General features: G+C 35.4%; 1 long non-coding RNA gene across 1 annotated transcript; it reads left to right on the top strand.

Annotated features, from left to right (window-relative positions):
* The first annotated feature begins 46,803 nt into the window (after positions 1 to 46,803).
* Positions 46,804 to 125,164, top strand: LOC129022495 (uncharacterized). The gene is made up of 6 exons (XR_008496444.2): positions 46,804 to 46,950; positions 48,670 to 48,727; positions 99,738 to 99,901; positions 101,411 to 101,626; positions 117,910 to 118,020; positions 124,964 to 125,164. It is a non-coding gene; the product is annotated as an uncharacterized LOC129022495 (long non-coding RNA).
* Positions 125,165 to 144,179: the final 19,015 nt, after the last annotated feature.

Raw genomic sequence — 144,179 nt, 5'->3', positions numbered from 1 at the left:
TGATCATGGGGTCAGGCTTGGTGGCTCACACGTGTAATCCCAGCACTTTGGGAGGCCGAGGCAGGCGGATCACGAGGTCAGGAGATCCAGACCATCCTGGCTAACACGGTGAAACCCCATCTCTACTAAAAATACAAAAAATTAGCGGGGCAAGATGGTGGGCTCCTGTAGTCCCAGCTACTCAGGAGGCTGAGGCAAGAGAATGGCGTGAACCTGGGAGGTGGAGTTTGCAGTGAGCCGAGATTGCGCCACTGTGCTCCAGCCTGGGCGACAGAGTAAGACTCTGTCTCAAAAAATAAAATAAAACAATAAGTGATCATGAACCGAATGTTGGTAGAAATATGAAAACTAAAGGCCATTCTGATTAAGTCTTAGATGAAAGTGAGGAACAAGGTATAAGAAACTGAAGGAAAGTTCAACCTTGTTACAATGTCAATAAACATGGTCGAATTGTGTTCATGTTCTAATGTTTTTTTGAGGGAGAAGTTGCTATTAATGAACTAGGATATCTGGCAAAAGAAATATCTAAGCAGAGTGCTCATGGTGCTGAATGACTTCCATCGATTAAACTTGATCGATAGTAAAATGTTAGATGAGAGAAACTATATAAAGATAGATCTCATAATTTAAAGGGAAGCATAATGTAAATATTCTCAGCCTAGTCATACAAAGAATAAAAAAGCATGTTTAGGAAAGAAAATTCAGAGCTTAGCCAAGTGACCATTTCATAAGGAGACTAGTCTTATTAGAAGGAAGCCAGATGCTACTCATCAAGATAATGAGAGAATGGCCCTGACGGCATTTCTGAGACCATTGAGGCTGTTGTGCCCATTACAGCCCCAGAGTGCCAGAGCTTCAAAGGCAGAATGGTTTCAAAAGAGAAGTCCAAGTAACCATAGGATTTTGGGGCTTGCTGCTCAGCTACGCTTCAAACCTCTGCTCTCTGCATTCCAGGGGTATTTTGTAGCAAAACAAATGGACTACAACGATGAGGCTGTGCTGCTTTCCAGACAAGTCTATGGGCTGAAACTTGACTGCTACCCACACACTGCAGTAATGAGATAGTGAACCAGTGATGCCAAGTCTGTGCACAAAGCCCGGTGTTCTATTCTACACTATAGTAATGAGAAGGCAACTCTTTCAAACAGGGTCTATAAGTAAAACACTTCCTTCAGAATCCTATAGTAACAAGGCTGTGTCCCACTCCCTCCTCAGCAGGCTCTATAGAGACTGAGGTGGAGTTTGTCAAGTGCTTAATGTACAATTGTGGCAGAACAGAGTATCACTCCAAAGGCTGTTCAAATTAAAATATTATTTAAACCATCACCAACAAAAGTAGGCCAGGATATGCATTCATCCTAAATATAATGACTATTTTCTAAATTAGAAGATTTAAATAGAAACCAGATTCTTATAATATATAAAATGTCTAGGATAGAGTCAAAATTACTCACCATATCAAACACCGTGGAAATCTCAGCTTAAATGACAAAAGATAATCAACAAATATCAATGTGAAGAAGTCACAAATATTGGAATTGTTGGACAAATATTGTAAAACATTCTTGAATAAATGAAAAAATAGAATGTCTCAGCAAAGAGATATAAGATGTAAGACAAAATCATACAAATTTTAGAACTGAAAGATATAATAACCAAAATATAAATCTTACTAAGTGGCTCAATAGCAGGATAAAATTAGTAGGAGAAAAAAATGAGTGAATTTGAATTTATATTAATAGAAATCATTCAGGATGAGCAAGAGAGAAAAATAAAAAAGTAAGAAAAGGATGAACAGAACGACAGGACATCTGAAATAGTAACAAAACATCAGAAACTGCAAAAGAAAAGAAGGAAATGTGGCCTGGAAAACTGTTTAAAGAAATAATGGTTGAACACCTCTCAAACTTTGGGAAAAACATAAGCTTACGGATCCAGGAAGATTACTGACAACAGTTTTATTTGTGTAAAGACAAATAACTCTATGCCCAAGGATATCGTAGTCAAAATTGTGGAAACTAAAGACAGAAAAAAATGGTGAAAGCATTTGGAGAGACACAATGCATTATCTATAGGAGAACAATTCAAATGGTATTGAATTTTGATATGGATGTCAGAAGGAAGCAGCACAATCGTTTTCAAGTGCTGAAAGAAAATTACCAATAAACTATATTTCTATACCAAGTAAAAGTATTCTTGAGTAATGGAGGTGAAACAAAGACATTCTTAGAAAAAAGAGAAAACTACAATACTTTGACAGCATTGTCTGCCTCAAAAAACATTTGACAAACTAAAAGCAAATGATAACAAAATGAGTCTGAAATATCAGAAAAGATAAAAGAGTAAGGAATAGATAAATATGTGGATAAAGATGTGCTTGTCCTAAGTTTTTAAATTATAACTTACTGTTAAAACCAACACTGATGTGAATAACACGAATAGCTTACAGACATTATGCTGAGAAAAAAGCCCATTGCCAAAGGCTAGATTATATGTGATACTATTTATTAATTTTCTCTAACAAAATGATAGTCACGAACAGTTCAGTAGTTGTCAAAGGTTAGGTTTGAGGTAAGCATATGACTATTAAGGTGCAACATAAGGAGATTTCTCTGTAGTTGTGGAACAACTTTGTATCGTGAATGTGCTGATGAAATTCTACATGTAAAAAATTTATAAAATACTACTCAAAAATAGTTTTTAGTCAGGCATGGCAACTCATGCCTGTAATCCTAACACTTTCGGAGACAGAAGTGGGAGGATTGCTTGAGGCAGGAGTTTATAACCAGCCTGGTCAACATAGGGAGACCATATCTCTATAAAATAAATTTTTTAAAAAAATTAGCTGGCCTTGGTGGTGCATACCTGTAGTCCCAGCTACTCAGAAAGCTGAAGTAGAGGACCACTTGAGCCCAGGAGTTGGAGGTTGCAGTGAGCCATGATTTCACCACTGCACTGCAGCCTGGAAAACAGAACAAGACTTTGTCTCAATTTAAAATAATGATAACAACAACAATAATAATTTTTAAAAAGGAATGCATGTAAAAATTAGTGAAATCCAAATATCCAACCATGTTTATCTGAGTTTAATTACATGTCAATGTCAGTTTTTTGTTTTTGACAATGTACTGTTGTCCTGTAAGACATGATCATTGGAGGAGCTGGATGAATACATGAAAAATCTTTGTACTGTTGTTGCAAGTTTTTATGAGAAAAACTATTGCAAAGTAAAAACATTAAACAATAAATCAGGATGTATTTCCTTCTCTTCTTTTCTGATAGATAAATCTTGTCTGCCATTGGTGTTATTTTTCCTAAATATTTAGTAAAGTTTACCAATGAAGTCATTTGAATTTTGAGTAGTTTGTGAAAACAATGTGTATTTTTTTATTCAATCTGTATATTATATATAGGATCCTATACATTTTCTGATTTCTTTAAATTGTACTTTAAGTTCTGGGGTACATGTGCAGAATTAGTTATTTCTCCTAATGCTCTCCCTCCCCTAGCCCCACACCCACCAACAGACACTTTCAAATTTTTAAGTACCAGTAACTTGTCCATTTTATACATATTGTTTAATTATTTAAAGTATAAAGTATAAAGCTCTTAAACATTCTTAAAAGTATTAAGAAAGTTTTAAAGTATTTATTAACATTTTAACATCATTACACTTAGCATACATCCATGGGTTCTCTCTTATTATTGATTCTGTAATTCATAGTTTTTCTTTTTGTATTGATCAGTTAATTAAGCTTTTATTCCTGTATTAAAGTAGGCATAGATTAATTTCATTCACTTTCTAAATTGTCCACCCTATCTCTATTTTATTGGTTTCTACTCTTTTCTATTCTTCCTCTGCTTATTTTGTATTCAATTCACTCTTCTTTTTTCTAATTCTTAAAATAGGTACTGAGATTATTGTTTTTAGATTTTAATTTTGTATAACAGAAACCTATAGGACTATAGATTTTTCTTTAAGCACAGCTTTAGCTGCATCCCAGAAATATTGATAGGCTGTATTTTCATTTATAACAGATATACAATAGATTGTATTTTTTAAGTCAATATTCCTCCCAACATTACCAAAAATGAAAACATTATAACTGCTAGTAGATCATCAATAAAAGAAAAAATGAGAACTATACAAGGACAGGGTTGGACTCTTGGTACATTATTCATTAAACAATATTGCCCCAAAATATATAAAGAAAATAAATGGACAACTATTTAAAGACAGACTGATATATCCTAAATTGTGGTGAGATAGGTTAGCCTAATTCTCGCTAAAAGTGATAGACTAAGTAAGCATGTATTTGTCCATTCTTGCATTGCTATGAAGAACTACCAGAGACTGGGTAATTTATAAAGAAAAGAAGTTTAATTGGCTCATGGACATAACATATAATACTGTAATTTATAAAATCTATTTTGCTGTACATATCATTTTGAAACTTACTTTTTTGTTGTTCATCATGGTTTTCAAAGATTTACCTATTTTTACTTACTAAGAGCTAGCTCTCTCCTGTTTCTTTAAGGCTTACTTTAATTGGTTTGTTAAAATATGACTAATCGATTTTTATTTCTACTTACAATATTCAAATATATTAATAACATTTTCTACCTTCTAGTTCCCATTTGGTGCTTTCCCTTAATTTATTACATAACAATAGAGACCCCTTTCTTTCAAAATTGTGCTCACTTAGGTAGTTAGTTACTTTAATTTTACTTAAGCAATTTTTCAAGACTAAAGACAACAGTATTTCAGGCATATGTTTCTAAATATTTCCTTTAATATGAATATCTCTTTTCATAGCTGTTATACATTTCCACACTTCTTTCAAGACAGTTACTGATATGACATCTGGTTTATAGCAGCATTCCAAAAATGTAGACTTTGTTCAATTGAAATAAGTGTTCTGACATCTACCCTGCCTTTTTCAAGAGACTACTGGGTCCAAATATATCATGATTTTGATCCTTTCACTTTTATCTGTGAATAGTGTCATCCATTCTTGATGGAAGAGGGTAATATGGACAGAGTTCATGGCTATAGTGTGCCATTACCAGAACAATATCAATTTAACACACATGTACCATCAAAAAGAACTCCATATTCTCCTACTCCCTGAAGTGATACAAATATGCTGAGATGGAAAGCTACCTGAATCAGTTAACACTGCACTATATGCATAGATCTGCGATTTGGGCATCAGAAGAAACAATAACATATCTTTCATAGGCAATAACATGGAAAGAGAAAATAAGAGGTTGGATGGCTTGAACACTTGAATCCCAGCTCAACTAGCAGAAGCCAGAAAAAGGCTGTTTCTCTGTAAACCATTACACAATATTCTGCAAGAAATGGTATTAACTAGTAAGAAATAGTTCAAAACACAAATGTATGTCACTACATAGTTTATTAAGTTTATGGTCATTACCAGAAAACTTGGAAGAAACTTTTCAGTTTCTCTGGTGTTATCAGACACAAATATGTGGTTCTACAAAGTCATTCAAATAGATAAAATAATAATAATAAATCATTCTGTGTTTTGTTCTCATTTCAGATTCCTCTAGATTCCCGCCAGTACTCCCCTCAGGGAAGTTTCCAGGGCTGTATCTGTTCATTTTGTTTGAAATCATTTTATTTTAATACATGTAGAGTTTGTTACCATAGACGACTTGTTTGCTACATATTCAGCCTTGTCATGGTTCTATTCTCATCTGATTTTCTCTTATATGTGTACAAATTATATAATCACAGTGTTCAAAGCTACACAATTATGAATTTAATTTTTATAAACTTCTTATGCATACCAACTGGATTAACCCCCTCTATGTGTTTCTTTGTTGTCTATAAATCCCGGTACTGCAAGACTCTTTTGCTAAGATGATTAATATTCTTACAACTTGAGTACTATTTGTGACTTCTTAAAGTACAATACAAAGAACGAAGCACACATGCAGAGATACAGATCTATGCTCCACTGTATTAGCATTTCCACTTATTATCTTCTCCCATTTCTAGTTGTTCCTTCATTTTATCTCCATCTTCCTACAGCGAGAATTCTTTTACTGTGTCCTTTTTAATGGTGCTGCTTATCCAGGAAATACGGTAATATCTTAAGCTGTCATTTTATTTATTTATTTATGTATTTTTGAGATACAATCTCGCTCTGTCTTCCAGACTGGAGTGCAGTGGCACGATCTCTGCTCGCTGCAACCTCTGCCTCCCGGGTTCAAGTGATTCTTCTGCCTCATCCTCCTGAGTGGCTGGGATTACAGGCGCCCGCCACCACGCCCGGCTAATTTTTATATTTTTTTAGTAGAGAGGGTTTCAACATGTTGACCAGGCTGGTCTCAAACTCCTGACCTCAGGTGACACCACCACCCCCTGTCCCCCGCGCCACGGCCTGGGATTACAGGCGTGAGCCACCGCGCCTGGCCTTAAGCTGTTATTTTAGACTGCTGTGTTCTGCCAGTTTACCTTAACTGAAGCTTAGCTCTTCTCCAAGGAAATCTTTTTTTTTTTTTTTTTGAAGTCCTCCTAAATGGTATTCCTTATTCCCTCTCTCTTACACCTGAGGACTGCAAGGTAGATTTGTTGTCTTACTTTCTCACTAGTCTTATTTCATGACCATTATTCCATTATCAAATTAAGAAAAAAAAATCTATGTCATCTTCTCTACCTCCACGTACCTCTCTGACACTCCCTAATTTATTAAATGCTTCCAGACATGATTGTTGTGTATTTCTTCACTCCAGGCTCAACCATCTTTATAGATAATTTTTTTTTATTGTGGTAAGAACACTTAACATGAGATGTACCCTCAACAATTTTTTTTAAGTTGAACAGTATTGTTAACAGGCACAATATTGTTCAGTAGATCTTTTAAACTTACACATCTTCTATAACCGAATCTTTATACCTGTTGAACAGCAACTTCTCATTTTTTCCTCCCACAAACCCTTGACAACCATAATCTTATTCTGCGTTTATCAGTTTATTTCAGATTCCTCATATAACTGGAGTCATGCAGTATTCGTCTTTCTGTAACTGGCTTATTTCACTTAGCATAGTGTCCTCCAGGTTCACCCATGCTGTCACGTAGGGCAGAATTTCCTTCTTTGTTAAAGCTGAATGATATTCCATATCATGTCTACCACATTTTATTTCTATTCATCCACTGATGGATATTCAGGGTATTTTTCTGTATCCTGACTATTGTGAATAATGTGCAAGGAATATGAAAATGTGGGTAACTCTATGAAATCCTGGTTTCAATTACTTTGGCTATATATCCAGAAGTGATACAGCTGGATTATATGGTTGTTCTGTTTTTAGTTTTTTGTAGAAACTTACAGGGTTTTTCATAGTGGCTGCATCATTTTACATTCCCACCAACAGTGTATAAGAGTTCCAATTTCTCCACATCCTTACCAACACTTATCTTTTTTCCTTTTTTGTAATAACAATCATCCTGATAGCTATGAGGTGATATGTTCTTGTGGTTTTGATTTGCATTTTCCTGATGATTAGTGATGTTAAGCACCTTTTTTTTACTTGTTGCCTATTTGTATTTCTTCTTTGGAGAATTGTTTGTTCAAATTCCTTGCCCATTTTCTAATTGGGTTATTTATTGTTTTGTTTTTGTTTTGCTATTGTGATGTAGCAATTTATATTTATATATATTATATTTTGGAGAGTAACTCCTGACATGATGTATGATTTTGATATATGGTTTGCAAATATTTTCTCCCATTTCATACACTGCATTTTTACTCTACTTTTTTTTCTGTGCTGAAGTTTTTTAGTTTTATTAAATCCCACTTCTCTATGAATGTGGCCAATGTAACACTCTTAAAAAGAAAATCCTAGAATCTGGTCAATTCCAACTCACCCACCTCTCCCATGTTACATTTCAGAAAGCTGCATCACCTTAACTTCAATGAACCATATCTATTTATCATCTAAACTGTGACTCTCCTGAGAGTAAAAGTTGGCATTATAATAATTATGCCAGGAAAATAGTCACAAATGACTACCTTCCGGGACATGATAGGATATATGGCAATCCACAATCTCTTCTCTTCATTAATAGTATAGCATTGAAATACAATTTCAAATGAATATGCCATTTGAGTTAAAAAAGAAATAATAGAATTATATGGGCGTATGAAAGGCTTATTTGAAATACATATGTGTGTGTGTCTGTATATGTGTGCACATTAATAATGATTGGACATTCTCAGCATAAATGCCTTTTTATATGAATTTGGGTTTTAATTTTAGTAATTCATTATTTCTAGTATTTTACAAAAGTATTTGGACATAACAGAATGCAAATAAAAGACAAAATTACAAATACAAACATAACACTTTATCACCAATAGTTTAAGCAATAATAATGTAGATAATAGACTTGCATATATTTATGGATATTTTGACATTTTTAGATTTTTATTAAAATATCACAGTTGTACATAATTTTAGGTTACATTGGAGTACCTGTGTTATTTTCATACATGTATACAATGTAGAATAATCAACTCAGGGTAAATGCCCTTTTATGAACCTGCAGATTCATATTGTCTTCTTGGGTGAATAATGGAGCTTCCTCCAATGCCTAGTTGTCATTTTCTAACAAGTTTAGAATGGACAACATAAAAGCAAAATTCAATTTTCCTCTAATGTACTGTGATAATCAACAACTAGTAGATAAATGTTTTCATTTAGTTAATAAAGGCAAGTTAATCGTCCCTGTGAACCTACTGGATCAGGTTGATGGTATTTCTATGCCTGAAGGAAGCATTACTCTATCTCTCAAATACCTGCTAAGCAAGTATATTCTGTTCCTGAAAGATTTGTTGGGCCCATAAGTGGAGAAAGCCAGTGCTGACTTATCTGCTTTCTTTTCATCCTGTCTGAGAACTTCTGTTTTCATGCAGAGGATGCTTCCAGGTCAGAAATGCTTCCAGAAATAAAAATAAATTTGAAACTGCCCAAATGGAAGCATACCCTAGTCCCACTTTCCAAACGAGAGATTTTTATGTAAAAAAAAAAAATGTTTATGGACTTTCTCTCCTAGTCACAGTTTCATAGTAGGAATAAACATGCTATAGAAAGCAAGTTGTTTCTTGATAAAGGAGAAGGTGAATTTGTTTGTTAAGTCTTCCAGGAGCCCAGAGCAATTCTTCGCAGCCCTAATAAGTGTAGCTAAATCTGACAGGAGCCAGCTGATTGTCAATCTGTTGGTGAAGGCAATGGCCTAACTATTGGGGCAGAATGGTTTTACCTTCCTTAATATCTTCAATGACATAGAGATTTGAACTTCCATGTTTTGATAAAAAAAAGAAGCTGAAGTCCAGAAATGAGAAAATGATGAAGGTGATTGTATTAGTCAGGATTCTCTAGAGGGCAGAATTAATAGGATAGATATGTATGTATAAAGGGGAATTTATTAAGGAGTATTAACTCACACAATCACAAGGTGAGGTCCCACAATAGGCTGTCTGCAAGCTGAGAATCAAGGAAGCCATTCTGAGTCCTAAAGCTGAAGAACTTGGAGTGTGATGTTCGAGGGCAGGAAACATCCAACACGGGAGAAAGATGTAGCCTGGGAGGCTAAGCCAGTCTAGTCTTTTCAGGTTCTTCTGCCTGCTTTTATTCTGGCTGCGCTGGCAGCTGATTAGATTGTGGCCACCCAGATTGAGGGTGGGTTTCCTTTCCCAGTCCGCTGACTCAAATTTAATCTCCTTTGGCAACACCCTCACAGTTTTACCCAGGAACAACACTTTGCATCCTTCAATGCAATCAAGTTGACACTCAGTATTAACCGTCACAGTGGTGAGAAGTCTGTTGGCTGTGTCACTGCTTACAAGTTTGATGAGAACGCCCAAACTACAAATTTCCCGTGGCATCTGGCATAATTGCTGGCTAGATGCCCTTAGAATGCATGAAGAAATATTCTGATCCTTTGACTTGGAATAAAAACATACAGTTTAGAATAGACCTTTAGGGATGTTTGAATTAGAAGCCATTGACAGGGAACCAGAGTATTCGTGGATAAGGAGTGGGAAGCCACTTCTGGGTGCTGCATCATTATTGCAGGTGCTGGGGACACTACCCTTCACTGTGCTAAATAGAACAGGACAAAATCAATCATGTGATTTCTTGATAAGTGTTGTGCCAGTCTAGAGATTCTGGAAGGTAAATTCTCCCTTTTTTTTTGCCTCCTGGCTCCATGCATCACCCCAAATTCAAATTAATGCTTTCTACATGTCCACTCGACTTCAGTTAATACCTTCTCCACATCAAAACTCAGCCACTGGCCTTGAGGTGGAGCACCAGGAATTATAGCATTTCAACACCTGGGTTTTGATGTGCCTGGATTTAGATTTGCATACACTTTCAAGATCCCATTGGCAATTCTTTGTGTCAATAAAATACCGGGTCTTCTGGAGTGCATATATTTATGTTTTCTATATTAAAAATAGGTGAGTCCTATAGCTGTAAATCTGTTTTTGAATCAGTTTATTTTAATCAGCTTTGTGAATAGTTAATGACATAACATGAAAACAACATAACCATAGTCGAGAATAGGGAGGGAAATAAAGTTGATAATCTAGTAAATAGTAACAATGTATAAATATTGACATATAAAATTATTTTAAAGAAATGTATTTATGCTCCGAATGTGTGATATATCTACAAACAGGATAAAAATAATTGGCATTCAACAGACTCAGAACCAAAAACAGTATATTTAATTGGACAATGTCTTTCTCCATCCCTGGCTAGTGATGACTATTATTTTGCCAGGTAAATATATGTCAGTGAATGTTCACTTTCCTTTTTTGGTAATCAACTTTATTATTTCTGTCATATTACTTTTCAGGAGTGAATATTCAGCCATAATACTATCACTATGACTGGTACCTCATTTCATTCAATAATAAAAGGAACCTTTTGTTTCAAATTAGAACACCAGTGGAGACATTATTTTCATAGGCACAGTGAAAGTGTGATTAAATTAATCAAAACTCTCTGATTAAGAGAATACTTCCCTTGTATCAGTCTCTGATAATTACTCAAAAACCATCGTGTTGCATGATATTTTCGTTGAAAATATTGTTGCCCATGTTTTCTTAGCTGCTTCACTTTTTATGAATATATGACTATGCTTGCTGGTTTAGGATTTATAAAAATATTGCAGATTATTTGTGCCTACAACCAATCTGTGTTTAAGTGAAGTGTCTGCTATACATCTCAATTATGTATTTTTATAACCAAGGGCATGCTAGAAGTCATCAGTAAGAGGACTAAGAAAAAAATGCTATATATTTGTTTTCACTTTTAAAGGAAAATAAGAAACCTACAAAAACCCTGGAAATCTCTTATCCACATTAATAGGAGAGCAAATAACTCCTTTTGTAGTGGAACATAATTATCTCTGCTTCAGAGCTTACAGGAAATGATTTCACAGACTAAAAATAAGTATTATCTTGTTAAATATTTTCCTATTTTTAAAGCTCTCATCATAGGAAGAACTAGTGTAAAATATATAATTTTTATTTAAAATGTGCTTTAAATATGCCAGTAATCCTACACATACATTTTTCCGAAGGCCTCCTACCTTAATGAGAAAATAGGAGCTGTCAAACAGAATCTTGTTCATTATCACACTTCAAATCATCAACCTAGGCTTTTGTAGTGATAATATGTATGTTTTATATTTTTACAAAATGATGTGTTTACTATGGTCTTATTGTTCTTATGTAAGGACAACACATTCATTAAATTATTTTTTGTTTTCCACACTCTATACCTTTTGCAAAAACTTGACTTCAGCATTTCTACCCCCCACTGTCATTAATTCCCAATGGCCATTTTCACTGGAAAATTCCCATCAGCAGCATATAAATATGCTCTAGTTGTTCTCAGAGGAAATAGCAAACAAAGACTCAAATACACCCTACTCTGGCTGCCATTCCATTTCTGTCTTTCCATTCATGGCAGGGGAAATAGTACTTCCACTTAATCACTTGTCTCAGATTCTCTCTGGAAGCTCTTTCACCCCCCATAACTGTATAAAAACTGCTTTTGCATGATTTCTATACCAAATGCAATGGTCTTTTTTCTGGGCTCTTATTACATATCTTCTAATTGGCATTTGAGCTCTTGATTTGAAAGCACTCCCCATTATTGGCTTTTGTGATAACTCCTGGTTGAAATGGATCATTTGAACATTAAATTATTTAACATCCTTGGAGTCATATATTATTTAGCTGAAGATCATACCTGAAGATTTGAGTATAACAATATTGTAGCTTCTCACTACGGTGATTAATTACAAAACAATCAGCAGACACAGCCCTCTTTTCCTAGCATACATTTATCAATGACTATATTTCCAGTTATGGCCTTTAATTACAGTAGGTGGAGACTAGATTAAATTGAGACTATAAACTCTACTGGGCTCAGAGAGGTTTACTTATATTCTGAGGGCTGATATGCACAGGTGATGTATTAAGAGAGATATGTAAATTACCACGAGAATCCATCCATACTCCCAGAATTCTATAAATCATTCATTATAAGACAAAATAAACATTAACTTCATATTATATAATATATAAATGCTAAATAAATTTGATATATGCTTATTAAAATTAATTTATCAAAAATTCCTATCACGCTAAAATATGTTAAAATACATAAATTGGTTAGAATTATGAAAATTATAACAGTTTCGAAGAAAAGCAGAAGGACAAAGTAATCAGACTCAGCCAGATAAATAGGTAGGAAGGTAAATTCATAATTTCCAATAAATAACTTGCCTATCAGAATAACCTTAGAAATAAGTTGATGAAGATGGAAGTGATGGAGAAAATACTGAGTGGATGAGTACCCCAGCTTCTTTATTTTCAGGTAAGAAAGCTCTAAGACAAGCACTACACAGTCTCCCAGAGGTTTCTAGTTATACAGTTACAACCTATTCTCTGATGCAATTTGTATTGCCTTCCACCGGCTGCTCACTTTCCCATTCCCTCAACATTGTTTGCAGGAATTACCTCCTAAATGAATTACTTGCAACCAAGTTCCGCTTCCACTTAGAAGGTGGAAAGCCACAAGTAGACATTGCTTCCACCCTAAAGCAAACAAATAAACAAACAATCAAACAAACGAAAAGCAACAGGGTAGTCAACAGAATCTTAACATTTCTCAAGTTCATCAGTCAGGAAGCTGTGGTTCCAAGGTTACCAGGTGAACCAAAGTGCCAAGCCTCTCCAAGAAACACAAGATGGAACATTGTACCAAAGACTTTGTGCTTCTTTCTTTAGAGTTTCATGCTCTAGAAATGTGAAAGAAGAAAACAATGAAAACTTCACAAATTCTTCAGGGTCAAATGTTGTCAAGTGAGAGAGTGTAGTGGGAGCCTCAGACATAATGGAGTTTACACTAACTTGTGAGGTCTTTTTCACCTCTAGATACTCATGAGATAAACTACAGGCAGGGCAAAGAGCTGCGAGAGGAAGCTTTGGTTGGACAAAGGCACAAAGCTCTGACTAATGTGGACAGTGATGTGAAGCCCTGACCATGTTCTGGAACTTTTCTCTCATAGAAAAGTAAATGCCATAAACAGCTCCATTATGAGCAGGAAACAGTTCTGCTCCCAGCATTGTAGAATAAATCCACTGCCTCTAGGTAGAAGCAGAAGCAATCTACTTCTGGGGGAAGAGATAACAAACTACCTCTGCTGTCACAACAAGCTTTGCACAAACTAATAAGCAATATCACTGGGAAAGAAGCAGGAAACTGCCATCTTGGACCTAGTCCCAGGCAATGGTACACTGCTTCTGAGGGAGGAATAGACCCAAAACCTGGCAGTCGCTGGTGGAGAGCGAGAAGCCTACTGGGGTTGATTGATTCAAAGCACTGATTCAAAGAGAGATCAGTATTGTCATGGTAAGTTGTGAAAACTGTTTCCTACCCAAGGCTCTCTCAGACACAGGCAGATAATGGCTGTCATAAGGCACACTGAAAAAGCTCCATTTCTAAAGGCCAAGTCAATGAGGTTGACGAAGTGGAAGACAGAACCAACCCTACCTCCACTTTGACACCTGTACCCATTAACAGAAATGACAGTCTACTGTTTATTGTGGAAGGGACAAAATGATATATAAACACTCTCTGTGGCACAGGCTTGTTCAGAAATTACGGAAAGCGGAAAGTAGATTAGAAACACAAAAATCTCTTCAACACCCCAGACCCCACATCCAGTATATGGTACCAGCTGACCAAGATGAAAGGAAATTGACATCTCAGTATAAAGGTAATAAATGTAGCCACAACAAAACCCAAACCCAACTCAACTCCTGATAACAGTGACTAAATACTTTACAATTATGACTTGACAAAAGAAAGGACAGACCCATTTCAAAACATAAATGTTTACCTCATTCTCCACTGTTCATTTGCACATAATTTTCATTCTAAAATCTAAAAAGACGTGTTATATAAAAAAGTTAGAAAAAACAGCCATTGTTAAAAGATAAAGTAGTCAACACATCTAGACCTTGAAATTATCTAAATGCTGCAACAATCAGACAGAAAGATGGATTTATATGTTAATGCTAGTGTTGACTTAAATAAGTATGTCTATAGGAGCTGTTGTTGAAGAAAAGACTGTAGTTTCTATTTTGAGTATATTAAGTTTAAAGTAAGCATGTGAATATACCTACAAGCTATTGCTAATATGGGACTGGATTACAGAGACATGAGCAAAAATACAGAAGACTTAGAATATATAAGCATCTGTATAGAAAACTCTTAGAGTATGTGATTTCTAGGAGATAGCTTTAAAATGGTTTTTTTAAATGAGACAACTTAAAAAACATTTATATTTAGGATGTGCATACTTCACAAATGAAACTGAAATCCAGTTTGTTATCAATTTAGAATAAAAATCAAGTGAAAGATTCTATTACAGATTACAAAGGAGGAAAGAATTTCAAACAGAGCACGTGAATGGAAGATGACACAAAACCAAACCAAAAAAAAAAAAAAAAAAACACAAGGCAATGAGATGTGCCAAACATTGAGTCCCTGTGTTTTTCTAGATGGTGGTTTTACTAAACTGATGGTAGAGCAGGTCAAAATTAAAATATATTTTACAATAAACATTTGGAATAAAAAGATTTTTAGGGACTATTATTTTATGACTTAATATTTAATATATTATAAATACACATAAGAGAAATATTGATAATATGTTCATAGCTATATACTCTTTATAATTATTGAATTCACTTTAGTTTAATGAGAAAAGTAAAAACTTTATATCAATAAAAATAAATACCAAGGAGCAACAGATTGTGCATACAATTATTCTTGTCATTTAGAATAAATAACAAAATGGCATCCTTAAGTCCTGGTAAGGGTAATTTAATAAAAAAATCAATGTCTTGGTCGGGCATGGTGGCTCATGCCTGCAATCCCAGTACTTTGGGAGGCCGAAGTAGGCAGATCACCTGTGGTCAGGAGATTGAGATCAGCCTGGACAATATGGTAAAACCTGTCTCTACTAAAAATACAAACATTAGCCAGGTGTGGTGACGCACGCCTGTAATCCTAGCTACTCAAGAGGCAGAGGCAAGAAAATCCCTTGAACCCAGGAGGTGTAGGTTGCAGTGAGCTGAGATGGAGCCACTGTAATCCAGCCTGGGTAACAGAGTAAGACTCTTGTTTCAAAAAAAAAAAAAAATTCAATAATATATACAGATAAAAATCATCAAAAAAATAGAATATTAAATAAAGCTGCATCATTGTATGCTCAATAAAAAACAGGAACAATAATATTTTACTAATAATATTAAACAGTTTATATTTTAATTCACAAGTAAAAACTACATTTCAATTTTGTCATTTAATTTATTTTTAAATTCACATTTGTGTATACAATATCATGTTTAAAAATATTTATTTATATTTTAGTAAAATAAATTGCAAATTAGGTGGAAAATTATATGTATGTATATACACATACACATGTAAGTGTGTTTGTGTTTATTCGATCTTCTAAAATTGCAATGGAGAATATTGCAGAGTAAGTAATATTCTTATTTTGATTGCTCTAAGTTAAATAATTACCATTTTCAGATATTTTATCAGAAGTAAAATTAAAACTGTTATTTATACTGCCTTTCTTTTCTTGAGTATCAGTAAAATATTCAAGTTTCTAGTACCATTCAGGGCCAGATTTATTGTTAATCTGTCCACCACAACTATTTATTGATATTGTTTCTAAAATAATAGACATATTTCTTCTTTATATGACCCAAAACACGGATACATAATAAGTAGTTTAAAATTAATATTCACTGATTAACTTATATTTCTACCATTTATGTTGCCAAATATGCTACAAGCAAATACACTCTAATAGAGAAAGTTTCATTCTATTTTTATCAGTTTCTATTTAGATATAGACTATTTTGTGATAGAAGTTGTCACCATACTTTGGGAATCCATGATAAAACTGTATTGTTTAAAAGTCTAAGAGTAAAACCATTGTCCATATGGTTTTAAAATTTTAAACAGGTTTAAAACAACATTGTAAGCAAGTTTAAAACAACATTTTGAACAAATTTCCATTGCGAAAGAGAATCTAGGTCATTAGAGGTCTGTTTTTATCTCGAAATTTAGAAAATTTTCTGCTATTAGTAAAATGCAGTTGGAATGAGAAAATTCACATTATTTGTAAATTTCATTACATGAAATGCTACAGAAATATCAACATAGTGGACTAAATCACATGGTTAATTCACAACCTCAACTGTGCCTGTGGCAGAAATGAGAGACTCATTTTCAAACTATACAAAATTCGCCTCACATATATTCAGCAATCCCCTAAATTTTTTTTAGTTTGTTGGTATTGATTGTTTTCCTGAAATTTTAAACCAATTAAGAATGAATAATTTTATGCATATTATTTTTAAAGAGAGAAAATTGATATTAGTTCATAAATTTAAAATTCAACATGGTAATATACAATAATGATAATAAAAGCTAATTTTTCCTTCGGTTTATTTTATGTCTTTTTTAACCATTAGAAGCATAGTGCTTTATATGTCTGTTTCTGAGGCAAAACTATAGTATATTCAGCAAATTTTAATTAAGATTTAGAGAAGAAAATCCATGAAAACTTAAAACCTTGGCAAAACATTATTTAAGATTCAGAACACATATTTTAAGAATTTATTTTTGATAATAGCACATAAAAAGTCTCATATCATACTTACATGCTTTTAGGACCATGAGTATCAAGACCTACTTTTGGTAAACTCTTGGAAAATGCATTTGTGAAGTAACATTATGTCCTTCTAAAAGTCCCGTAATCCCTTGACTGATACATTATTTGTACATCTATCCTTCAGGCCCTCCTACACAATCCAAAGTATATAAGCTCCGCTTTTTTTCAAAAAAAATGTCCATACCTGCTAATTGCTTCCTGAGTAGGTTTTGTTGTTATTTCAATGAAAGGTATATTTAGCAAACAGATTTAGCAAGCACCAGATAAAACAATTAGTACAAAGATCTTTTGTGAAAGAAGTGGCTGGCAGTACACCCGCAGCGAAGGCTGAATTTGTAATTTAGAAAACAGATTTAGCAAGTGGCAGATACAACAATTAGTCTAAAAATCTTTTTGTGAGAGAAATAGCTCACAGAATAGAAAGAGGGAAGACACATTTGCATAAAAATGATATGTCAATTCCACTAAAAAGCAAATCATTTTCCACGTTTTAACCTATTCTTTTCCTTATTATTTTCTTTTTTCTCATATATTATAGGTGGTCAAGGCAAAAGACTATTCAAAAATCATGAAATAAGTATTATCGTCTCATCTAATAGTACCACTGAGTTTTTAAAGAATAATCACTGCCTTTCCCTGGGCCACAGTATGTACTGGATTGTGGAAGGGGATGAACCCTTTTCTCTTTTCTCTACTGATTTATGCTTTGTTATTCATAGTTTGGACTTCACAAATAGAATTGACAGTTAATAAAAAATGTAGAAACCCAAACTAATGTGGCCCTTCAATAAGAGTAACTTTACAGGATATCATTCATTATTAGATTCCCAATATAGAAGAAAGGAAATAATATAATTAAAATGTAATAATAAATTATATATATAATTTATATATAATATATAATTTATGCAGATATAATAAATAAAAATAATAAATAGTATAATATAAATGTAAATAAAATAATGCAAATAGATAACAGAATGAACTCACAATAGGACTCATTGGAGTCTATTAGCTTCAAATTTCTTCCTCTTACTTAAGAAAGGATGCCAATAGTGTGGACGCTGGATCCTCAAGGCTAGGCCCTGTGCAACTCCTAAATCAAACTGTTGTCAAGGGATCTATAATAAAAAACAATGGAATGAATTAAAACAACAGAAACTGTTGCTTCTGTTCAGCAACAGAAGACCTTACTTGTTGAGCTTGAGCTACCCTTGATGAAAAGTCATTAAAAGCCCTAAAGAACCCACAGCTATTGCCAGGGACCTTTCTTGACATTTACAGTTATAAAGTTCTTGGGGCTTACACTGTTTTAAATAATTTAATGATTTCAGAGATACTATGTCAGTCATTTAGATTTAGAACTCATTTGTCTACATTTGATGTGGACAACCACTTGTGTGTTGGCCATAGTGTTTAACCATCAAGCCTCATGGATAGTTCTGCAACTATTTCACTCTAATCTTGTTCCAACTCATGGACAATGGGAAAAAGCTCACAGACCCAGACTGTTTATTAAATTGATATTACACACATATTTATATTTAATTTTTAATTTATGTAACTCTACAGGTGAAATCTACTTAATTTACTCAATTCAGAAAAACGCTTTGTACAAAATGCACATTCTTATTCATTTCTCAATTTCTATTTGTTACTCATGCTCACTCTGGCATTTTGCTTATTGTTGTTCAATGTTGCTGTTTTCTGTGTTTGTTTAGTTCATTATTCTCAAAGGAGTTGACAACTATTTTATGTAATGGGCTTTGCAGGCAATATGGTCTGTTGCAACTACTACAATTTTGCCATTGTAGTGTGAAAGCCATCTTAGACAATAGGTATGTAACTGGGCATGTTGAATCAAGTTTCAATAAAACTTGATTTACAAAACCAGGGAGCAGACATGATCTGGCTTATACTAGCCATAGTTAGTCAACCCTTGCTTTAGGGAACCATCAATCAGTGTTATCTCGTATACATTCACTCATGATGTTCATGCTGGCAGAAACCTGATTGGCTATGCACTTAGATAATGACTGCTCACTATAAGGCAACCCATGAAATATGAATTTAGTATTGAATAATAAAATATCTAAAAAACCAGTATTTTTAATTTAGTGAAAAATCTTCTAAGGCTTCCTGTACTCTGTCATAGTGAAACATATAATTTTATTTGTAAAATGATTGATACATTTTAAAATGTTAATGTGTGGTGTCATATATTATATATTAAATATTTATATATAACAATTTCAAATTGTTTTAATTTTTAATGATTACTATATAAATATAACCTTATACACTTTGGAATAAGGACATTGAAAATAAAAGAAATTGAAGTACTAAATTAACCTACCTCCATATTTCACAAATAGGAAACTGATATCAAGAATGCCATATATTTTATTATTCTAAGAAAAACAAGATTGGGATATGATTTATTTGATTATGAATATTATTTTTAAAATTTTTGCAAAACTTGTTATTTCTTTTCCCAATTAAATGATGGATCAGTTTCTGACACAGCACAAATTCTGTCAGCAGCCTAAATGATCAAATATCCTACATATTACATCAACCCAGTTGTGATGGTTAATATTGAGCATCAACTTGATTGGACTGACGGATGCAAAGTATTGTTCCTGGATCTGTGAGGGTGTTGCCAAAGGAGATTAACATTTAAGTCAATGGACTGGAAGAGGCAGACCCACCCTCAGTCTGGGTGGGCGTCATCTAATCAGCTGCCAGCATCGCTAGAAAAAAGCAGGCATGGCTGGGAGCGGTGGCTCACGCCTGTAATCCCAGCACTTTGGGAGGCCAAGGAGGGCGGATCACAAGGTCAGGAGATCGAGACCATCCTGGCTAACACGGTGAAACCCCGTCTCTACTAAAAATACAAAAAATTAGCTGGGCGAGGTGGTGGGCACCTGCAGTCCCAGCTACTCGGGAGGCTGAGGCAGGAGAATGGCGTGAACCCCAGGGGGGCGGAGCCTGCAGTGAGCCGAGATCGCGCCAACCTGGGCGCTCCAACCTGGGCGACAGTGAGACTCCGTCTCAAAAAAAAAAAAAAAAGAAAAAAGCAGGCAGGAGAAGATGAAAGAACAGGCTTATTGAATCTTCTGGCCTTCATCTTTCTCTCATGCTGGATGTTTCTTGCCTTTGAACAGCAGACTCCAAGTTCTTCAGCTTTAGGACTCTTTGCCTTACACTACTGGTTTGCCAGAAACTCTTGGACCTTTGGCTGCAGACTGAAGGCTGCAGTGTTGGCTTCCCTACTTTTAAGGTTTTGGGACTTGGACTGATCCATCACTGGCTTTTTTGCTCCTCCACTTTCAGATGACATATCATGGGACTGTACTTTGTGATTATGTGAGTCAATTCTCCTTAATAAACTCCCTTTCATATATACATATATCCTATTAGTTCTGTTCCTCTAGAGAACCCTAACTAGTATACCAGTAATATAGTTTCTTTCTTTACTTAAATTTAAACATCATGGCTTACATTTTAATATAAATATTATTTATAAAATTAATGATCATTAAATAGAGATAACTATATGTTGCACTTTTACAACTTAAATCCTAGCAATAGGTTATTTTTCTTTAGTAAGATCATAAACTGAAATTGCTTCTAATACAGCAAAAGAATCCAGTTGTGGTCTATTGTTTAGACAGTAATATGGATTTTTTTGTAATTAAAATATCTATCTATTAAGTTTTAGGGGGTTAGATTTGTCCTCCAGAAATAGCGGAGACCATCAGTAGATAGTTTGACACTGATCATATTAATTAACATTGAAAATAAATCAGCTAATTCAGCATTTCCATAATCAATATATTAAAAAATATATAACAAATTGTCCTTGAGATCATACAATTAAAATTTAACACTAATAAATACAACCCAAAACATGTGTCATTTAATTTAATTCAATAGCTGAGCTATTTGATGTAAAATATGCATAATGAACTGGTAGAGTTCCCTGATTCCCCTCACAGGACGTGCGACAGGGGTGCGGCTCACCCGTTTGGTTGCCCTGAATCTCAAACCCTGAGGGAAGGGGGAGTGTGCAGATGGATAGATGCCAAAGCCCAAGCGGGTGTGTGTTACAAGCCTTGCTGCCTGCGGGTGGCTAAGTATTAACCACCTCCCACCCAGATTTTTGTCCAGCATCCTGGACGAATCAGCTCACATGAATTGTTTGAAAGGTGATGAATGTGGAGACTTTATTAAGTAGTGGAGGTGGCTTTAGGGATCTGGAGTGGGAAGGTGGAGTTGCGGGGAGATAATCTTCCTCAAGAATGGCTGAACTTGTCTCGACCTTCAAACACCTCTTCCCTCCTTCCTCTGCCACTGTTTGCCATTCCCTGATGCTCTGTTCCTCTGCTCCTCTTCATGTTCAGTCACTTGTGTGTATGCCTGCTAAGGTCTCGGGTTTATATCGGCACAGTATGGGGTGCTTGGCAGGCCAGAGTGGTCTTGGAAAATGCAACATTCAGACGTGAAAACAGGAGTGCCTGTTTTCACTTAGGTCTGCAGGCACAGGCCCGAGGGTGGCGCTCTCACCAGAGACTCTTACCTTCTCTACCCAACACTTCCCTGCCCTCCTCCCGTATCATTTCCTCCCTTTGAAGAGGCACATCTAACTGCTGTTAGAATATAGACAACGACCGGCCTTAGCTACTTCTGTTGACAGGGGACGTTGTTTTGGGGAAAATGGCAGTCAGTTTCCTTCCGGAGGTCTACCTAAGGGTTCCTGGCAAAGGGGAACCATTGTCCGAGGCTCCAGTTACCTGACCATTTGGAGTTCGATAGCCTCTCAGTGTGAGAGAAGAAACAAAACAAATTATTATAAAGTTACGTTTGCATAGGTTAAACATGCGTATTGGACAAGCAAAGAATTTAGTGCCAACAATTACAGAAATAAGAAGTGAAATATATTAATTATTCTGAAAACAATATTGTGCCCTGTGATACAGAACAGAACAAAGGTAAGAACAGCAAGCATAGCCAAGACTATATAGAGGATGTCCGTGGAATGTTAATTATTAACACTTATCTTTTGTGATTTTTAGCTCGAGGTCCCTGATCTCTTCACATTGGTACTTTGGGTGCTCTTCTGGGTTGACAGAAGTGGCTCCATCCATTTCCCAGGCCTTTACTTGGGTATAATAAATTCAAGAATCCATTCCAGTGACCTATTATAAAAGACAGAGGTGACCACTTTCAGAAGGTTCTCTAAAGTACCATCAGGTCCCAGGGCCTGTTTCCTCATCTTCCTCCTGATATCAGGGGCTGCCTGAATAATAAACTTATTCTTTAAGATTAGTTGTCCCTCGACGGAACCAGGAGACAAAGAGGTGTGCATTACCAAGCCTTCTCTTAGCCATTCCAAGAAGGCAGTGGGATTTTCATCAAATCCCTGATTGATCATGGACAATGTAGTATAATCTGGAGGTTTGATTCTGGTCTTAGGTAAGACCCTGATTATGCACACCTGGAAGTGTCTCCTATTCCAGTCTCTCGTCTCATCACTGGGATCCCATCCAGGGTCATTCACTGGTACTGCTTCTCTCCCAGTTAGATAATGTTCACCCTCTTCCCTGATGCTATATGTTATACAAAGCTCCTCCCCAAATCTCCCTGTCACTTGCAAAGTGGCTTGCTTCTCAGTATCCATCAGGGTCTGATTCACAAGTAACATAATATCTCTCCAGGAGAGTTCAAATCTTTGGGTGAAATCCTGGAAAGCCTCTATATATCTGTGAGGGTCATCTAAAAACTTGTCAATAGCCCCCTTAATTTGCTTTAAGTCCTATAAAGAGAAGGGGTCTGGACCTTACTGGGGCCAAATTCACCAGGCACTTGTTGCAGAGGCAAGAGTAAGACTGGGGCTTGTCTAGGGTGAGAATTTCTTGGAGGGGAAATGTGAGAGGCTGAAGCTGGATAGGGAAGTTGGGGAGGACCTGAAGGAGCAGGGTTGGAGGGAGCTGGCTTCTCTGCTGGGGGAACCTCTGGGGTTTCTTTCTTTAGTTCCTTGAGATTGCCCCTGGTAGCCTCTCCCGAAGTGGCAAACAGGAGGGCTGGATCAATCCTACACTGTCGGCAAAGATCAGGATTGCCCTGCAAGATATAGAAAGCCTGCACATACGGGGCCTCAGACCACTAGTCCTCATGTTTACAGAAAAGGTCCAGTTGCAGGATGGTATTGAAATAAATGGTTCCTTCCTGAGGCCAAGCCAGTCCTTGTTATAAATCATAATTTGGCCAAATCTTTGTACAGAGGACTGTGAGACATTTTTTTCCTCCAGATTCTGAGGGTCAAAGCAGTCCCAATGGTTTAGAATACATTCCAGAAGAGTACAAGCTGGGGGTGGTGAAGAGAGCTGGTTACTCATTCCGAAAGATAGGCTACAGAGGCGTCCCTCACTTTCCTTCCTTCTTTCAGCGAACCTCGGGGTGTGGAGAGAGAAAACAAGTGTCCTCCCTTTCTCTTCCATCTTTTTATCCCTGTGTCCCGGTGACCTTGGCAGGTCATGGGTGCCAATGCAGCATGCACTCATAAAACAGGGAAAGCGTAGAGAACAGGAATTTTCTGCCCTTACCTACGCCTCCATCTTTCCCTGCTGCTGACAACCTTTGAGTTTCCTAGGTCTCATTTATGCCACAGAGCATGGCCTGTTTCCGTGGGGTGGGGGCTTTGGTCAGCAGGAATTGGTCCTGCCCATTTACATTGTGCCTATTGCCTGGCTTTGGATCCCTCAGATCTGGTTTTCCTTTCTAGGGCCTCAGCCTGAAACTTGTAATCAAGTTTGGGACTAAAAAGTATTTCATGTGGCTGCATGAATCTGTTTAAACTACCTCAAATGAGCCCGGCTAAATTTGCAGTTATCAGCCAGTAGGGGTCGCTCCTCCATTAACTTCCCTAATAGATGCGGCGTGCTGGGGAAGAAAACCTCACTTAGAAAAGAAAAAAAAGAGAAAACAGTTGAAGGAACAAAAGGGGAAGGCCCTGGGGGAAGAATCCCTTGCTAAGCGCAAATATGTCTCTTTAATCATTGTGTGTTCCCCCCGGTTCAGACAGAGCTGAATTCCTTGGCCAGAGGAGGTAGAGTTCCACTGGCACACCGGGCAGCAAGCACCAGCCAGCCAACTGTACAGGCTCCCAGTGGCAGCTGTGGTTTTTCCTCTGCCCGTCGTGGCCATTGCCGTGGCCATTTCATCTGGGGGCTGCGTCTGGGATATTCATCAGAAGGGTGAGTTGAAATGCAAAACTGTCGGATCTGTCTCTTTTCCAAGACCCTGCCACCTCTCTCTTTCCTGCTCTGTTTCCTTTCGGGGAGGTCTACCACCTTTCGGGGAGTAAAGCCCCGGGGCAACTGAAGGCATATTTTGCTGGAAGGCCCCAAGACTGAGCTCCATTGGCCAAGAACCCCAGACTTCCTTTGGTGTCTTTCCTTCTCTCATGGTTTGAAATGGTTCTGATCTTTCCTTTATAATACTAAGCGTTTTGCTACAGATTGCGGCTATAACATTAAATAGAATGAGCATTTGGCTCAGCCATCAAAGGTGCAAATCAGAACAACGTGGTTTCTGTTTCCACCCCCACAGCCACAGGCACTCAGGGCACTTGACAAATTCATGCCGTCCCCTCCCAGCTCGGGAACCTGGGCATGTTCACTGCATGCAGAAGCCATGTCCAGCGGTCACGAGGGGCGGGAGAAAAACCACGGCTCTCACAGTAATTTGTTACAGACAATAGAAAAGCAATAGGGAAATAATACATTAACATTATTTAATCTGCATATCTCTATAGGTGTATCAGTCTTTTTCTATATATGTATAATTATAATACATATATCTATGCATCTTCCAAAATGATTTAAAAATGTCTTGAATCAAAAACTATTTTATTTTTTGAGACAGAGTCTCGCTATGTCACCCAGGCTTAAGTGCAGTGGCGTGATCACACCTCATTGCAGCCTGGATCTCCACGGCTCAAGCAATTCTCCTACCTCAGCCTCTTCAGTAGCTGGGACTACAGGAGTTCATCAGCACACCAGGTGAAGCTTTTGTACATTTTTTCATAGAGATGAGATGTCATTATGTTGCCCAGGCTGGTCTCAAACCCCTGGACTCAAGTGATTCTCCTGCCTTGGTCTTCCAAAATGCTAGGATTTCAGGCATGGGCCACGGCACCCCAAAAACTGATTTTAATTTGGTACATTTTATATGCCAGGCATGTCCTGAGTAGCTACTTATGACAGAAGTTAAGCTACGGGTAAATGTAAATGACCATTTACATTCAAGTGAGCATAACCTGATTGATTTATTTGGAATAAGTGGTACACTTATTCCAAAGAAAGAGAGTGAGTAGCAGAATTTAAACTAGAATTGGGGAGATGTCACATCACTATTCACCATAAGCACTAATTTAGAAGTTTCAACTTTCCCTTGAAGGCTATTGAGGGTTATTAAATAATTTTATGATCAAATAATATAAAATGAAAAAAGTAGATACAAGTAGAAAGCTTAAGTGGAAAAACAGTCTTCGTCATTCAAATGGTCGTATTGCTATTTATTGGCGTCACTAGAGTAAAATATTCTGTGAGGTGTATTAAAAATCTTGTTAAATTGAAATTTGACATAACATTTTATAAAATATAAAAATTTAAATATGATAGTTCTCTAGAGAGTTTATGTCGGAGATGCAAAACCCATTTGCCTTTAAAGGAAATCTTAGAAGCTGCTAACGTAGCTATGGTTTATAATATTATATATCTGTTTTGCTCACCAGTCTATCAGATAATTCTTCAAGCAGCAGACCCCTGTAATGACCAAGGATTCCTGGCCCCAAAAACACAAGATGGTACATGCAAACTTATCATGAAATATCATAGGCTTTCTCTGTTATAGCTGACAAGTGGGATCTCAACCCACTACACCTAACTTTGGTGTTTATTCAATTCCTTACTCATACTTTATGTGTGAGTGTGATTAAATGCCTGCTAGTTACATGGAGTATTTTTAAAATCAGGAGCTCCTTCTATTTATGAACAGAAATGCCGTATGCAAAAACAATGAAAGTAAGATTTGGGGGTTCTCATTTTCACATGACTTTGTATCAACCCACATGAAAATTGAATAAATTGAACTGTACCTTTACTTAATGAGGACTCTATTCTCATTATATCATTTATTTCTACATCCTGATCTGCCACGCAAAAGGTAAGGTCACAGGAAATGGGTGATATTTTATCGTCATTATATATTGAATATGTTTGTTAAGGGGTTCAGGATAAGTTTTTATATGGTCATGCCACATAAAGGCACAGTGCTGTAATTAGATTTAAACAATCAATCAGTGAAAAGATTGGAAAAGGGACCCTGAGCTAATTTGCTCACTTTAAAATAAGATATTTTGTTAATCGAATAAATCTAACCAGGTGCAGGATTTTGAACTGTGATTAATTTTAAAAAGAGAGTGATATAAATAGAACACTTAAGAGGTAACAGGGAACAAATATCTTCAAAAAGAAGAAATTTTAACATGAAAATGTGAAACTATAATACTTTGGGAAACAATAACAATTTTGTAATTCACTGAGTTACAATTTTGGGCCCTCAGCTCATTTCTCCGAGGAGAACTAAACTCACCTACAAGAATAGGTTTAGCAACATAAACTGGTCTTATTGAAAATTCTTTATTTTTTACACATTTAACTGATTTTCCACATCTAATTAATAAAAGATTTTCAATGGAATCTTCAGATTCAGACATTTTTGGACTAGTGATGGTAAAGGATATTATCTGGGTTTCCTACATTGTCAAGTTTTGCTTATTTTTTTTCTATTTCTTTCTCTGACACTAATGAAATATGTTCTCTGTATGCCTTAAGATTTGATATGTCCTTAGTAACATACCAAATGTTTACAATATTGCATGTGTTCAAGATTTGTTATTTTAATAAGTTGAATGATTACATGAGATTTAGTAAACAGGGAAATCGTTTCTGAATATTTACAATAAAATGACCAGGAAGTCAAATCTGGCAAACATATTTTTGATGATTTTGTATCACTTATAACAAATACATTATAGAAAAAATTAGCAAGTGAATTGAAAAGTTACATAACATCCAGTTTTTCCGGTGATTTCATGTGTGTGTGGGTTTTGTTTGTTTCGAGACAGGGTCTCACTCTGTCACCAAGGCTGGAGTGCAATGGTGTGACCTAAGCTTACTGCAACCTCCACTTCCTGGGCTCAAGTGATTCTCTAGCCTCAGCCTCCCTAGTAGTTGGGACCACAGGCTCTTGCCACCACACCTGGCTAATTTTTGAATTTTTGTAGAGACAGGGTAATATGATAGGCTTTATGTCCCCATGCAAATCTCATCTTGAATTGTAATCCACATAATCCCCACATGTTAAGGGAGAGACTAGGTGAAGGTAACTGAATCATGGGGACAGTTTCCTGTATGCTGTCCTTATGCTGGCCTTGTGATAATAAGTGAGTTCTCATGAACTTATTATCTGCCTTGGCCTCCCAAAGTGCTGGGATTGCAGACATGAGCCACCGAGCCCGGCCTGTACTTACCTCTTAAAAGAAGGGCTAGAAAATATCTTGAAAAATAGGCAAAGTTATATTGCAGGGACATACATGTGAAAATCTGAATGGAAAGCACTGTCTTGTCAGCATACCAGTTCAAGTATTCACTTTTCCAAAGGGGCTCTTCTCCCTTTGCTTGGCTAGTCTCCTTCCTGCTGCCTTATGAAGAAGGTGCCTTGTTTCCCCTTAGCCTTCTGCCATGATTGTAAGTTTCCTGAGCCTCCTGACCCATGCTGAACTGTGAGTCAATTAAACCTCTTTCCTTTATAAATTACCCAGTCTCAGGCAGTGCTTTATAGCAGTGTGAAAATGAATTAATAAACAGAGTTTTGGCCCTTTGGCCAGGCTGTTTTTGAACTCCTGAGTTCAAAGCGATTCTTCTGCCTCAGCCTCCCAAGTACTGGGATTACAGGCATGAGCCACCTCACCCAGCCAAATTTATGTTGAACACTGAATTTATAGCTTTTGTATTAGTTTTCTATAATCCCCACTCACTCAACTTCAACATCTATACCCAGGCAGTGTTGGAATGCATTAAGTCCTCGCATAACATCATCCATAGTTTTTTGGAAACCACAAATTTAAGCAAAACAATGCATAAGAAAACCAATTATACCATAGGTTAATAGACATAAACAAGAGTTAAGATCCTACAGCATGTTTGTTGTCCCAAAAACATCTCCAAACTTCTAAATAAATACCTCCAGCCCTCCCGATATAAAGTGTAAAGTAAATGTGAGCTATATATATATATATATATATATATATATGAAAGATTGATACAAACAAATATGATAATTATTTACCCAGTGTTCAGTGAATCAGTCAGTGACTGCGGTTTCAGTGGTGGTGGGTTAAAACCAATAATAAATGTTTGGAAAATGAAAATTATCAGGAGCATCTCCTGTCAGCACTCAATTAAAAATAATCACAAACATGGTGCGTTCACTGTGTGCTTTGATTCCACCTTGTTTATTAGAGTGCACTTGTGTAATTCTAATCTACTTTACAAATTTTTATTTTACAATCATTTATATCCATCATTCCTTTATTCAGTCCACTTATTCTGCTTCAGGGTCATGGGTCGCAGGAGCCTATCCCAACAGCTCAGGGCACAAGGTGGAAACCAGCATTGGACAAGACATCATCTCATCTCAGTTGCACACACAGACATTCACTCCTAATGGGACTATGTAGACATACCAATTCACTTAATGTGTACACCTTTGGGATGTGGGAGAAAACCCAATTACTTGGAGATATTTGAGAACCTGCTGTATAGACTCTTCTTATGCTACATAAAACAGGTAATACCTAGAATTTATCAAAATTAACTCTAACTAGATATTAATTTAGTCATTTCTGAAGTCTTAGTGGGTTGCATAAAGCAGTGCTGTCAACTGGTGATATAAAGAAAGTTTTAGGTCATACTCCCTTTCCCACTGTCACCAGTGGTATCGATTTTGTCTGTATTTTTTTCTCTCTTGCATGTTTCTGCAGTTTTCCTTCTATTAACTTCTTTTCTCTTCAAGACTGCCCATAGTCATTAACAAACATGTTCTTATTGCGGAAATAGAAGAAAGATAAATATGCAGTGTGATCTCTACCGTTTAATCAAATATTTGTCATTATTTAGGGTACTTGGAGACATTTTCAGCTGTTGAAACAGCTGCAAACTTAGGGATTTCCAATGGAAACAAAGAGAGAAATTGATAACTCAGATATAGTAATGTAAAATACTCTCATTTTACTAACAAAAAATTAAAACTCAGAGCATGGTTGACTTAGCAAATGTCATCCATATATGTTGGGGAAAAGTGAATACTTGAACTGGTATGCTGACAAGACAGTGCTTTCCATTCAGATTTTCACATGTATGTCCCTGCAATATAACTTTGCCTATTTTTCAAGATATTTTCTAGCCCTTCTTTTAAGAGGTAAGTACAGGCCGGGCTCGGTGGCTCATGTCTGCAATCCCAGCACTTTGGGAGGCCAAGGCAGGTGGATCACCTGAGGTCAGGAGTTTGAGACCAGCCTGTCCAACATGGAGAAACCCCGTCTCTACTAAAAATACAAAAATTAGTCGGGTGTGGTGGTGCATGCCTGTAATCTCAGCTATTCGGGACGCTGAGACAGGAGAATTGCTTGAACCCATGAGGCGGAGGTTACAGTGAGCCGAGATTGCGCCATTGCACTCCAGTCTGGGCAACAAGAGTGAAACTCCGTCTCAAAAAAAAAAAAAAAGAGGTAAGTACAATTTCTTCTTTCTATGATATGATATATATTTCTTCTTGCTATGATGCAAGTTCTATGATTATATTATTTTTGCTTATGTATTATCAAATAATAAATTAATATCTTAGTAATTTTAAATTTCTAGAATTTTATATTATTTTAGTCATTTTTGAGAATGACGGAATCTTTCGCTCACATTTCTGCTTAATACTTTTAGTGGATGAAATAGCCATCCTCTTTCCACAGGCTGGGAGACAGTTTTTTCCTTGTATTCTTCCTCTACTCGCTTCTGCAGTGGCATGAGGGTATCTGAATAAACAGCCTAACACTCATCATTGCTTGTTCCCTGAAGAGTGGGAAGAAACCCTGAATTAAAGGGAGGGACCCAGCTGAAATTTCCTCATTCTCTTTTCGTATTTTCTGACCTCATGCAGCAAGCACAAATGGTTAACCTTGCTCTCCACATACAGTCCTTCAGAATCCCATTCATTTATTTAGCTGTTCATGTAAGTGGACTTGCAGTGGACAGAAGAGTTTTCCTTCAGCATCAGGCCCAATTTCTCTCTCCAAAAAGTATCAAGAAAACATTTTAGGAGGTACGGGGAGAAGTACCATCTATATAAAGCTTTACTACCTTTCCCAGTTTGTTAAAGATGTTTAAATCCACATTATCAGCGAAATCACCAAAGAGGAGGAGATGTGCATCATACCTCAACCCCACAACAGTATGATCCTGGCAGCAATAATGCAACATGGGTTTGCCAGGCATTATTATAGTTTATATTTTTCTAATGAGGAAATGGAAATGATACAACTAATCAAAATATACCCAAGACTCAGACCCAGTCCTTCTCATTTAAAATCTGCCTCTTATCCCATATAGAATAACATAATTATTAATTTTCATATTAAGCTTAGGAAATTTAAAAAGTATTAATTGGGTCTTAAATTTGCAAAGGTATCTTTCAAGTCTAAATTTTCATTCTGCTCATATGCATAAACTTCCACTATATATGTGTGTGTGTGTGTGTGTGTATATATATATATAGTTTATATATATGTATATATATATACACACACACACACACACACGCTTCTCCTATCCTCATGTCCCTATGCAGTTTTCTTGGCTTGGAATGCTTTACTTTATCTATTCAAGGTTAATTTTAAATTTTGGGATGATTTTTTTTTTAATTTTCATTTTTATTTTTTTTTATTGATTTCTTCTAAAATTAAAAACCAGGATACATGTACAGAACGTGCAGGTTTGTTACACAGGTATATGTGTGCCATGGTGGTTTGCTGCATCTATTGACCCATCCCGTAAGTTCCCCTCCCCTCACCACCCAACGCCCACAGGCCCTGGTGTGTGTTGTTCCCCTCTGTGACCATGTGTTCTCAACGTTCAACTCCCACGTATGAGTGAGAACACGTGGTGTTTGGTTTTCTGTTTCTGTGTTAGCTTGCTGAGGATGATGTCTTCCAGCTTCATCCATATCCCTGCAAAGAACATGATCTCATTCCTTTTTATGGCTGCATAGTATTCCACGGTGTATATATATCACATTTTCTTTATTAAGCCTATCATTGATGGGTTGGGATGCCTATTGTAATCATATAAACATACATTAAGAACTAAATAACAAATCATTTATCTCACATGTTGTATTCAAGATTTCATGATATTATGAATTTGAAGTAAAATATTAAGTTCTATACCACCCTTTTTATTATGTATAAACAGTATTAATAATACAAAATTAAGTCATAACTGTAAATATTTTATATCTAACATCTTTCAAAGTAACTTTAAGATATGTAACAAAAAGAATAAAAGTTCAATGCTCAGAAGCTGACACAGAATTTAAGACAGACTTAGATTTCACAGAATAGTAATAATATCAGGTACTCAAAATCAGACATGTGGAGTCCCAAGGAAATTTGTCTTATCTCTTTAGATCACCACTTTCCTTTTCAGAGGCATAAACAATATCTCATTCATCTAGATTGCCAATATATTATACAAATACATTCTAAGACATTTTAGACATAAGAAATACACTAGTGTAAAATCCAGATTGCAATGTGATAAAGATTTGGTCAGAAGTCAATTTTTTTAAAGGTTGCACCAGAAAATAAGAATATATACACCGTGCAATACTATGCAGCCATAAAAAGAATGATATTATGTCTTTTTTTTTTTTTTTTGAGATGGAGTCTCACTGTGTCACCCAGGCTGGGGTACAGCAGCGTGATATTGGCTCACTGCAACCTCTGCCTCCCAGGTTCAAGTGACTCTCCTGCCTCAGCCTCCTGAGCAGCTGGGACCACAGGCGTGTGCTACCACATCCGGCTAATTTTTGTATTTTCAGGAGAGATGGGGTTTCTCCATGTTGGCCAGGCTGGTGTCTAATTCCCTACCTCAGGTGATTTGCCCACCTCGGCCTCTCAAAGTGCTGGGATTACAAGCGTGAGCCACCGTGCCCGGCCGATATTATGTCTTTTGCAGAGACACGGAGGGAGCCGGAAGTCATTACTCTTAGCAAACTAACGCAGGAACAGAAAACCAAATACCACGTTTTTCCAATTATAAGTCAGGGCTAAATGATGAGAACATATGAACACACAAAGGAGAGCAACACGTGCTGGAGCCTTTAAGAAGGTGAAGGATGGGAAGAGGGAGAGGATTAAGAAAAATAACTAATGAATACTAGGATTAATACACGAGTGATGAAGTAATCTGTGCGACAAATCCCCATGACACAAGTTTACCTGTGTAAGAAACCTGCACTTGTACCCTGGAACATAAAAGTTAAAAAAAAGAAAGACTACTAAAAGCTGAGTAAAGGTAAAGTTGATTTTTTTATTGTCGATTATTTTGGCTTATTTCTGATAGACAAGATCTGAACTTGTTAGAAAATACAAAAGGCCACATATATAGGTGATGACGTAAGATGCTTGGCAGAGAAAATAACATTTGGTAGCACTGACCGTGTTTTTAAAGTTCTCAGTTTATGTCAAAAAATTTCAAGTGAATACCTCTAGAGCTTTTCTGTCTACTGCAACTGCTAGCTACATGTGGCTATTTGAGTTGAAATTAAATGAAACTAAAAATCCAATTGTTCAGTCCACTAGCCTCATTTAATAGCCATATTGGCTTGGTGGATACCATAGCACAATGAATGTAAAATGTATCTATCCTCACAAGAAGTTCCATTGGTCAACAGAAGTCTAGATAGAGAGATGAGTGAATATATGGAGTTTGGAATAAAGTATAACTAGATAAAAAATACCTGCTACAGGCACAAAACCAAGTGTCCCTTTGGTATTCTGCTTTGTACATGTGAGATATTCAGGCATCCCCGATAAAGAGGCCTCTGAAGACAGCTCCAGTTTATGCCTAGAAAAACCTTGTACTTTTGATGTATTATGTACAGAGGATACAATATCTTGCAACTTTATGAAATTCTTTCCTTGGATTCATTGCTTTGAGGATCTTTTTCATCTTCTTTTAGGTGTTCTTACCATAAGAAGAATGAAAGCTAAGACAAGCTTCAGGTGCTTTTTTGGGACTGGGCTGTCTTTATTGAAAAAGCATAGGTTTGGTTGTATTAGGACAATTTTTCTCCATAGAGGTTTTTTTTCATACTCTTTTACTTAGCATTTATATTTTAATGTCTATGCAACTTAGGAAAAAGTGCAATGAATAAGTGGCTTAAAATCCTTGGCAAAGTCAGAATATGATTGATTAGTGAATCATTTTGAAACAAAAGCAAGTTTAGTGTACAGGTGGGAGTCGGAATAAGGGAAATGACAGATAGTTTTAATATTGTAGAAAAAAGAGGAATGAGACATATTTTGCTGTGTAATAGTTAACATCATGATGATCTAGAAGGAAGATAAAATTCTGTCCTCTTAAAAAGTTTGAAGAATCTTATAATCAAAGACACAGAAGAATCCTCGATATAGTTGTTAACATCACCGAAGATGATTTCCAGGGTCGTGTAAAAAAAAAGCTTATACATCTCTATGTATACATCTTGACAGGGTCATACAAGACAATACATGGCTAGGATAATTAAAAAGGGTGAGAGACACATGATATGAAGTTTAAATATTAATAAGGAAAGAGAATCATAGATTGATGATCTGGAAGTGGCACAAAGGAATAAGAACACAGTCAATATTATAACTACTTTTAGTGGAAATCCAAGAAGAAAAAGGAAAAGTCCTCACAAAGAAAGCATCAGGGCAGAGTGTCTGAAAGAGAAATACATGCATATAATATTTGCAGAAATACATAGATCAAATTTGTAGATCAGCATGGGTTACAGAGCAAACTATTCTAGGCAGAGAATGAGTGAAAGTAACTTTTTAATAAATGAAATAAATAAAAATCAATTTGCATATAAAGAACTTATGCAAGTAAAGAGATGAGTTGATTTACATAGTGGTAGACATGATGAGGGGTAATGATTGAAACACTTGATTAGGAACAGAATACATTCTGACAATTTTAAGTCTAACTTACTCGACTGAAAAGACAGGGTTTATTTTTACCTGGGTGTCTAAACTAGAATATGACCATCTGACTTAAATGATGATCTAATCTTCCAGAGTTTTAAAAATTGTGTGAATTCAAATTGTCATCATGAGATAGGATGAGGTCATTTACACATCATGATATTTGCAAGCTAAAATTTTATTCAATCTTTATGTCCCAGCTCAATTGTTTTCTCTTTAATAAGACTTGCTTTGATCCCTGTTCATGACTGGACTCATTTTGATATAAGGGGCATAGAACATCAAATTATCCAACGTAAAAAAGAAGACATAGAGAGGCAGACAGATGTCATAGAATTACAGAAATAAACGAAAAGCCAGACAGAGAAAGGGTACCAGGAGTACCCTGGTACTCCTGAAAACAACAGGAAGAGACCGTACAATATAACACCAACATCTGAAATTAACATAAATCGACTGTACTCTACTTTTCTTCATCATTCTGTTTTACTCATTGCTTCAGTTAACTGGAATAAATCTCAATTTATTTCCATGCAAAGCCACAGGACACTGTCTAGTCAATGACTGGCTTGACCATGTATAGGAAGTAACTACACTGAACCAGCCAGCACTGAATGGAGAAAGGAGATTATGAGGGACAGTGGCGCATTCATTGACACATTGTTCATTCATTTGAAACTCTTGAAAGAACAGATTATTTGAAAGAAGAGAAGGGGCAGAGCAGAAACTTCAAGAAAACTCTAAATTATCCCTGGCTAAAAGTTAGCTTTCTCTTCTTTTTTCCTTTTGTTTTCTTTTGGTTGTTGTTTCAGAGACAAGGTCTGCCTTTGTTGACCAGGCTGGAGTGTAATAGGGTAATCCTAGCTCATTGCAGTCTCAAATTCCCAGGCTCCAACAATCCCCTCACATCAGCCTCAAGAGTAGTTAGAACTACAGGCATGTGCCACCATGCTCAGCCAATTTTTAACTTTTTTATAGAGACAGGGTCTTCTTATGTTATCCAGGTTGGCCTTGAACTCCTGGCCTCAAGCAATCTTTCCACTTGGCTTCCCAAACAGCTGAGATTAAAGGCATAAGCCATCTTGCCTGGCCATGTTTCTTATCTGAAATGTAGTAGGACTTTATTTATACATACAGCAACTGATACACTTATCAAAGCTTCCCCCTATTATAGTAATGAAAGCACATATCTGTCTTTATAAATGTACGTTCCTTGAGGGAAGGTCAATGATGTATCGTTTAAATGTCTTCACCACTCTCCTTTGGTGACTTCTCATTTTTTAACCAATTGGTGAGTGGTTAAATATGCGACACAAGACTCAGTCATTTGCTTTTCTCTAAATACATTCACTCTCAATATGACCCCATATCTCTGTGTCTTTAAATATAAAGCTGATGGTGCACATACCTCTTCCATGAATTCAGTTTAAATATCTTTAAAAATCTTCAAAATTTCAGCTTAGATGTCAAGAAGCATCTCAAAGTTAACATGCCACTAACAGTTGGCTTAGAATCTTTTCTCCCCAATCTGTCTTGTTCTTTGGTATTTTCTATTTCAGCAACTGATACCATCAGTTGACCCTGTGGCTAAAACCAAAAACCTATGATTCTATCATGACAACTTCCTTTTTCTAATACTGTGGTGTAAATCCCAGTATTTAACCTATCAGAAAGTTCTATATTCAAAGTCATATTTTCAATCCAACCATTTTTCTCCACCTGCAATCCTAAATTTAAGCAAGATTGCCTCTTGTCTAGTCCAGTGGTCTTCTGTCTGCCCTCCTGAATTCTACTCTCCCCCTTTTCTGTCAATACCCAGAAAGTTGACAAACTGAGCCTCCAAAAAGTAGAAATCAGATTGGACTATGGACTGCTTTCTAAATATCTCTCAGACTTACCCTGGTTTATTGTCTCTATATGATCAGGTTATTTGCCAATTTCTGACATTATCTCACTTTTTAATGCTCATATGTCTATTACTTAAATATATTTTACAATATTTAACACATGATTAGGCTTATTTGGATGTAAACACTGAGCTGCATGTAAAAATGCTATTGTTTCACATTTTTAATATTCTCATGAATACATTTACCTCTTGTCATGTTATTAACATTTTAATGAGCTATGCTTTCCTTTTGTGGCTACTCTGTGTGGAAGCTATTCTTGATCACTGAGCAATTCCCACCTGCTAAAGATGATTTCTGTAGGAGAGAACACAGTCTGCTGTCCAGCAGTTACGTACACTTGTCTTCCCTTCTAAAACGAAATCTTTTGTTGTAGTCATATCTCAGTAACATGTTTCTTTTAATTTTATTAGTTCAATTTTTACTTGAAATTGATGGTAGGTAATGACAGAGATCCTTAAGATGCTAAAGTTTTGGTCACAATATATTTCTTACAATCTTTGGGCACCATCTACATTTATAAAATATTTTTGACATATGACTGTTCTAAACATAGCATTCACAATAGTAATGATGAAAAATCTGATAACCTTCAGGTTATAGTTTGAAAATTAATGATGCAATGAACAGTTTCTGAATAAGTATGCCAGATTTTAAATAAATGTATATTTCTGGGAAGAATTTGGGGTCAGAAAATAAACACAACAGCTGCTTTTTAATGATATGTAGAAATTATGATTCTAATCTATTACATTTAATAGCACAATACATTTGAAAGAATGTACTACTAAGTATTCATGTTACTAAGCATTTTTGCACAATAAGCTTCACTAAAATAACTCACACTTTATGTTTTTGAAAATAGATTGGCATTTTTTTAGTGAGCTCATTTCTTTCTCTAACATGTGCCACTATCAAATAACTTTGGGCTTGGTTAGAGGAAAGATTTCCACTTTCGTTTCTTAACTCTTCAAGTTAGCCATCCATATCTTTGTACTACAAGTAAAACGTTTTTCCTCTGAGAAGTGACACATCAAGGGTAGACATCAGGGATTAATGCCCCCTTTGCTTAAATACTTTAGTGAGAGAATACAGTCTCCATTGCTAGAATAAACAGCAAATCTTGCTACATTAAGACTGTATTGTAAATGGTGGCCCTATTGACAATAGCGCTATCCATGTATACCTTTGTGGTTATGGTATTAACATACTTTGTTTTACATGGGTAATAAATTTCATTTATTTCTTAGGGGATATTGCACATATTCCTTAAGAATTCCAAGATAAATATTCATCACTATTTATAATCTAGGTCCAATAAAAACTTATTTTAAAATGTTATCATTTTAGGAATCTTTTCAGGGCTATTAAAATCAAAGGTATTCAACAAATTGGGAAGTACTATTTATTTAAAATGATTCAACACTGAGTAAGAGCAGGAGCAGCCTGACATGTTGTTACCTGGGTGAACTGCTATTTTCTACCCAGATCTATAGCATGGTACTTTAACTAGAACAGGCTGTCTGTAAAAATCAATAGCTTCATAAACGGAGGAATGTAACTTGATTTGAACATCTGATAGTTTAGTTTCCAAAATATATAAGAAACTCAATAGCAAAAAAACAAATACCCTGATTAAAAATTAGAAAAAGGTGTACATAGACATTTCTCAAAAGAAAACATACAACTGGACAACAGGAATACTAAAGAATGTTCACTATCACTAAGCATCAAAAGGAATGCAAATCAAAACCACAGCGAGATATCTTCTCACACCTGTTAAAATGGCTACTGTCAAAAAGACAAAAGGTAACAAGTATTGGAAAGAATATGGACTAAAGGGAATCTTTGCATACTGTTGGTGAGGATGTAAATTAATATAGCCATTATGGAAAACAATATGGAGGTCCTTCATATAATAAGAATAGTATGAATGTAAATTCCAGCAATACCGCTTATGGATATATATTAAAAGAACTGAAATCAAGACCTCAAAGAGATATCTGCACTCACATGTTTATTGTAGCATTATTCATAATAGCCAAGGTATGAAATCAATCTAAGTGCCCACCAAGCAATAAATGGATAAAGAAAATGTGAGACACATACACATACACACACACACTAGAATATTATTAGTGTTAAATAGAAAGAAATACTACTATTTGTCACAAGGTGGATGAACTTGAAGAACATTAGGCTAAGTGAAATAAGACAGTCACAGAAAGACAAATATGTTATGATCTCACTTATATGTGGAATCTAAAAAAGTTGAATTTACAAAAGCAGAGAGTAGAGTGGTGGTTGCCAGGGGCTGGGAGCGGGAGTATTGCTGAGATGTGGGTCAAAGAGCACAAAGTTTCAGTTAGGCAGGATGAATAAGTTCTGGAGATCTAATGTATAGCAATGGTGACCATAGTTAATAACACTGAATTGTATATTTGAAATTCGCCAAGAAATTAGATCTTAAATGTTCCCACAATACACACACACAAAGATAAATGTAGAATGATAGATACATCCATTCACTTGATTGTGTTAACCATTTTACAGTGTATACGTAGATCAAAACATGACATTGTACAGGTATTCCTCATTTTATTATGCTTTGCTTTATTTCACTTCTCAGATGTTGTGTGTTTTACAAATTGAAGATTTGTGACAATTCTGTGTATAACAAGACCATCAGCTTCATTGTTCCAACAGCACGTGCTCACTTCATGTCTCTGTCACATTTTAGTAATTCTCACCATATTTCAAACATTTTTGTTATCATATCTGTTACAGTAATCTGTGAGCAGTGATCTTTGATGTTACTATTTAATTGTTTTAAGACACCACAAACCATGCCATGTAAGGTAGTGAACTTAATTGATAAATGTTATATGTGTTCTGACTGCTCCATCACCTGGTCGTGTCTTTTATCTGTCCTTCTCTCTTCAATTCTCCCTATTTCCTGAGAAAAATACAATATTAAAGTTAAGCCAATTAATAATCCTACAATGGCTCCTAAGTGTTCAAGTGAAAGGAAGAGTCACACGTCTCTCACTTTAAATTAAAAGCTAAAAATGATTACACTGAGTGAAGAAGGCACGTGAAGAAAACATGATTAAGCTTGGAGAGGAAGGCTGGGAAGGACAACATTTAGGCATCACATGCCAAAGAGTTAGCCAAATTGTGAATGGAAAGAAAATTTTTTGAAGTAAATTAAAAGGGCTACATCGGTGAACACACAAATAATAAGGAAATAAAATAGTCTTATTACAGATAGTAAAAAATGCTTTAGTGGTCTGGATAAATGATTCTGGAAACCATCCAGAACATTCCCTTCAGCCAAGGCCTAATCCAGAGCAAGGCACTAAATTGCTTCAATTCTATGAAGGCTCAGAGAAGTTAGGAAGCAGTGGAAGAAAAGTATGAAGCTGGCAAAGGTGGATCAGCGAGGTTCAAGGAAAGCAGTTGTATCTACAGCAAAAATCCCAAGATGAAACAGGAAGTGCTGATGTAGAAGCTACAGCAAATTATCCAGATGACTTAGTTAAGATAACTGATGGGAGATGAACCAATAGCTAGACTACCAAGAAATGAAGACAGAAGACCCAAATAAACAAAATCAGAAATGAAGATATTACAACTGATGCCACAGACATACAAAGGAGCATCAGAGACTCTTGTGAACAACTATATGCCGACAAACTGAAAAACCTAGAGGAAATGGGTAAATTTCTGGGAGCATATAACCTACCAAGATTGAATCAGCAAGAAATAGAAAACCTGAAGAAGCCAATAATAAGTAGCAAGGTTGAATCAGTAATAGAAAGTCTTGCAACAAAAACGGCCCATGAGTAAGTGGATTCACAGCTGAATTCTACCCAAATGTACAAAGAACTGGTATACCAATCCTCCTGAAACTGTTCTGAAAACTGAATAAAAAGTATTTCTTCCTGTCACAGTTTTTGAGGCCAGTATCATCCTGATACCAAAACTAGACAAGGACACACACAAAAGAAAAACATAGGCCAATATCCCTGATGAACATTGACACAAAAATCAACAAAATACTATCAAATTGAGTCCAACAACACATCAAAAAGATAATACACCATGATCAAGTGGAATTTATACCAAGGATGCAAGAATGGTTCAATATATGCAAATCAACAAATGTGATACATCTCTTCAACAGAATGAAGGCCAAAAGCCACATAATCATCTCAATAAACACAAAGAAATCATGTAATAAAATTTGACATCCTTTCAAAACAAAAACTCTCAACAAACTTGATACAGAAAGGATATGCCTCAAAGTAGTAAAGGTCATATATAACAAACCCACAACCAACATTATACTGAACAGAAAAAGATGAAAACATTCCGGCTAAAAACTGGAACAAGACAAAGATGCAAACTTTCACCTCTCCCATTCATCATAGTACTAAGTCCTAGCCAAAACAATTGGCAAGAGAAATAAATAAAATGCATACAAATTGGAAAAATAGGAAGGGAAGTACAATTATCTTTATTCACTGATGATATAATTTTGTACCTAGAATATCCTGAAGTTTCTGCCAAAAGACTCCTGAACTTGATCAACGACTTCAGTAAAATTTCAGGATTCAAAATCTAGTTACAAAAATCAGTAGCATTTCTGTACATAAATAATGTAGCCAAGAAAGAAATCAAGAAGACAGTATCATTTACAACAACTACACTAAAGTAAAATACCCAGAAATCAATTTAACCAAGAAAGTGAAAGATCTCCACAAAGAAAACTGCAAAAACGGATGAATGAAATTGAAGATGACACAAATAGAAAAATATCCCATGCTCATAGATAAGAAGTATTAATATCATTAAGATGACCATACTGCCCAAAGCAATCTACAGATTCAAAAAAATCCTAATCAAAATACCATAATTCTTCACAGAATTAGAAAAAATTCTAAAATTTATATGGAAGCAAAAAGACCCCAAATAGCCAAAACAATATTAAGAAAAAGATCAAAGCTGGCATCACGTTATCTGACTTCATAATATACTACAAAGCTGTAGTAATCAACACAGTGTGGTATTGGTAAAAAGACACACAGACCAATTAAAAAGAATAAAGAACCCAGAAATAAAGTCATATATTTACACTCAACTGATCTTGACAAAGCTGACAAAAACTTACATTGGGGAAATAAACCCTTCTTTAATAAACAGTGCTGAGAAAATTAGATAGTCACATGGAGAAGAATGAAACTGGACCTCTATCTCTTACCATACACAAAAATCAATTCAAAATTGATAAACAACTTACATTTAAGACCAAAAACTATAAAACCCCTAGAAGAAAAAACCTAGTGCAAACTTTCATGGACCTTGGTCTAGGAAAGAATTTATGACCTAGACCCCAAAATCATAGGCAACAAAAACAAAATAGACAAATGGAACTATTTTAAGCCAAAAATCTTCCGCACAGCAAAGGAAACAATCAACAGAGTAAAGTGACAGCCTATTGAATGGAAGAAAATATTTGCAAACTATTCATCCAATGGGAGACTAACATCCAGAATGTATGAGGAATTCAAACAACTCAACAGGAAAATATAAATAATCTCATTAAAAATTGGAGACAAGACATGAAATGGTATTTCTCAAAAGAATACATACAAATGGCCAGCAGGTATATGAGAAAATGTTCAAAATCAATGAAGAAACACAAATCAAAATTATAATGAGATGTGTTATTAATCCAGTCAGAATAACTATTGTAAAAAGGCAAAACAATAACAGATGTTGGTGTGGATGTGGAAAAAGAGAAACGCTTATACACTGTTCACATGAATATAAATTTGTACAGCCACTGTGGAACACAGCATGGAGATTTATCAAAAAACCTAAAGATAAAATTATTGTTCAATCCAGTAATCCAACTATTGGATATCTACCCAAAGGAAAATAAAGCAATATATCAAAGGACACCAGCACTCACATGTTTATTGCTGCACTATTCACAACAGCAAATATATAACATCAACCTATATGTTTGTCAATGGATGGATGAATAAAACGTGGTGTATACATACAGTAGAATACTTTTCAGCCATAAAATTGAAATCATGTCATTTGCAGCAACATGGATGGATCTGGAGATCATTATCATTAGCAAAATAAACGAGGCACAAAAATACAAATATGGCAAGTACTCACTAGTCTGTGGGAACTAAAATCTAGTTGATCACGTGGAGGTTAAGAGTGGAAAAAAACAGAGATTGGAAAGGATGAGTGAGAGCTGGGATGATGAAGAGAACTGGCTTAAAGGGTACTAAATGTAGTAGAAATAGCAAGAGAACTAGATGTGACTGAATTGCTGCAATTTCATGATAAAAGTTGAACGAATGAGGAGTTGTTTCTTATGGATAAGCAAAGAAAGTGGTTTCTTAAGGTGAAATCTGCTCTTGGGGAAGATACTGTGAACATTGTTGAACTGACCACAATGGATTTAGAATACTTGTATGGTAAATACATACAATTTTTATTTATTAATAAAGCTGAGGGGAGAAAAATCATATAATTGAGTCCAGAGACATTGAATAAAGACATTTTCAGATAAGGAAAAAAGAAATAATTTATCACTGGCAGAGCTGTTTACCAGAAATATTAAAGTGAGAACTTTAAGCTGAAAGGAAATCTCACCAGGTAATAATACAAGTATATGCAAATACAGAGAAAGCACCAAAAATACAAATATTTAGGAAAATATAAAAGTCCATATACTTCTTTTAAATTCTTTATAAATAATAAAATTGTATAAAATAATTATTTTAAAAATAAGTTTATAACATATAGATGTAATGCACAGGCATAACTCATATTGTGCTTTGTTTTGTTGTGTTTTAAAGATACTGTGTTTTGTTTTTTTCACAAGTTGAAAGTTTATGGCAAACTTGTGTAGAACAAGTCTATCAACACCATTTTCCAACAACATGTGCTTACTTTGTGTGTCTGCACAAAGTAAGAGATTTTTTAGCAATAAAATATTTTTCAATTATGATATGTACATTGATTGTTTCAGACATAATGCTTGCATAGTTAATAGAATACATTATAATGTAAAAATAACTTTGATATGCACTAAGAAACAAAAAACTTGGTGTGACATGCTTTATTGTGATAAGAGCTTTATTGCAGTGGTGTCCAACCAAAGCCTCAATATCTCAGAGATACACCTGTGTGTGACAATCATAGCCGAAAGTTGAGGAAGATGAAATGGAGCTATATTGAAGCAAATTCTCCATAGTTTAAGGAATTAAAGCTGCTATTATTCTTAAATTGAATGCTATAATTTGAAGTTCATATTGTTGTTCCTAGAACAATAACTAACAAAATAAATCACAGGGACAAGATGGCCACCTATAAGCCAAGAAGGGAGGCCTCAGAAGAAACCAACCCTCTGCACACCTTCATCTCAGACTTCCAGCCTCCGGAACTGTGACAATAAATTCCCGCTGTTTAAACTACTCAGTCTGTGGTACTTTGTTATGACCACCCTATACACAATACAGTCACCTAATAAGATTCTGTTGTAGCATTATAAACGCATCAGTTACTTCTGAAATGGTTAAAGAATTATAAGCATCAAAAGAAACAAAGTCCTGAATGATTTCAAATCATAACATGAAAAGAAAATCCCTAATTAAAAAAAAGTAAAAGAAAATAAATCAAAAAGTATAGTGGATTTGAATAGCTCTTTCTTTAAAGAATAATTATATATGGCTAATAATCATATAAAAAATGCCCAACATCACTATCCACTATGAAAGTGCACATGAAAACAAGAAACACCACTTCTCGAACACTAGAATGGCTTTAATAAATAGGCAAAAGACAACTTATGCTTATATATTATTTTTCCAAAAATGTCTCAAGTATATGATTCTGTAACTTTTTCTTTTAATGAGCACTTCTATACAAACTTAGCTCTCAAACATAAAATCAAAAGGCCAAATCCAGTTGAATAAATTCTCTGCAATTGCCAGTTCCATCCTTTTGGAAAGTTCTGTAAGTTTAAGTGATTACATGTGAATTCACCAGGTTGAAATTTCAGTTTTTACAACCACTTTCTTATATTCAAAGGGCTTCCAATTTGAGTCACCATTATCATTAATAATAGTACTATAGGGATGTGGAGATAATTACCATCAATCTCCCTGGTATGGAAAGTTATTGCTTGTATCTGAGATAGAACATATAAACTTCCCTCTCAATTTGTGCCTTTTTTCAGAAGCAGGAGAGAATCAGTAGTCAATGTGCTTTATAGGGTACAGGAATATTGTAAGTCTTGGTTTATTCAAAAACTCAGCCACAAAAATTCAATTCTAATAAGATAATAAGATCATTTATCTCCATATCTGGCACTTATTGTCTATAAGATAAAATCTTATTCTCCTTTAAATGTTAGTTAACTAGATTTTCATAATTTTTATGTAAATCTGGAAATTGTGAAGAAAATCCTAGGAGTTGTAGATAATTTTTGAGGAAGGAGAGAGAGGGTTTTCTTTCTGATTATTTCCAAATCTTTTTCAAATATGTACACATGGCAGTCTCAACTAAAGTCAGGTAACTGTTGGCTAGGAACATTATTTATTATTCTATTTTCCTTTCAAAATGCTAGGCTGTGCAGAGATACTTTCATAAACTGAGGAATTGTATGATGATTCATCTCAGAAGATTAAAAATTAATAAACTTGTTCTGAGAGAATCAGTATGAAGGGGCAAATCAGGCTTGTCCAATATTCCTCTAGTGTAGGGATTTGTAACCCTTTTCACACCAAAGACTGGGAAAATCCAGTGAAGCTTACAGGCTCGTTCTCAGTATATGATTTTTACTGAAGTAAAACATACATATCGTACAATTCTCCACTTTTAAGTGTATAGTTTAGTAGTGTTAAGATCTCCAAAATGTTTTTATCGTGAGGAATTTGAAACTCTGTATGGATTAAACAACAAAGCTCCTTTCCCCCTTTCCCCAGCCCCTGGTAACAACTATTATGCTTTCTATATCTACACTGTAAATAGTGTTGCTATGAACATGCGCGTACAAAGATCTCTTTGAGAACCTCACTTTTTTTGGGGGGTAAATACCTAGAAGTGTGATCGCTGATTATCATATGATATTGGTATTTGTAATTTTTTGAAGGAAGTCAGTATCGTTCTCCATAAAGGTTGCACCATTTTACAATCCAACCAACAATGCACAAGGGTTTCAACTTGTCCACATCCCTGCTAACACATTCGTTACTTTCTGGTTTTGTTTTTGATAGTTTCTATCCCAATGGTTGTGTGGTGATATCTCACAGGAAAATGAATTTCTCTGATGATTAATGATACTGAGCATCTTTTCATGTTTGCTGGACTTTGCATATCATCTTTGGAGAAATGTTCATTCAAGTTTTTTACCTACTTTTAATTGGGTTACTTGAACTTTTGTTCTTGAATTGTAGGAGTTCTTTATATATGCTAGATATTAACCTCTTAACAGCTATGTGATTTACAAATATTTTCTTCCATTTCATGGGTTCTCTTTTTACTCTGTTCATGATATCCTTTGACAAATGAAAACTTTTAAGTTTGATGAGGCCTCATTGGCCTATTTTTGCCTTTGTTTCCTGTGTGCTCACTGTAATTTTTATACATTTATAAAATAAAATACTTAGGATTACAAATAAATTTAATTATTTTGAAACATATTAGTCAAACTATAGAGACTATAAAATTCAGTTATGTATGTGATCATATTGATACATCAAATGATGAAGTCTTAAGGTTGGACTAATAAGTAGCAAAATATTGTGGTAGTTTTGATTTTAAATGTGAAGCAGGTTCACTCTGCACTGGTTCCCAACTTGCTTTTGTTTGATGAGATAGAACACCTATACATAATGAGTTATATGAAGTAGATTTATTACTTACAAATAGACAGAAAGAGACAACAGAAGCCTAGTATTGCTTGTAAGCCAGCCTGCCATGGCTCAGGAAAGCTGCCCAGGGTAGATAAAGTCTTATCTGTGCATACCTTAATTGCACCATGGCTAAGAGGCCCTGGAAACCAGCACATAATGGGTTTTATAACCACAGAGTTCCATGGATCACTGGGTTAAAGCATTGAAGGACATTCTGTTTCTAGGGAAGGACTGGGAAAGAGACCAGACTGTTCCAGATAGTTCTTTCTTATCTCAGGACATTGCATTCACAACACATTCTGCAATCATTCTTGAGAACTGTAAGTGAAAAAATGGGGAGAAATGGGTTGGTCTAAGGTCACCCAGAGAATTATTCTCCAGTCAACATATTTCAGTATATCTGCAGCAAGGTAATGTGATATGAAAATATACAAAATTTTAATTGGCGACAAGATAGGCCAGGCACTCTAATACTACTTTGTATTGTCTGCATATATCTAAGATGTACTAAATTTCAGTTAGATATATTAGTGAACATAAAGATTTAACTTTTTTGTTCCCCTACAAAGTTCATAGGTTGAATCCCATTGTGGGCTGTGGATACAGAACCATTGTTGTAGTGCTTGGGTGCATGGTTCAACAATGGCTATTAAGAAAAGTGAAATACTAATTTTCCCCCACCACACACCCCTATTATACTCTTCAAGGACCTTCTATCCAATATTGTCCAAAACAAATTCCCACACCTAAGGACCTTAAAATCAATATGGTGCAGAAGACAGGATGCATAGCAGAAGAAACAACTCTGTCAATGTGTTTATTAAAAAGTCCTTTAGGTGTCAAGATTATTTTACTGACAACAATTAATTAAATTAACCTTACAAATATACACATTTTAAAAAATTTTTAAATCTTTTGCAATATTCTTTCCTTATGGATTTTTATGACAAGAAACATAAAGATTTAAGGCCATTCAATAAAACACATTTTCACAATAGGCATACATGAGTACTTAGCCTAGCCAATCCCCATATTGGCAATGAAAAAGTAATTTCTTGCAAGAAAGAATATTTGTAAAGGAGATATAACTCACACATATGTCTCATTCCTTGGAAACTGATTCAATCAGAGAGCCAAGAAAAATACTGAATAAAATATAAGTTTTCGCGCTTTATGAACTAGGGAAAATGGAGTGCATTAAACACAAAACTCCAGGAATACTTCTATTGAATAAAGCAGTAGGGATTCTTCAGTTGGTCAGTTGCCCTAATGAATAGAGTCTATAATTAAATCAAGACCCTAACAAAATGACTTTTATGATGAAAGAAAATGGCTGACAGGCAATAAGACGTGTGTGAATGTGTCTTAAAAGCTTATCAAAACAAAATAACAATATTTTCAAAGAAACTTTGTAAAAATATAATTTACAGAAATAATCAAATTATAAGCAGACATATTAAGAAGGCAATTTAATTGCCCTTGACCTACTTTAGCAATTGAGTCCTTCTTGATATTCCGTCTCTTTTAGGGATTTCTTTTCATTTTATAATTTTTTTTTGAATTAAAAAGTAAAGTGACATCAAGCATACCTTATGATTTTTATTTGAAATTTAAAAGGGTTTATAAGGCTAGAGTTAGCATTTTATATATATATATAGTATATAAATATATACACATCTGTATGTACATAAAAACACACATTACACAACCACATATATAGATATATAGCATATCTATAATAATGTTTACATTAGGTGAATTAAAATAGCTGTTTCTTTGGTAATGTTAACTTCTTTGAAATTAACACAGCTTCACAGTAAAAAATAAAGACGGGGTACTGCTAAAGAGTATTTTTAATGTCCTTAAATAAGCAACTTACAATTTCCATAAAATCAGTGAATAATAGGCAAATTTATTTTGGGATTTATAGTTAAAACAAACACAAAGAAAACAAACTTTAACCAGACATATTGAAATCATTGAAATCATTCAGACAAGTGTTTTTGATGTTACTTGATTGATGACGTTTATTTCATTTACTCTAATTCGTGGTATATATGCTTCCTATGAGTGCTAATTCCTATGAGTGCTAACATAATAACTATATATTGTATATTTCACTTTTATAGATCATATTTCAAGTGTGTTGGTAGAGCTTCTCCTTTGATGGAAACATTTGTTATACAGGTAACTTTTATATGCTTATACATCAAACATTGCGTGGGTGAAAGTTTGCTCTTGAGTGTGCATGTAAACGTTTCTTTAAAATGATCACTTACGAGGAAATGTATTTTTTTTCTAAACACAGGCAACTGTTCTAGATTTTGTGTATTGCTTTTTTGATACCCTTATAATTCTCACAACACAATATCCATTCAATAAATGTGTGTGACAATATGTTATTTCACTAACATTGCTCAACTATTCCATCAATTTCATCAGTTGAGTATGAAACAAGAAAAAAAGTACACATATGTAAAAGATAGATATGTCAGTTGATTGGATGGATAGAAGGATAGATACTAGATATGTGGATAGATACTAGATATGTAGATAGATTGGTAAGTGGGAAGGCAAAGGATAGAATTGTGGATGGGAAAAAGAGAGAGACAAAATGAGAGAGCACAAGAGAAAAAAGAGATGACAACATGGCATTTTAAAGCATAGCTTTCTAAAATCAGATCTGTGGATTTGATTGCCTCAATCGGAGTGCTGCATTTATACTTGACTCTGTGGTCATAGGAGAGTCTTTAAATATATATATATATATTTAAGTTTCATTTTCTTTTCCAATTTAAAAAACATAATAATTTAAACAGAAATATAAAAATCAACCTAAAATGGCCAGGCACGGTGGCTCACGCCTGCAATCCGAGCACTTTGAGAGGCTGAGGCAGGTGGATCACCTGAGGTCAGTAGTTCAAGACGAGCCTGGCCAAAATGGTGAAACCCCGTCTCTACTAAAAATACAAAAAATTAGCTGGGCATGGTGGCGGGCACCTGTAATCTCAGCTAGTCGGGAGGCTGAGGCAGGAGAATTGCTTGAACCCGGGAGGTGGAGGTTGCGGTGAGCCAAGATCACGCCATTGCACTCCAGCCTTGGTGACAGAGCAAGACTCTGTCCAAATAAACAAACAAACAAATAAAAACCTAAAATGTGTATAAATGCCTTTAAAAAGTTCTTATAAAAAGGGCTTACTTTTAAATGAAATTCTTGCAATTACTTCAATATCTTTTTTCTTTTATTTATTTCTTTTTTTTTTCTTTTTTGAGACAAGGTTTCACTCAATCTCTAAGGCTGGAGTGCAGTGGCACAAACTTGGCTCACTGCAACCTCCACCTCCTGGGTTCAAGCGATTTGCCTGCCTCAGCCTCCCAAGTGACTGGGACTACAGGTGCACATCACCATGCCTGGCTAATTTCAATATATTTTACAACTTAAAATAACACCCACTACAAAGAGTATGAAACAAATGTTTTCAGAAAAATGGGGAGAGTATAGTTATACTTTTTGAGGCATTCCTAATGTTATTAGCATGTTTTCTTTCTACATTAATCCAAAGAGCACGATTTCATGAAAATATAGTGAAAGAGGTATATTGTGAAGAATGAGAGTAGAAATGCGTAGTCTTGACCAGTGAAACTGACTTTGGGGAAAAAGAAGTATTTTAGGGAAGGGAATAATTCCACAGGTGGTGCACATTGGAGATTGTTTATCCACTTATGTTTTCAAGTTTCATAATAAACTGAAGAAGTAAGCAGAAATTGTAACAAGAGAATATATATTTCTAGATGATGAATCTTGTAAAATTAACTTCTTTCAGAGATAAATATATGAAAATATTCAAACATGGGCCTTCTCAGTGGAAAAAAACTATGAAAAAAGTTAAAATTATTATGTCTAGACATGATATACACAATATTTAGAGGCAGTTTTAGAAATTTCTTGTCAATATTAATGAATAAAGGAAGATTGCTGGAAGAGATTTTCATTTACATAAACTCCACTTTCCATGTGGAGGGATTACATCTTGAGAAACATTTCCACCTTTTTGCTGTGCCTGTTCATCATGTTGGTGAATGGCATCCATTTCTTCACTCTTCTTGATTGGGTAGAAGTAATTTCTTATAAGTTGCAAGCATTACTGAATCATTCATGTTTTTGTTTTATTGTTCTACCCTGTTTAACAACAAGTCTAGCTAAATACATGAAGCCTGAAAATGTGCATTTTCCTAGGTGTGATATCCTGGTATTGAGATTGGTATTGTGGGCATTGCTGGAGATGGAGAATTTGCAAGGACTTTGACCACAGATTTTAAATGTTCTTTACCAACTCCACTTTCAGTGTCAATGCTTATATTGTAGTTCCATATGAACGTATCTACTTTTTTCTTAGATTGGCCAAGACTCAGGAGGTAAAGAAAAACACACTATTTTTTACCTCTCCTTATAAAATAACATCAGAAAATTATAATCACTACTTTTTTTTCTTTTTTTTTTTGAGACGAAGTCTTTCTCTGTTGCCCAGGCTGGAGTTCAGTGGTACAATCTCAACTCACTGCAACTGCAACCTTTGCCTCCCTGGTTCAAGCAATTCTCCTGCCTCAGACTCCTAAGTAGCTGGGATTACAGGCATGCACCACCATGCCTAAGTTTTTGTATTTTAATAGAGGTGGGGTTTCACCATGTTAGCCAGAGTGGTCTCGATCTCCTGACCTTGTGATCCACCTGCCTCGGCCTCCCAAAGTACTGGGATTACAGAGGTAAGCCACCGTGCCCGGCCATAATTACATTTTAAAAAATATAATACCTATGACTTATGTAAGATAGGTAGAACACAGAATTACTGTCATGAAAATTAAAATGTATTAAATATTATTTTAGATTAAGATAGAGGCTATATAAAATTGGATGAGTAATAACTTAAAAATCTTTGAACTATTTTTGCTATAGAAGATAGGGAACATATAAACACAAATGAAATAATTAAGTAATGATATAATGGAAAGTTAATCATAACCTATTGTAGGATTAATAGATAATCTTGGTTGATTTTAGAAAATAAACACCTATTCTCCACTAACTAAAATAAAAATACTTATGAACTAGGAAAAAGGTAAAAAGTCTCATGAATGCACATAGAAAGGTAGATGCATATTCAAAGAAAAGAAATAAAAGCAAAGCAGTGCAAAACAAAAACAACAGCAATTTCTATACCTTGATGACACTGGCAAATTTGAATCAAAGAAAAGCATAGAGAAATAAAAGCCAGAGTAATAAAAGTCAGATTAATGTAAGACATCTTTGTTATAGAAATAAATTTCAAAAAACAGTTGGGCAACATTTCTAAACCTTGAGGGCAAAATGTTTTGCCCCAATACTGGAATATGGAGATAAGTTTTCTTTCATATCTTTATGTGATCTTGGACAATTTCAGATATCCAGCATCTCAGGGGATCTGAGATGATTTAGGAATAGGAATATTGACTCAGGTTAGGTCCCTTGCAAGGAAAGCCTAAGAGAGGAATTCTTGTAAAGGCAATTCTCAAGGTAGCATTCTTAGAAGCGGAATAGAGAAACTGACTGGCTAGACAACTAAGAAAGAATGAGATCTTAATTAGAGACAAGAAGTGGCTCAGTTTCACAGGGCAATTGGAGCATGAGTGGCACCATAATGTTGGAGCTTCTTTGAGGGCACATCACCAGCCTTTGTACCTCTGTGCCAGTCAGAGGGACACTGGATGACTGGCTGCCCTGGGAGCCAAAAATTCCTCTCTTATTTAAGTGAGGGCAATAACCTAATAGAGACAACTGTGTGCCACTCGCAGCCAGCAATCAAAGCAAGCAAACAAGGGGCACAACAGCTCAGTGAAGCGGCTCTGACTGGGGTCCAAGACATCCTTACACTTCTTCCCCTACAATGCTTAGTTTAACTTGTTTATTAATAACATTACTGTTCACAATTTCTGTGAAATGTAGTAAAAGGAACATTAATGTGAGGATCTAGCTGCTGCTTTAGTTGCTACCAAGGCTATAACAAATATATATCATCCCTCTTATTCTCTTTGATTCTAGATTCCAATTTCATGCACCAAACACTTCTGCTGAGCTCACTTCTGAGCAACTAAATAGTGGCTTCCCTAGTAGATTAAAACTGAACCTTATCCCTGAAATGTCTGGGTTCTTGGTAACCAAGCTTATCTAAGGCTCCATGTGCTAACAGCATTACAGTTAAATGTGTCATATGGCGGGGGCAGGGGACCAAGATGGCCAACTAGAAATAGCGGCAATCAGAGGCTCCCATCGAAAAGATCCATAATAAGTAAGTGAATCCTTCACCGGCAACCAAGGTATCCAGCTTCTCTCATCAGAACTGACTAGGAAACTGGCATGCTCCACAGAGAGAAAGGATGTGCAGTGTGGTGTAGCAGCCCACCTGAGAGCCACACGAGCAGGGGAGCCTCCACCACCCAGCCAAGGGAGGTGGTGAGTGAGCATGCTGCCCAGGCTGGGAAACCATGCTTTTACCACAGAAATGTGCAACGCATGAAGTGGAAGATCCCACTCACAAACCCATGCCATGGAGCCATGCAGATTATCAACAGCCTCTCAGCTGGAATAGGCTTAAGCCTACCAATCTCCCAGCGGGAGGGGCGACCAGCACCACAGCTGCAGCTTCCTGCTGTGTCAGCCATCTGAGCTTCTTGGGGAAGGGGCAACATTCAGCATTGGGACTCACAACTTCCTAACACACTAAGCTCCCTGGGCAGGGGAAGGGCGGCATTCATCTCTATAGCTCCAGGCTGTGCATTTCCCCTGCTGGAGCCAGGGAGGCTGGACGGCTTGGTCCCAAGATGTGTCCCCCACAGCCCAACACACCAGCTGTGGAAGACTGCAGCCAGAGCGCCTCTTCAGGCCTAACCCTGACTCATTATTCCTCACTGGGAGGGGCTTCCATGCAGGAACTCCCATAACTCCAGCCAGAGGCTCAGGGACAGAACCTGAATCTCTCTGGGCCTGATCCCCTAGGGGAATGGGTGGCCACAGACTCTGTGGACCAGCAGACTTATCCTTTCCTCCTGGTAGTTCTGAGGAATATGGGCAGCCTAGATGAGTGGGTTTCCCCCCAGCAAAGCACACCCCCTCCACCAAGGGACAGTCAAGGTACTTTGTTAAACATGTCCTGTTCCCCGTGTCACCCAACAACTGGGTAAGACCCTCTGACAGGGGTTGTCAGACATCCTATACAGGAGCGATCCTACTGGCATCAGGTTGGTGCCTGCCCCTCAAGGTCAGAGATCCCAGAAGAAGGAGCAGGCATTCATCTTTGCTGTTCTCCAGCCTCCATGAGTGACATCTCCAGGAGTGGGAGTGAACCAAGTGAATAGAACCTGAAGTGAACCCCCAGCAAACCCCAGCAGCCCTGCAGAAGAGAGACACGATCATTGAAAGAAAAACAAACAAACAGAAAGCAACAATAACAGCATTGACAACAAGATAAAAGCCCCCGCCAAAAAACCCATCAAAGGTTTGGCAGCCACAAAGATCAAAACTAGACAAACTCATGAAGATGAGAAAGAATCAACCAAAAACAGCTGAAAACCCAAAAGGCGAGAGTGCCTCTTCTCCTCCAAGTGATCAGTGTCTCTCCATCAAGGTCAGAGAATTGGATGGAGGATGAGATAGACGAATGGACAGAAGTAGGTTTCACAAGATGGGTAATAAAAAACTACCCTGAGCTAAAGGAGCATGTGCTAACCCAATGCAAGGAAGCTAAGAACTTTGATAAAAGGTCAGAGGAGCTGCTAACTAGAATAACTAGTTTAGAGAGGAACATAAATGACCTGATGGTGATGAAACACACAGCATGAGAACTTCATGAAGCATATACAAATATCAATAGCTGAATTGACCAAGCGGAAGAAAGGATGTAAGAGTTTGAAGAACACTTTGCTGATATAAGACATGCAGACAAGATTAGAGAAAAAGAATAAAAATGAATTAACAAAGCCTCCAAGAAATATGGGACTTCGTAAAAAGACTGAACCTACGATTGATTGGAGTACCTGAAGGAGACGGGGAGAATTGAAACAAGCTGGAAAACACACTTTAGGATATTATCCAGGAAAACTTCCCCAACCTAGCAAGACAGGCCAACATGCAAATTCAGGAAATACAGAGAACACCACTAAGATACTCCATGAGAAGATCAACCCCAAGACACATTATCACCAGATTCTCCAAGGTTGAAATGAAGGAAAAAATGTTAAGGGCAGCTAGAGAGAAAAGCCAGGTCATCTACAAAGAAAAGCCCATCAGACTAACATTGGACCTCTCAGCAGGAACTCTACAAGCCAGAAGAGATTGGGGGCCAATATTGAACATTCTTAAAGAAAAGAATTTTCAACCCATAATTTCATATCCAGCCAAACTAAGCTTCATAAGCAAGGGAGAAAGAAAATCCTTTTCAGACAAGAAAAAGCTGAGGGATTTCATTACCACCAGGCCTGCCTTGGAAGAGCTCCTGAAAGAAATCCTAAATATGGAAAGGAAAAACCAGTACCAGCCACTGCAAAAACACACCAAAATATAAAGACCAATGACATTATGAAGAAACTGTATCAACTAGTGTGCAAAATAACTAGATAGCATAATGATGACAGGATCAAATTCACACATAACAATACTAACCTTAAATGCAAATAGGCTAAATGCCCCTGTTAAAAGACATAGACTGTGAAATTGGATAAAGAGTAAGGCCATTGGTGTGTTGTATTCAGGAGACCCATTTCATGTGCAAAGACACACATAGGCTCAGAATAAAGGGATAGAGGAAAATTTACCAATCAAAACAAACAAACAAACAAACAAAAAAACAGCGGGGGTTGCAATCCTAGTTGCTGTCAAAACAGACTTTAAACCAACAGAGATCAAAAAAGACAAAGAAGGGCATTATGGTAAAGGGAACAATTCAACAAGAAGATCTAACTATTTTAAATATACATGCGCCCAGTACAGGAGCACCCAGATTCATAAAACAAGTTCTTAGGGGCAGACAAAGACACTTAAACTCCCACAATAATAGTGGGAGACTTTAAGACCCCACTGTCAATGTTAGACAGATCAACGAGTCAGAAAATTAACAAGGATATTCAGGACTTGAACTCAGCTATGTAGACATCTATAGAACTCTCCACCCCAAAATCTACAGAACTCTCCACCCCGAATCAACAGAATATACATTCTTCTCAGTGCCACATGGCAATTAATCTAAAATCAGCCACATAATTGGAAATAAAACACTCCTCAGGAAATGCAAAAGAACGGAAATCATAAGAGTCTCTCAGACCACAGTGCAATCTAATTAGAACTCAGGATTAAGATGCTCACTGAAAACCACACAATTAGATGGGAATTGAACAACCTGCTCCTGAATGACTACTGTGTAAATAATGAAATTAAGGCAGATATCAAACAGTTATTTGAAACCAATGAGAACAAAGAGACAACATGCCAGAATCTCCCGGGACACAGTTAAAACCGTATTAATTGAAAATTTATAGCACTAAATGTCCACATCAGAAAGCCAGAAAGATCTCAGATCGACACCCTAACATCACAATTAAAAGAGGTAGAGAAGCAAGAGAAAACTAATCCAAAAGCTAGCAGAAGGCAAGAAATTACTAAGATCAGAGCAAAGTTGAAGGAGATAGAGACATGAAAAACCCTCCAAAAATTCAGTGAATCCAGGATTTGTTTTTTTGAAAAAAATAACAAAATAGACAGACCACTAGCCAGACTAATAAAGAAGAAAAGAGAGAAGATTCAAGTACACACAATAAAAAATGATAAAGGGGATATCACCACTGACCCCACAGAAATACAAACTACTACTATACAGAGAATATTATAAACACCTCTATGCAAGTAAACTAGAAAATCTAAAAGAAGTGGAAAAATTCCTGGACACATACACCCTTCCCAGACTAAACCAGGAAGAAGTCGAATCCCTGAATAGACCAATAACAAGTTCTGAAATTGAGGCAGTAATTAATAGCCTACCAACCAAAAAAAGCCCAGGGCCAGACAAATTCACAACCAAATTCTACCAGAGGTACAAAGAGGAGCTGGTACCATTCCTTCTGAAACTATTCCAAACAATTGAAAAGGACAGACTCCTCCCTAACTCATTTTATGAAGCCAGCATCATCCTGTTACCAAAACCTGGCAGATAACACACACACAAAAATAAAACTTCAGGCCAATATTCCTGATTAACATCGACCCAAACATTTTCGATAAAATGCTGACAAACTGAACCCAGCAGCACATCAAAAAACTTACCCATGACAGTCAAGTAAGCTTCATCCCTGGGATGCAAGGCTGGTTCAACATATGCAAATCAATAAACACAATCTATCACATAAACAGAACCAAAGACAAAAACCATATGATTATCTCAATAAATGCAGAAAAGGCCTTTGATAAAATTCAACATCCCTTCATGTTAAAAACTCTCAATAAACTAGGTATTGATGAAGCATATCTCAAAATAATAAGAGCCATTTATGACAAACCCACAGGCAATATCATATTGAATGGGAAAAAGCTGGTAGCGTTCCCTTTGAAAACCGGTACAAGACAAGGATGCCCTCTCTCACTACTCCTATTCAACATAGCGTTGTAAGTTCTGGCCAGGACAATAAGGCAAGAAAAAGAAAGAAAGGGTATTCAGATGGGAAGAGAGTAAGTCAAATCGTCTCTGTTTGCAGACAACATGATTTTATCTTTAGAATACCCTATCATCTCAGCCTAAAACCTCCTTAAACTGATAAGCAACTTCAGAAAGTCTCAGGATACAAAATCAATGTGCAAAAATCACAAGCATTCTTTTACACCAACAACAGACAAGCAGAGAGCCAAATCGTGAATGAACTTTCATTCACAATCGCTATGAACAGAATAAAATACCTAGGAGTACAGCTTACAAGGGATGTGAAGGACCTCTTCGAGGAGAACTACAAACCACTGCTCAACGAAATAAGAGAGGACACAAACAAATGGAAAAACTTTCTGTCCTTATGGATAGTAATAATCAATATCGTGGAAATGGCCATACTGCCCAAAGTCATTTATAGATTCAATGCTATTCCCTTCAAACTACCATTGACATTCTTCACAGAATTAGAAAAAACTACTTTAAATTTCATATGGAATTAATTGCTTGTTGATAGAACAAGGGGATACCAATGTTAAAATTGTTTTCAAAAGAGATTTTACTTAGCACTTCTACAAAGAGTATATATGAGTCTCTTTAAATTTCAAGTAATAAATTGGTATTATTATATTTCCTAGATGTTTCCAATCAAGTAGGTGTGAAATAGTATCACATTGTGGCTTAATTTACATTTTCCTGATTACTAATGAGGCTGAGCATCTGTTCATATGTTTACTCAACATGTGTTTTCTTTTTTTTGCTGCTATATCTTTTCCCCATTTTTCTCTTGCCTTGCTTATGTTTTTCATATTGGTTTATAGAAGTTCCTTATATACTCTAAACATTAACTTTTTGGCAATTATGGAAAATCTTTTTAAAGTTTAGTCTTGTTTTACTTTCTTTTCATAAAATGAATTCTTAGTTTCCATGTGGTAAACTTTGTTATTCTTTTATTTTATGGTTAACAGAATTTGTGTTTATTTAAGAAATTCTTGTTTAATAAATTTACTCAGATCCCAACATCAGAAAAATACCTAATATACTCTTTGAAAATATTTAGAGATCTGTTTTTTACTTCTAATTGTTTGATTCTCAAGTGATGGATTTGTGGTTACTAAGGTTGTTCTTACATCCCATTGTGCATCTGTATCACTTAGATGGTTCATTACAGCATGAATTGCTGTCCCAACTGACAGAGTTTGTGATTCAGCCATTCTGTGGTTGGACCCAAGATTATAGATTCAAACATGTTCTCAGTTTATATTGATGCTCTGGACTAGGCGCCATGCTTTGAAAATCAATTGTGCACACTATGAGGCCGGAAGACCAATTTAACTTATTTTCTCTAAGGATAGTCAATGTAATTTATTTTCTGTAAGGATAATTTATTTTCTATAATTGTTTTAGAATCTCTACTAAAATAAGTCTACAAAGTCTATAATTTCCCCAGTGACCTAAAATGCCAAATGTCATACATAATTTTTATTTCTTTGTGGTTTTATAGCTCTTTTATTCCATTGATCAATTTGTTTATTTCTGTTTAATAGTACATTAACTTATTTGTATGACTTTATAGAATAGCAAGTTAACCAACGTATTCTTACTTAGTAGGATTTGGGGTATTCTTGGCCCTTAATTCTTGTACACATTTCATAATCAATATGAAAATGTCACAAGGAATCCTATGGGTTTTTTGTTGAAATTGTACTAAATAATACAACAATTTTCTGAAAGTAGATGGCCTTTTTGTATTTTTTCCTCTGTACATACAATGTAATTTAATGATTTCTCTTAGAATTTTCTTCAGGTACTACTGAACATCTTTTTAAATTTTAATTTGTCACTAAGTTAAATTTGTTTATCTATGTCTATCTTTCTATCTAAACTTATAAATAAGCAGAATCTGTAGCTATGTCACTGCTTTTTTACAGTTTTTATTGTGAAATATGTGTAAGTACACAGGCAGATGCACAAATAAGGTAGTGAGATCTGGTGTAGCCTTAACTTCATGTCCTCTTATGGTAACATGTAATTATAGTACCATATGAAATTTATAAAATTAGTCTTCGTACAATCCAGAGAATTTACTCTGATATTTTAAGGTTAACATACACTCATTTGTGTGAGTTTATATGTATTTGTGGTTTTCTCATATGTGCAGACTACAATAATACCGCTCAATCAAGATAAAAAAAAAAATACTGTTTCATCACCACAAAACTTCTTTGTGCTGTCTCTTTATAACCAAACCTATGCCCCTGTGCACTCTCCCCTAAGCCATATCAACCACTATTCTATTCTCTATCTCCATACAATTTTATCATTTTGACAATGTTATATAAATAGAATCACATATAATTTGTGTCTGATATTGAGATTTTACTTAGCATAATTCCATTGAGATGAATCTATTTTGATTCATCTATGGAGATTTTGAATGTACCTCCTTGGAGAGTTTTTAGAGGTTGTTCTAGGAATCACATTATGAAACTTAATGTGTTAATGTTGCTGGACTTCACAACAAAGCCTTTATAGTCTTGATGCAATTTATTGAACACATAATCACAGTGTATAAAGGAAACCACACATGATAAACTCTGCTATGCATGTATTTGCCACATCAAATATGAAAAAGGCATGAACCTACAGAGATGTCAATGTCTCTTGAAGACATGACACCTTGGTCAGTGTGTCAAAGGCCAACTCACGTACAGTTACTTGAGGTGGCTTTCTTTCCATTATTTTTACCTTAAACAGGACAGTTAATTGCTTTTTCCCCTTCCCTACAGTTTGTTTCAATCCCCAGGCAAGGCCTTGAAGTAAGTGCTGTGTAGTCATCCTTCCCACGAGGCATGGTTGCATGGGTAGATGTTCAAAGACAGCCCATAGTGAAAGCCTTTCACGGGGGAATTTACCAATACCCTAGAGCTCACCACAGCAAAAAGGAAACAAAATCTTCTAATTTAATTATTTTTTTTAAGAGTATACCAAACATGGGGGAAAGTATACACTCAAGCACAAAGTAGCTAACAGGTTTTCCAGAGAAGCTGGTGAGCAGGTGAGACCCAATTATTCCATGAGCTGTTCTTAATTTTGGTTTTGCTACCATGCTTATTATCTGCTAAGAGCTTGATACCCAAGTCTTTCTAACAAAATTACAAAGTAGACGTTCTTTTTTTCCCATTTTACAGATGATTAACTGAGGCTCAGAGAAAGGAAGTAAATTTACTCATAACTGCAGAACCAATAGGGGAGGAGTTGGGATTCACAGTGGGTCTGGTCTCTTTTCAGGCACTTGTTAACAGTCACTCCACAATCCCGTGGGCTGCTGACCGTCCCTCTTCCCATGCCTTGCATCTGTTTGCTGTTTAACAGTCTATAGATCTCTCAGCCTCTGAAATCTCATTGTACATCCCTCCAATCATCCTCCAAATCAATTTAAAAATCTACAATATCCAAGTTGGCTCACATTTTAGTCCAAGCATAACTTTGCAGCCCAACTTTCTTCAATCACTACTTACATATCCTTTACTCTCAGTTTTCCAGAACACCCCTGACTAATTTTTTAAAAATAATTTCAACTTTTAATTTATATACAGGGGGTACATGTACAGGTTTGTTACATGAGTACACTGAGCAATGCATCTATGCTGGCCCCTTTGCACGAGGATTCACACTGAAAGTAGAGTTCCGGGAGGAGGAGGAGACAAAGAGCACGTTACTTCCTGGAATGTAAACTGTACCAGTAGGTTTGTAATGGCTTTTGGGGAAAACCGTTACAGCAAATGTAGGCAGTGATTATACGGTAAACCACCATATCAGAAATGTGAAATTGAGAAAAAATATACATCTTAGAAAAGAAGAAATAAGATATACTCTATTTGACTGGTGACGTCCTGGTAAAACGATGCATCTTGCATGAATGAAGAACTGCATTTTCAGGTATAACACTCATATGATGACCAAGGAAACCAGTGCTTGGAGATTTCAGCCCAACATCTTCATCTCTTTGCCATGAGTAAAATATTTTGAAGGGATTCTTAGTCATCTTTGATGATATGCAATCACATATAAGGAATATAGCCTCCTTGGCTTTTTGGCATTTTAAATGTAAGTTTCCATGTCTTAATTACTGAATTATTAAAAACTGAAGCTTACTTCAGGGTGGAGTATGAGTAAAGTGGTAAGAATAGGTTAGCAGTTCTACTGTTTTAGTGATATGAAGGAGAAACATAAAAATAAATTAAACTGATTTCAATACTCTTTTAAAAATATTGTTTTTAAAAAGTTTGTCCTTACGAGTTTTTAGGTACATTTTTGCTTTTGTTTTCCTAAATATAAGTAAACATAATTATACTTGTAGTTGATTGGTAATGAACAGTTTTTTGTTAATGAAGAAAAACAATATCACATGTACCTCAGCTCTCAATTCCTAGTTCTTTCTAATTGTTATTAGAGTATTCTAACTTCTAATATCTTTAAGCTGGAAAGTCCTACGTATTTAATTCATTTTAATTTTATTTAGTTTACTGAATAAGTTGTAATTTTTCTCAATTTGATATTACAGTTGTACAACTGTTATAATAATAATCTATGCCATTTAATGAATCCTAATGTATGTGCACAACTTTATATTCAGTCATCCAGTTAGACTCTGTCTTATAAATTACCATTGAGTTTTATTGCAATTCTGAAACTTTGTAATGTTTTACAGAATTTCAGAGGTGCAGAGGCTAAGTTACCGAGTAAGTAAATAGCAGAGCTAGCCTCTGAACTTATTCTGTGAAAATTGCTGAGCTATTGTTATTCTAAGGAATATTTTGTTACAAAATTATAGCGTTATTATTAAGTTATTATTATTAAGAAATTCTTGTTTAATAAATTTACTCAGATCCCAACATCAGAAAAATACCTAATATACTCTTTGAAAATATTTAGAGATCTGTTTTTTACTTCTAATTGTTTGATTCTCAAGTGATGGATTTGTGGTTACTAAGGTTGTTCTTACATCCCATTGTGCATCTGTATCACTTAGATGGTTCATTACAGCATGAATTGCTGTCCCAACTAACAGAGTTTGTGATTCAGCCATTCTGTGGTTGGGCCCAAGATTATAGATATAATCTATATATAATAATTATAGAGTTATTATAGAGTTATTTACAAAATTTATTTATAAAATTATTTATAGAGAAAGGTTACAAAAATTATTTATAGAGAAAGGACCCAAATAAGGGGGTAATTTGGGACTGAGATTCAGCCCACACGCTGCACATCTATGTGCTGTGGCTCCCAGAAGGTTACTTCTGCTCATACAGGTGCCCTTTCTGATTTGTAATCAAACAGGTCAGGAACGGGCTAGTGGCAGCCCACTGCAATATACATGTTATTACTGGTGATCTTCTTATGCTGCTCTACATAAAGAAAACTCTAAGCAGCTGCCCTGTATTATTAAGTGTAATCTATCACCCCCACTCTTATTAATGAAAATTGAGAATCTTTGAATATAAAAATATCCAGCCTTGACAAATGATCATGTTGAAGGAATTAAAATAGCAACCTTTTAAATGCTTGTGAGTCCTTTAATTAATGTGAAGCATGGTGAAGACAAATATTCAAAGATGACTGTGGAGATAAGATTTACACCTAAAGAATCATGTAGTAGCTACATTGAGGCATGGATCCCATTTTCATTTAAATTTATTTTATTCATTAAAAACCTAAATTCAGAAATGATAGCTAGAGGAAATATGTAGGCCATTAAAAATCTTAATTCATTTTCTTAAATTATTTTTGCCTGCATTTTTTTACTTCTCTTGGAGTAGTGCCACATACTGAATGCTTATATATTTATTTTGCCTCTTGAGTAAGCACATGAATATGAGTAAATCAGCTTTCCATAGGGTGTTGTGAACCTTATTCCCATTAATAATAACTATATCTATTAAGTGCTTTAAAAAATACGTTGATTTTTGTAATCTCAAATGAGATTTATTTTTGTTTTTGGAAAACAAGACAAAATATTTTTATTTATAATATCTTATGCTAAGTAAGAAACCAACATACCATTTTTTAAACCACATAGCGTAATGAATGCTCTGGTCATTTTGCTACCCTGAAAAGAAAATTGGTTTGGCTCAGCTAAAATGGGGAAAAAGCTGAAAGCCACTGATGTATGTCAATGTGCTTAAGGTGGCTGGACATTTTGACCATAACACATTGATTTGCACAGCCTTACTGAAACCACATTTGCAAAAATTATAACAGTGAGAAAATTATAACAGTGAAACATATCTGTTCTAACCAGCTCCAACTTGCCTTAACCTCCAAACTGCCCTTGGTCATTCCTGTGTGTAGGTCAAGCTAACTTTGGGAGATATTTAGTTTACAGTTTAGATGATAATAACCCTTTCCAAAACTAAACCATTTTTGTAAAACTAATTATGAAAGAGCACCAGGTTAGGAAGATGAGAGGGTCCTGAAATCCGCTAAGAGTATAGTTAAATGATTAGCAGCCATTATTCTGGAGGTCACAAAATTTGTGACTCCTCCAATTGCTCCTGCAAATCACATCACTATTATACAATCTAAGATTGCCCTTTTGAGATGTCTTTTCAGGCTTTTGCATTTCTGATGACCAAATTGCCCCACCTGGACCAGTGACTCCTCTGTGGCCTGCACACAGAGGCCGACTCAGCAAATCAGGAGCATGTTGCACAGCCCTGTGATTGTAGCCCCAACCAATCAGCAGCTCCCATTCCCTAGCCCCCTGTCCACCAAAGTACCCTTGAAAAACTGTAGCCTCCAAATTTTGAGGGAGGCTTAATTGTGTAAAAACAAAACTCTGGTCTCCCATTTAGCTGGCTCTACCTGTATTAAACTCTTTCTCTATTGCAATTCCCCTGTGTTTATAGATTGGCTGTATCTGAGCAGTGGGCAAGATGAACCCTTTGGGTGGTTTCATTGTTAGTGCTGGCTCATTCATAAATATTTTTTAGATATTGTTCTGAATATAAAAGACCAAAATTAAATGATATGATTTGTAATATTGAAAGGCAGAATATCAAAAAAGAAAATGTGTACTTTTAGTGTAGTGATCATCGGATCAATCGGTTGAATCAGATATTCTCCAAAAAATGGTTCTGATCAGAAAAGATCAAAGGTGAAGCCATTCTTGGAATAATTTTACTGATCTGGAAAAGACTTTTCAAAATAATTTGCTCTAACCCAATCATTTCATCAATACTGATGTAGAACTCAGGCTCAGATAAAGCAATAGATGTTTAGGATTAAAAGGCAAAGATGTTCACTGTAAAATCTCAGGGGATTTTCCATGGCATGTGCTTTCCGTAAGACATCAGTGAGACTCTAGTGATAAGTTCATTGATGATGAACTTACTCAAAATCATGCCAAAGAGAATTTATTAGAACTGGAGTTAAACTGTATATTCACTTATATTATTTGAACAAGGAAAAATTAAATTTGTAAAACATCCTCCACGTTACAATTATTAAAACAAGTCTTTTATTTTACTGAAGTAGCCAATAAAAGTGGCCAAAATATAAATTAGACTAAAATGGAATTTCTTCTTCAATTAATTGATAGGAAGTCACCTTTTAGCCTTATGACTATTCATGCTTATTTTATTTTGTCAATGTGACTTTAGTTTGATCTCAAAGCCATGGACTCTGTTCAAAATATCCATAATGAGCTGTATCCATTTTTACAAAAGAAATATAAATTGGCAGAGAATATGCTGTTAAAGCTATCTGAAATATACACATAAAGCCAACCTCATGTTTTCTTTTCTGCCTCTCTGTAGGCTTCTGTATAAGGATGAAGGGACCACCTATGATTTTTAAATATACTTTTCTCGCAGTAAAAACATTGTTAATGTTCATGATGGTTAATTACTCTTGTGGGAAATATGTTTACTGATAATTTACAAATACTTACACATTAATATATTTTCCACATCATTACACAAATGGTGAATTTAAAAATTCCAAAGGGACTGTGCTTCGTCGCAGCATGGTGACCTTATGGTGGTCACACTAATTACATAACAGATCAGGACTCTGAAGTTCAGTGACCAAAGAAAAGCAGATGGAAGTGGAATGTTTTAACCTCAGAAATCACAAAATACCCATTCTGTTATACTCTGTTGATCAGGGCATGTGTAAGCCCTCCCAGATTCAAGTAGTCAGGAAACAGATCCCACCTTTTAATAAGAACCCACCTTTTAATTGTTTGCAAGTAATTTAAAAGCTGTTTTAAAACCACCCTGAGAAGGTGGTTATTTACCTACAAATTTCCACCCAAAAACTGATTTCTTCTGAAATTCAAAAATACAGCCGGTTATTGAAAGCTCAAATTTCCAAGTCTATTGCTTAACAAAAGAAAAGTGCATATCAGAGAGCAGGAAGGAATTGTGTCAAAAACTGGAGGTAAAATCAAGCAGATTTTTGTGGGCCTAAGGAGTAGGGAGTAGTTCAATGTAAAAGTGGAACCGATTCTGACAAATGAAGTTGTATCATTCAGTGACAAGATCATGAAGATTTTTGTGTGCCATAGTACTTTTTATGGCTTCTCTTTACTTGTATTTTTCTTATTTTGGATGTCATATAATTTCTTCAATTTATTTATTTATTTATTTATTTTTTTTTTGAGACCGAGTCTTGCTCTGTCACCAGGCTGGAGTGCAGTGGCACAATATTGGCTCACTGCAACCTCTGCCTTCCAGGTCAAGCGATTCTCCTTCCTCAGCCTCCCAAGTAGCTGGGACTATAGGCACCCCCACCACTCCCAGCTAATTTTTGTATTTTTAATAGAGACAGGTTTTCACCGTGTTTGCCAGGATGGTATCTATCTCTTGACCTCGTGATCTGCCTGCCTCAGCCTCCCAAAGTGCTGGAATTACAAGCATGTGCCACCACACCCTCTGATTTCCTCAAATTTTAAAGGTGTCAGTGGAGAAAAGTATATATCTATGATTCCAAATATTCCTACCAAATAATTGCCAGGAATTATCTTTCTTGGTAATTTACTACTGGGTTACCTGACTTTAAAATGAATCTAGTTATGCACAGTTTGTGACTGTCATCTATCACAGCATTACTTTTTCCAGGTTTTCTTTTGTGTTATTTCTATTTGCATCAAAAATAACTTTGTATTAAAAGATATTTATTATGTGATCATAGTCATGTCTTCATCATATTAGTCTAAATCTATTTTCCTATACACAAAATAAAACCATTTAAAAATCATCTCATAACTTTTCCTCTGTTGAGATTTTCTACATGACTCTTACTCGCCTTACATGTCACTCAATCTGGAAATCCATTATTGCCTTTCCCAATTTGGGAGTATTGCCTTTATTCTGGGTTTTTACAGCAATCTAAGCATATTTTACTGCCAAGCAAAATCACACAATTTAACATTAAACAATAACTATTTAAACATTAAACAATAACTGTTCCTTTGGAATTCTTTTGAAAAGAATCAATAAACAGACCTATAATGTAGCAGGTGGTTATATGACTTACACCTATGGAGAGTCTGACTGTGATTTGGAAAGATCCTTTCTACCGGAAATCCCAAGGAACCGGTTACCTTGACAACAGGCAATTTAAAATAACGTAAGCCACCCTAAAATGCTCTTTAGTGTTTATAAAAATTTTGTGGTAGTTATTTAGGAAACACAAATACTATATGACATACCATTTTAAAAGATTTGAAAACTTGCTCCTTGCTTTTTGTCTCATGTATTCCAATTGACATTTCTGGTTTGTCAAAAAATATACAATTATTTAATTTAAAAAATGTAGCAGTAATATTAATACTCATTTAAGCCTATGCATCATTTTGCTTTCTCTAGGGTGCTTTCTCATGCTTCAATTAATGATTTTTCTGTATTGTTGGCAGGTGTATATATATATATATAAACGTGTTCATTTAACAGATAAAGTATCAGAACCTTAGATAGGTTAAGTGACTGTCAGGATTGCCCAGTGAGTAGTGGAAAAGAAAGAAGAACGTATTTGGAATGATATACCCATACTTTTCTCCACTGGCACCTTTAAAATCTGAGAAGATTAACTTGAATCCGGGAGATGGATGTTGCAGTGAGCTGAGATCACACCATTGCACACTCCAGCCTGGGCAACAAGAGCGAAACTCTGTCCCAAAAACAACAACAACAACAACAAAACTGAGATGATTAAATGAAGTATAAAATAGAAAAAATGCAAATAAAGAGAAGACATAAAAAATACTATGGCACACAGAAAACTTCATGATCAGGTCGGCAAATGCTGCCACCTCATTTATCAGATTGTGTTCGGCTTACACTGAACAATGTCCCATTCCTTAGACCCACAAAGTCTGCTTTAATTTACATCTAGTTTTCGGCACAAATCTTTCCCACTCTCTAATGTGCACTTTTCCTCTGTTAAGATTTTCTACATGGCATTTACTCTTTAGAACTCACTGTACATGTCACTCAATCTGGAAACTGATTATTGCTTTTCTGAATTTGGGATCATCACCCTTCTTCCGGGTTTTTATGGCAATTTGAGCATATCTTTATTTTACTGCCAAGTCAAAGTCACACTACTGGAAATCTCGCTAACTTGCTGGGGCCCCTCACTAATCTGCTAGCAATTTGACAGCACTATCTGTCTTTAGAAAAGCATTTGTTTATGAATTTCCTAGTTTTACTTAACGCATATTACCTAGCCCACAGCTTATTTAGAATGACAAAGTCATTGAAAATTAATAAGAAATTGATATGTATTGGTGTCTTTATTTGTACACTAACTTTAATTGTAAACAGCCTGAAAGTTAAGTTACAAAAATACCTTACTGGCTTGCTTTTTTCCTAAAAGCCTTATACTAACCAATGATGTGACAGTTCAATAAATACTTGGTGAGTGTTATCAAATCGTACATGTGGAATTCCAATTGTTTTCCTCTTTATCATTGTAGAAAATTTTAGATTCTTAAAATTTGTGATCCTAGATTATAAAAATAATAAAAACGAAAAGGGAACATCTAGTTAAATTTGAATTTGAGATAATTTATAATTTTTATATAATTATTTCATGTTTAATTAGTGTATACTTTCTAAGGTGTAGTTTTTCTTTCTTCATCATAAAACACTTATTTATTTATATTTCAAGCCCTTTTCTTGTAGCAACATGTAATTTGGTCTTGTCTTTTTTATTCTATCTGACAATCTGCCTTTTAAGTGAGATATTTATACTCTTTATGATATGGTTAGTTTAATTGTCATCTTTCTATTTTAAAAATTGGTACTATCTGGCATTTCTTCCATTTTTCCTCATTAAAAAAATCTTACTTGAATCAATTATTTCTATTTTATTTTATTCATTTATTTGTTTATTATTTATTTTTAGTAGGAGAAAAAGCATACAAATGTATTTAACGTGCATACACGGGAGCCTTCAGAATGAACACTCAACTTCCTACTGAGTTACAGAAATTTATAATCATACTGAGATTACAGAAAGAACGAGGGCTTAGGCTCTGATAAAACATGTTTTGGAAAGGGGAGAAGAAGCTTAGCTAGCAACTTTGTTATGGCCTTGGTAGGCAGCTTTGTTATGTAGATAAAGACTTGCTTAGAAAGAATAGATAGTCAATGTTTCTTTTCAGCCTTTTAAAAGTGCCAGACTCTCAATTGCTCTTGGATTGGACAAAGGTATAGAAAGTGGAGGTGGCATGGCTGTCTTAACAGAGATTCTCTACAGATGCAAATTTTCCCCACTTAAGATAAGGCTACTTCTGTCCGGTAGCCAAATGTAAACCATTTTTAAATATGTCAAAGAAATATATTTTGAGGTAAAATATTTTAATTTCCTTCAGCCCCGACTTTGAAACTTAAATTAAGTGTCACGTATTAAAAACCAAGCTGACAGTGTTAGCAGAAAGGGGTCAAGATGTTGTAGGACTTTTTCTTAGTTTAGCTAAAGACAGAATCCTTGTCATAGGACCATGAAAAATTAGGCTTGCAGACAATTTGAAGAGTGAGAAAAATGAATTTCTTGGGCAAAAAGGAAAAATAAAAAGGAAACAGGGACTCTCAGCAGAGCAAGAGTTCTGCTAGTATAGGTTTCCCACCTCATAAATTGAATCTCAGGTTCCACCCAGGAAGATGAGGGGCCAGCTTCCACCCCAGTGTTCATTGCAACTAGTTTGCAGACCAGTCAGAGGTTCTCTGTGAACCCTTTATAATTGGCTGTCTCACTGATCCAGACCCCAAGAGAGGGTTCTTGGACCTCACTCAGGAAAGAAATCAGGGCAAGTCCATAGAGTAAAGTGAAAGCAAATTTATTAAGAGAAGTAAAGAAACAAAAAAATGGCTACTACATAGGCAGAGTTATTTCTTGATTGTATGCTAAACAAGAGTCTTCTGGGGAAGGGGCAGAGATTTCCTGGAACTGAGGGCTCCTCTCCTCTTCAGACTACTTAGGGTGACTTCCAAACATTGCCATGGCATTTGTAAACTGTCATGGTGCTGGTGGGAATGTCTGTTAATGTGTTATAATTAGCATATAATGAGCCACTGCTCATTGAGTGTTACTGGAAAGGGGTCCCTATCTAGACCCCAGGAGAGGTTTCTTGAACCTCGTGCAAGAAAGAAAGAATTCATGGCAAGTCCATAGAGTAATGTGAAAGCAAGTTCATTAAGAAAGTAAAGAAACAAAAGAATGGCTACTCCACAGGCAGAGCAGTGACATGGGCTGCTCCACTGATTGTACTTATAATTACTTCTTGATTATATGCTAAACAAGGAGTGGATTATTCATGAGTTTTCTGGGAAAAGGATGGAATATTCCTGGAACTGAGGGATCCTCCCCTTTCTAGAACATATAGCGTAACTTCCTGATGTTGCCATGGCATTGTAAACTGTAATGACACTGGTGGGCGTGTCCTTTAGCATGTTAATGCATTATAATTGACATATAAAGAGCAGTGAGGATGACCAGAGGTCACTATTGTTGCCATCTTGGTTTTGGTGGGTTTCAGCCAGCTCTTTTAACACCTCCTTTTATCAGCAAGGCCTTTGTAATCTGTACCTTGTGCCAACCTTCTATTTCATCCTGTGATTTAGAATGGCTAACCTCCTGGAAATGAAGCCCAATAGGTCTCAGCCTTATTTTACCCAGCCCCTATTCAAGATGGAGTCACTCTGGTTTGACTGCTTCTGACAACAGCTTTGGAGTTTTGGGTTAGAGGCTGTTAGACAGAGATAGACAAAGGAGTGGACAGACAAACTAGGGTAAGTAGAAAGGAACAAATTTAAATATATGTTTCTCTCTTGCTTTATTAGCTATAACTCTTTATTTTGTTATTTCAGTGCTTGTTTTAGGGTTTATGACATACTTATAACTTGTCATGGTCTGCCTTTAATTGATACTAAACCATTTCACATAGAAAATAAGTCCTTTAATTTCTTCTCTTCTGGCCTTTTTATGCCTTCATTATCTTACATTTTACTTATGCATCAATGTATGTTATTTACTCCACATTATATTCTTACTATTATTGTTTTTAAAACAGCAAATTAAAACAACTAATTATATTTTAAAGAGATTTGATGAATAAGAAAATAACATGTATATGGTTATATAAACATATGTATCCATGTGGTTACCATTTTCAGGGTTCTACATTCCTTAGAATATATCCATATTTTTATGGGTAAAAATTTTTGTTTTTTTCCATACTTAGTTCAACATGTCCCATAGGCAGCCAAGTAGGCAGGTAACAGAAACAGGTTATGACTAAATTTATTGCTTTAGCTGTAGCAGGGCTAGTCTATTCTGTATAATCAGCATAGAACACATCACTTAAGATCTTTGAATTAATTTTAAAAAATAAACTATGTGAAGAACCAGACACATATATGCTAAAGAAATGATAATTATAGACATAATAATTAACATCATGTACATATTGATAAACCAATCTTTATATTTATGAACATTGAAATTGCCTTTGCAAAAATTATAACTGAGAAAATTATGACAGTGAAATTGATCTGATCAAACCAAATCCCATCTTTCCTTTAACCTCCAAACAGCCCTTTGTCATTCCTGACCTTGGGCCAAGCTAACTTTAGGAGAAGTCTAGTTTATAGTTTAAATGATCACAGCCTTTCCCCTAAACTAAACCATCTTTGTAAAATGAAAGGAAGTCCACCAGGTCTAGAGAAGAGCCTGAATTCTGCTAAGGAGTAGATGTAAACGATTACCAGACGTTATTCCTGGAGGTCACAGGATTGGCAACTTTCCCAATTTCTCCTGCAGATGACATCATTATTGTAGAACCTAAGATTAGCCTTTTGAGATGTCTTCTCAGGCTGTTGCATTTCTGAAGACTGATAACCCTATCTAAAACCCACAACTTTTGACTCAACCAGCCCTGTAGCCCCTACCCAGAAGTAGGATCAGCACATAAGGCCCCTTTTCCACTCCCCTATGATTGCATTTTGCCGACAATAATCAGTGCCAATTCCCTAGCCTCCTGCCACAAAACTTTTCATGAAAAACCCTAGCCTCCAAATTTTGGGAGAGGCAGATATGAGTAACAATAAAGCTCTGTTCTCCAATTTACCCAGCTCTATGTGTGTAAAACTCCTTCTCTATTCCAATTCCCCTGGCTTGACAAATTAGCTTTATCTGGGCAGTGGGCAAATGAACTCATTGGATGTTTCAGTGTGAAAATGATGTGTTAATTCCATCAAAATTTTTCCATAAGAATGAACAGAAAAGAAGAAATGTAATTTCAAATGGTTCCTCACAGACTAAATATGAAGATAGACATAGAGTTGCCACATGTGATAACTGATGCAGAAAGTAACCAAACCTTCACAAAAACCTTCAAAGATGGGTTTAATAAGTCTTAGAATTATATTTTGGTATACATTTAATATAATTAAATTAACTGTAAAATATATGTATGTAATTATGTGTTTCATCTTCATAAATTTATTTCTTCGATTTTTTGTAATAGGTATATCTACTGAATAATAAACATATTGGTTGTTACAGTTGAAAATTTGGGGAGTATAAGTGGACACATGGTAAAATATACATGAAAGAAAAGTAGGAAATGTAAGCAGCTTTCAGAAACTTCTGAAAAATTACTTGATTTTATCAACTCAATATTCATATTTTCTATTATTGACTTACATTCAAATCCATGTCTTTATAAAAAGAAAATTCTTCTCTTGTAAACAATTATGCATTTTACTTTAAACTCTGGGTAGACAAGTTACAACACAATGCAGATAAATTTTTTAACATAATGTTGAGTAAAATAAGACACAAACAGGATAGAGTGTGATTCCTGCTGTATAAAGTTTAAACACAGGCAAAACTATCTTATGCTGTGAGAAGTTAAGATAATTTCTAACCCTAGAGCTAGGAATGAGAGATAAGTACTGGAAAGGAACAGCAAAAGAAATTTGGGGGCCCTTGTAATGTTCCGTCTCTTGATTTGTACGCTGGAAAAGAGGGCCTAATTTATGAAAACGTATTCCTAATAACATACAAACTTTTCCAAATATATATTACACATCAATAAAGTTTAAAACATTCTTAATCAAAATACTGAGACCCCTTTTTAGGATGTAAAAATGTTGCTTTCTTTTTGACTACCATCTGTCCACCAACTGCTCTTTCTATCATAACTTATTCCTGTTATATTCGTAATTGTTATCTCCTTTTGGCAATCTAAGGTGCATCTCCAACTTGCACTGAAAACAAAATAAGGCAAAGCAAAAAAATTTTAAATTCCCCTGAAAAACAAAAACCTACAAACCGTTTTTCTTTTACTCCTAAAGCTAATTTACCAATACTTTAATAATGTCAGCAAAAAAATACATGGTAAATCTATCCACTACTTTTCATTTCTACTGCTTCAATCTGAAATAAAGTGTGTGCCAGCAAAACTGTTGTAATAATCTCTTAATATTTATCCCTTTTTTATTTTATTGATCTAAAGTCCCCTCTTTATACAGTGACCAGCATGAGCTGGTTCTGATTGTGTTACTCTGTTATCTAAAACTTGTTGATGGCATTTCTTTATACCTGGAATAAAATGCAAATTTGGATTAAACACTGCATGCTCTGCCCTACCTACCAGTATAAGAGCACCACGGAAAGTGGCAATCTAGTTTCTGCTTTAGTGTTTTAGTTGTAAATATAAATCTGCAGAATGCATAGCTTTCCATTGCGTCTTTTCTTCTTACCCTGAAGATGTTCATGACAGCTTGTTCAATTGCTAATTAAAAGTATCCACTATGACTCTATCTCCTCACTCTATTTTAATTTTCTGTCAGTCTTAAGATTTATTTGTTTAGTATTGTCTCAGTTCACCAGAATGGACGACTTGTAAAAGAGCTGTGACTTTGTCTCATTACTATTGTAAGTATAATTTCAAAAAAAGATACATAAAATCTGATAGGTGCTTAGTATTTTTTAAACGAAGTTAAAAAATTAAAAGAAGTTATAAACGTACTTCATACTCAATTAACCTTTAATTTTTACTTTTGTTATTTGAAATGTACACATAGATCACTTTGATATTAAATTTCATTTTTACATTAAACATGAATATTATTCTCTCATGTAAACTACTAAAATATAAATCATGATAACATTTTTCCCTACAGTCTTTATTAGCTTATTTAATATAAAGCAAATTTATCACTTTCAAAGATAAGACCTAATTATGAAATTAAAAGAAAAAAGTAACATTAAAAATTTAAAAATGTGTCACTTTCATCTTCATTATAGCCTCTAGTATTGTCAATTTGATTAATGGGTAATACCAGCTCAGAGATTAAAAATCAAAAGGCAAGAATGATTTTGATGAGATCCTTTCTAATTAGTTTTAAGATAAAATCAGTCTCTACTACTGCATGTTTAGCCTTGGCTGGGAGGTGAATGTCATCCATTTTGCATTATCTATAACTGCATTATAAATAAACCCTAGACTTAAAAAACATTTTTTTCCAGCAAAAAGTTGAAACCTTTGTTTGTTTTTTAGCTGTTTGAGTATACTTGGAGTAATTACATTAGAATTATTTAGTGTAGCCATGTGCTATTTCAGATTTCTAGTTTGGTGAAATCAATTGTTTTTACATGGGTGACAAATTTATCTTTGTTTCATTAATCAATATATCTTACAAAAAAGAATACATATTGTGTGCTTTCAACCTTAGGAGAGCAACACTATTACATTTTCATTTTGCATAATAACTGACCTGGAATATAAAAAAATGCAGAAAATTAATTTTCTAATTTTCAATACCTATAAATAAACACTTCTGCAACTACAAATGTGTACAGTATTAACATATGAATATTAAAACATGGAGAATAAATTCATGACATTATCAAAATAGTTTTCAAATTAATAAGAAACTCAGTAAAATGTCAATCATGAAAAATGGTTTATAGCTTCTTGCTGTATGATTATAATTATTTTAAAAATACTGAATATGCTTCATTATATTTAAGAAATATGTTTAAGCCAATTTACCCTTTTACTTTTGCTTTTGTAGACTATTCTCTTAGCAATGTTAAATATCAGTTAACAATTGATGTATTAACCTTATAATAAAAAGTGTGAAAGGCTCTGCATTCAATCAAATGCCAAGGATATTTTAGCAAGTATAGCATTATAAGGTTGTTCAGATGTTACTCGCTTTGACGTTAAGTGTGGTTAGGTCTTCCTAATCATTTTATATAAAGGGATAAACTATTTTTTAAAAAATAATTATTGATTTTAATAGAAACATATAGATATATTTTCATTAAAAAGTGAACAAATATTAACCTTAGTTGCGGTCATTTTACCATATATAAAAATATTGATAGTGAGTATACTTATATCATCCACACAGCTAATATAGAATTTTTTTATTCAAGCCACACTTTCATGCAACCAATACTATTGCTAATTTACCTCAAATCCTGTCAGCACATGCCTGAATTTACCTGCAGATGTAATCGATATTTTGAAGTACTTTGAAGCTTTGACAGTTGATAGGAACTTGTTTTGCAAAGCTGTGTTGTGGTGAGAAACCCCAAATGGTTAACATTTACTTTTTCGTAGGCCCAATGGAGAGGCGGTTAAATTCTATTTTAGTAAAATAGATAATCCAACATACAACCATTGTCCGTCTGACTTTAGGACTGGTAATCACAATCATTATGACTGATAAAGACACTTGTCATGGAATGCTAATATAAAACACTGTCTTCTAATAACTGTTTATAGTAGGAAGAGACTACACATTTCAAAATGATTGCTATATACTTCAGGAATTGCATTTACTGAATTTTAAGTTTTCAGTAGAATTTAAACAAGTCACAAATCAAATAGTAAAGATCACAGGAGGGTTCCTCAGAGTCACTCAGCGAAAAATACTCGACTTGAACGCTGTTCTCACTCCTTTCTCAAACCCCCTTTCTTATTTCCAATGGACTAAATATTGATTAGTAAAAAGAACCCTGATTACTTCACGGCTTTGTTCATCTCTGCACCTTTCCTAAGGCTCATCCCAGTGCCTGGTCTAGAGTAAGCATTTATCAAACAAAAAAATTAATGACTAAATAAATGAATCAATGATTCCATGAATACTGATGTGAGAAAGTATTGCTCTTTCATTATTACAAAGGAAATAATCAAAAATATCTGAGCATAAGTCTATTAGTGTCTAAGATTGTACAATAGGTATGTGTGGGAAAAGAAATCCCGAAAATGGAACAGGTTACAAAAAACTGGGATCCATTTAGTGGATCCTTGATTACCAACTTTCCTAGACCTTTTTGAAAATATAAAATTTACAGATCCTGTTTAACATTTAGCTATTTAATTCAATAATGGAAAGTACATTCTTTACTGATACTATGTGTGTTATAGTAAGATACCATTTTATTTCATTTTGATATTTAGAGAGCACTGTTTTGCTTTATTTTTTATCCTCACTAAAATCCCTCCGTGTGTATTGTTAAGTCTATCTGAAAAATGAGAACACATGGACAAGGGGAGGTGAACATCACACACTGGGGCCTGTCGGGGGGTGGGGGCTAGGGGAGGGATAGCATTAGGAGAAATACCTAATATAGATGACAGGTTGATGGGTGCAGCAAACCACCACGTCACGTGTATACCTATGTAACAAGCCTGCATGTTCTGCATGTGTATCCCAGAACTTAAAGTATAATAAATAAATAAATAAATAAATAAATGAAAGTAAGCTTTAAGGAACAAAAAATAGACAAATGAAACATAAATGTAAGTCTTTTGTTTCAACCAATTATCTTCCACCCATGCCACATTTATATGAAACTAGTGAGTTCTCTTTTACTTTCCAGCGGAGCCTCACTACGTAATGAGGTATGCATTTAATTCCTATTCTTGATTTACAAGTTGTCTGTTGTCTCGTCTTTGACCAGAAAGACCACGTGGAACATGTGAAAAGCATGTTTGCTGTACAGATTGGTCTAGCAATTCTTCATGTCTTAGTGTCAGTGCTAAAGAAGGATGCTGCCAACATTAAGATCTGATCATTGCTGATAAGGTAACCTAATAATAAAGTATGAATTAAAAGTTTTACAGACCCCTAAAAATAAAATAAAGGGAGTTTCAGTAATCACAATCAAGCTTTCTTACAAAACTTGATGCACTCTTCCAAATGTTTCAGGCTCTTTAGAAGCAAGGATCTAAAATTATTATGAAACATAATTTGTCTCAAAGACGTTCTAATATTTTCTTTTTTTTCTTTCTTTTTTTTTTGAGACGGAGTCTCACTCCGTTGCCAGACTGGAGTGCAGTGGCACCATCTCAGCTCACTGCAACCTCCGTCTCCTGGGTTCAAGCAATTCTCCTGCCTCAGCCTCCCAAGTAGCTGGGACTACAGGCACGTGCCACCATGTCCAGCTAATTTTTTGTATTTTTAGTAGAGATGGGGTTTCACCATGTTAGCCAGGATGGTCTGGATCTCCTGACCTCGCGATCCACCCACCTCAGCCTCTCAAAGTACTGGTATTACAGGCGTGATCCACCATGCCCGGCCCTCTAATATTTCCTTCTGCTTCCTATACAAACAAGCCAAGTGAGAGTTAAGGAAAAAAAGGCCATCAGATAACAGAATAAAATATTGCGATAGGCACATATAATTGATAATATTTCTTATTCAAAATAGTGAAAAAGTATAACATGATAACACAATCTAGCTTTGCATATATGAACACCTTTATAATATGATGTTCCAAACCAGAAAAAAATATTTCTTAGGTGTGCGTGACTTTAAAAAACATTAGAGAAAATTTTTGTTAAGAAGTATTAGAAATGTTTAAAAATCACATTCTGATGCTTACCTCTTGATTCTTTGAAAAACTAACATCCAAATACAGTTACGTATTTGATTTTGAGAAGTTGTGAAATACTTTTTCTCTGGCCTTAAGAGGTAATTTACAATATGGCATTGGTGTCGTGTGAGACTGCAGATTGTTGATTTAGAATCTTGCTGCATCATCATTAGATTTTAGACGGTAATTTTTTTTTCATGTTACATAGCAACCTTTTTAATCTACTTTAAAAAATATCTGGGAAGTTAATAAAAAGGGGCCAACCTTCTAAGATGTCTATCTATAAACTATTTTCAATAGTTTTACTTTAATATTTGTTAAATACAAGGTAATTCAGAAAATATATGTAAAATATTTCTAATTCCAATTAAGTCTTGGTTACCTAAATTAAAAACTTTGGGGAAACCCATTAAAAAGTTGATAAGAGCATTTAAACAAATTTTATTAGCATTTGGAAAAAGACATTACAACCATAGAACATGCATTTTTTTCTTCATGTTTAACATATTCATTAAGAAATCAAATGAGTAAACAGAATAAAAAGTTCAGGGAGATAGAAAATAAATGAGAAACAAATTAGTGTTAGTTCAATTAGAAGAATGTTGAGTTATGTAGAGAAAATAATTCAGAAAGTATTCATTTAGGATTCAGAGGTGATCAAGATACTTCATTGCTCATTGTTTAGCAACATGGAATAGGTTAGGAGGTGGAGAGAAACAGAGCCATAGATCACTAAACCCCAGGGTTTAGAATGACAATTACCATAAATGAAGAAAAAAGTGAAGTGAATATACAAAACAGAAATTATATCTGTTTAGTAAATCAACAAAGCTTCAAAAAAAGAGGCTTGTCTAAGATAGTTCTTGAAAGATTAATTGCTGTTTCCTGGGTGTATTGTGTAGGAAGAGGCTTTTAGATGATGTGAATGGCAGGAACAAGTGTTTGCTAATTTGGAGCATTTTAGTCCATCTCAAGTAGTTCATGTTGACTCTAGCTTTTGGGTCACCTAGAAGGGTCCACTGTGAACCAAGGCAAGTGAAATATTTTGGGATAGACCATGACTGCCTTTAAAGCCAGCAATAACGTATTCATTTTTTAATCAGCAGGATAAATGGAATAAAAGCTTCCTTTGTCATCTGGAAATATTTTTGTATTAAGCTCTCTGGAGGGGGCTGCCCAACTGAGTCCTAATCACATTGCATATTCCTTTTTTTCTCTACAATTTTATAGAGTTAAATTTCCACAATTTACAATGAAATTAAGGGAAACCTAGCATTATTTTTTGAGAACCTGATAAGTCCCTATATCAAGCTGATTGCTAAAACTGCTTAAAAATGCTTTTCTTTGGTTGGTTCTTGACTGCTTCACATAACTATTTCAGACCTCTATACTGTTCAAAATACACTCACACTCCCTTCTCCTTCAAGTGACTAGTGACTATACAACCACTTTACTGTGAAGTCTGATTTCATCTTATAGAAGTTTTTTTTTCAATTTTTCTTTCTTCTCATTTAATTTTTTTGAGTTCCCACCAGTTATATTCTCTTCTACATGTACAGTGGAATTGTTTCATCCATAGTCCTCAAGAATCACGTGATATCTACACACTGTTCCTATGCCTTCTTAACCCAATTTGATCTTTTGTGCATCTTGTGTTATTCAATTTGCAATTATTCTTTCTTTGAATAATATTATTAATTCAAAAACTTAACTGGCATAAATGCTTTCATTTAAACTAAGTTTTATTCTCTTTCTAGATTTTCTCTTTAATTATTTCATAAAACTTTATGTCTCCACTAATACTGTCTCAAAAAGCTGTGCTGAAAGTAACCAATGATCTTCTAATTACTCATCCAATAGTCTTTTGCAGTGATCATCCAGTCCAATTTTTGTCTATGTTTACTGTCAATGACTTTTTAAATAAATGCACTCTTTGGTTGACTTTTAGGACATCACATTTCACCCATTCTCCAACAGGATTCTTTATTTCTACAACATAATTTTGACAACATGAGTCTTTCTTGATAACTGTGACAAGTTAAAGTCAAGGGGTGACATGGAAGCCCAAGAGAGTAGACTATTCAGTACTACACAAATATTTTACAAATGCCTTCCTCTTTCAAGAAGTCTCCTGTTTTGCCTTCTTAATGTTCTCATGAAACAGTTTAGTGCACCAATTAAAAGTTAAGTAGGCGTGAGATTCACGCAAAAATGGTGCAAATTTCTGTTTCATCATTTATTCACTGGATGGGCAACCTTGTCCTTTGGAGCAACATGAACTCATAAGGCTGTTATGATGTTTCAGCCATTAATGCTGATGAAGTTAAAAGTATTAGTGATTTTTATAAATTACTTTGTTTTGATACATTTTTAACTTTATTAATCAAAACCTTGAGGGTGATTATATGGATTAAAAATTGAACCTTACAACAAATGTGAACACAACTTCAAAGAGCTTTTACATTAAGACAAAGCAAAGCAAGAATCATTAATTCTGGAAAGTACCAAATCATCTTAATTACCTTATTTAGTATTTATTCACGTCCTAACTCAAAAAATTTTGCAACATAGTCCAAATTATTTAACATGATTGTATTAATCAAAATAGGGATAAACCTCAATCTTTAATTTCAAAGATCTGTAACAAGACTTCAAATCAGGCATGAGACACAGTCAGAGAATAAAGTCTATTTGAATGATTAGATAAAGGTTCCTGAAAGGCAATTCATGGAGAAATATCCTTGTAAATAAGTAACATGCTTTTTGTTTTTCTATCAATTCATCTTCCAAAGTTGTAAAAAACACCTTTTTTCTTTTTTTTGATAGGGAACAAATAAGAGCAACATATTTTGCCTTTCAGAATAAAGAAATCTTCTCTAGGTTTAGCATGTCAGTGATTTTTAGATTTTCTGCTTTCTAAACACTAATTTTGCAGTAGCCGTGTGTTGATAAAGCCCTTTTATCTATTTGGCTCTTTTTCCTATATACAGTTTTTTTCAATTATAAAAAGAATGAGCTGGAATAAGTCACCATGTAATCCATGGCTATAAATGGACACAAGGATTTTAAATTTTAATTGAATTTATTGTTGAGAGCCAAGACAGAATAAACGAGAAAATCAATTAAAAATTATGAATGAACCAGTACAAGGACCAGTACATAGTTTAGTACAGGACTGAGCTCTATATTTAGAGAATTTTATAAGTGAAAGGATACTGACAAAATTTCTAGTGCCATCTTATTTTCCAAATCAGAACACTGAAACAACCAAAGGATTAAATAACTCATCAAATGTCATGCATTTGATTTAAAAAGTTGGAACTAGTAATTATATCACCTGATTTATCCATGGTATTTCAGTATTATGTACGACAATTCAATGCTTTCAACCCCGGTAAACTGAGCAGTTCCATTTATGTTGATTGAGTTATAAAACCTTGGAAAGGAGCTGTGTTTTAAAATCTATGGGGAGATTTTTTTTTTTCAAAAAGTTTATTTTTCATCTCTTCACATTCTTCCTGAACCCTAATGAACAATTTTGTTGAACTACAGTTTGGTTATTTTAAGTAAATCAAATTAGTTATTTTCTCATGAATTGACTGACTTAGAAATTGCTATGGTTTGAATGTCTGTTCCAATATTCATGTTGAAATTGAATTGCCATTGTAATAATATTAAATAGCAGAACATTTAACCAGTAATTAGATCATGAGGGTTCCATCCTTGTAAATGGGTTAATGCTGTTATTGTTAGAGTGGGTTAATTATCACAGGAGTGGGTTTCTAATAAAAAGGACGAACGTGGCTTGCTTGTTCCTCTGCCATGCTATGATGTATCATGAAGGTGCTCTCCAAATGCTGCAGGCATGCTCTTGGATGCTCCAGCCTCTTGAACAGTGAGAAATAATTTTATTTTCCTTATAAATCATCCAGTCTGTGGCATTCTGTTAGAATCAGAAAACAGACTAAGAAAAGAATGGGTGACCCAATATTGGCCAATAAAATGTGAGAGAAATTCAATTACTGTAGTCATGGGAATTTGGAGAAAGGTTTCCTTGCTCTTGAAATATAAAATATAAATTTTATATATTTTTTATAATTTTGTACATGAAGATATAATATCTGTTGTTGCTGCATATATCTTTTAACCTCAAGGAGAGCTAAATAACATGACGATGGCAGAAGAGAAAGATAGAAATTACTTTGGTCTTTGATGGTAGCACTGAGCCACTAAATTAAATCTGGAGCTTCATTATCTCAGAACCATATTTAAAGTGAGAGAATAAATGTTTCTTTCTGGTAAAGCCACTTTCATTGGGTTTTCTGTTATAAGTAAAAATAATATCAACCGATCTTGTTAATAAAATCCACAAAGGACGGTTAAGTGTGGGACATTGCAGTGATCAAAAAAATTCAAAGGATAAAACCACCAGGATGTGAAGTGAGAAACCAGGGTAATTACAGTAACCTATGAAGGAGGAAGTACTAAGCAATTTCATAAGAATGTTACCAAGGAAAGTGAATACATTATTTTCTGTTTGTCTTTTTGCTGAAGATATGAACTCCAGAAAGGGAGCATTTGATTGCCCTAACTATTGTTATGTGTCTATGCCTTGGCTACAAGGAGTAAAGATCTTCCGATTTACAGTCCCTTGAGACATTATCTAATAGAACAGAGGTAGTTTCTAAAAAAAAGGAAAGAAAGAAAAAAAAAGAAAAGAAAGGAAATGAAAACACAAATAAGAAATGAATATATTATTAAAGATTTGGGGTTGGATAATGTTGAACAAAAGTTAAAAATTAACAAATGTCCACAATAATTGTGAGAATTTTACAGACATTTGTTATGTCCATAACAGTGTGTGAGAAACTGTTCTAAGTACTGGAATTTTACTAGGGAGTCAGCAGTTCTGCTAATTCTCGTGGAGCTTAGAATTAGGAAGGCAGACAATAAATTGTAATAAGTTCCTTAAAAGAATACAAGTAGGTTACAAAGGTAAAGTATAATGGTGGCTTTTGAATTGGTGCAATTTAAAAGGAAATTTCTCTGACTTGGTAATATTTAACTGTGAACCCAAAGGGTAAACAAATCAGCATCGCCAAGACCTGTGGAAATTTTCCAGGTGGAAGAAAAGGCACAGGTAACAACTCTGACCAGGATAGCTCTCAGTGTTTTAGAAAGTCAAAGAAGACTGCTGGGCTTAAAATGTCATGAGACCAAGGGACAGTGGAGCAATGCACGTTTGAAAAGGTATAAAGGGCTCAGATCAAACATAGCTTCTAGATCATAGTGAGGAGGTTGGAGTTTATTTGAAATCAATGGAAAGTTTAATGACTTTTATTCACCATAGTGGCATGGCCCAGTTAATGTTTTAAGGATATCTATACATGACATATAGAACAGATATGAAGGACCAGGAATAAAATTAAGAAGATATGTAAAGATGCTGTTTGATCTCTAACAGGGGGAATGTGGTTTCATTTTTGGAGGCTTAGGCAGGACCAGTTTTAGAACTGGTTTGAGAGTTTGATTTGAGAGTGCTAAATTTAAGATAGCTGTAAGATATCCAAATGTAAATATGTAAATATCCAGTATTTACATATAATTTAAAGGCATAGGAATGTGTTAATTACTAAAGGGAAAGAGAAAAGAAGAAGCTCAGAAGGAATTCCAATATTCAGATGTGACATATAGAAGAAAGTGTCAACATGAAAGAATTATCTGCCAGAGAATTCAGAGGAAAATCAAGAATGAATTATATCATGAAAGTAAAGAAAGGATAATGACCCAAAAAAGAGGTGGGAGAAACTCTTCTTCCTAACATTTAGCTGAATTTTTGCTCCCTGTCCTGATTCATGGCTTTTGCCACATTGTGGAACATCAGTAACAAAAAGTGACTTTTAGTTCCTTCTTGGCCTTTAAATGGCATGAAAACTTAAAATAGTCTATGTGTGTACTACTAGACTTTGCAGTTTATTTTTGTAAAACTTTAACAATATTTTGTGGCTAATTCCTGTGCTGTAGTAACCTAGTTCAAAAGGTTGAATGATACACAGTTTTCTAGAACAGTTTTCAGTAATCAGCAACTAAAATTAGATGTCTGGTATTTGTTAAAATGTCTGGTATTTCTGAGCTAAGCTTTTAGGGTCTTAACCTTAAAACCTTTGCCAACATCGGTGTGCTAAAGCATTGCCCCCATGTTTTCTTCTAGTATTTTTATAGTTTTGGGATTTAACATTTAAGTCTTTAATCCATTTTCAGTTGATTTTTTAATATTATGAGAGATAGAGATTCATTTTAATACTTCTGTATATGAATATCCAGTTTTCCCAGCATGATTTACTAAAGAGAATGTCTTATCCCTAATATATATTTTAAGCAACTTTGTCAAAAATCAGTTGACTACAAATATGTGGATTTATTTAAGGTTATCTCGTCTTTCCTATTGATCTATGTGTCTGTTTTTATGCCGGTATTATACTGATTTGTTTATTAGAGCCTTGCAGTATATTTTGAAGTCAGGTGGTGTGATACCTAAGTTTTGTTCTTTTTACTCAGGATTGGTTAGGCTTTTCAGGTTGTTTTGTGGTGCAAATAAATTTTAGGATTTTTTTTTTTTTCTATTTCTGTGAAGCATGTCTTTGGTATTCTGATAGGGATTGCATTGCATCTATAGTTTGCTTTGAGTAGTATGGACATTTTAGGAATATTAATTCTTCCAATGCATGAGCATGAGATGTCTTTCTATTTGTCTGTGTCCTTTTCAATTTCTTTCCTTAGCATTTTGTAGTTTTTATTGCAGAAATCTTTCATATCCATGGTTAAATTTATTCCTAACTATTTAATATATGTAGCCATGGTAAATAGGACTGTTTTGCTGATTTCTTTTTCAGCTAGTTTGTTATTTGTTTTACAGAAATACTACCGACTTTTACATGTTAATTTTGTATCCTGTAACTTTACTGAGTTTATGAGTTCTAAGTTTTCTGGTGAAGTCCTCATTTTTTTCCATATATAAGATTATGTCATCTGCAAAGAGAGACAATTTGACTTCCTCTTTTCCAATTTGGATGCCTTTTACAATGTGTCTACTCTAACTTAATAATCATATGTACTTTAAAACTACATCATAATGACTACACAATTCTGTTTAAAATTTTTAAATATGATTATATTTACAATTCTTTTAGAAATAAGAGCATAAGTAAGTTTTTATGGCTTCTACAGCTAAGAAGTACAATGTAGCCAATGAAATGTGCAATGAAATATTTTCAATGTTTTGTAATTAATGCTCATGTTCCTCAGTTTCAAATACACTGCACAATCATTCTTTTTCTTTTTGGCATTTAATTTTAAATGTGGTGAATCTCACAGCTTGTCTTATCACGATGCCAAATTAACAATTCTAAAAGGAGTGAGTAGATGAAACCATGAACAGGCATTTTTTAAAAGCGAATAATGTTGCTTGCTCCACAAAACCTCTCATCAAAATACTTGTTTCAAACCAGTATATTTTGTATAGTAAAATAATGTTGCCTGCCTGTATTCAATTTTTTTCTATTTCTCTTAGGAATGAACGACTTTTACTGTGTTCTATTGGAAAGTAAATATTCTATCCCTACATGTTAAAAATGAAAATGTTAATCAATTTGTATAGAGTAGAATTTATTAACAATTATACAACAGCACAATCTCGGAAAAGATTAAAGGGAATGACTTTGATTCTGTAACATTCTGATTATTTTCTTAAGATTTTAATCTTCTGGCTGGGTGCAGTGGTTTACACCTATACTCTCAACACTTTGGGAGGCCCAAGGCGAGTAGATTGCTTGAGCCCAGGAGTTCCAGATCAGACTGGACAACATGGCAAAACTCCATCTCTACAAAAAATTACCTGGGTGTGGTGGTGCATGCCTGTAGTTTCAGCTACCCCAGGAGGCTGAGATGGGAGGATCATCTGCCCCTCGGAGGTCAAGGCTGCAATGAGTTGTGATTGAACCTCCGCACTTCAGTCAAGTGACAGAGCAAGACCCTGTTTCGAGTAAAACAGCAAAAAGATTTTAATTTTCTCATATCTTGTTAGTTTAAATCTTAAATCTTCACTGTGAAGCAGCCAGAAGAAACACAAAAAATGAAACCTCAACACAGCCACTAAGTTGAGCAACTAAAGCCCAGTCACTTTAAATTTCAGGGTTTCAGTTTTGTGTTGGAGAACTTCAAAAGTTGGAGCATAATGAATTTTGAATCTCAACCATGCTTTTTAAATTTCTCAGATTGCCTTTTGAATCATTAACAATTTCTAATAAAATATTTTTCAGTCATGTTTTATAACAAACACATATTATACATACATGTAGTTACATATGTATTTATATATAATGTATGCAAATATATGTCTACATACACATATATAATTTATGAGCTTATAAATACTCATGATATTCCAGTTCTAAACAAAATTATTAACAATTCTACTAGTTAAGATTCAAGATAACTCAGCAGTTTATTTTTTCCTCTGATGCAATCTTCCAAGGGAATAGTCAGAGCACTATATCCAGAAGTTGCTTGAATTGATTTATCTTTTTGTCTTCATTGGTTCCGTTATCAATGTTAAATTTATATCCATTGCTATTTGTTTGCATTCAATTATAGTCCTTGTTTTTTTTTTTTTAATTTTTGTCAGTATTTTGGGTAAGGTATATGTTTTGATCATATAACATATTTATCTTTTCCTTTTTTTGCTAAATTGAAGTGTAAAGTCATTATTTGCTAGTATTGGGGGTTGGTTTGCTTGCATTTTTATCATGTTTTTGATCCCTTAATTTTCACGTTTTGCTTCCTTCTTTCCTTTCCGTACCATGTATAAAAGGATACCTTCTGTTTTTAAGCAGATTGCTTTTTGCCCAAAGGCTGTACCCTCTAAATATTGCTGCTTATTCTTCACATTTTTAAGATCATTTCTTTCAAAAATACAAGGCAATGATTCACTGAATTACAAATTTGTTCTTAGTATTTTCCACTCCTGATGGGATGCTCTGTATCGGAGGAGATTTTATTTTCTTTCTCAGAATACATAAAACTATAAACCAAATGGTTTTTATGGTTCAGTATTTGTTAAGCTGATATTTGCATGTACTGTTTTTAGCAATACATTTTGTTAATATAAAAATATTTACTTCTAATCTATTACAAGGAAAACATAAAATAAAAACTGCAGTCTATTAAAAATTAGTCATTTAGGTAATGAATTTCTTTCTCAATATTGGGTTGGATTCTATCCTTCACAAAGATTCTTCATTGAATTTTTCCTTTTTATCTTCTTGGATAAATAACAGATAATTATGAAATATATGTTATATCTTCAAAAAATTCAGTGATTATTTAAATTGCTTTCAATTGTTTTTCAATATGTCATTTTGGGACACCATCTCATCAAGTTGCCTGATGTTCCCGAAAACGTTAATGGTGTGAAATCTGTTTCTGAAGAAACTCTGGTTCCCTACAGAATGACGTATCTCTGTGTTTATGTTGGAAAGCTTACATGAGGTCTTATACCTTATTTTAAAATTGTTTATTTCATATTCATTTAATTTATTCTAGAAGGGCTTTCTTTTCTTGTCATATGCTAATTATAAATTCTTGATATACTGATTGAATTCAAATTTTACTGCTTAAAACTTAAAAATAGTTTAACTCTTAAGTATTTCAAAGGTAGTTAGAATAATAATTCATTAAATAATGATGCATATTTCTCATATAATATAATGATTTTGTGAGTCAATTTTCATTAAGAAAATCATAATTTATGATGTCTGTATTCAAGTGAGTCCTCTTGTTCTAAGTCTCAGGATGTACCTCCCTGGAGAGACACTCATTCAGTTATTTTTACAAAGAAATAATAGATTGTTATTTTTGTAACTCTTAAAACTGAAAAAAAAGTGTTTGTAATTCATTATCCTATATCAGAAACAAAATAAGTAAACTATGGTTGAAGTATTTAAAATAGTCCATGGACGATAGAGAGTGTTGGAGACAGTTTAGAACTCATAATTGTCTCACTCTAAAACCAATGTTTCTTTCACCCACATCAATTCCAGAGGCACTATCATTACAAATATCATTGTTTTAAGAGCACTGTTAATTGGAGTAATGAGAAACATAAGTTTACATGAAGCTAAGAGTGACAGAAAGTACCAGTATTTAATTTGCTTAATGTATTAAGTTTTTCATATTTGCTTCTATTCACTCATAGTGTTGTGGGGTTTTTAATGTCATTAATAACTATTCAGTAATTAAACATTATTAAAAATACTTACTTTGCATACACTTCCATTTCTTCTTCTAGGATCTAAGAAATATAATAACTAGATTGGAAAACATCACACAAAGTAGCAATCTGTTTTAAGTAAAACTTTTCTTTCTTTTTCTTATCCTATCAATGCTTCTATCTGTAATAGGTATGGAAAATGTTAGAAATGAATTTTATCTAATGCTCATGATGATTTAGACCTGAAGGATGGGATTTATAGTTACTTTAACATTATTTTTCTCATATATTAAATTATTCTTAATCACAGTGTGATCTACCAAAAATACATTTAATTTTTTAATGTTCAACATACTGAAATATTTGAGTATTTGACTCATATTTATGAGAGAAAAATTTCAGTTTATAAGACTATATTACTCCAATTTTCACAGCATCTTAAATTGAGTATATTAGTTTTATATTCAGATAATGTTATGGACTGAATGACTAAGAGAGAAATTAGTACCGAGAGTGGGATGGTTCTGTAAGAAATACCTAAAAACATAAATGTAGCTTTGGAACTAGGTTATGGATAGAAATTGGAAGGGTTTTGAGTAAATGCTAAAAGAAGCTAATACTGCCATGAAGGACCTTTCTAAAGGCAATTCTGGTTAGAGCTCAGAAAGGGAAGAGTGGAGTTGTCGAGAAAGTGTTCATCTTCTTAGAAAACATGTAAGTAATCATGAAGAGAATGTTAGTAGAAATATGGGTTATAAGGGTCATTCTAATAAGGTCTCAAATGGGAATAAGCAAGATGTTATTAGAAAGCAGATAGATAACCTGTGATATAAAGTGGCAAAGAACTTGTCTGAACTGTGTTTGTGTAGTAATGTTTTGCAGAAGGTAGAATGTATAAATTATTAAACTATGATATTGAATATTTAACTCAAAGCATTTCTAACCAAAATATTTAAGGAATGGTTTCATTTCACCTGACTGTTTACAATAAAATGAAAAAGATAAATGAATTGGAAAAGAAATTAAGCCAAAAAAACCCAGGACTTAAATATTTAAAACATTTAAAGCATATATACATATACATGTGTGTATATATGTGTATACATGTGTATATATATACACACACATAATGTGAATGAGTGTTTGTTTGGAGGAGAACAGTAATGGTGTGGCAAACCAACCATTTGATAAGGAGATTAGTGTGGGCGTGAACCAGAAACTCCCAGCTCTCTCAATAGAAGCCCAGAATAGAGATAGCATGATTCCAGCAAAACACTAGGACTAAAGGAAACATGGAAAATGAGATGTAATGAAGCAAGGCTGTAAATGTGTGCTCTTCTTCAAGAAATGTGTGCTGTTCTTCAAGAAAAGGGAGGAAGAATCACTGAAAGTGATTCAGAGATCATCAGGGACATTGTTTAACTTTCATCAGGGCAGAAGGCTTCCTAAAGAAATTGCGGAGGCAAAGCCACCCTGCACATTCCTGGAGCATGACCTCCTACCCAGAAGAGCCTCAGCATAGGTGCGGCCACTACAGATCGCCACAGCGTGGGGCACTGAGCTGTGGGGATAACAGTACTAACCCAGTGGGTATGAAAGGCAAAATATCAGGCCAAAGGAGATTGTTCTCAAGCCTTAAGAACTCATAGAGTTTTCCTTGCTACATTTTAGAATTGCTTGGGACACATCATTCCTTCCTTTTTTCCTATTTTCCCCTTTAAAAAATGGAAATGTCTTCTCTATGCCTGTCCTACAATTATATTTTTGAAGGAGACAACTTGTTTGGTTTCACAGGCTCACAGCTGCAGAGAATTTTGCCTTAGAATGAATCTCACTTCAAGTATTATCTCTACCTAATTTAGATGATGTTCCAATAAGACTTTAGACTTTACCCTTTATAGCTGATATTGGAATGAATTAAGACTTTTTGGAGATTATTAGGGTAAAATAAATGTATTTGGCATGCAAGGATATACATTTTGGGCAGCCAGGGATGTAGCGTTATGGGCAATGTCTGTGTCCCTCAAAATTCATATGTTAAAGTCCTGATTCCTGATGTGATGATATTAGGAGGTGGGGACTTCGGGAGGTATTTAAGTTGTGAAGGTGGAGCTCTCAGGAATTAGATTAGTGTCTACATAAGAAGAGACCTGAGAGCTTGCTGTAACTCTGCTTTCTGCCATGTGAGAATACTACAAAAAGAGGGCTATCTGAAAATCAGGAAGAGTGTCCTCATTAGACAACAGACTTGCTGTCACTTTGACCTTTGACTTCCCAGCCTTCAGAACTATTAGAAATGAATTTATCTAGGTGAAGCCACCCATTCTATGGATTTTTTTATAACAGCATAAACTAAGACATACAATAATGTCTAAACATATTTATTGTTTTTTGCATTTTCCTGAAGAGATAAATTTTCATATATCATTTTTTAGTTTTATTATTCTTTACATTTAAAAAATGCTGCCATGTACTCAATAACTGTATTGAAAATATTTATACAAATATATATTATATATTTTAAAATTAACATTATATTAGACAATAAAACCGCATATTTGGTGATCTGGTGAGCAATTGCTATTATAACCATTATAAGACCATTAATAAATAAATTAATATATTTGTATACATTATTTTAGCTAAAATCTACTGAATTTCTTCTTCGTCACCGGCATTAACTAGGCCCTAAGCTGAGTCCACACTTTCTAGAATGTGAGAGTTTCAACAAGGAAAATAAAAGTATCGCAGAATGGTGGGAGTAGGGAGTTTGGAATAAGTAGTTAGTTTTTCAACAATACTATTGTGAGTTTTGTAGACTCCTACATGTTATAGATTCATTTTTGAAAAAGCAGAATTAAATAATGTAAAGCATCATTCATGGTTTTGTAAATCGTTAATAAAATATTGAAAGTAGTAGTTGCAGCATAGGTACTCAAATTTTCTTGTTTCAGGTTATGGTTTATGGGACTCATGAACATTTAGATTTCAGAAGTGCATGCCTATTATTGACCCCAAGCTGCTGCATGTTTCACACAGATATGATCTACTGTATTTAGTATGCAGATATGATCTACTATATCTAGAAGAGAATGTTACCATAAGTCTCAGGGCACTATAGTGTCAAGCATAATATATATGTTACAACAATCGGGAAGAATGAAAAGATTCATTGTTATCAATGTTTACAAATTTCCATACATCCTTACAATGTTTCATTGTTCATTACTTTGTAATAGTAACTATAGAAGAAGAATAGAAAAGAAAAGCATATCTCTCTACAACTTAAATAGGAAAATATATATTGTAATTAGGTATTATCACTGATGATCCTCTTTGTTTAAAAAAAGAGGTGTAAGTATTCTTGATGCAGAAAGGAGAAAAACAATTTATGTCCACAGTGCTTGTCCTTTATTCTCTGATTAGTTGGTTATAATTGAATCTATTGAAAAACTGGATTTTTGTCTGAAATGTGTCTTGGTATCAGATTGGTACATGATTAATAAATTGATATTATAAGGAAATTTATTGTTTTTATTACCATAATAACTCAAGAATCACTTTGCCTGTTATAATACATATTTTATTTTTTCCTTTGTAAATTTATTTGTATGTTGGTTTAGAATGAGGCCCTAGGCAAGGAAAATAACTATATATTTATATTTGAGGGTAGGAGGAAAAGACAGGGAGGCATCCTAAAAGAGCCAGTGGTCAAAAATAAGAATAAAAATGAGTTACCTCCATCTTCAATCAAGTTCAAAAACAAACAGTTTCAGCAATTAATTCATATGCAACTAAGAATATAAGAAAACGTATGAGATGTACTCAAAGATAAGAAGTGTACTAAATATATATACTTAATACATATTACATTTTTACTTTATGTAATCAAGAATTATAAGTTTATTAAATATATATTTTCTAGAAAGAATATACATACATGTAAAAATAGAAATATATTTATTTCACATATATGTAAAAAGAATGATTTCTCTATATATTTCTCTGTTAAATGTGTGTGTGTGTGTGTATAAATATATATATTCCTTTGTAAACCTCTAATTTCTAAGATAGGTTTGCTAGGGGTTAAGGGCAACAGCTTGGTAAGTGTCAGTAAGTCAGAGGATGAGTTGGTTCATGAATTATTCCACTGATTTGACATTATGACCCACTGTGTTTGTTTGGACCTCTTGATAAAAGCATTCTGAAATGCTCAGCACTACACACTAATGCATTTTACATTAAACCTAATCAGCTGGATATCCAGAATCTTGGTTTTTAAATGCCAAGAAGAAAATTTTCTGTATTGTTTTTAAGAGCTAAATTTCATTTTGTCACACTAAAATATTTTTTACGTCAAAATCCTCAAATATCCTATGCTATAATTAATAACCACTGAAAACATATATTAAATTGGAAAATTGTAGATTCAATGAATGTTTTAAATCTTTAAAAATCCTGGGTGGCGCAGTGGCTCACACCTGTAACCCCAGCTCTTTGGGAGGCTGAGGTGGGCAGATAATAAGGTCTAGGAGTTCGAGACCAGCCTGACCAAAGTGGTAAAACCCCATCTCTACTAAAAATACAAAAATTAGCTGGATGTGGTGGCGGGCGCCTGTAGTCCTAGCTACTTGGGTGGCTGAGGCCGGAGAATCACTTGAACCCAGGAGGTGGAGGCTACAGTGAGACGAGATCGCACCCCTGCACTCCAGCCTGGGCGACAGAGCGAGACTCCGTCTCAAAAAAATATATATATCCTGTTGACCACTTTCTTATTGCTAAAGCCGTGTTTATCCTTACTTCCTCCTTGTGTAACTATAAAATAACGTGTATATATATATATATATATATATATTTTTTTTTTTTTTTAGACAGAGTCTCACTCTGTCTCCCAGGCTGGAGTGCAGTGTGCGCGATCTCGGCTCACTGCAACATCTGCCTCCCGGGTTCACGCTATTCTCCGGCCCCAGCCTCCCGAATAGCTGGGATTACAGGCACCCGCTACCGTGTCTGACTAATTTTTGTATTTTTAGTAGAGACGGGGTTTCACCATGTTGGCCAGGCTTGTTTTTAACTCCTGACCTCAGGTGGTCTGCCTTCCTCGGCCTCCCAAAGTGCTGGGATTACAGGCATGAGCCACTGTGCCCGGCCTCAAATAACTAATTCCTTTAAGTAGTCAACAAGAACATAAGTTGCTAAAAACTGCAAATGTTACTCTCTCTTCAATTTCCAAATAAATTTTAAGTAAATTGAAATTTAGCTATCGACAGACTTAAATCAATGACACTTAAGATGAATTAAAAAATTTGGTGGAGGAATTTTTCTTCTCTGACTTATAGAATCTCTATTCTTTTACTGTATTACTGCAGGATATTTTAATATTCAATTATCTTTTATTTCTGTAATAGTGTTTTCATTTTCCTTTCTCATGTATACTTTAATAATTATGTCAAAAATTCATGGTGCCTGGAAAGATGTTTTTATTTAAATGTGGTGATTATGTTGATTCATGCTGTTATAATAAAATATATAAATGCAGAAAGAAACATGGGACTGATGGAGGAAATTCCAGAACAGAGAGTGCTGGCCCAACTACAGAGTGTGCTTTTCAGCCTGCTCTCTCCACTCCTTCAGTTTATGGTTGAAATCAATTCAAAAACTGTGAGTGTGTATCACTAACCTTTACCCAGCTTGGGGTATAGCTACAATGATCCTCTAATTAGTACTATAATTACAAGAAAATTGAAGGTTAAAGTAGGTTAGAGTCTTTTCCTCTCCATTTATAGTAATGTAAATATTGAAAATTACAGTTTATCAACTCAATTTTGCATATGTTGTCTTCAGTACTCACCACAAGTTTTCAAATTTGTTATTACTCACATTCAACAAGTCAACAAAACAAATAATGAAAGAGGTTAGGTGATTTGTTCAATTTCTCCCAATTGGTATTTTTCAAGGCTGGATCTGCATGTTGGTCCAGTGTGCTTCTGCCACCTGTTGCCGAGTGTGCTTAGATTTCCCATCCAGACCAAAAAGGCCCTCTTCCTAAGAGTGATGTATCTGCTTGATATACATCTTTCCTGTTTAACAATGAAGTCTTTTAGTTAAAGACATATTTTTGTGTAAATTCCAGCTGCTATAATAAAGTACCATAGAGTGTGTGGCTTATAAAAACCAGAAATACATTTTTCACATTTCTGGATCCTCAAAATCAAAGATTGAGGGATGATCAGGTTTTGGTGAAGGCTCTCTTCCAGGCTGCAGACTGCTGACTTCTCACTGTATCTTCACATGGCAAAGAATAAAGAGGGGAAATAAGCTCTTTCATGACTCTTATAAAGGCACAAATCTTCCTTGTGAGGGATCTACCTTCATGACCTTATGTAATCCTAATCACCTCCCAAAGGCCTCATCTCTAACACCATTGCATTGGGGATTAGACTTCAACATATGAGTTTTGGGTGGACATAAATATTTAGTTCATAACAAAAATCTGTAATTTTACATGTGTATACACACACAGACATACATATATATGTATGTATGTGTATAGATAGAGATATAAAATAGATTTTTAAGATATGAGAAAAAGTCAAAAGAGAAGGAAATATTTATGAAAAAAAGGGTGACATTATCGTACCCTTGAAAATTGTAATTAAAACTCAATGAATTTTTTTCATCAAGTAGTATTCATCATGCAACATAATCATGTCTCCTATGTCTATTAAGGAGACTTTATATGAGATATGTTTTGCAGCATTTGGGAAGAAAATAAGCAAGAGTTAGTAGTAAAAATACAAAAATTACATAAATAACATAGTTTTTATGTAAGAACTGACTAAATTAGAAGAGACAAAAATCATAAAGGCAACTGAAATAAAGCAGTAATTGTTTTTCAAACCCCTAAAGAAATTGCATAAAATTTTTCCTGCTTAAAGAGAATATAATTCATCTTTTGCAAATCACACTTTTAGAAGAAAATTGATAGTTAGAATGGTAGTTCAGTATAATTTGTTTACACTGTTGCTTTAAAAATATTGTGTTTTTTCATTTCCAAAAAAGATTATTTCTCTAGTCTTATACTCAGGATCTACACTTTTTCCTCACAAAAATAATGGCAGTATTTTGCTTTATGTGTTCACAAAACAAAAATCTCAATTGTAATAGTATATCATAAAAATTAACATGAATTTTATTTCCAATATGATTGATTTTGTGTTTTCTTTATAGTCCTCACTTTAAAATTTGTAAATAATTTCAAGTGTACAAAAGAATGAGTACAAATGACATTTTTGCCTTGAACTATTTAAGAACAAACTGCTGTCAAATCTCAATATTTCTTTGTTTGACATTTATTCATGATTAGATTTATAGTGTATGTTTGATTTTTGCTTTTAATATTGTAAGGTGACTTTGAAGAAGCTTTTAAAGAAATAAGTACATAATTTCCCTCACTCTTATGATTGTATTATGCTCATGAAAGATAAAATAATGTCTGTAATATGCAAAAGTCCTGTTACATAAGGTCTCATAACATGTTAATATTACTCTATAAAAATCACTTCTAGATTGAAGCAATGAATTAAATGACAATTTAACTTAATCTAGGTGTTCTATTCCTCACACATTGTTTCATTAAGTCAAATATAATAAATTTCATCCATGTAAAGTGCACATTTTGATGAGTTGTGACAGATGTATATACTCATAAAGTCACTGACATAATTAAGATAACAGAATGTTGTCATAATCCCCTAAAGATTCCTTTTGCCTCTTGCTAATTGATTCTTTCCACTGACTTTGGATCTATGTAACCACTAATGATTTGCTTACATTTTATTAACTTTTACTAAATTTAAGATCTGCTATTTATGTTATTTTATGTCTGACTAGGTTCACTTAGCAAAATAACCTAGATTTATTCATGTTGTGGTTTACCAGTATTTTGTTTCTTTGTATTGCTGAGTAGAATTACATTGTACAAATATAACAAGTTGGATTTACCCATATACATGTGGATGGGCATATGGGTTGGTTTCAGTTTGGAATTAGTGAAAAGTAAAAATCCTGTAAATATGTGAAAATAAGTTTTTGTGTATAAATATGCTGTCTTTTTGGTGGGGGTACATGTCTAGGAATGGAAGCAAAACATTATATGCTAAGTATATAACTTTAAAAAAATAAATAAATAGTTGCCCAAAGTGTCATATTTTATGTACCAACCAGTAAGTTTTCATATTCCAAATATTTGTCAACACAGGTTTTTCAACACAGCTGCACCATATTTCTGCTTGGAGACATCTTCCAGAATATTGGCTTGGGAAGAAAACCTAAATTGAGTTTAGCAGATTTCCAGTAGAAGAAAAAAATGTCAGAATTTAGGGAGGCTGAGACTACAGGAAATAGCAAGGCAGAGCTGTGGAAAGAAACAAGCAAGAAAAGAACTCTGGAAATGCATACTGGGTTCCTTCTGGGTCAAAACTAAAAACAGCACACTGGTAAATTTAAAGCCAACCATACTTTAATCATATTAACTATATGTGCTATAAACATTACAGTTGATAAAATAGAAAATAAAAACAAAGCACCTTCCAACTATATGCTATCTACAAAACAGAATGGCTTGAACCACCATCTTATGTACTAGAAGCCGTATTTATGCATCACTTCAAATCCTTGAAAAATAGTACCAATGTTCTCCTTATTGTGATACAATTTTCTGACTCTTCTACTCAACTGATATCCAATAGGTTCATCAAAGTATATTCATTATTGTTGTATCTCTCTTTAAATCTATTATTAATGGATACACAATTATGGATATTATCTTTTTCCCAAAAATATATTTTCTGTACATAAATCCCTCAAAGTAATTATGTTGTGTAATTATAAACATAAAAGGAATAATGTAAAGTACAAAAAAGTAGGAGAGAAACCAGCTTTACTAAACTGACTGATTTTCCTCTCATCATTTTGCTCTTTTCCTTTATTTTAGCACATAGACTAGTTTAACTAAAGAGCAAGGAAGATGATGGCCAGCCAATGTGTTCAGACTTTGTCAGAAATTGAAATACTCTCTGATGTAACAGCAGGTAAATTTTGGAATTTCTTTGTAAACTCAAAACGCCTACATACGAGTCTCTCCATTCCATATCAGAGAGACAATTATATCTACATCTTGGAAAGGACAGAAATTCAGATGTAATGTTCAAATGTGACATCATCTTTTTATCCATTGTGGATTATCAGGCATAAAGAAAAACATAAACTAATACATTTCCAAATTACATGTATACAAAATTAACTTTTAGCAATATTATACTATCTAGTAAACACAAAGAAAGATTTTTAATATAAATTATATCTCTCTTAATTCCAATCAACTTTGTAAAGAATCATGTGCTTTAACGTAATAGCTATAAATTATTTTACAGTTAATTGTCTTTCTGTCCTTTTGTTTCAGCATATTTGTTTCTTCATTTATTCACTTATAAATGTCTTCTAATTTCAGTCAGGTATTCAAATTTTCAACAAAAACTGAATATTTATAATATTACCTGTGAATAAGCTCCAGTGCTGAAGTAGCTAGATTTAAAGGGCTCGTAAGTTAATAGAAAAATAAGTTGCCAAAGCATAGGACTAAACAGTAGTTTCTAATATGTTAAATTATTTTTCATGCTTGGTTGCTTACTGGAAGAGCTTGGCCTTACCAGTCTCTGCAGGCAAAAAACCAGGGTAAAAGATCTCTTTTTCATCTGAGTGTTTTAAGAAATTAAATTATCATGTAAGGCACTCCCTAGGAGAATGTCCTGTTCTCTTTTGTCAGCATTCCCCTTTTCATGACCTTTGAAAACATTTTGCTTTTCAACCATATCTTTCCTCCAACTGTTCTTTAGAAAATAAATTGAAAGTTTGGCTGATGGTGATCATCTAATAAGAAAGACTTTTCAGTGTCAGATTGAAATTGGAGAAACACATTAAAATATGTCATGATTTTAGATATATTTTTCCCCCGAAACTAAAGCATTTTTTCTCAAGGCTTCTGCTTTTTTCTCCTGAAAAATTAAATTTAAAAAAACCTCCTTTTTCACAGGGTTGTGTGAGCAGATTAAATGAGGTACTCTGTACATTACTTTCTAATATATCACACACTTCTTGATTTTTAGTTTTAGAGAGAAATTTATAAACAGAATTGCTTTTTCTTCCTTTGCTTATACTATAGTGATTTATGTGCATGCTCTTTCCCTTTAAACATAAAATTTTTAAGTTAGGTACCATGTCTGTTTGTTTGCATAATTACTCATAGCTAATACAATGGTGAATTTCACCCACAAAGTACTCAATAAACGTTAAACAGTGAATGTAACATGTTACATTTTTTAAGTTTTATTCATACCAAGTGGTTATAAATTTATTATTTATGTTGTTTATTACATAAAACATTGGAGGCAGTCATCTTTATTCCCATTTTACTGATGGGTAGATATCTAAGACTTTCAAAAATTAAGTGATGTGCTACATAAGGTCATGTGGTTGACTGTAAGTATGTTTTACAGTTTAGAAAACAGTGTCAAATATCATTATACTTGACAGTCAATACCTCAGTCAGATGGTTAATATAATTATAAATAGTGATAGGTTATGTTGATGACATATACCCTTGATATATTATGAAAATGACACTTTGCCTCTGTTATTTTTCTGCTGAAAACACATAACCTCAAGAACAGTCATGATAAAAACATCAGAAAATTTCCAGTTGAGAAACGTTCTTTAAAATAACTGACCAGTAGTGTTCAAAACTGTCAAGGTCATAAAAAACAAGTCTGAGAAACTGTCATGGCCAAAAGGAGGTTAAGGAACATGATGATTAAATGTAATGTGGTGTTCTGAATGATATTCTTAGACAGAAAAATGGCACTTCATAAAAACTAAGGAATCTTAATAAAGTAGAGACTTCAGTTAATAATGCATCAACCTTATTTATTGTAATTTATTAACCTAATTTATTATAGTTTATTAATTGTAACAATGTACCATAGTATTAAAAGATGCTCTAAAAATTTGAAATTCCTCATTGCTGTCAAGTTTTGTGATGAATCTAAAAAGTTTAGTTATACCTAGTTTAGTAAAAATCTTAAAGGTGGATTGACACATTTTAAGCAGGCAAAGAAGATACTTGCTCTTTCTTACATTTTCATTAGCCACTATAGCTAAGCTTTAAATTATTTAACTGACTCATGTGCCTGCTGACAATAGCTTCTTTTCAATAGTACATCAGTTAAATAAAGATAGATATTGCCCTGAAGTTTTTTTTTTTTTCAATAATAACAGCCCTTTATATTGGTGTGATGCTTATAATGTCCAAAGTGCTTTTACATTTGTTTCTTGATTAAATTATTAAGAAAGAATATTTCAAAAAGTCAGCAGTCTTCAAAACTATTCCCATTTATGTGGTGACCTTTCACATTATCTCCATTTACACCAATGTTCTTCCAAAGTGGATGCTTTGTTGTGCTTCTCATATTCTTCCTCCAGGGTAAAGGCACCATTTTCCCAGGTACTAGGAGTCTTTAGTGCTACTAGTTCACAGGAAAATGCAGTCTGCACAAGGAAGTTTGCTCTTTCATTTTATGCCCCCTCTTGGGGGCACTCTGCATCCCATTTATTAATCTATCTGGAATTCAAAATTCCATGCCATTTTCTCTTTCTGGGAAATTCTGAAGTTTCATGCCAATTTCTATTACTTCTGTAGTTATCTTTGTAACTGTATCTTAGTTCAACATTTCTGTTGTTCCAGTTCTGCTTCCTTCACTCCCAGATAGTTGTTGTTATCATGAGTCTCCAATGAACCTGCTGTATCCCTGCTGCATATCTCTTATTTGGGGTAATCTTCCTAAAAAGCAGAATGTCAAGCCGCAAGCCTGATTATTCCAACTTATGCAGAAATAGAAGCGTCCTAAGGTAAGAATGAATGAACCTATGGGTAATGAGAAATAACATAGATGATTATCAAGAACACGAAAAGAGGTCTGTGGAAGAAACGTGGGTGTATCTATGTGAGTTGGAACAAATTGTGAAGATCTTTGTATTGCATTTTAAGTTTACCAGTAAGGATTCATCATAGAAGAGTCAGTCCCAAAAAGCCACACAGAAGCGATGACTTGGCAAGTTCTCATTATCCAGGTTCTGTCACTGGCTACCCCATAGCAGGCACAAAGTACATATGTGAAGTGAACATAGTGTTAGAGATACAGAATATCCATGGATTAACAGCATAACTTCCCACCCACAAAAGCTAATCTAGTTAATGCTGCTGCAGAATACCAAATATCTAAGAAACAGAGACCTTTGACAGGGTATGATTTTTCAAGGAGAATTTCCAGCTACTTCATAAAAATCTGGTACATGCAACACTCTCAACCTGGAAGGAAAGTTGGTTTGTCATTATTATAACATGTATCTTTCTTTCCTCTGTGCAAGGCATTGTAAGCACTAATATCAAAGAATTTATTGAATGTTTGAAATGTGATCTGATAATCCATCAATACCATTTTTTAAAACAAAAGAGTCACTTTACAGCAAAGGAGATATGGTGGTACAGATATGACGATGGGACCCATAAATACTGTTATGTACTGCACTGCCAAAGATGAACAGGCAATAAAAAAAGCCAGCATGCTGTCAAGAGTAATTAACCCTGATAATCAAGGGGAGGTAGGGCTGCCATTATCCTATTGACCCACAGCTCTTTATTTTAAAAATGGCCCTGTACTCATTATTCTTCTTTGTTATAAATTAGTTCCATTTATACCTGTCTGTTTCTAGAGATTCTATTCTGTTCAATTTTTTAGTTTACCATTGTGCTAATATCACATTTCTGTGCTTATTGTAGTATGTAATAAGCCATGTGTTCTAGTAGAATAGATTCTCCATCTTGTTGTTTTAAAAATGTTTCCTGACTTTTCCTGACCATTTTTTATCTCTTGTAAATTTTAGGATTTGTTGGTAAATGTTCACAATAAATACTGCTTGCACTTGTGGGACTGTATTGAATCCATGATTGTGTTAGAAACAATTGCTGTCTTTGCAATGTCTTCAATTCATAAACTCGATATGACTTTATTTATTTATGAAATTTATACAATTTACAATTTTCTCTGTAGATATACATCTCATTAGGTTCAATTCTAATCCCTTCATACATTTATAAATGCTATCTTTCTTCTAAAATTTCACTTTCCAAATATTATTGCTTCCATATAGAAATAAACTTGGTTTTCACGTCAAGTTTAACTTGTATCTATAGCCAATATCAAAGTTGACGTTTAATTATAAGAATTCTATAAGTTACACCTGCCTTTGGATTTTTAGACAATAATTTGTTTGAAAAATTACAGTCATATGTTTTATTCCAATTCTTATGTAATTTATTTTCTATTTCTGTTTTCTTTCTCTGCTTAACACTCTTAGCTTGGGGCAAGATGGCCGACTAGACACAGCCGGTGGAACTGCCGCCAGCAAGGGACTGAGACAACTGGCACACTCTTAACAAATCATCCGATGGAAGGCATCAGGAGTGGCAGAGGGAAGACGCAGAAGGAAGCTGGGCTGAAACGGGAGGAACATTGCACGGGGCTACCATGCGCCAGGACTTGTTCCTGGCCCCCAAGGACTCTCAGGGAACGTGTGAGTTGAACTTGCAAGGAGCAACCTGTTCTAACCACAGACCTCTGGAATTCCAGCTGCAGGAGGCCCCTCAACTACCATGGACACTCAGGTTGGCAGCCAGAGCTGCTTAGAGAAGTGGTAGGGGCAGCAAGCCAGCTGATGTGGAACCTACGGAGTTTGGTGTGAGAACATCTGTAGCGGAGCACGGTCAGGGACTGCCATCCCTCTATGCTTCACAAGCTTTCATAGGAGACTTTAGTTCTAAGGAAACAGTCGGACTTGAACTCTGCACAGTGGTCTTGACCATCAGACAAGGTTGGCCCAACATGAGCACCCTTTGGTTTGCTGGCCTCTCCCAGGGCCTGAGGCTGGCAGCACCTGCTTGCTGGGAAGCCTCAGGTACCCTGAGGGCCTGCATCATAGCTTCTGTGCTGGCAGGCCTTCCATGACAGGGGGGGAAGAGCTCCAGAAGCACAGCTGCCATGGCCACACACCAGCCTGCCCACTCCCACCCCACACTACAGCTTCCCGTGGGTCTACAGCAAACACTCGCATCACTTTGCTGACACATATGTGCACAGATGGGTTTTGCTTTCTTTACCTTGCCAGCATACATGTGTAAAAGTGCACCCTGCCATGCTACTGCTGCAAGAAGAGTGCAGTCCACACCACCTACCACCACCATGGCAGTTAGAACCTTGGTGGTCCCAGAGCCAACCGGTCCTACACCGACCATCACTGGCCTTTTTGCCAACACTGCCATGGGAATGAAACTAGGCACAAGGAACAGCAGACCTCCGCACCCTAAGTGACCACCCCTGCCTGTGGCACATAGAAAACACAAAGAGAATGCACACAGACCTGTGCCCATCAGCGCCCGCCCCTATTGCCAACACTGCTGCAAATACAATCGCCAGCAGGGGCCCCTGCCCCCATAAGTTGCCTTTCCTCTGCCACTGTAGTCTACACTTGAGTGGAGACAGGCATGCAGGCACCCGCTAACACCCTGCTGTAGCTGACCAGCATGCAGCCCACTGTGCTGCTGCTGCTGGCACACGCAAATGAGGATGCATACCATTGTCACCAAACTAGAAAAGTCTTTGACTGGTACCACCCATCAGAATGTAGGGACCAGTGGTTGGAGAGCACCATGGCTCCCTCAGTGCAAAGGGATTCGTAACCTCAAGGAGACAAACAACAAAGTTCGCTGGATACAAGTTCCCCAGAATTAAAGCTGGCAATCCAAGAGTTTGGTAGCTGGGTGTTGGCTACCTAGAATCTTCCAGAAATGAAGCAAGTTGGCTGGATTCACCTTATACCACAATTATGTCCTGAAAATTATCAAATAGGATAAAAGAAAAAAAATGCACCCAAAAGGCAACAATTTCAAAGATTGAAGGAACATAAGGAACATAAGTCCAAAAAGATGAGAAAGAACCAGTGCAAGAACCCTGAAAACTGAAAGAGCCATAATGCCTTCTTTCCTTCCAACGACCACACCACCTCCACCACCTCCTCTCCACGGGTTCTGAACCAAGCTGAGATGGCTGTAATGACAGAAATTGAATTCAGAGTATGGATAGGAGCAATGCATTGAAAACCAATCCAAGGAAGCTAAGAATCACAATAAAATAATGCAGGAGCTGACAGACAAAATGGCTAATATAGAAAATAATGTAAAGGAATTCATTACCAGCAGACGTGCCTTACAAGAGCTCCTGAAGGAAGCACTAAACATGGAAAGGAAAGAACGAAATAGCCAGTATAGAAAAGAATGTAAGGGAATCCATTACCATCAGACCTGCCTTACAAGAGCTCCTGAAGGACGCACTAAATATGGAAGGGAAAGAACATCACCAGCCACTATAAAAACACACTTAAGTACACAGACTAGTGACATTATAAAGTAACCACATAAACAAGTCTACATAATAATCAGTTAACATCATGATGACAGAATAAATGCATATATATTAATATTCACCTTGAATGTAAGTGAGCTAAATACCCCAAGTAAAAGGCACAAAGCAGTAAGCTGGATAAAGAACCAAGACCTACTGGTATGCTATCTTTAAGAGATCATCTCCCATGCAGTGACACCTTTAAAATCAAAATAAAGGGATGGAGAAAAACCTACCAAGCAAATGGAATACAGAAAAAAAGCAGGAGTTGCAATCCTAGTTTTACAAAGAACAAGCCCATGACCAGATGGATTCACAGCTGAATTCTACCAGATGTACAAAGAAGAGCTGGTACCATCCTTGCTGAAACTACTCCAAAAAAAATTGAGGAAGTGGGATTCCTCCCTAAATCAATCTATGAGGCCAGCATCATCCTGATACCAAACCTGGAAGAAACACAACAAAAGAAGAAAACTTCAGGCCAATATCCTTGATGAACATTGATGCAAAAGTCCTCAAAAACAACAACAACAACAAAAAAAAAACCTTGCTAACCAAACCCAGCAGCACATCAAAAAGTTTATCCACCATATCCACCATAATAAAGTTGGCTTTATCCCAAGGATGATAGGTTGGCTCAACATAAATAAATCAATAAAAATGATTCATCACATAAACAGAAATAAAGACAAAAACTACATGATTATAGATGCAGAAAAAACTTTTGATAAAAGTTAATACTTCTTCATGTTAAAAACTCTCAATAAACTTGGTATTGAAGGAACATACCTCAGAACAGTAAGAGTTATCTATGACAAAACCACAGCCAACATCATACCTGAATGGGCAAAATTTGGAAGCATTCCCCTCAAAAACCAGAATAAGACAAGGATGCCCTCTCTCACTACTCCTATTCAACATATTATTAGAAGTCCCAGCCAGAGCAATCAGGCAAGAGACAGAAATAAAGGGCATCCAACTAGGAAGAGAGGAAGTCAAAATATCCCTCTTTGCAGACATGATCCTTCATCTAGAAAATCCTATAGTAAGGACCCAAAAACTCCTTAAGATGATAAACAACGTCATCAAAGCCTCAGGACACAAAATCAGTGTACAAAAATCACTAGCATTCCTATACTCCAACAAGGGTCAAGCCAAGAGCCAAATCAGGAATGCAACCCCATTCACAATTGCCACAAAAACAATAAAATACCTGGGAATACAGTAATAAAGGAAGTGAAATATCTATGCAAGGAGAACTAACAAACACTGCTCAAAGAAATCAGAGATGACACAAACAAATAAACATCCTATGCTCAGCTCATGGATTAGAAGGATCAATATTGTTAAAATGGCCATACTGCCCAAAGAAATTTTTTAATTAAATGCTATTCCTATTAAATTACCAATGACATGCTTCACGGAACTAGCAAAATCTATTTTAAAATTTATGTGGATCCAAAAAAGAGCCTGAATAGTCAAGGCAATCCAAAGCAAAAAGAACATCTAGCTTAGGATACCTCCTAAGCTGGAGCCAACACACTACCTGACTTTGAAGTATAATACAGGGCTACAGTAGCCAAAACAGCTTGGTCATGGTACAAAAACAGACACCTAGACCAATGAAGCAGAATAGAGAGCCCAGAAATAAAGCCACACAACTACAACCATCTGATCTTTGACAAAGCTGACAAAAACAAGCAATGGGGAAAGGATTTTCTATTTCATAAATGGCCCTGGGATAGCTAGCTAACCACATGCAGAAGATTGAAACTAGACCTTTCCTTATTACCATATACAAAAATTAATTCAGTATTTAAAAAATACCTAAATGTAAAATCCAAAACTATAAAAACCCTGGAAAACAACCTAGGTGGTACAATTCTGGACATAGGAACAAGCAAAGATTTCATAAAGAAGATGCCAAAAATTATTGCAATTAAAAATTGACAAGTGGGATTTAATTATACTTAAGAGATTTTGCACAGCAAAAGAAACTATCAGCAGAGTAAACATACCACCCACAGAATGGGAGAAAATTTTTTCAAACAATATATCTGACAAAGGACTAACATCCAGTATCTATAAGTAACTTAAAAAAATTTACAAGAAAAAAAACAAACAGGCAGTGCGCAGTGGCTCACAACTATAATCCTAGCACTTTCGGATGCCAAAGCAGATTGATCACTTGGGCCTAGGAGTTTCAGGCCAGTCTGGATAACATGGTGAAACCACATCTCTACAAAATAAATAAATAAATAAAAATAAAAATAAAAATTACAACAACAAAAAAAAGCAGGTGTGGTGGTGTGTGCCTGTAGTCCTAGCTACTTGGGAGGCTGAGATGGGAGGATCCCTTGAACAAAGGAGACAGAGGCTGCAGTGAGCTGAGATTGCACCATTGCCCTCCAGCCTAGATGACAGAGTGAGATCCTGTTTCAAAACAAACAAACAATTCCATTAAAAAGTGGGTAAAAGATATAAATGGACACTTTTCAAAAGAACACATATATTCAGCCAACAATCAAATAAAAAGAAGCTCAGCATCACTGATAATTAGACAAATGCAAATCAAAACCAAAGAGAGAAACATCTCACACAAGTCAGAATGATTATTATTAAAACTCAAAAACTAACAGATGCTGCCAAGGTTGTGGAGAAAAAGAAACACTTATACACTGTTGGTGGGAGGGTAAATTAGTTCAACCATTGTGGAAGACAGTTTGGCCATTCCTCAAAGACCTAAAAACTGAAGTACCATCCAACTCAGCAATCTCATTACTGGGTATATATCCAAAGGAACATAAATCATTTTATCATAAACACACATGCACTCCTATGTTTGTTGCAACACTATTCACAATAGCAAAGACATGGAATCAGCCTAGATGCCCATCAAAGGTAGAGGGGATAAAGAAAATGTGGAGGGGATAAAGAAAGTGTCTGGGATTACAGGCACAGGCCCAGGCCACCACGTCCAGCTAATTTTTGTATTTTTAGTTGAGACGGGGTTTCACCATGTTGGTCAGGCTGGTCTCAAACTCCTTACCTCATGATCCGCCCGCCTAGGCCTCCTTTTAAAGTTCTGGGTTTAGAAGCATGACCCACCCAATACGCCCAGCCAAATGCTTCCTTTTTAAATTTCTTCCTCTCCTTCTCCATCTCTCTCTTCTGTTCCCCACCTCCACAGTTTGGAAGTAGCAGAGCACCTGCTTAGGAATGCTAAGACTATAATATTAAGGGAGACTGCTAAAATATTAAGTTACTTTCACGCATGCAACCTGAAGTATGTTATCTTACAAGAAAGCTGCATTTAGGTACCAAAACTCGAATGCAATGTATATGCCAGATTTATTCTCTTCCAATGTAGAGATCTTAGAGTTTTTTTTCTTTTTTTTTTTTTTTTGAGAAGGAGTCTCACTCTGTTGCCCAGGCTGGAGTGCAGTGGCGCAATCTCAGCTCACTGCAAGCTCCGCCTCCCAGGTTCACGCCATACTCCTGCCTCAGCCTCCCCAGTAGCTGGGACTACAGGAGCCCGCCACCATGCCCAGCTAATTTTTTGTGTTTTTAGTAGAGACGGGGTTTCACCGTGTTAGCCAGAATGATCTCGATCTCCTGACCTCGTGATCCGCCCGTCTCGGCCTCCCAAAGTGCTGGGATTACAGGCGTGAGCCACCGAACCCGGCCAAGTTTTCTTCTTAATTTACTAGAATTTATGTTGTGGATCTTTTGTAGAAAACCTGATGTTTTGCTGAGCCGCATGTAATTAGACTATTTTTAATAGAAAGAACACAGTTTTCAGTTCAGCAGAGGAATAAAGGACATACTCAGGTCACTTAATAGTTGCCCATCCCCTGGTCATGCCTGCCCCAAAGATTACTTTTCTCCTTTCCCCTCCTCAGTTTTCTGAAAAAACATGTGAGCCAAAAGAGTTGGTTACATAAGTTAGGAAACTATCATAGAATATTACTTCTTTGATTCAAAGTATAAATTGTTCCCGCTTTCCAGTTCCTTGGAACCCCAAGTGTGATTTTGAGTCTAAATTATTGGGATAATCATCTCAATTCCTCATTTCCCTCAGTTATGAAAATTCGCCCTGGGTGTTTTATGTGAATGAGAATATGTAATTGAGCTGTTAAATGAATATAAGCTTAGGACATTTAAAAATTTTAATAGAATTATTTGGTGTGTGCACTTAATACCACCGGACCCTTCCAACCGTTTATATAAATGCAACTACTAATCACTTATATTAGAATGAACTGATATGTCAGTAGCACCATCTTTAAACTCTTGAGGCTTTCATCTTCTATATGAGGTATTTAATTTCATGCTCTAATAAAACTGCTGATTTATATTCTCTACTAACTAATCCTTCTGACTGTTCAATAATAATTAAATTGTATGGTGTTTTCCAAAAAGACAATTTTAAGCTGTTACTGGAAAGAGAAAAGAGCTGCTTGCATAAATGTCAGCTGGCTTTGTTGTTTGTTAATGTAGCTAAAAGTCTTTACTAAATTGAAATATGTCAATTTTAGAGTGTTGAAGTTTAGAAACTTTTCAGTTAGTTTATGCTTTATACTTTTATTATGTTTCAGTGCAAAATTTAAATAAACAACTCAGAATTTCCATTATTTTCTGTGGCAAAATAAATCACACTATTTGTACTTGTCTATTCATTTATGTAATCTTTCATAACTCCAACCAAACAAAACTACTTAAATACCTAATTCATTTCCTCAGTTTGATCTTTTGTTAATTTTTAAATCCCAGAGTATTATTGTGATTGTTATTTAATTTGATGTTTTTCATTTTTGAGTTCATGGCATTCTAGCTTACTCTTAATAAAACCAAAATTCATGGTTTCAAAATTTAATTTCAAAAAACTACACATTATGTTAAAAATTTAAAAAAGTTTTAAAAGAGTACATATTATACCAAAATTTTAGATTTTCTCTAAAATTTGGTTACTATACTGAGTTTAGATTATCTGCTTTAGAAATATGTGATTAAATATGCATAAACAGTACTATGAATATATGCTTATATATTTTTTTCAGATTATAAACCTAAAGTAATGTAACATTTTAAACATTTAAATATTTTAAAAGGAAATTAATATTTCTGCTTTTGATTTAGGTTCTACTGACTTTGAGTATTTGAATTATTTGTTGGAATGGTACACCTAAGCAAACATATTATGCTGTTTCTCAAAGAAATCAGTTCTTTCAATTCAAAGCAAACTAAAGATCTGGTATGTGCTGGGTAATTTAAAAGACAATAGTGAGTGAATTTCTTTGCTAGAATGTGTTAAGTTTTAGGTATGTTCTGCTCCTTACTTCTACTCATATTTGCTAGATTGTATTGAATTATGGAGGAATGTAGTAATGTCTATTTTAGGAAGAAAGAAAAATACCGTTTCAGATATCTACTTTTGAAATACTATAAATATCATATTTACTTTTCACCTAAATCAACTATTTTGGTTTTGTTTTTATTTATTTACTTATTTATTTATTTTAATGGCATACTCTCCTAGATATATGGGTGTTTTATCTTCTTTTATCTCTACGAAAATATTGAGTTTTAAAAAATATTTCCTGCTTCTTGTTTGGACTACCTGCTGCAATTTGTTTGTCATTTAGTTTGATTTTACTCTTTTTCGTAGCATATAATTTTCTCTAATTTTGGCTATCTTAGCTGGCAGGTTATGTTGAAGAGTAAGACAGGGAAAGAGACTACTATGCATTTGTACAGGAAGGCTAATCAAAGGGTCCTCAATTTAGGGTGTGGTATTATTGAGTTTTCCCTTGAGGACAAACAAATACCATTAACTAGATGCTTTTCTTTGGTATTACTATTTTCTTCATTTAAAAAACTATCATTCATCTTACGTGTTGGCGAAAGGTTGAATTTTTGCATGCTAGATTTAAAGTAGGAGAATAGAGCTGGAACAACGGCCGCATCATTAAATTATCACATTCTCTTTTAATCTTTCTATTTTCCATATGGTAGTCCCACCTCAGCTGTGCCTGCTTTCCTTAAGTACATATTACCTCTGGTGGGTAATTTTCTAGAAGCCTATTTCTATCTTTCAAACCATTCTCCTTTATTAAACCTTGCAGCCACTTTGAGGGCACTTGGTGTCATAAGAATCTGAACCTATCCTAGATTTTGCAAGACACATAGATGATATCTGAGCTTCCTATTGGTTTTTTATCTCTGCTTTCTCAGTGTAAGTCAATTATCACGAATTTATTTGCTATTCAACTTTCAAGAAAAAAAATTTAACCTGCCATTTTTCTACTATTCCTTTCGTTCTTGTAAACTGCATGCTTTCCTCCTTTTCAGACCTTTTTATTGTGTTTTTTATTGTTGGGAATTCAGAAAGTATTAAGGAAAACACATGTTAAATCCACCATCTTTAAGTGAAAGACTTTATTTTAAACTATGTAAGGAAAATAAGAGAAATTTACTATTTTCATTTGTTTTAGTTAGTTATTTTATTTTTTAATTTTTATTGTAAGTTCAGAGGTACAAGTCCAGTTTGTTACATAGGTAAACTTGTGTCATGGGGATTTGTTGTACAGATTATTTCATCACCTAGGTATAAAGTCTAGTATCCATTAGTTATTTGTCCTGACCTTCTCCTTCCTCCCACCCTCCACCCTCCAAAAGGCCTCAGTGTGTGTCATTTCCTTCTACGTGTCCATGTGTAAAAGACAGAAATAGCCCTTGACCCAGCAATCCCATTACTGGGTGTATACCCAAAGGAATATAAATCATTCTATTATAAAGACACGTGCACACATATATTCATTTCAGCACTGTTCACAATAGCAAAGACATGGAATCAACCTACATGCTCATCAATGATAGACTGGATAAAGAAAATGTGGTACATATACACCATGGAAAACTATACAGCCATAAAAAATAGTTCTTTGCAGGAACATGCATGGAGCTGGAAGTCATTATACTTAGCAAACTAACACAGGAACAGAAAACCGAATACCACATGTTCTCACTTTTAAGCAAGAACTAAATAATAAGAGAAAATTATTTGAGAAAAATATTTTAGAAAGTTAAAATATAATAAATATATTTCCTCAATTAGAATGCTTCAATATATATTTTTCTAGAAATAAAACAAAAAGTTATATATCCCAATTTGACCAAGGGTGCTCTTTTTTGGGGGAAAGAAGCTAATATCATTTTGATTGTACTAGTCAAGAAAATGTCATCATTAGTTACTAATATGTTCCTCAAAGTTCTAGGTTCTAAGGATGAAAAAAGAGTTATAAGCCAAAATTCTTCCCCTTACGAGACTTATAGTATGACATAAAACTCTCTCTGGAAGTTTCTTTTGATCTTAATTTTTGGTGATTCTTATAACTCAATTGGCATTTTTTTTCTTTAATTATCTTGTTAGCGTTGCTGTGTGATTGGAAATTCAGTTACTTTTCAGTCTTAAGTAAAATTTTCAACATTGATTTTCTTGTAAAACTTTTTTTTCAAAAATTGCAGTTTTGATGGACAGTTTTCTTGTATTTAAAATTTCTTAAGGTCTTTGATTCAAAGTAGGGGAGTAGATTTTAGACATTCAAGTGTACCAGAGGAAGTAAAGCTGAACAAAATGCTAGAAAATGCAAATACTGAATCTTTCAGTAATAACATCCAGTTCTCCATTATCTTAGTTTCTTCAGCAATAGCTTTGGAATTGTGTATGTTGGTTGAATATTTAATGTATCTCTTAAATCTAAGGAAAATACTACTTGATATTCATAGGTCATTTATTAATTTTCCTGATAACTGTCTTATTGCCATTATGAATAAAGATGTCTGTTTTGTTTGTTTGTATCACATTGTTCATAAATAATGTTGCCTCAAATTTGCATTATGTAGTATTATACCTTCAAATGTATATTTGGTTGAAGTTTTTTGTTTTTTATTTAACAAGGACTTTATATTTTGCAGAGATATTTTTAGATTTCCCAATCTTGAGAATTTTTAGATGCTTCAGAAAGGATCTACAAAATATAAAATAACATGGAAAACAGATGAAGAAAAAAATGAAATAAAGTAGATCTGAAAACAAAATTGTTAAAGTTCCCAGGAAACCCAGAATAATTGTATATTTAGATACTTTAGTTTATCTTTTTTTCTGTGATTCCGTAGTTAATTCACCTTTGTAAAATCATCCTATTCTCTGTTATTTCTTTGCTTATATTTTCCTTTTAAAAATTATCAAAATGAACTGTTGCCTGTAACCATAGCATGCTCAGATGTTTTTCATGTAAAACATTGCAACCCTGTCTGCTTTGTTGGATTGGTCAAATTTGACTCATCCATTAAATCAAGAGTTAGAAATGGGAGACTTCCTCTTGATGTTGCAGAAGTGAACACTCCACATGAAAGCAGGACTGCAATGGACTGTAAGCAAGGTTTGCTTTAGAGAGCAGGATTCTGTTATTAACATAGAATTTGGAAACCCAAATATAACACAGGCATCATGTTCGCCAATAGGCTCACTATGAAGGTGTATAAACATAATGAGAAACAATCTTGGCCAGGATCATAGAGCTTGTCATTAACCTGGCCAAATTATGAATACAGAAATTCAGATTTACCAGTCCATTTCTCCTATGGTTTTTAGTAGTTTATAGATAATATTTAGCTTAAACAAACAAACAAACAAAGGGCCATTCAGAAGCATTGGAATATAGCCATTATACCCGTGACCAGTCAGCATACTTCGTATTAAAAAGGTTTTTCAGCAAGCGTATTTATGCATCCCTTACATGAATGAGAGTAAATTACTTAAAGGTGATTCAGGCCTTTATTATATAATTAGATCTTAACAGATATTTATATCTTTAAATGATTTAAATACATGAAATGTAGGGAGGTGCCAGACATTATATCAGAGGACAACTAAAATATTTATATTATTACTAAAATGGTTCTTTTTTATTATCTCAAAACAGTTACTAAATATTTTAAACTACAGACAGCAAAATAACATGTTTATTGCTTTTCTTTCATATTTTTATCTTCATAGATATAATTATTTTCTCATAATGCAGCTACCAAATTCAGATACTATGATTTCTTTCTGTCTCTCCCTCTCTCTGTGTATGTATATATGTTATATGATATATGCATATATGATTTGTTTATAAATACAAATGATTATTTGTATTTTATTTATAAACATGATTTATTTGTATTTACACACAAATATACATATATTTGTGTTTATATATTATATGACTTTCATTAAAATTTTGCTTTGCCACATTGTGTCAGATTGTTTCAATTAAGATTTTCAAGCGTACATTTGATTTCACTTATTATGTTCCATTGATATTTTACTTACATATTTAAAGTTTTTTTTCTCTTTTTCTTATTCTTTTATACATGCCTACTTCCTGATGCCAGTCACTCTAATTGCTCAAGGGAGTTCTTCTTCTTTGTAATTTAGGCAATTTTGACATGTTTTCTCTATATTTGAAATATCCAGGCTAATGTACAAATACCTCAATTTTTTTTTCATTTATTAACTCTACCAGTAAAGGTAAATAATTTTAGAAACATAAGCACTAGCTTGAATCTTGGGATTAGAAACTAGCAATATCTTTTTATTTTTCTGGATCTGAAGGCCTCTGTCATTAATTTACATATGAAATTATTTTGGTTGTATAATCCTAACAGAATTATACGTGTAGATATATTTGTCGTTCCTTGAAATGAAACAAATAAATACGAAATGTGTGATCTCTAGGTCTGGCAAATAATTATTGAAGTAGTATGGGAAAATAATTTCCTGTTAGCTAGGAATTGAATTCCACTCTAAGACAGAAGAATCATTTTAATTAAAAATATTAATTTATTCCTTGGAGTAGAATATAAGTTTTTCAGATTATTGTTTAATACAAGCCACTGAAAGCAAGATTAGTTGATCTGCTTAGCATTAGAAATAAAAGGCACTTGGAGAATAGAATAAAGCAAACTCTGAAAGAAAAAGAAAGGGATAAGGAACAAAAAGCATCATCCTCAGACCATTTTATAGAACTAACATACAATGAGACAATCAGAAAACTATTGTTCATAGTTCTCTCTCATTTCTCTATCTCTTGAGCAGAGTTGTTGACAACTTTTGTTCTGGACTATCTTTTTGAGATTACTTGTATAACAAAATGCCTTGGAAAAGAGAGATATTGTCTCATTCCAGAGCAGAGGACTGATTTGTCTGTTGTCTAGTTTAAGAAAGATAGTTTCCATCTGTTGGAAAGGTTGAGCTGATTTCCTTGCAGCCCACTTACTGCAGATGGTGTTTCTTAAGGCTGAGCTTTCTCAGCTGGAGCTTAAAGCTACTAGATGTGTACCATTCAGCTGGAATAGCCCGCCCCTCCATATCGCCACAGAGAGACTCGTGGGGCAAGAAGAATCTAAACAAACATGAATCTCATGCTGTGTGCTGTGCCCTGAGTAATGAAGTCTGTTTCACTGAACCAACAAGATTTTGTCTTCTTCCAGCATGCAATTAACTGTATGGCAAGCTAAATTGCTTGCACGTAAGGCAACATTACAGACACTTCACAGTTCTTGAAAAGGTACTCTCTTTGAAGATCTTTTCATTTCTATTATGAATTATAAAACTCCAAATTTCTCATTGGATTTGATTTCCCTCTTTCTTTTTTTTTTTCTCTTTCATTGTTTCGTTTGTTCTTTTCTTTCTTTTTTTCTCTCTTTCTGGATTATTGTGTTCTTGTTTTCGGTGGAAATCAGAGAAATGGTCTCAGTTACACTTCTGGATTTAAAAAACCCAAGAAGTACAATGTCTGAGTCATAGTCATATGATAACATGAATAACTATTTAGGATTTTGCAAAGCAAAATATTGAGGTCTGAAGTGTGTATGAAAACATAACCGTCATGAAATTCATAGAAAAAATGAGAAGGATATACAGTTTTCTTACAAGTAAAGAAAAGTCCAAATCTATCTGGTGTTGATGATAAAGGAAAAGTTAAAACAGCTGCCATCTGTGTTTCACTATTTAAGCACAAACAATGAAACAATGTATGCATTCAAAGAAACGTGTGTTCTTAATCCACAACAGAGATTTAGAGTATGGCTATATATACGTGCACACCCACACACATATATATAAATTCTATGATTTATGGTTGATTTTTACTCACATTTTCTGGGACTTTTAGTTTAAATTTTCATCAACAAAATTATTTAACACTACAGATTTTGCCTGTTTTCCTTTTAATAATCTTTTACCCAGAAATTTCCCTCTCCATTGTAACAACTTGTAAAGAAGCTATCTCACTAAGTCAAATCAGATTAAACACTTTCTAGGTTAATTGTTGGAATTCTTATCAATTGAACCAACCAATATTTATTGTCAGAAACAATTATGCATGCAGGTAGATTCAGAATTATCAAAATACATATTACAGAATTGCCCAATTTATTGACTTTTTTGTTACTGTTTTATAATACTGGGGAAATTAAAACAATGAAGCAAAGAGACATTTATAATGACCTGTATAAAATCAGATCAAATGGGAAATAGGAATTAAAGATTTTTAGTAATAACTGAGAAGAGAAAAATGTTCTACTCTCTCAGAGTGGTGTTCCCCCGCCAACCACCTTTTTTTGTTATTAAGGTCTTCTGGGATCCTTCCAATGCGATATTATTCATTTAAACTATTCAATGAAACTTGAAATAGCATTCATTAGAAACAAACTTTGATTTATTTTTAAATTGTTTTCCATTAAAATTACAAAAGTTTGCAATTAGAATAGACCCTAGAGAAGATCTTGTTCAAATCTCTTATTGTACGGATAATGAGATAAAAAAATTGTTAAGATGAACGAAATATTCCCTAATCCCTTTTCCTACCACAGAGAATACTAAACTTTGTCATTTGCATTCAGTCCACTGTTTCTTTCTATCATATTATCCTACATTAGAGATATGATCTTATTTTGAATTCAGGGAAACAATGCCTCTTACATTCCCTAAAGTAGTACCTACTCTCAGGAATTTTCATGTATTTTTGTTTCTAATTTTTCTCTGATATTTTATCATTCAGTGAGCCATATATTATAAAAATACATTTTTAAAAATCCGAAGTTATACTTACTACAATGAGTAAAAATTATAGTGATTATTTATTAGGCAGTTAATTCATACCATGATATAACAGACTTCTAAAATTACACACACACACACACACACACACACACTCACATGAAGGCCAGATCATGAAACAATCAAGTAGGCTATAAATATGAAAATACCAATAAAGACAAAAAGAAAAGAGCTTCATAGGATAAATACAAAGTAGACATAAAGTCTTAATAAAAACCTAGCCTGGCACAACATAAACTAATTTTGTGTTTAATATCTGTCTACTTTGTATCTATTCTAAAGTATCTTAATATATTATAGTTTTTGTGTTATCTTTATTGTTGTTAATGTTGTTATTTTAGTAGAAAAATAGAAATTTAAATAAAAGAAAATCATACCTTTGGGAGAATTATTAGCTTCCAAAATATATATGTGAGATGGTTAATACTGTCAACTTGATTGGATTGAAGGATGCAAAGTATTGATCCTCAGCGTGTCTGTGTGGGTGTTGCCAAAGGAGATTAACATTTGAGTCAGTGGGTTGGGGAAGAAAGATCCACCCTTAATCGCGTGAACATAACCTAATCAGCTGCCAGCGAATATAAAGCAGGCAGAAAAACATGAAAAGGAGAGACTGGCCTACATGTTTCTCTCATGCTGGATGCTTCCTGCTCTCAAATATCAGACTCCAAGTTCTTCAGTTTTGGGACTCGGGCTGGCTCTGCCTGCTCCTCAGCTTGCAGACAGCCTATTGTGGGACCTTGTGATTGTGTAAGTTAATGCTTAATAAAGTCCCCTTTATATATATATTGTATTAGTTCTGTCCCTCTAGAGAACCCTGACTAATAAAGACTTTGTTACCAGGAGGGGTTATAGAGAAATAGAATATTAAGGATGGAGTTCTTTCATTGGTTTTGGGGTTATCTGGAGTTGGCTATTTAATATGATTAGATCCAAAAATGCAAAAGACTCTACTTCTAATAGTATGGAGAACACTGATAGTCCTTGGCGTGAACTGTCTAGAAAGTAGTGCAAAATAAATGCATTTGACACTCCTGATTCACCACTGGCTAAGAGGCAAGAAGTTTAGTGACTGTATACATAATACCTTTGACCATATGTGGAGAACCAAAGAAAATAATGAAGCTGGTTGGCTGCTCCTAAGCTCAGTGGACATAATGATGAAAGAAAATGATGAACTTAGAGCTTCTGTCTTCCAGGTTCAGAAGCAGATACTGAGCCTCAAATCTGCTAAGATTGCCCTGAGTGAGAGTCTTATCTCCTGTAGAGAAAGAGCTGAAACTGAAAAAACAGACAAGCTCTTATCATACGAGTGAGTGGTGTACCTGCAAGGAAAGATGCATGCACAGCCTCGCCAGGTGTCTACTGTTAAAGTGAGGGCATTCATTGGAAAATAATGGGATGCTGCAAGTTGGAATTGGGGATGTGTGGGAGGACCCTAATGAAGCTGGGGACACTGAGTTTGTAAACTCTGATGAACCTTTTTTGCCAGAAGGAACAGCTTCCACATCCCCAGTAGTGGCATAATTTCCTCCCCAACTCATGCTGCCATCAGCCTTTCCACCTTTGTCTGAGGAGATAAACCCCGTGCTGCCTGAGGCGACAATGATGGCCTCCCCTGAGGCAGTTGCCAGGCAAGATAATGTTGATTCTCATCAGCAGCCACCCCCAACCCTTCTGTTTGCTTCTAGACCTATAACTAGACTAAAGTCCCTATGGTCCCCTAGAGTTGAATTTGAGAGTGTGACCCATGGGAGGTGCGCTACACTCAAAAAGAACTGTTTGAGTTCTCTAATTTATATAAACAGAAATCTGAGGAACAGGCATGGGAATGGATATTAAAAGTATGGGATAATTGTGGAAGGAACATAGGGTTGCATCAGACTGAATTTATTTATTTGGGCCCAGTAAGTAGAGACTCTGCTTTAATGCTGCACTTAGGGAATTAAAAAAGGTTCTAACAGTTTATTTGCTTGGTTAGGTGAAATATGGATTAAAAGATGGCCCACTATGAGTCAGATGGAAATGCCCGATCTCCCTAGGTTTAATGTCAAGGAAGGGATCCAAAGGCTTAGGGAGATTGGGATGGTGGAGTGGATTAGTCACTTTAGACCAACTCATCCCAGCTGGGAGGGTCCAGAAGATATACCCTTGACTGACGCCTTGCGAAATAGTGAGGGCAGCACCTGCATCGTTGAAGGGCCCTGTAATTGCTCGTCTCTGTATTTCAGATCTAACGGTGGGAACCTAAGTCACACAACTACAAAATTTAAATACATTGGGAATAATTGGATGCTGAGGTGGTAGGCACCAAGTGACAGCACTCAACCATCAACCGCAAGGTGGGCATAGCTACCATAATGGACAGCAGAGGCAAAGCGGCAATCAGAATAGTCTGACTGGTGTAGAGCTCTGGCATTGGCTAATTAATCACAGTGTTTCTAGAGCTGAAATTGATAGGAAGACTGCAGCATTCCTGCTTAATTTATATAAGCAGAAAATTTCTAGGTCGAATGGACAAAATATTAATTTGAATTATAAAAACAGAGAATCATGGCCCCTCAAACAATTTCCAGACATGAGTCAGTTTACAGACCCAGAACATCTTGAATGCACGGGGAGGGTGGATCCTGTTTAGGAAGGACCCTGCTACATTACCGACAATACACAGTGAATCTTTCTCCCATCCTTCCCCAAGGAGACCTCTGGCCTTTACCAGGGTAACTGTGCAATTGGGAAAGGGAAATGATGAGACATTTAGGGGACTACTGGACACTGGCTCTGAACTGACGTTGATTCCAGGGGACCCAAAACATCATTGTGTTTTTGTTTTTGTTTTTGTTGTTGTTGTTGTTTTTGAGAAGGAGTTTTGCTCTTGTTGCCCTGGCTGGAGTGCAATGGCACGATCTCAGCTCACTGCAACCTCCACCTCCAGGTTCAACCAATTCTACTGCCTCAGCCTCCCGAGTAGCTGGGATTACAGGCATGCACTACCACACCCAACTAATTTTGTATTTTTGGTAGAGACGTGTTTTCACCATGTTCAGGCTGGTCTCGAACCTCATCTGAGGTCAGGAGACCTCAGATGATCTGCCTGCTTCGGCCTCCCAAAATGCTGGGATTATAGGTGTTACCCAAAAAATGTCATTGTAATCCTCCACTTAAAGTAAGTGCTTATAGAGGTCAAGTAACTAATGGAGTTTTAGCTCAGGTCTGACTTACAGTGGGTCCAGTGGGTCCCTGGACTCATCATGTGGTCCTTTCCCCTGTGCCAGAATGCATAATTTGCATAGACATACTTAACAGCTGGCAGAACCCCAACATTGGCTCCCTGACTGGTAAAATGAGGGCTATTATGGTTGGAATGGCCAATGGAAGCCATCAGAGCTGCCTCTACCTAGAAAAATAGTAAATCAAAACAAAATCAATAGTAAATTAAATAAAAAACAATATGGTATCCCTGGAGGGATGCACAGATTAGTGCCACAATGAAGGACTTGAAAGACGCAGGGGTGGTGATTCCCACCACATCCCTGTTCAACTCTCCCGTTTGGCCTGTGCAGAGGACAGATGGATCTTAGAAAATGACAGTGGATTATCGTAAACTTAACCAAGTGGTGACTCCAATTGCAGTTGCTGTGCCAGATGTGGTTTCGTTGCTTGAGCAAATTAACACATTTCCTGGTACCTGCTATGCAGCCTTGTACATGCTTTTTCTCCATTCCCGTCCATAAGACCCACCAGAAGCAATTTGCCTTCAGCTGGCAAGGCCAGCAATATACCTTTATTGCCCACCTCAGAGGTATATAACTCTCCAGCTTTGTGTCATAATCTTTTTCAGAGAGGCCTTGGTTGCTTTTCTCTTCTGCAAGATATCACACTGGTCAATTACATTGATGACACGATGTGGATGGACCCAGTGAGCAAGAAGTAGCAAACACAGTGGACTTATTGGTGAGACATTTGCATGCCAGGGGATGGGAAATCAATCTGACTAAAATTCAAGGAACTTCTACCTCACTAAAATTTCCAGGGGGTCCAGTTGTGTGGGGCCTGTCAAGATATTCCCTCTAAGTTGTTGCATTTGGCCCCTCCTACAACCAAGAAAGAGGCACAATGCCTAGCTAGCCTATTTGAATTTTGGAGGCAACACATTCCTCTTTGGGGTGTGTTACTCCATCCCATTTATCGAGTGACCCGAAAGGATGCCAGTTTTGAGTGGGTCCAAAACAGGAGACGACTCTGCAACAGGTACAGGCTGCTGTGCAAGCTGCTCCCACTTGGGCCATAAGACCCAGACCCAGCAGATCCAATGGAGCTTGAGGTGTCAGTGGAAGATAGGGATGCTGTTTGGAGCCTTTGGCAGGCCCCCAAAGGTGAATCACAGCGGAGGCCTCAAGGATTTTGGAGCAAGCCCCTGCCATATTCTGCAGATAACTACTCTCTTTTTGAGAGACAGCTTTTGGCCTGCTACTGGGCTTTGGTGGAAGCTGAACGTTCGACTATTGGTCATCAAGTCACCATGAGAGCTGAATTGTCTATCATGAACTGGGTGCTTTCTGACCCATCTAGCCATAAAGTGGATCGTGCACAGCAGCACTGCATCATCAAATTGAAGTGGTATATACATGATCGGGCTTGAGCAGGTACCTAACGCACAAGTAAGTTACATGAGGAAGTGGTTCAAATGTCCACGGTCTCCACTGCTGCCACTCTGCCTTCTGTCCCTCAGCCTGCACTAATGGCCTTATGGGGAGTTCCCTATAATCAGTCAATAGAGGAAGAGAATACTAGAGTCTGGTTCTGCACAATACACAGGCACCACCTGAAAGCGGACAGCTGCAGCACTACAGCCCCTTTCTAGGACATTCCTGAAGGACAGTGGTGAAGGGAAACCTTCCCAGTGGGCAGAACTTTGAGCAGTGCACCTGGTTGTGCACTTTGCATAGAAGGAGAAGTGACCAGATGTGCAATTACATACTTATTCATGGGCTGTATCCAATGATTTTGCTGGATGGTCAGGGATTGAAAGAAGCATGATTGGAAAATTGGTGACAAAGAAATTTGGGGAAGAGGTATGTGGATGGATCTCTCAGAGTGGTCAAAAACTGCGAAGATATTTGTATCCCATGTGAATGCTCATCAACGGGTGACCTCAGTGGAGGAGGATTTCAATAATCAAGTGGATAGGATGACCCCTTCTGTGAACACCACTCAGTCTCTTTCCCCAGCCACCCCTGTCATTGCCCAATGGGCCCATGAAAAACGTGGCCATGGTGGCAGGGATGGAGGTTACACATGGGCTCAGCAACATGAATTTCCATTCACCAAGGCTGACCTGGCTATGGCCACTGCTGAGTGCCCAATTTGCCAGCAGCAGAGACCAACACTGAGCCCTCGATATAGCACCATTCCTTGGGGTGATCAGCCAGCCACCTAGTGGCAGGTTGATCTTATTTGACTTCTTCCATCATGGAAAGGGCAGAGGCTTGTCCTCACCGAAATAGACTCTTACTCTGGATATGGGTTTGCCTATACTGCAAGCAATGCTTCTGCCAAGACTGTCATTGGTGGACTCATGGAATGCCTTATCCATACAATATTGCCTCTGACCAAGGCACTCACTTTACGGCTAAAGAAGTGAGGCAGCGGGCTTGTGCTCCTGGAATTCACAGGTCTTACCATGTTCCCTATCATCCTCAAGCAGCTGGATTGAAAGAATGATGGAACAGCATTTTGAAGGCACAATTACAATGCCAACTAGATGACAATACTTGCAGGGCTGAGGCAAAGTTCTCCAGAAGGTTGTGTATGCTGTAAACCAGCATCCAATATATGGTACTGTTTCTCTCATAGCCAGGATTCATGGGCCCAGGAATCAAGGGGTGGAAGTTGAAGTGGCACCACTCACCATCACCCCTAGTGATTCACTAGGACAATTTTTGCTTCCTGTTCCTATGACATTACATTCTGCTGGCCTAGATGTCTTAGTTCCAGAGGGAGGAATGCTGCCACCAGGAGACACAACGACGACAATTCCATTAAACTGGAAGTTAAGGTTGCCACCTGGACACTTTGGGCTCCTCTACCTTTAAGTCAATAGGCAAAGAAGGGAGTTACAGTGTTGGATGGGGTGGTTGGCCCAGATTATCAAGATGAAATCAGTCTACTACTCCACAATGGAGGTAAGGAAGAGTATGCATGGAATACAGGAGACCATTACGGTGTCTCTTAGTATTACCATGTCTTGCGATTAAGGTCAGGTTCATGGGAAACTAGAACAGCCCAATCCAGGCAGGACTACGAATGGCCCAGACCCCTCACGAATAAAGGTTTGGGTAACTCCAATCAGGGAAAAAACCACGGCCTGCTGAGGTGCTTGCTGAAGGCAAAGGGAATACAGAATGGGTAGCAGAAGAAGGTAGTCATCAATACCAGCTATGACCATGTGACCAGCTGCAGAAATGGGGACTGTAACTGTCATGAGTATTTCCTCCTTCTTTTGTTAAAAACATGTTTGTGCATGTATAGACTTGTACTAAGAAAATATCTTTATTTTATTTCCTTTTCCTTTATTATGTGTCATAATACTGACTTCATGTCAGCATTTAAGTATTGTTAACTTTATGTAACAGTATTTGAGTTGGGGATTGGTGTGTTTCTGGTTGTACGGAGGATAGTTGTATTATGTTAGGCATAATTAAGACCTTATTATTGTCTTTATTTGAAGATTGTGTATGATCCCAGGAGATGTGTATGAATTCAAGCTGACAAGGGGTGGACTTGTAATAGTTAATACTGTCAACTTGATTGGATTGAAGGATGAGTCAGTGGTCTGGAGAAGGCAGATCCACCCTTTATCTGGTTGGCACAATCTACTAAGCTGCCAGGGAATATAAGGCAGGCAGAAAAACCTAAAAAGGAGAGACTGGTCTAGCCTCTCAGCCTACATCTTTCTGCCATGCTGGATGCTTCCTGCCCTCAAACATCGTACTCCAAGTTCTTCAGTTTTGGGACTCACACACGCTCTCCTTGCTCCTCAGCTTGCAGACAGCCTATTGTGGGACCTTGTGATCATGTAAGTTAATACTTAATAAATTCCTTCCTCTTTATATATATACATGTTCAGATATATATATATCCTATTAGTTCTGTCCCTCTAGAGAACCCCAACTAATACAACATGTAAATGAAATAAATATTTTATTAAAATTAATTCATATAAATTATATTCTGTATCTTGTTGGGTTTTTTATAGAAAAAACATAATATAAGACTTTTTCAGATGCAGACATTTTATAACCTGGATACTCTAGAAAAACAGAGGTAAAGCTTAAATGCAAGTATTCAATGTGGGTGCAGTCTCATGGGACTCACTTTTGAAATCCATGCCTTAATTGGCAAAGAGATGCCCTCTTATCTTTTGCAAGCACAAATATTGCCTGTGTTTCCTCTGGAGAGAATAACATGCCTGTCTTAGGGCACCAGGCAATGGTAGAACTAGCCAATGCTATTTACTGAACAAAAAGCTCAGGGAGCAAGTGTGATCAAGCCAATCTGAACCATGTAGAAAGCGTGTGCAAATGGCACCAAAATTATACCCAGTGCAAAGCTTTTAGTTTGATGTGTTTTTGTTGTTGTTGTTTTACTTCTATATTCATCCCAATAGTGATTATGCATACCCAAAATTTAGTGGATAATTTTTAACCAAGCAGTTTACATTGCTTCTTGTTATATATAAAGGTACAATTTTGATCAATGCACTTTTATAAAACAATTTGATGTGTATAGATAATATATGTCTACCTTGTAAGTCCTTCAAAGTGGGTCTATTCATAGACTCGCCCTTTTGTGCACCAGAACCCAGAATAAAATTGGAATCACATAGTGTGGAATGAGGATAAGTAGTACGTACCCCATCCTCTCATCACAGCACAAAGAGCCATACTGGTGGCTGGGTGGCCTGTGGGGCAGGCAGAAGGCTTGTGTTCCAGTGCAGAAACTCCTCCGTGTTGTTTTTCTCCGATAAAATTAAAGTGTCTACAATTATGACCAATATTTTAACACAATCCTTAAAAAATGTAAAATATACTGATATAATTACATTTAAAAAGACAGATAAGGCCTCGATATTTAAAACTCAAGCACATTAGATGATTGTGTTTGTTCTATATTACTATGAGAAGGTATATTAAAAATACACTTCTTTATAAAATGTATGTCTATCCATTTCTTTGGCCAAGTTTAAAATCTATTAATAAAATAGAGTAGATAAATTATCTTATAAATGAAGTAAATATTACCTTTTTGCATCAATTCTTTGAATAGTTTACCAAACCAATACTTAAAATATTTTGTGCTTTCAAATAAATAATTTAAGTAAATTAATGTTTCACTTCACATTTCCAAAGTACGCTTGGCATTGATCTGGATTATAAGAAAGAGTTCTAATTTTCTTAATAAATGTTATATTCAAGTACACATTAGATTTGTTATGAAAATAATTTTGACCTACTTTACCACAGCTGTGTTTCATGAAGCCTATAGACATTTTTCTAATATATAGTGAATATATTGCAAGAATGTATACCTACAAATTCAATGTACTAATGTAAGATTATGCAGGCCACTAAACCTCAATTTTTAAAATTAATAAATGACAGAGGACTTTTTCTTTTCCCAGAACAAAAAATAATAATGTTTAATATCAGAATGCATACAAACATAATACCAAAATGCATATAAATATATGTTTATTACTACACACACATATCTCCTTATTAAAGCCAATGCTTCCAAAGTTAAAATATATTAGTGATTGATACAAGGTGATATAAGTGTATGTATGGAATATTGTATCTGATATTTTTATCTTGTAATTACAATTTTCATAGTATTCATGAGTCAGTCATTTACAAAATTAATTATATGTGTTAGGTACCATGTAAGTTTCAGACCTATATCTACCTGAGTTTTTAGTTGTGTTCAGAAATAAAATGCATTTCCCTTGATAATGTCATACTTGCATTCTTGAGAAATCTTACATGATCTAGAAAGGTCTTAAAACTTTTGTTTCAATGAGGAACTGAGGGGTCAGATATGCAATAACCAATTTTATTAAATAACTTCAGTAACAACCATTTCATTATTACAATTATTACAAGAAAATCCAAATTACCTAGGTCAAAACTGTAAAAATAAAAACATCACTTTCTTCATTTCTCTTCAATCTGCAAACAAACCTCTGTCACCTCTAGCCCTGACCTTACTTTATTTTTGTTGCAGGTCATCTTACACTGGCCAAAGGAATAAAGAAGAATGACAGGGTTAATGATGGATATTTGATTTCTTCTGATTTTTCTGACGTGCAAGGTGTAGATTCCTTTTGTTAGTCATTCAAACCAACAGCAGCTTAAAGTATGTAATTTGTGATATTTAATTAATCAGTCATTCATATCCAAGGTTATAAAAACTCATACTGTATAATAGAGATTTGTATCATGGATAAAATAAGAATGTAATGTTTCTTTTAGCACCACCCAATTGGTGGGTCTGGAAATAATGACTTCTCTGACGAGTCCAAATTAAATTGGAACAAAGGTAGAAGTTCTCTCCAGGAGGCCAGACAATGAAGAACAAGCAGTTTCTTACACATCTCTACTTTAATTATAGCAAATGGACCATCTGGTTCAAAACCAGAAGTAGCCAGTGACTTCTCACTCCTGTGCTTGAATTTCTCGCCCTCCACCTATCTTTGTGATTCAATAACACTGTCTAGGTATTATTGCATTTATAATGATGTATTATAATTTATTTGATTATTTATTTATTTATTACCTCAAGTTGATGAATTATTTAAGGAAATAAAATGCACTCTACACTTGTTTATTCACAGTATCTTGCATCTGCGCCATCCCTACAGGAATAAAGTGCCCTGGGAAAACTCAGTTTGAATCTGTTCAAGATAATAATATTTGTGGGAAAACAGGCACTGCTGGCATCTTCAATGGTACTTAGATATCATTAACAAAAACATGGAAACCAGATGCAAGGCCATAGCCCACATTCCCAAGCTCTGGGCCCAGAAAAGTCATTCCAACTTCAGTATTTTTCATAGGTCACCCAGTCTAAGGTGTTTTGTTATACTCATACAAATGTACTAAGACATACATTGGTACCAGATGTGAGATGTTGACATTACAAACATGAAAGCAGTTTTGGAACTGGTTAAAAGGTAGAGGCTTGAAGAATTTGAAGGTGAGTGCTGGAGAAAGCCTAGATTGCTATAAATGAAATGTTAAGGGTTGTTTTATTGTGTGCTCAGAAGAATAGAGCTCTAGACAGAGTCTCAGTCATCCCAGAGATTACCTAAGTGGTTGTGATCAGAATACTGGTAGAAATGTGAATGGCAAAGACAATTCTGATGAGGTCATAGGAAGAAATGAGAAACAAGGTATTAGAAACTGAATAAAGGCCTTTCTTTACTATAAAGTGGCAAATAACTTGGCTGAATTGTGTCCACATCCTAAAACTTTGTGGAAGGCAGAACTTGCAAGCAATTAATTAGGATAGTTAGTAGAAGGAATATCTGAAAAGAGTGATCAGGGGCCTTCATGGCTTCTCTTTATTGCTTATAATAAAATATTAAAAGAGATAAGCAAATTAAAGATGAAATGTATAATCAAAAGGGAAGTGGAATGTAAAGATTTGGAAAATTCTCAGCCTGAACAGTTTGTAAAAAGAAAAAGGGCATGTTCATGACAGAATACCAACAGTGTGGCCAAATTACTCTTTTTTCTTTTTCTCTCTTTTTTTTTTTTTTTTTTTTTTTGAGAGGGAGTCTGGCTCTGTCACCCGGGCTGCAGTGCAGTGGCACAATCTCGGCTCACTGCAAGCTCCGCCTCCTGGGTTCACGCCATTCTCCTACCTCAGCCTCCCGAGTAGCTGGGACTACAGGCGCCCGACACCACGCCCGGATAATTTTTTTTTTTTGTATTTTTAGTAGAGACGGGGTTTCACCACGTTAGCCAGGATGGTCTCGATCTCCTGACCTCGTGATCTGCCTGCCTCGGCCTCCCAAAGTGCCGGGATTACTGGCGTGAGCCACCGCTCCCGGCCCCAAGTTACTCTTGATAATAAAATTAGTATGGATAGAAGGAAGCCAGATTATATTTATCAAGACAGTGGAAGAATGGCCCTGAAAGCATTTTAGATGTCTTAAGGCTGCCACTTCCATCATAGGACAAGAGTGACAGGCAGAACAGTTTCAAGACAGAGCCCTAGGGAGCTCATGGTACCTCAGAGCTCATTACCTAGGGCCATGTCGAGTATTCGCTTCATGCATTCCTGTGCAGTGTTCTTTGGCCACCCCAGTGTAATGTAAGCAGGCCCAAATGCAGCTCAGCCTATCACTATGAAAAGCAAAAGTGGTAAACCTTGGCAGCATCCAAGTGCTAACTCTGCAGCTATATGGAGTGCACAAACTATGGAGACATGGCTCTCTCCATCTAGACTTCAAAGAATGCCTTGAAGAGTCTCTGGGCCCAGGCAAAAACAGCCACAAAGTATGGCTGCCACAAAAGCCTCCACTAAGGTAATACCCATTGAAGCCCCTGGTTCAAGTCCACTGAGCCTTACATTCAGGGATTCTGCAGAAAAGCCCCACAAAAGCTATGTGTAGAGGAGCTCCAGGAGCAGTGCCACCCCCATGACCCCAGAACTGTAGGGCCACCAACATGCAATTCTAGCCTAACAGAGTTACATGTACTGAACACCAGCCCATGAAAGATGCATCATGGGTGGCACCAGGCAAAGCCATAGGCTAGGGTCTTCTGGAAGCTTGTGGACCCAACCCCACCCTAGTGTGTCTGGAAGGTGGGACCTGGAGTCAAAGAAAATAATTCTCAAGCATCAAGGTTTAATGTTGTTTACTTTGTGATTTCGTACTTAATTCTGACCCTCCTTCTTTCTGTTTTTCCCTTTGAAATGGAACTAACTGTCCTGTGCCTGTCTCACCATTATATTTTGAAAGCACACAACTGTTTGATTGTACTGGCTCATAACTGGAGAGCACTTTGTTTCAGAGTTATTTTTTACCTTGTGTCTCACCTATATCTGATTTAGAGATGCTAGATGTAAGACTTTTGAGTTGATGCTGTAACAAGTTAAGATTTTTGAGGGGTACCGGGATAAAATATATGTTTTTGCATGTAAGTAGGACATGAGTTTGGGGATCCAGAAGTGAAATTATGTAGTCTGAAAGTTTCTCCTAAAATTTATATGTTGAAACTTAAGAAGTGGGGCATTTAGAAGGTGATTAAGCCATGAGAGCAGGGCCCTAATGGATAGGAGTAAGGCCCTGATAAAAGGGCTTGAGAAAGCAGGTTCACCACTTTTTTCTCTTCTGCCATATAAGACAGTGTTTCTCTCCTCCAAAGGATGCAACAACAAGGTGCCATCTTAGAGCAGAGACCAGGCCCTCACCAGGCACCAAAACCGCCAGTTCTATGATCTTAACACTTCCAGCCTACCCAACTGTGAGAAATGCGTTTATGTTGTTTATAAATTACACAGTCTCAGGTATTTTCTGATATGAGCACACATAAATAAGACACCAGGGTATTTTCAGAGTTGATTCCTGCTGAGGACCGTGAGGAAAAATTTTGTCCAGCCTCACCTCATTCCTTGGCTTGTAGGTGGCTGTCTTCTTTCTGTGTCTTGACACTGTGTTTCCTCTGTACATCTGTGTCTAAATTTCCTCTTTTTTATAAGAACAACAGTGATACTGGATTAGGGCCCACTTTAAAGGCCTTATTTTAACTTTATTACCTGTGTAAACACCCTAACTCAAAACATGGTCACTTTCTGAAGTACTGGTGTTAGGACTTCAACATATAAATTTTTCAGCTCATATCAATGGCTAAATCAATTCTATAAATGCCTTATATCATAAACAGATTTTACTGAAAGTATCTAGAAATTTGCAGTAGATACTCTCTGTTCTGATAACAGAGTCTCAGTTTTACTGGTTGACTGCTAAAGAAAATTATTTAACTCTGTTCCCCAAGGAGCACATCTACACAATATATTTTAAAATGTTTATTTTGGACAGGAATGCAAAGCTGCTATCACCTTATAACATCACATATTCACTTACTCATGTGTAAAGCCATATGCAAGATTTTAGGAACATACTCGCTTTGGGTTGTAAAACTCATAGTAAACCTGCTAGTTCTGTTGCCCGAAGAGAATGTCTATGCTGTCTCCTCTTCTGTCTTCTGGATACTTTATTTTGCGCATTAACAATTGATGATTTTACAAATACTGACAACTGCTCTTTTTAGAATCACCTATACCAAGTAGCATATGTGCTTTTAAAATCTCAAATCCACATCTGGCTAGAAAAACATGTTATAAATATCTAGACACAGCATTTAAAAAAATTTTAGCTGCATTCCACCTTTATTTGCTGATGGCATTAAAAGAAATGATTGTATAATTATTGCTTCTACCTGGATAAAATGCAATTATGGTGTCTTATAATATTAGTTAGCGATGTCTAAATAAATATAACTATGTAACCAATAAAACAAATAAGCTGCTAAAAAAAAAGTGTCAAAGAATCATATAAACTATAAACCTACGAAGTTTTCAACCTTCCCAATAGGGAATTGGGCCTTAAGAAATGATAGCAAACACGCAATGCTTACTATGTGCCAGGCACTCTTTGAAACCCTTCAAATATATGGTAGCTATAAATACATGTCATCTTTACACCTATCTTAGTAAGGAGTAGCTATTATCATCTCCATTTTACTTATGAGAAAACAAAGGTATAGATCAATGAAGTAATTTATCGAACATCAGCCTAGTGAATAGACAGCTGTGGTTGAAAGAAAATTTAAAGCAAGAAAGTCTGACCCCAGAATTAAGAATCTTAGCTACTGCACATACTACCATTTATTAGAACCAGTGAAAAGGTGCTGAACAGTTAAGCACGTTGACCCATGATCATGAGACCTGCATTCGAATGAGCTTTATCACTCATTATCTGCGTGACCTTTCTGTTTCTCAAAATATTCTTAGCATCCAGCCTTAACCAAACCCTCAATATGTATCCAATGCAGAGCCTCTTCTTTGGTGTTGCCTGCTTCATTCTTGTTCATTCTAAATGCATCCCGTAAAATATATCATGGCTCTCACTTAAATAATAATGGCTCTCACCTATTGTGATAGGCAAAAATGTGATTATAAATTCAAAGAGCTTAGCATCATTCTAATCACAGGATGAGCACTCAATAATCCTTAGCTATTATTACCAATACTTTTTTATAATTAGTGCCACCATCTTATGATTACAATTACTACTATCAGTACTGTTGATACTACCAATAAACTTGAATTATATAAGATTTAACCCTTTTCCTGTTTAGAAAAAAAAAGTGCAGCTCACTGCCAGCCCTCATTTAATTTTACATAAACATGCTCTTTGAAGCTAAACCAAATCTAACTGATTTTCAATGAGGAAATAGAATATAAAAACTGTTCTTAGAGTTATTCGTAATCAGAACTAACATCAGAATCATCTGAATCATGAGAATCATCTATTTTGGAAAAATCAGATTCATCAAATGAATCTTCCGCGAACAGCTGTTCAAGAACGATGTTAACAGCACGAGAAGGGGCTACGTTTTCTAGGAGTTGACATTTTCAGCAATTGAGAATTACTGTATTTTGTAAATTGAAATACCACTACTAAAAACAGAATGCTATAAATAGAATGATGTCTTTTGTTTCCAAAGTCGATAAACTACAGCGATGCCAAAGTAACAATGAAAGCGAGATATATCGTGGCAAAGTTATCTTGAGTGCAAGTGCTGCCGGGGAGTATTCTCTGGGCAAACGAGTAAAGGGTTAAAATAAGCAGTTAGTCTAAATATTGTTTAATGTAAATGTTCTACTGTGACTTAATGTTCAGTACAAAATATAAACTTTATACATATAACCATGATACTTAAAAGACAGAAAAATGTGTAAGTCAACACTTCAGAGAAATGTCATCGTTTTAGAGAGAAAAAAAGAGATTTCCTTGCATTGCCTTCCATTTCCACCAATTTTGCCTCTACTGCTTTCCTGGAGCAAGGGGTTCTTTCTAGACTAAGAAAAATAAAAATGCTATTTTGGCTGGATTCCCAGTACATTACGTATAAAGGAATTTACTTTACTAATTTATAGTTTCCCAAAATTGTACTTCCAAAATTTTGTCAATTTGATGGAACTCCTCAGTTACTCTTATTCTTGTACTTTTTAATTATTTTTTCATTGCTACCATGTAACTCAGTAAATAATGACAATAGATCAACAAATTTAGAGTATTCCTTATTTTGAACTTTAAAAACATGTAAAAATTATCTATTGTTGACACAAAACAAGTCTGTTAATTAGAAAAAATATCTGATTTTTAAGGATACTTATACCAAAAAAGATATAGAGAAGTTTACAAGAATCAAAAAACAAAGATCGTTTTTCCATTTCAAGTATTGAATGTGTGATTTAAAATAAAATATGAACAAAATAAGTACACCACTAAAGTTGTAATCATTATTATTATTATTTATTTATTTTCTTTTTTATTTTGGCACAGAGTCTCACTCCCTCTCCCAGGCTGGAGTGCAGGGGCGCAATCTCGGCTCACTGCAACTTCCACTTCCCAGGTTCAAGCAATTTTCATGCCTCAGCCTCCCCGAGTAGCTGGGACTACCAGCGTGCACCACCATGCCTGTCTAATTTTTTGTAGAGGCGAGGTTTTACCACGTTGCCCAGGTTGCTCTTGATCTCCTGAGGTCAGGTGATTGGCCAGCCTCGGCCTCCCAAACTGTTAGGATTACGGACCATAACATATTATTTTATTTAGGATTTCAGTCTTGGAGAAGCATAAAAGCAATTTATATCATATAAAAGTTGCTTAAAAAATAAATAGCGGCTGAGTGCTGTGGCTCACACCTGTAATCCCAGCACTTAATTAATTTTTTTTTATTTTAAGTGGTTCAGCATTAGAAATCAATAGAATATTTAAATCTTAAAGAGCATTTTTATTATCCATATTTTTTTAAAAAACAAGTAACTTCTGAGTTAGAATTTCACCAAGAAGATCGCAAGAATGACATGCATGGGAACTATTCTGTAATGCACTGATAGGTACTGAAGAAAGTATACTTTCTTCTAATTAGGGTATGAGCAAAGAAACTGCAACTAACTGTGGAATTATAATAAGAATAGGATCAATATCAGTGGTGTTAATTCTGCAATATTATAATATAGAGACTGAATAATGTCACTTGTGTATCAACCATTCTCATGAAATAGGTAGAAGACTAATATGGTTTGACTGTGTCCCCACCCAAATCTCAACTTTAATTGTCTCTCCCAGAATTCCCACATTGTAGGAGGGACTCAGGGGGATGTAATTGAATCACGGTGTCCGGTCTTTCCTGTGCTATTCTCATGATAGTGAATAAATCCCAGGAGATCTGAGGAGTTTATCAGGGGTTTCTGCTTTTGCTTCATCCTGATTTTTCTCTTGCCACCACCACGTAAGAAGCTCCTTTCGCCTCCTGCAGTGATTCTGAGGCCTCCCCAGGCATGTAGAACAGTAAGTCCAATTAAACCGCTTTTTCTTCCCAGTCTCGGGTATGTCTTTATCAGCAGTGTGAAAACAGACTAATTCAATAAATTGGAACCAGTAGAGTGGGGTGTTGCTGAAAAGATACCTGAAAATGTGGAAGTGACTTTGGAACTGGGTAAGAGGCAGAGATTGGAACAGTTTGAAGGGCTCAGAAGAAGACAAGAAAATGTGGGAAAATTTGGAACCACCTGAAGACTTGTTGAATGGCTTTGCCCAAAATGCTGATAGCAATATGGACCATAAAATCCAGGCTGAGGTGGTCTCAGATGGAGATGAGAAATTTGTTGGGAATCAGAGCAAAGGTGACTCTTGTTATGTTTTAGCAAAGAGACTGGTGGCATTTTGCCCCTGCCCTAGAGATTTGTGAAGCTTTGATCTTTAGAGAGATAATTTAGTGTATCTGGCAGAAGAAATTCCTAAGCACCAAAGCTTTCGAGAGGTGATTTGTGTGCTGCTAAAGGCATTCAGTTTTATAAGGGAAGCAGAGCATAAAAGTTTGGAAAATTTGCAGCCTGACTCTGCTATATAGAAGAAAAACTCATCTTGCAGGAGAAAATCAAGCCCACTGCAGACATTTGCATAAGTAGCAGGGAGACTAATTTTTTTTGTTGTTTTGTTTTGTGTTGTTTTGTTTGTCTTTTTTTGAGACAGAGTCTCGCTCTGTTGCCCAGGCTGGAGTGCAGTGGTGCGATCTCAGCTCACTGCAAGCCCCGCCTCCTGTGTTCACACCAGTCTCCTGCCTAAGCCTCCAGAGTAGCTGGGACTACAGGCACCCGCCACCATGCCCAGCTAATATTTTTTATTTTTAGTAGAGATGGGATTTCACCGTGTTAACCAGGGTGGTCTGGATCTCCCGACCTCCTGATCCGCCCACCTCGGCCTCCCAAAGTACTGGGATTACAGGCGTGAGCCACTGCACCTGGCCTAGGGAACCTAATGTTAATCCCCAAGACCATGGGGAAAATGTCTTCAGGCCATGTCAGAGATCTTCATGGCAACCTCTCCCATCACAGGCCCAGAGGCCCAGGAAGAAGTGGTTTCGTGGGCTGGTCCCAGGGTCCCTGTGCTGTCTGCAGCCTAGGGACTTGGTGCTCTGTGTATCAGCTGCTCCAGCCACACTGAAAGGGGCCAACACAGAGTTTGGGCTGTGGCTTCAGAGGGTGGAAGCCCCAAGCCTTGGCACCTTGCATGTGGTGTTGAGCCTGCAGGTGCACAGAAGTCAATAATTGAGGTTTGGGAATCTCCATCTACATTTCAGAAGATGTATGGAAATGCCTGGATGCCCAGGCAAAAGTTTGCTGCAGAGGCAGGGCCCTCAAGGAGAACCTCTGCTAGGGCAGTGCAGAATAGAAATGTGTGGTCAGAGCCCCCACACAGAGTCCTTACTGGGGCACTGCCTAGTGGAGCTGTGAGAAGAGGGCCACCATCCTCCAGAGCCCAGAATGGTAGATCCACTGACAACTTGTACCATGTGCCTCGAAAAGCCACAGGCACTCAATGCCAGCCCATGAAAGCAGCCAGGGGGGAGGCTGTAACCTGGAAAGCCACAGGGGTGTAGCTGCCCAAGACCATGGGAACCCACCTCTTGTATCAGTGTCAGTTGGATGTGAGACCTGGAGCCAAAGAGGTAATTTTGGAGCTTTAAAATTTGACTGCCTCGCTGGATTTCAGACTTGCATGGGCCCTGTAACCCCTTTGTTTTGGCCAATTTCTCCCATTTGGAATGGCTGTATTTACTCAATACCTGTACCCCCATTTTATCTAGAAAGTAACTAGCTTGCTTTTGATTTTACAGGCTCATCGGCAGAAGGGACTTGCCTTGTCTCAGATAAGACTTTGGATTGTGGACTTTTGGGTTAATGCTAAAATGAGTTAAGAATTTGGGGGACTGTTGGGAAGGCATAATTGGTTTTGAAATACGAGGACATGAGAATTGGAGGAGGCAAGGGTGGAATGATATAGTTTGGCTGTGTCCCCATCAAAATCTCAATTTGAATTGTAGCTCCCAGAATTCCTACATGTTGTGGGAGGGACCCAGGGGAAGGTAATTGAATCATTGCAGCCAGTCTTTCCCGTGCTATTCTCGTGATAGTACATAAGTCTCACGAGATCTGATGGGTTTATCAGGGGTTTCCACTTTTGCTTCTTCCTAATTTTCTCTTCTTCTGCCATGTAAGAAGTGCCTTTCTCTTCCCGCCAAGATTCTGAGGCCTCCCCAGCCGCGTGGAATTGTAAGTCCAGTTAAACCTCTTTTTCTTCCCAGTCTTGGGTATGTATTTATCAGCAGCATGTAAGCGGACTAATACAAAGACTAAGAAAAGGAAATATTTGAAACCTATAAATATGTGTATTTTTAAAATATCCTCATACATACTTGCATAGTAGATAATGAGAAGATCTCATTAAAAGTGAGCCAAACACGAAGCCTATCTGCAAACAACATGAATAAAGGAACTTAAAGGATGAATCAAGTTAAGCCAGCAATCCTAAATTTTGGCAACCTGTGCCGTTTTCTAGACACCTCTCCTATTTGCTTAGATGTTGGCGTCTTGTTAACTTTGTGGTCTTGATCTAGTCTGTCAGTTAACAGTTATTGAAAATACTGGCTAAACCATTGCTTTTCAAATTATTTGTAGTGAAGAGCAAATATCCTTAATTTTCAATTCCACAGAGGCTATTACTTGAGTACGATTTAATAAAAAATGAGAAACTCCAAAAAAAGGAAAGGAAAAATCTATAAATATAGAAACCCAGACTCCATTTTTTTTTTTTTTTTTTGAGATGGAGTCTTGCTCTGTTGCCCAGGCTGGAGTGCAGTGGCGTGATCTCAGCTCACTGCAAGCTCCGCCTCCCGGGTTCACGCCATTCTCCTGCCTCAGCATCCCAAGTAGCTGGGACTACAGGTGCCCGCCACCACACCCGGCTAATTTTTTGTATTTTTAGTAGAGATGGGTTTTCACCGTGTTAACCAGGATGGTCTCAATCTCCTGATCTTGTCATCCGCCTGCCTCGGCCTCTCAAAGTGCTGGGATTACAGGCGTAAGCCACCACGCCCCACCTCCTTTTTTTTTTTTTTTTAATTATTGGATTCCATGACCAAAATTACTCCATTATATTGCAAAAAACCCACAATTCTAACTATTTTTTCAAATTCTTCTTTACTGCTTTGACTGGGTTTGTTATTTCAATAGAAATGTTTTTCTAATAAACAGGATGAGCAACAATTTAGTAAATTACACAGATTACCACATTCCTCATTATTACTGACAGAATATATTTTAAGGAATTAAAAATATTTCTCATTGCAGAATTGCACTTGGGAAAACATCAAGAAAAGCAAATAAACATATATTCTTATATAAGTATGTAACTATGCTGGAATAACTGATTTTTAACTTTTCTGAGATCAATATACAGCATGTTGATTATCCTAGTAGTTGAGTAGTATACATTTAAATTTTACTAAGAAAGTAAATTTTGAACATTCTAATGAAAATTTTAATATCTGAGGTAAAGAGTATGTTAATTAACTTGATTTAATTATTCCACATTGTATTAAAAAATTTAACACCACTTTTTACCCCATAAATACAATGATAATTTGTCAATAAAAAAGAAATTCTTCCGTATACAAGTGACATAAAATGCAAATCAGAAAGAGTAGAGCAAGATACTCAAATGGAAGTCTCCACTAATTATCGTCCCCAAAGAATAAGCAAATTTAACAACTATTTACACACACACACACAAAACCATCAGATGAACCAAAAATCAGGTGAGCAATCACAATACTTGGTTTTAATTTTATATGCTTGAAAGAGGCACTGAGCAGGTCAGGAAAGACACTCTAGAATCATTGACACCTCCCTTCCCACATGCCCTGGCAGTGGCCATGATGTACATTGTGGGTTTTGGGTGAGACTCTGAAATGTACTAGCTTCAGGTGAGATGAAGCAGATTCCCAGTTCTGGTGACAATGGTGAGAGAATCCTTCTGCCTGAGAAAAGCAAAGGGAAAAGTAAAGGGAATTTTGGAGCCCACTGTCCTGCAGGGTGAGACCCAGACCTGGCAGCATTCTCCACAACCAGACTGAAGATTGCTTGGGCCTTAAGTAAATATCAGCGGTAGTCTGACAGTAGTACACATAAGCCTTTAGGAGTGGTGGCCACAGGGAGAGGCTCCTCTGCCTGTAGAAAGGGCAGTACAGAGTGGAAAGGACTTTGTCTCATGGTTTGAGTGCTAGCTTAGTCACAGTAATATACAGCACTCAGGAGATTTCTAAGTTTTGGACTTTGGTCCTTGGCTCCTGGATGGCATCTCTGGACCTGCTTGGGCCTGGGGCCTGGGGAAACTCACTGCCCTGAAGGAAAGGAAACAAGCCTGGCTGGCTGGGCTACATGCTGATTGTAGACCCCAGGGCTTTGAACAAACTTAGTGGTAGACAGGAAGTGGACACAGCAGGCTTTGAGCTAGACCCAGTTCTGTGCTTCAAGTGTGACCTAGCACCATCCAAGTGGTGTTGGCCACAGGGGTGCTTGTGTTACCACATCCCTAGCGCACATGGCTCAGAAAAGAGAGAGAGAGAGAGAGAGAGAGAGAGAGAGAGAGAGAGAGACTCCATTTGCTTGGGAGAAAGTAAGAGAAAAGAACAAGAATGTCTACATGATAATCCAGACAATTATTTCAGATCTTATCCAAGACCACCACAGCAGTACCTCTACAAGTGTGCAAAAACTGCAGCAGAAGACTTGGGGTGCTCTTAAAAAGATATAGCTTATGTCATAACAACCAAGTCCCTTTGAATACCTGGAAAGACTTCCCAAGAAGGACAGGTACAAAGAAGCCCAGACTGCAAGGCTACAATAAATACCTAACTTTTCAATGCCCAGACATCAGTGAAGAGCTACAAACATCAAGACCATCCAGGAAAACATGATGTCACCATATGAACTAAATAAGGCACCAGGATCCAATCCTGAAGAAACAGAGAAATATGACCTTTCAGACGAGCAGTCAAAATAGCTTTTTTGAGGAAACTCAAAGAAATTGAAGAAAACACAGAAAAGTAATTAAGATCAATTTCACAAAGAGATTGAAATACTTAAAAAGATTGAAGCGGAAATTCTGGAGCTGAAAAATGCAACTGATATACTGAAGAGTGCATGAGACTATTAATAGCAGAATTGATCAAACAGAAGAAAGAATTAGTGAGCTTGAAGACAGGTTATTTGAAAATACACAGTTAAGGGCACAAAAAATGAATCATGCTTACGGGATCTAAAAAATCGCATCAAAAGGGCAAATATTAGTTACTGGCCTCAAAGAGGAGGTAGAGAAAAAGATAGGACTAGAAAGCTTATTCAAAGGAATAATAACAGAGATCTTCCCAAACCTAAAAAAAAAATCAATATTCAATCACAAGGTTATAGAATGCCAAGTGGATTTAACCCAAAGAAGACCATATCAAGAGATTTAATAATCAAACTCCCAAAGGTCAAGGATAAAGAAAGGGTCATAAAAGCAGCAAGAGGTAAGAAACAAATAATGTACAAGGGAGTGCCAATATGCCCTACAGCAGCCTTTACAGGGGAATCTTACAGATCAGGAGAGCTTGGCATGGCATATTAAAAGTTCTGAAGAAAACAAAAATCCCTTTACCCTAGAATAGTATCTCCATCAAAAATATCCTTCACACATAAAGGAGAAATAAAGACTTTCCCAAACAAATGGGATGGGGAATTTCATCCCATTTGATGAGGAATTTCATCAACACCAGACCTGTCCTACAATATGTGCTGAAAGGAGATCTTCAATTAGAAAGAAAAGGACATTAATGAGCAATAAAAAAATCATCCAAAGGTAGAAAACTCACTAGTAATAATATGTATATAGATAATCACAGAATGTTATAACACTGTAATTTTAATATGTTAACTACTCAAGGATAAAGACTAAAAGATGGACCTACCAAAAATAATAACTCCAACAACTTTTCAAGACATAGATAGCTAAGAATGAGGAGAACTGTAAGTAAAATCAGTAGGGAACAAGCATAATAATGAGCAACTGAGTCTAGGACTCCTGGGGAAATGGAAACTTCAGAGAATGGAAAAAGAATAATAATAGAAATAAAAAAAGAATTGTAACTTGTATAATTAATAATCTTGGAACTATAATAACAACAAAAATATTTGACTTCATTTCTATTATAAAACTTTTAGAGTTTTGTATATACTAATTTACTAATGACTTCCAAGAAACTTATAGAATGATTATTATTTTATCTGTGCTTTATTGATAGAGAAAGTAAGACACAAGTCAAACTAAATAATTTACACAAATTCAGGAAGATAAGAAAAACAGTACCGTAATTAAACGAAACCCTGCAAATCTGTGCATATATATACACATGGAGAAATTTGTTTTAATTGCTGAAATGTTTAGAATACTAACTGGACCCATAACTATAAACAAATATAAGAAGTGTATATTAAATATACACTTTATATTAAATAAATATTAAAAAGTGTATATTATATAGCCATAGAAAGCAATCTAAATAATATGGGTCCTACAAAATTGAAAATATACAAGTAGAAATCATATATAAATAATTTTAAAAATCCTCCTACATTTGAAGATTGACCAATGGGCACTCAAATGTATAAATCATTTAGACCTATATGTAGACATTCCTTTGTAAAATTTGAGAACACTAGGTCAAAAAAAAGTCAAAATATTCTTTCAAAGAATAAAAAAGCAAAAAAACAGTGGCAGAAAAAATACTATTTCAAAAATACTTGAATGTGAAATCTGGCATTATTTGTGAGGTTAAGAACATTCTCTTTTGAGTAGTCTAGGATATCCAATACTATACTAATGTACATTTAGCTATGTAGTGAATTATATTTATAGTCATGATAATGCAAATTAATTTTAATTAAAAAATTTTGGCCAACGTGGTAGCTCACGTCTGTAATTCCAGCACTTTGGGAGGCCAAGGCGGGTGGATCACTTGAGGTCAGGAGTTCAAGATCAGCCTGGCCAACATGTTGAAACACAGTCTCTACTAAAAATACAAAAATTAGCGGGTCATGATGGCAGGCACCTGTAATTCAAGCTACTCGGGAAGCTGAGGCAGGAGAATAACTTAAACCCAGGAGGCGGAAGTTGCAGTAAGCCGAGATCGCACCACTGCTCTCCAGCCTGGGCAACACAGCCAGACTCCATTTCCACACACACACACACACACACACAAAATTGTGTAAACGATAACCAATACCCAGAAAACAGCTATTGAGATAGAACAGAATATAGCTATTATTAAATATAAAAACATAACATACACAAAGAGTGGAGGAAATATGATTGTATTAGAATGAGAACTAATATCTTTACCCTTCCTAAAACAGATCATTGTTGAAAATTCACAAACAAGTACATATTGTATACTATTCTTATATAAATAATAAAGGCTTGCAACAGAATAAATACACGTAATTATGTAAATATCAAACTTGGGGATGGAGTAGGATAGAAGCAATGAAGATTTAAGTCAGTTGCATTCTTATCTCTCAAGACCAAAAGAAAATAGATACGTGTTAATCTGAAATATTAAGAAATAGTCAAACTTACAGTTAAAATTATGGATGTAACAATCCTGACGGGGTTGTGGACTGAGGGAGATGTTTTTCTTTCTGATAAAAATAAGTACATATATACTCTCTTGATAAGATAAATGTTACTTTTTGAAATCATATATCTCAATTGTTTTCTGGATTCAAGTGAACGATTGCAATCACAGGTCAGGTCTTCTTGATTAAACAAATTAAGAATGCTAAGCATAATAAGCTACTTGGTTTTTACTGTTGAAAACATGCAATGGTAGTACTCACATAGCATTTTAAATTATTAGATTTCCATTTAGAAGTGAACATTTCTTTCACAAAATGTATGCTTTTAAAAATCAGTAGAATGCAATATTTTAAAATTAGAATATTACTTCTTGCAGTATTACTTTTTGAAAATTACTTGAGTTAGGATAATATATCTTGAACTTTTCACATATTTATAAATTGTTATCCAAATATTCCAACTATTTAATATCTCAAGATCCATCTATTAGGTAGAACAATAATGCTTTACCAACCTAGCTGTACAATGAGATTGACAGTCAAATTAGTTTATCATACTATCTGGAATATAGCATATTTAGTAACTATTTTTGAGTTTTTACTCATTCATTTGAAAACATTGTGTAAATGGAAAAAACCCTGTACGATGTTAATTAATTACTAATGCCAGTTTAGTGAAATCCATCAAAATATTAGCATATTTATTCAAGAATGGCTAATATAGAAATAATGAAGCAATTTACCAAGTATGGATTCATAGCATTTCACTTAAGGTCCAGTTGAACAATATACAACTTTTTAATTGTGAAAAAGTTGGAGATATAACTCAGTCTTCCAATTTTGGAATATCTTTAGGAAAGTTTTATATATAATTCAAATTATATAAATGAGGGCAAAAAATGTACTCAAACATGTTACAGTGTAACATAGAGAAAACAGAATTATACAGGAATTACATGCCAGATATCTACACTACAGGAAGCGGTCACAGTTGTTTGTGTAGTCAAGATACTCTCAAAGAGAGATAAAGAGCTAATACCTTATGAATCATATACAGTGATGTTTTTCCTCAAGAAGTGAAAAACCAGTTTACTAATTCTACATAAATCTGCCCTTAATTAGAACTGGAAAATATGGCTTAAATAACCATGTATGATTAGAGGACAATTTTAAATTAAATAATTAGGTGTTTCACAAATATTTAGTTTCATTGTCTCTAGAACCTAAATACATGCAAAATAACTTCAAGGCATTTGGAAATAAAAAATATATATATAGCGTGTGTTAAGAATGGAATACATTCTAAATAGTTTTGTATCTAAAACTACAATTTACTATTATAACAACATCACAAAATAAATTGGATTATGGTCTGAACATTATAGTTGGGAAGGTAAGAGATTACATCAAATATTAGTGTAATTGGTATTGACACTAGCCAGGCTGACTGCCTTCCAAAATGTGGAAGCCGAGACAATAATAAAAATAACTTGTATATCTGAGTATTTCACATACGTTATCACATCTTATCCTAATACAATAATCAGTTACGTTGCAGTTTGTAAGCCAAAGGAATACATACATTAGAGCAACATTATGTAGAGGAGAAATAATGTTAAAATAAACCCAGTTGTTACTCTAAATACAAATAAGCCCTTTGTGAATTTCTATGTTTTCTGAATGAGCATTGGCTTATTAATGTCCTTTAAATCATAAAGCAAAATATCAGTTAAAATTTAAAATTTATTTTCTATTAGAGAGGCTTGTCATGTGCTCTGACTCTTTGAAACAAGGAGCGGTTAACTCCAGGTAATAGGCAGCTAACATAAGAATTTTGCATTTCAAAGTTACCATGTCCAAGGAAAAATAGCATTTATTTAAAAACAGTAAAAATGAACCATTTCAAAAGCAAATAGATTAGTGTTTTGTGACTTATGAAATATTGGTTTTTGTTAGAACAGATTTTATCCATTTCAAGTCATTAGTTCAGCCCTGAAAATATATGCATTTTGTGCCATTGTTTTCTAAAGGGCAGACCATGCCTTTTCTATTTGGTATACTATTTTCAAAATGTCACAAAATGGCAAAGAGTAAAGAATCCTAGAGACCAAGAGAAACAAGTTTTGCATATTTAATTACAAAAGAGAGAGCAGAAAACTATTCCCAAGGCTTTTCAAGTAATTTTTATCTAAAATATGCATGAATATTTCATTTATGGACATAAAAATAGAAAAATAATTATCTCTTGATTAACTGTGCTCAGATATTGCTCTTAAGTATATTTATGACTGAAAACATTTAGAAATACTAATCTAAATGAAGGCGTGGTGAGAATGAGCATTGTTTGCAAGTCTTGGCTTCTCTACCCTTTTGCCCCTTGACCTATTAAGATATATTATGATGACTGATTTGCTTAAAGTTATACTATGATTGAATTATTTGAAAATATTTTGTAAATTCTCTCCTCTTTTTGCTGAAAAATATCATTTTTTTCTGTGACCTTAGTCATTATCATGCTTCCCAATATAGTTATACAGCTTTGCTGATTATACCCAAATTTTAGGCCTTCTAATATCCAAACAGATATATTAAAACATCAGACATTATTTCATTGTCATGTCACAAGTAACAGAAATCAAATATGGCCTGAACTAAAATCTTCATGTCTCCTGCATGAATCTTGCTTTTATCTTGAATTCAGTGACACTTCTATGGTATAATCCATTACCTTCAAACTGGAGGCCTTGTAGACATCATTGATTTTTTTTTATTTTCATCATTTCTTTGTGTAATCAGTCTTAAATTTCTGTAGATTTTCTTCCAAATACGCACTTTCTTCTCTAACTCTTCTGTACTAAGTGCATTTTTCACCATCCCCTGATTAGAATTTTATGCTATACTGTTAACAATCAATATTACATTTCTTTTACTCACAGACCTTATTATCTATCATACTTCCCCCACACATCCCTATTGGAATCATTCTGTAAACAAACCCCAGATATGCCACAATAATAATTACCTATCTTCTTTAATTTACTATTGTTCTTAGATTGAATTGCAAATAACTTAGCATGGCATAAAAGCTCTATCACAATTTGATCCCAACTAAGTTCTCAGTTTTCATTTTCTGCTTTACCCAACACTTCATCACTACTACAATTGGTCCTAGTAAATTACTCACTGGCTGCTAGTTACATAATTTATTTTATTATTGTGCTTTTCCACACGTTTTACCTTGCCTGAAGTGGCGCTTCTGCATTCTTCACCCAACAAACTTCTCATGTTTTCACTTTCCTATACTATTCCATTGCATCTTCCTGGTTCCTTTTCTTAGTATTCTTTGAAACAATGAGAAATGTATGGAGACTTTGCAAGCACAATTGGCCCTGGAACAATGTGGAGTTTATGGACACTGATGCCCTGCACTATTGAAAACTCTTGTATAACTTTTGCCGCCCTAAAAACTTAACCACAAATAGCCTACTGTTGACCAGAAGCTTTACAGATAAACAGCCAATTAACACATTTCATATGCTCTACGTATTATACGTTGCATTTTTACAATAAAGTAAGCTACAGAAAACAAGATGCTATTAAGAAAATCATAAGAAAGATAAAATATATTGAATATTCATTAAATGGGAATAAATCATTGTAAAGGTCTTCACTTTTGTCATCTTCTTGTTAAGTAGGCTGAGAAGGAGGAAGAAAAGGAGGGGCTGGTCCTGCTGTGTCAGGGGTGACAGAGGCTGAAGAGGTGAAGAAGGTGAAAGCAGAAGAAGCAGGCACACTCAGTGTAACTTTACAGAAATGCATTGTAATTTCTGTGTTACTTTTCATTTCTCTAAAATTTTTTCCATGTGGCACAAATCCTGCCATCATTTTTTATTTTTATTTTTATTTTTTTAGTTTCAGCACCTGTATCATAGCATGGCCTATGTCATAAAGGAAGTCAAATGAAGTCGTGAATAATTAGAATCTTTCTCTCAGATTGTCTAAAATCAACCTGCTTTTTGGCACTGCTTCTTCTACATTTTCTTCTTCATCTTGAGGCACTGGTTTGGAACCACTCGTCTACATCAAGTCATCTTTTGTTAATTCCTCTGGTGTGGTGTTTATCAGTTCTTGAATTTCTCCAAGATCTGTATCTTGAAACCCTTTACCTTCTACCTTTTTTTTT

Source organism: Pongo pygmaeus, chromosome 22, assembly GCF_028885625.2.
Source record: "Pongo pygmaeus isolate AG05252 chromosome 22, NHGRI_mPonPyg2-v2.0_pri, whole genome shotgun sequence".
Taxonomy (NCBI): Eukaryota; Metazoa; Chordata; class Mammalia; order Primates; family Hominidae; genus Pongo; species Pongo pygmaeus.
Note: the sequence above shows the minus strand (reverse complement) of the source record. Positions and strands in the feature narration are given on the sequence as shown.